Raw genomic sequence first — 144179 nt, 5'->3', positions numbered from 1 at the left:
AGTATTTGGTCACTTTAACAAACATTCATCCCATTGTGACTGACTGAGTGAGGGATCGAATGTGTGCGTTTGTGTACATCATAATTACACATGTATTTATCTAAGTCGACTCACAGGTTACAACTTAATCAACAGCCAAAAGTCTTCTGCCATAAAATCCAACTCTTCACAAACATAGTTTTTTCTACTTTAAGCTCGTAATATTTATTTTAAATTTTAATATCAGAGCTGCCCAATATTTGTATATCATACCCGAAAAAAAAATTATATTCCAATGCTTATTTTTCGTACATTTAAATTCCCAAGGTATTAGTAGCATATTATTGTAGAATGAAACTTATGTTCCTTAGGTCTTCTAATATAAAAGATTCCCATTTTCACATACATATTTATGTAGATCAATTCTGTAAGATACGAGAATAAATCAGTATTGAGTCGTATAGACAACATGTAATTCATGTATATATATATGGATATAAAACACAGAAATCGGTTAAAAATTGTCAAAGTTATTACAAATTCCTCAGATCTATTAGAGCCACAAAACACTTAAATGAGAAATGTTTAAAAAAAATTAACATACCTTGGGAAATATTCTACTAAAACCATGTAGGCAGATTCAAAACACCAATTTAAAAAAAATGAGAAAATCTCCATAATCTCATGGATAAAAGAGTAACAAATAGGTCAATATCTTTCAGACATTCAGACATTTGCGATTTGAAATTTGAGGATTTCGGAGAAAAAATTTCAGATAATAGAAAACAGAACTGCGATGATCAAAGTAAAATTATGCAATATTGGGAAAGTTTATTGAACCCTTAGTGAAATATTACTTAGTGTTCAACCGATATAAATGAAACGTGTATACATGTATGTACGTATATTTTAAAGGTCGGAAAAATCTATATTAAACCTAAAAAATTCTTAAATTGGTCTGAATTGAGTAAATATATCTAATCCTTAAGTACAAATGAGGCACCATAAAAACATGCATTTGGCTATTTTTTTTATTTCCCTGGTAATATCGTTATTAAGTTATTTTTCCGATAACTTGGGATTTAAGTATTATTTCTTATCACTTCTTGATTTCATACAATAATGGCAACCCCAAAAATTTTGTTGGAAGGGAATTTTTATTTGTTTAGTATTTTGCAGAACAGCATGTGAAAGATTAGTGATGAGATAAATATTAAATGAATAATAAGCAAAACACCTTTTGAGTAAAACTCACAAACAAATCTTCGTAGATACAAATATATTTAAATTTGTAAATATACATTCGTAAAATGTTTATAATGTCTAATAAAACTTTTCAATTACTTTTAACATGCTATGAAAAGAATGTGGATAAATCAAATTTTTGTAAACCATAGATTTAGTTATGGGCAATTTGAAATGGATTACCGATATTCTCAGAATGTGTTGTGTGAAAACATTTAAGAAATCTTAAAATGTTATGTGTGGTAGATTTAACAGGTCCTTTTACATACACAACTTGCCAAAATTCATAAAATTTTGTGAGACACTGTACATGTTTACTTATGAATAGGAATCACCACTGTATATTCATAAATATGGTATTTAATAAAAAAAACTTTAAATTTAAATGTCTCTGTTTTCGTTTGACCACAAAATTACCTTGGTATTGTTCCTAAAATGAGTCTTGGCCAAGCACTTTCTTGAAACATATACATACATATTTTGATAAGAAATATTGCAGTCTATCAATCATGTGGATTAAGTGGCTGGTTAACTGGTCGTCCGTCCGTGCTTGTGGAGATGAAAAAATTCAAACAAAAGTTGTGGTCATCAGAATAAGCCTCCTATCAAGTGTTTAAAAAAATGTATGTATGTGTGTGTGTATATTTTAAAATTTATTTAACTCATTATTTCTATCTGTTTGCTGCGCTTAAAAACGACATACATTCCGTCCGTCTGACTGGTCTACGAATGAATATTCTTTGATGGGCAAACATACATCAAAATTTAACAAACTCGTAACACGCGTTGCGGCGTTCACTTTATTTGTTTTACAACACTCTGTGGCTTTAAGGTGAATGGATGTACAATATCCCAGCAAACAATTATTTGTAAAAATTTTAAGAATTTTATAGAAATAGACATAAGTTACAATTAAATTATATGATTTGGTTAACAAAAGTTATGAAAAATTATTTCAGTTTAAAAACTATAAATGCAGGGATGAAATTCGATATAAACAAGTTTAATTCCAAAACTCACTTTAAAATTACGGCACATTAGATTTGGCATAAGCGAATATAACACTCCATTTGTATCTTTTTATACGATATCGATTACTGTGGAATCACATACATACATATGTGAAGGTATTTCTTACTACATCATTTGTAGGGCTATCTATATTTATTTTGAATTTGGTTTCGAAATACTATTGAAAATGTGTGTTGGTAAAAATAAAAACCTTATATAGTGTTCTAGGAAGGTATTATCGTCCAATGTGTCATATTCGGCTATGCCATACATTATTCAATACATAATTTGTTAAGGTATCTTTTGTTGATGTCAGATATCTAGGGACTTCTTCCGAGTCTAATGCGTTAATTTTTAAATTTGAATGCAGCATATAATGCTTTCAGACAATTATATGCATCGATGTATGAATACTGTCAATATTAGAGGACCTTTAATTATATAATAACTCAACACTGTAGAGGAATTGGGCATCATTTTGTAATAACGTAAAAAAAGGCCCATGAGCGTGGGAAATGTCTTTCTATACCCTACACAACTTACATAAGTGGGGAGAATATATTGAGTTTGTGTTGATGTATGTATTGAACTCACAGAAATGATGTTTGCTAATCAATTCATTTTCTGATTCGAATTAGCGATTTCCGTGCGTGCGTCCTTGTAACCGAACTACAAGTAATAATTTGTGTAAATCCAACACCAGGTATGGATAATTGAAAATTTTAAATAGTAACTAATACCTTATAACAAACAAGTAGGAAAGTATAGTCGGGCATGGCCGACCTTATGATAATAAACATATGATAATAAAGCATTTAAGTTGTTCACCTTAATTCGAAAATATTTTAACAATTTGTTGAAAAAGGTGATTTTTTAAAAGAGGGGTTATATGGAGGCAAGGGTAAATATGAGGCTGTCCTTACAAATTTTGGTACATTAGAGTTATGTATGCTGGATTTCATTGTGATACTAGTGTTTATAAGTGGATTATTGACCTTCAAGTCATTTTCTGAAGGGGACTTTGTATGCGGTCAAATAAAGTCCTATAATTACGAAAATCTGTAGTATTATTAAGACGTATATAGGACTAAGTTTTTCCGATTTAGAAAGTGATTCTGAGTCGATCGGTATACTTTAATATGGGTGTAGGACCAATATTTTTATACGTTACAAACATCAGCACAAACGTATAATATCCTCCCCACTATGGTGGTGTAGGGTATAAAATGTACTATATACTGACCCATCGTTTAGTATGTGGACTATTTTTTAAAAGTTTATATGTTGGAAAAAGTACAGTACTAAAGTACTGAATTTTCCATGCCTGCCCAAGACACTTGTAAGAATATTACTCTCTCATGAAACTTCAAAACATTTTTTGCGAAAATTGGAGGGTCATAGCACTTTAAAGTATTTTTAAAATACATTTAATAGCCCGAAAATAATCTTTTTTGTTGGAAATTTTCGTATGGTAAATGAAAAAATATGTATTTCAAATTAATAATTTATTTTTCAATATTGCAAATTAAAAAGTAAACAGACGTATTTATAAAATACTTATCGATAAAATATGTGCAAAATGTTTTTAAAAATCTTTCAAAGTATAAATTTAAATGTAATAAAATTTTCTCAATATTTTTAAAATCGGTTTTTGCAACTATGGGGGCTTAAAAATTCTATATTCTTTGGTCATGTGTGTAAATGGGTTGCAATTTAATATTATACCAATAACCATTAATTCAGATCGCACTTTTCAAAACCCAATATTTTAACTGATTTTGAAAATTTAACATTTTTATTTACATATGTATGTATGTATGTATGTACGGTATCTCTTTAAGTTGGTGTCGGTCATAACCGATTACGTCTTTATTTTCCTTTTTTATTTGGTATTTCTGTTCACTCACATAGTTTTCGAATACAGATAGACTTTATTATTTGTTTGTTATGCTTTTTATATAGTTTGTGGTCTTGTGTCTGTGGCTGTTTTGGAAGATTAATTGACTAACGACCGCATACGCACCCGTAAAAAAAGCAAAATGCTCGTATGTACATATGTATGTATATTTCGAAGGCGTATTTCTATGTTTAAATTTTATATTTCTATTTTCTTGGCAAGTATCCATTTCATATTGATGTACGGACAACTAAGTGTAGTAATCACACGTGTAAAAGTGTTAAGAAATATTTGCCTACTAACAGTTTTTAAAAGAACCCATCATCCGAAATCCATTTTTTGTTTATGCCTCTGGTCAATAACTGATGAATAATTAAAACCATAGGCTAGAGTTGCAGACATAGACGAAAGAAGCCGCGTTATCAACATTAAAATTTCAATAAAAAGCACCAAATCCAGACGAAAACGCGTTTTCTCGATAAAAAGCACTAAGAAAAATTTTTTTCAAATTTTCAAAGAAAATGTTTACATATGTATACATTAAGGTATAACTTTTATACAATTTTTTAAAATTTCAAATGCTTTAAATTTTCGGTATTTACTCTAAACAAAATATTTACTTTTTTAACATAAAACAAGGAAAGATACTGCGGTTGTCCCTCTTCCAAATTTAGTACTTTAACTTGTAGATTATAAAATATGTAAATTTGTTTTTAGAAAATCCATTTTTCACGGAAAGTTTTTGCTTCAAAATGACCTGTGAAAAAGGTTTTCAATAGGGAATCCGAAATACATTAAAGAGCGTTGTTAGAAGGGAAGTTTTTGAAACAAAGAGGCCCCAAAGCCCTTTAGAAATAGTAGAATAACAGATTGGGAAATGCAAGTGGATCTAATCTCACGTTTACTCCAGAGTGTACCGATCATTAAATACCGATCGAAAGCAACCGCGTTTTCGGTTGCTTTCAAACACAACGACTTCACCGTCTTGCAAACAGAACATGCATGAAGATAGATGCAGACCCCCATGGTGGTCTGCCGATATTGCGAAATCTCGAAAAGAAATAACGGGAAAATTACTTCTCATAAGACTTCGGTAAACGGCTTCAATAACTTGCAAAGCGTAAATCTTAGAGAACCTTCTGTAGCGGCGTGGAAGGTTTCTCCGAGACTAGTCGCTTTAGCAGAATCTTATCGTCCACTCCTCCTGTCCCAAGTTTCATTCAGAAACCATGTGGCAGTTGGAACCTTAGAAGTTTTAATGGCTAAATCTCAGAATGCATATCAAACCTGATCTTCTATCAGCATGCCAATATCAAAGGTAAATCTGTCGAGACTGCACTACACTCGCTAGTATATCACATTGAAAAGACCCTTGCGCAAAGGGAATATACAGGCAAATATCTAGATACTTCCATCGAAAACGAAACCTGTTCTCTTCACTAAAAAGTACAAGGTACCCATCTTCACTCTTCAATGGGATAGAGTTGAAGTTATCCGATAATGCTAAATATCTGGGAGTCATCCTGAATTCAAAACTATCATGGCATTTGAACACTCAATTTAGGGTGTCAAAAGCGGCTGTGGCCTTATACTCGTGTAGGAGAGCTATAAGTAAAAGTCATGTCCTTGTCATGTCAGTCCTTGACATGATAATTAAGCCCACACCAATATATGGTGCACTTGTCTGTACGAAAAGACTCACACCGTAAAAGCTTTGAAGGAATCCTTCTCACCACCCCGTCAAAGGCTCTCTTTGTCATGATGGGTTGGTCCTATTGATCTAATGGCCCAAGAGGTTGCCATCAACGCGGTAATTAGACTCAACACAACTGGTATGTGACATATGATTCAGTCAGGTCACATTCTCAATTGTCTGGGAGCAATCCCTGACATATTGACTATTTCATCGTCAAACCATATTTTTATAGAAGCTTTTCAGTGACTATCCAACACGATCCAATTGTGACGGAAACAATAAGGTTTTTACCGATGGCTTAAAATCAAATCATTGTGTAGACGGTGGCTTTTACATAGAACATTCTGGAACGGAAGTTTCCTTCAAGCTTCCAGACCAATGTAGCGTCCTTAAGGCTGAACTTTCAGCCATAAAACAGGCTGCAAACTGCCTCAGGTTTTACCGAATATACGGTGTTAATAGTGGATAGTGGGCTCCGCACTTCCAAGAGAGCACACTGACCCGCTATCAATCTGCAAACGCTATATACGTGAAAAACTATATTAGATTGCGCAATGCAGATGGTTGATTAAGGAGATCTGCAGACAGGCGAGGATCACTTGGCCATCTTTCAACCCACAAAGATCCCAAGCCCCTCTTCATATTCCGTGAGTTAATCTACTAAACTTAACGCCGGTGGCGACTGGCCAATGGCCTTTTGGGCTCCATGCAAGAAAACTAAACTTACTCAGTAATGACTTTTGCAGGAGATGCATTGCCCAGTTCTAGCAGATCATAGAATGATTCTGCCAGGTAGCTATTTCTTGCATAACGGATGATATCCGAAAGATATACTCCTATATAGAGTGAAATTGAAGACTTCCACATCAAGTTGAGTTTTTCGAATGATTGAGTGGTCTTCATTTGAAACCCCAGCTTAAATAAATGATTAAAACCTTAGTATTATTGTTGTTAATTTTTATCCCAAAAACGAGTGACTCATGGCGATGAACGGACAATGTCGAACTACATACATTATACATTTTGATTTTACCATTTGATAAAAAGAGAAGCCTGTCCAAAATGAGCAAGTGTGAGGTTAGTATTATGGTACGTACTTTGAGTGAATACACAGGATAACGGACACAATATCCTCCAATATCTCGCATAGCACACAAGATATTTTCGGTGACTTTTAATTACTTACTAATTATGCTAAGGGTAAGCTATGTACCAATTTTTACTTAGCTATCTGAAATTCTCCAGATTGCTCATTTTTTTGCCTAATTTTCCTGGGGTAGAAGCGTATATATAACTTTGTCATACCGTTTGTAATTTCCAGAACATCTTGTATTGTGTTATTATTAAATTAATCGTAGAGTCGGAAAAATAAAATAAATTTAAATTTTATAAATTAAACTCTTTTATAAGTAAAGGGTATGTAAGAATATAGAACTCTAACTTCTTTTTTTTTTATTTGCCGTAAATAGAAATGTTTGACAGATTGTATTATTTTACAAAAAAAAAAAAAAAATGCACGTTGTATTTAAATGCACGTTGTATTTATTGTATTTCAGAATTGCAATTTGTAAGCGATCACGTTTACATGATAATGTAGAAGTAGCGAATAAGTAAAATTACTTAGCCTGTATATCCCATCTGTATTAGTATCTGCTATGAGTAATTCATGTATATGTAACTGTATAATTTTATACATGCATACTATGTACTATATTTTAATTTTTAGAACCCTTCCGGTGGTTACACAATTAGTATTTTTTATACGAATACTACATTGACTTCTCATATTAGAGTTTGATATCAGTTACGGTAATTATGTTCCATGTCAAGTGTGACTTCTAATAATAATATTTTTTTCTATGGCACAATCAAACGTTCAGCCATCCATCCAATCATATACAGTGGCAAGGCAATTTAATTGAATTTTTGACACTTTCAAAAATAAAAAAAATAGGAACATACATATGTATGTACATTCATTTATTAATTGAACATGGAAAGAAATACATACTAATTACAGTAAAAATATTTACTTGCCCACATGTCATTTGATTCGTAGCATCTTAATTTCTTTCATTCAATGTCTTAATTAAAATTCCATTTGTCAACGATCATTGACTTATTTAATGGTTTACTTAGTGTAAGTCTAATGAAGACATTAAGGGTTGGTAGTTTAAACCGATGTAAAATACTCTAGTATTTCCTTACATTCACATGGTTCAATTAAACTTTAATTATCGGCCTGATGGGAATATGTCTTGATCGAATGTAAATTGTCCAATAAAAGTTAAAAAAAATTGAAATGACTCTTATTTGAAAGAGTTAGAATTAATATTTTTCTATAGTAATATACATTTTTTCCAGAAAGTCTATAGATTTTCTGTGGCTAAAAATAATAAATTTGGATTCAGTTCCTAGTAACTAAGTTATGTTCATACATAGTTAATATAGAATTGTATATATACCCAACAAAAACTAGGTAATGGGTTTCAATTGTAATTACTTACCAAATAACATAATATAAATACATACTTTCTAATTCATTAGTCATCTTGGCAATGAAGATATGGAAGATGTATACGTTTTTTCATGAGATTTACAATGACTACTTTTTCTAATTTTTTGTAATTGTTTGTGGTAAGTACTTAAACTGCTAAATTTTAGCATTTTAAACCCTTACATGGTAATGAAAGTTTTTACTGGATAATTTTTAAAAAATAGAATAGTTTGTCTTTCTATTACCGTTAAAAAATAAAATCGGATGAAAGAAATTTGCGATAAAAATGTCACGTAGAGAGTACATTCACTTTTTCTAATTATGTCACACCGTGTAATTAAATCGCGAAAAGAACTGAAACAACATGCCACAGTAAATCTCTATTAAAATAAACCATAAGAACAACATTTTTTCTTGTACATAACTTTAAAAAAAATTACAAAAATAACAAAATTCAAGATTTCATATTTATACACGCTTTAATTTAGTACGCTCACTTTCATTTGCAATTCGTGCGTCAGTACATGTGATGAAAATGTAAGAATTTTTGTACAAATGTGTCAACACTATTATATTAATTTGGAAAATTTTACAGTTTTCATTGTAATAACCATGATACGTGTAAACACCTGTACGAAATCTAAAACTTATCAAAGGAAGGAGCAAATAGTTATACACACAATTACAACATCCTTGTAAATTAGAAACATTTTGCAAATGTGTGTACATAAGTAAACGATCTGGAATATAGTTAAAGGGATAACTTGCTTTAATTTTATAATTAATAATTAACTTCTAATCCTAGTAAAATCTCTGATCTTAAAGATTTTGAGACATAGAAACATTTATTTTGCAATAGTTTAAGTACACAGTGTAACTAAAAATTCGATTTATATGTACGTGAAACTAGAGATTGCTTAGATAAAAACTGCTTTTCAAGTTGTTCCATATCGGGTCAGATTTTCTTCAAGTGGACTTTAAAGTTCAAAAGGATATGCAATTTAAAAAAAATAACTATCATAGGGGTATAAGGCCACTCGTCAGTAGTCGGTAACGAAAGGGCGTTTGTATTAGCTTTAAATATAAGGGAGCTCGAGGTATTTAACCCGACGGATGGAAAACAATTCGACGTAACGACGAATTAAAAATATGAGTGAGGCCTCTTGCAATAATATAACGGTAGAAGTCTCATCAAAATGGGCAACTCTGAGGTTAGTAAATAGTAGAGAGGACAGTGTCGTCGTAATTGGATCCAAATATCTTGGGAGTAATATTATTCCGGATATAACATACCTCATACGAACACTGACTGGAAAATTATTAGCAATTACCTACGTCCAGGAAACTGAGTAGCTGAATATCGGGCGATAAAACATTGAGTTCATAGAAAGTATGTATTTATGTACATATATAACGTTTTTACCAACAAACATTTTCTATGAAAAGCAAAGTAAAAAGATTAAATCATATCATCCTCTATCCATGTATTAGCTTTTAAATAATCACAATTAATCCGCAAAAATCCCAAATTTTTATATTTTGGTAACGGTACTTAGCGTAGAGTAAATATTTCTTTTTTAATGATACGAATCGGAAACTAACCTTGGAGAAAGTAATAAAATTACAATGTTTTAATTATCAATACTTAATTTTTATTTGTCGCACAGACACTATTTGGCTTAAAAATCAAATTCATAAGATTAAATTTTAGATTCCGTCCACATTTTGATGATGACAATGACATCATGTGGTATTTTATTTAAAAAACTAAAAAAATACACGTGTTGAGACGTAGTTTAAAAATTTGCGAATCCATTGTGCACTTGTTCAAATTTATTCTTGAAATGTCCTTATTTGTGTCCTTTTTTTCAAGTGCTTTATTATTATGTACAATAATAAATAACTCATTGTTTAAATAAAACATACATCCATAAATTCATTGAATAAAGTATTCATTTCTATTGTGTTTGCTGTTTCTTTTAAAATAAAATTAACTTATATAATCAAATTTATTATTGAGTTCTCTTTTATTTTTGTGTCAACAGAGAAGGTCCCTTTTTATTCTTTGTTTGATGGATTTGAAAATGATAAAACCACATTTGAACACGCATCTATGAATTTGTAACTGTTTTATAGAATTAGCATCAACAAAGCGTTCCCGAAAAAGATTGTTGCCATTCAGATTATTGTCATATCGAATGAATTTATTTGTACTATTTTATATATATATGTAATACATAGTATATACATACGTATGTATTGTATTTCGTATCTTATCACTTTATTATGCTACAATTACATGCATACATTGTGAAAAGATACTTGTAAAGAAACACAATAAAGTATACATACAAACACACTTGCCTACTATTTATATCTGCATATCTGAAGATACATAAATGTGTGTTTAGTGTAGAAATAAATATAAGTCAGTGTAAACAATAACAACAACAACAAAAAAAGTAAATACATTTTACCCTCTTATTAGTGATTTTAAGCACGTGCCACGATTAAGCGAACGTATGTCCTGTGAGGCGTAATGCAGTAGCTGCTTATTTTTTTTGCCCTCTTTTCTCATTGAATGAATGATTTTTTCGAGTATATTTTTTTAATGTATTGTTGCACATAATTGACATTTAAATGTAAAAAAGTAACACATCCTAACGGATAAGTTTAAATGAATTGGAGAAAAAATTAAATTAATACACATACATACAAATGTACGTATGTATCTAAAACAAAAAATACTATAAACTTTTAATCCGTACGGGTCAAATTGAATAGTAGAAATACTTCATAAGAAATTGTAATAAATATGGACGTCTCTAAAGTGGAAATTTGAATGGTGATAGTATCAATTGAGAGCCGGTCATAATCAAAATCGGCAGTGTTATTTATCTATATATATAAAAATGAATGTGTGTTTGTTTGTATGTTTGTATGTTTGAACGTTATAGACTACTAAACGGCTGAACCGATTTTCTTGAAATTTTCACAGCCTATTCCTGCATGTCTGGAATAGGTAATAGGCTACTTTTTATTTCGAAATTTCAAGTGGGCGATGAGCCACGCCCACATTAAGAAAATATAAAATCCGTATATTTGAGATGATATAACAGTTAAAGTCCTCAAATTTTGTCGGAGCCACTTTAGTGTCAATATGATTATTTAGGACAAAAAGTAGGCGGACTAGCATTAGGGGGCGTGGTACCTCCCATATAAATTAAATACAAAAATTCGTTTATCTGGGAAACTAATAGAACTAAATTCTTAAAATTTAGCACGAAGAACTTCAACATCCATGTAAACATTTTGGGTAATAAATTGGCGGATTACCCATGAGGGGAGCGGCACCTCCCATATTAATTAAATACAAAAATTCGTTTATCTGGGAAACTAATAGAACTAAATTCTTAAAATTTTGCACAAAGAACTTTAACATCCATGTAAGCATTTTGGGTAATAAATTGGCAGACTACCCATGAGGGGAGCGGTACCTCCCATATTAATTAAATACAAAAATTCGTTTATCTGGGAAACTAATAGAACTAAATTCTTAAAATTTTGCACGAAGAACTTTAATATTCATCTGAACATATTTAAGGAAAAAAGAGCGGACTTTCATCTGGAGCCACCAAAATAGAAAAATTCGAATATCTGAGAAACTATTAGAGCTAGAATCTTTAAATTTTACTTGAAGAACTTTGACATTCATCTGAACATTTAGAGTATAACGGGCGGACTTCCAATGGGGTACTTGGTACCTCCCATATGAATTAAATACAAAATTTCTTTTAACTGGGAAACTAATAGAACTAGATTCTTCAAATTTTGAACAAATTATTTTAATATTCATCTGAATATTTTGGAGAAAAATGGGCGGACTTTCATCCGGGGAGCTTGAAGCCCCCACATGAATTAAATTTGTATATCTGAGAAACTATTAGAGCTAGCATCTTCAAATTTTACATGAAGAACTTTGACATTCATGTGAACATTTAGAGAATAACGGGCGGACTTTCAATGGGGGGCTTGGCACCACATATATGAATTAAATACAAATTTTTCATAGATAGATAGAAATTGGCAAACTTGCAATAATTTGCTTGGCATCTCTCATATGTAACATATTGTTAATCTGGAAAACTACACAGAGAAAACAGATTCATTGTGGTAACCGAATTTGTTGCCTATCGAATTTGGTCGGTTACCACAACAAACCCATAATTCGATTAGATTAACTGAATTTTTACGGTAGCAGTAACTAGAATATCTGTAGTAATAATTGAAATATTATATTTATATTTTCTATTGTGAATTATAAAAATAATTGTCATTTTTATTTCCTTTTCAGTGTAAACAGAAAAATAAAAAAACACAGAAATTTTAAAATAAAGTAATAAAATGTACACCTCCATTCTCATCTCCTATATGTGGGATATTCTTAGTGGTTTTCGTGTTGCAAATTTCTTTGCTGAATCAAACATAATCAGATCGATAACCATTAGATTATTTTGGAAGAAGTTTATCCAATAGAAGTCCATCGAAAGAAAACCTACATGTTATAAGTTATTTTTTACATATTGTTATATGTACATATTCGCAATATAAAATTGTTACCTGTTGTAACTGCAACGATTATGAAATAATGATCGTTATTTGTAATATAATCTTTGATTCTGACTATTCTTGGCTTCCAAATGGTCATTTGAACTGCTGATAGCTATCGAATTAGGGAAAATATAATTAGACACATCATTAGCTTGACGTAAATTTACTTAAAAGATACTTACTGACCTTAACCTTATTTATCGGCCCTATATCCAATCTTTTTACATTTTCCAGGCTAATTTATTTTCTTTTTATTTTGAAATTTTTATGAAACTTTTTCAATATTTTTTTAGAAACTTCAAAAAATACATAACTACTTCATATTTATGGTCGGTTGCGAATACCGAATTTAATTTTAGTATATTAATATATCATAACTGAATTCCTACATTTGTATAATTATTAATTTGGTTGCAGTATCTGAAACATATTTTCTGATTAATATGTTTTAAATACAAATAATTTTTCGATTACATCTACCTCTTTTTGAAATTGTTACGAATAATGACGAAAAAATTCGGTGGTATTTACAAAAATATTTAAAATAAATTTTGTAACCGTACAAATCGGTAGACACAACTGACTAAATATTCCAGTATCCTCAATTTGATCGTAACTATAATTTATTAACATCAATCATAGAAAATTTGTTGTGGTTATAGTTTTTCAATGTTAAGAATACAATTTTAGTTTTCCTTATTAAATATCAGTCATAATTACCGATTTTCAACCATCCTTTTTTCTGTGTGTATTATAGTTAGAATTTTCAAAATCGTTAAGTGGGTTTTATATTTAATCAGTTTAATCGGCTAAACTGATTTTTTTGAAATTTTCACAATATCTTCCTGTATGTCTGGAAGGAGTTATAATTGCTTTTTATGTTGAAATTTCAAATGAGCGAGGTCCCACGTATAGAGTCCCCAAATTTTGTACAAGTAACTTTTGTTTAAATACAAATATTTTGGACAAAAATAGGGAGTTCAGCAAAAGCGGGCGTGCCACCTCCCATATGAAGTAAATAAATGGGCGAGGAGCCACGCCTATATTAAGAAAATATTAAATCCGTATATTTTAGATAATATAACAGTTAGAGTCCTCAAATTTTGTCGGAGCAACTTTAGTGTCAATATAATTATTTAGGACAAAAAGTAGGAGGACTATCATTAGGGGGCGTGGCACCTCCCATATAAATTAAATGCAAAAAAACGTTTATCTTGGAAACTATTACAGTTAGAATCTTCAAATTTTGCACGAAAAACTTTAAAATCCATCTAAACATTTTGGGTAATAAATTGGCGGAATACCCATGAGGGGAGCGGCACCTCCCATATAAATTAATGATAAAAATTCGTTTATCTGGAAAACTTATGGAACTAAATTCTTCAAATTTCGCACGAAGAACTTAAATATTCATCTGAACATTTTGGAGGAAAAAAAAGCGGACTTTCATCTGGGGGGTGTTGAAGCTCCCACATGAATCAAATAGAAAAATTCGTATATCTGAGAAACTATATAGAAATTGGCGATAGATAGAAAATGGCGAACTTGCAATAATTTGCTTGACATCTTTCATATGTAACATATAATAAATCTGGTATTTATTTATACATATTCCTTTTCGGGTAGCAAATCACACTGGGTATAGCTAGTGCTTATATAAAACATAGTTGTGGCGATTTCTGAAGAGATGCCAATATATTTATGGTGGTTGTGAGCTAAAAAGCATAAATCGGAAGGTCCGGTTATATGGGGGATTTGTGAAATAATGTACCGATCTTGAAAAGTAAGCCCTGAGCCAGCTGCGCAAACGACCGGACTTGCCCTCAGAGACTTACAAAGAGATTTTACGACTGTCGGTATACTTTAATTCCAATTTAAGAAGACTTATTAGAAAGCATAACTAGACTTCTTGTTCTTTTAAAAAGTCGATTTTTCTACTTTTATTTGCAAAATAAATTTTTCGTTTTTTTTCATACAAGAAGTCGATTTATCGGCTTTGTTAGGACAAAAAATTTGACTTCGACTTTTCGACTTTTTGAAGAATTTGGCGCATGTGTGTATTGTAATAAAATTTAAATTAAGAAGTGAAGTGTTTTGAGTTTACAAAAATAATAAAGGTTATGTACAAGGTTATTACCAAAGAATATCATAGAATTTTTGTTGCTCTTAGCTAAAATTCAATTTATATATGTATATACTTTTCAGTTTTGTATATACATATGTATTTAATCGATTTTTAACGAAATTTGCAAATTTTCTTTAAACTTTTTTAAGAATATGACGTTTGTAATTCCCCAATATCTGGTTATTAAATAAATTTGTATAAAGTTTGTAAAATTTAATTCTTTATTTAAGTGTATGAAAACTTTAACAATATATATCAAAAAAATCCAAATTTACCGAATTCTCTTAAAACGTTTAAATTTTCGTTTATCCATTCAATTCCTGTTGGATTTTTTGGAGCATACAAATTTCGAAAAATTATTATTCAGCAGCAAAAGTAAAAAAGAAGAAAAACGTAGAGCAAAATAACAACAAAAAACAAAAAAGTAAAGATTTCCATTGCAAATATCCTTGATATCATTTATTGAAGTGGAAAAAATTCAATCAGTATACGTTGCCAAATACACACAAAAGATTCACAAATTGTCGAACCATCCCGTACAACTCTGGCAACAATGGAGGAACATCGACGACAATACATCCAGAAAAAGAGAATGTCAGCAAATAAAACATGAAGACGAATACAACAAACAAAAAAAAACTAAAACAATAAAAGGCAGAACTCCGCACTCAACTCAACAGAACTGAACATCTTCTGTCGAAACCCAAAAAAAAAAGGTATAGAGATTCATCGTTGAAAAAAGCAAAAGAAAATAAATTCTATTAAATAATTTAATTTGCAAACACAGAGGGAAATTTCTACTCCATAAAGAACTTTGGAAAACTTTTAACATAAAGTTCTATCCATAATGTATATTTCGTACATATTTATGTATATGTAAGTACAACCAAGTATAGCGATGTTTATTTATACACGTTGAAAAATATTTGTTTTAAGTATTTTACTCATTTACTATAAGACTGGAATAACTTTTAAAACATGGTATGGCCTCTGTTGAGTCAGCAACAGCACGTAATCGGTAGAGCGAAACACGAATCCATCACAGAGAACACATTGTGATAAATTTGGTACGAACAGAGTAAACCCTGAACATAATTGGTCAAGTAAGGAAAATTCAATGGTATTACTTCATCACCATTCAACAAAGCACACTTCTATTCATCCGACACACCTATTGAGAGAACTTCCGACACAATCACTCTAGGTATACGGGTATGGTAAGGCCCGCACAGACCTACATCCATCCCGTATCATATACACTTGACACCAATTTATTTCGAACTCTCAGTTCTACAGTCACTCCTCTGTGGGATATCTGTTGTTTAAACAACAACACCGAGCTCATCCCGAATTATAGACTTTACCGTGCATCAGTCCTTTAACCAACATTCCTTTCCCGCGAATTAGGGTTTAAACCACAGCTACCACATGCACCCCGAATGGACTTCTTCAATAACCGGACAGAAAGTCCGATACTCAGCCCTCTGGTTCGACCTCATGTCAAATCATTAAAAAGAAAAGGCCGAAGAAGGATATCTGTTGTTTAAACAACAACACCGAACTCATCCCGAATTATAGACTTTACCGTGCATCAGTCCTTTAACCAACATTCCTTTCCCGCGAATTAGGGTTTAAACCACAGCTACCACATGCACCCCGAATGGACTTCTTCAATAACCGGACAGAAAGTCCGATACTCAGCCCTCTGGTTCGACCTCATGTCAAATCATTAAAAAGAAAAGGCCGAAGATACATACATTTGTTCATCAACAGTAGTCCCAGCTGAGTAGAGGTACTGGCAGCACCACTTTTCCCCGGGATTTCAATTACACCAAGATGGGGGAAGATTCATCAAAGTAACATGTCCCCGGGGGAAACTTGACACTGTAAAGTTACAAATGTCTCTGCCGTCGTTTAAAAAAAAATTTACACTCTCTTCACATTCGTAAAAGAGTAAAGACGAATTGGAGCCAACAAGTTGGTAAGTCGTTGTTGAAAATGACTGTATTTTCGGATGCATCGACTCCGTGTCGAACAGCTGAGTTGCAACAAAGAACCACACTCACGCCGAAAATGATAAAAAATATTAAAAATAGATGAAACTATATGAAAACCAGTTCAAGAACCCTAAAAACTACCAGTTCGACAATCCGAAAATGAAAGACATTTCCTCTAACGTCCTGGTTAGTTCTAATTCACCATTCGTCACCAATGTACTATTGGTAAACGGGAGTGAATACTATAAATACGAATTCACAAGTAAACGATTTCCAGTGAAACTTAAAGTTTTCCTTTTTGTGTTCAATAGGAGTTGTTATCTTTTCAAAAAGTAAACGAATCTAAGGAGCTAAAAGATAATGTTTATTTCTTGTCAACGCAAGATCTGAGAAATGGCCCTTCAAGCGATTATGTATGAAATCCTGGTGTATGGTGTTTGTTATGTACTTAAACTATAAAATAAGAACTTCAAATATTTCTCTAAGTGTATAAATTCAACTAAATACATTGATATTTACATAGGTTCATACATACTGAGGCACATTTAATCCAAACTTTATTTTGTTTCAAAATTGTGTAAACAAGTCTGTTAAACTAGTGGAAATTGTTGTGCAGTGGAAATTTTTATTAGTATTTGTTGAATTTTTAGCAGTCAATTATATAAACATACAATAAAATACATACATACAAACGTATGTATATATTTATCTACATTCATTCTTACATTTATTTAAACATAGTTTTTTATTTTTGTGATTTTCTGTGGATTTTATTTTCTTAAATACATAAGACAACTTTACACATGAAAAGTTTTTTGTTCGAGTTTGTTTTTTCTTTTGTTACTTTTCTTTAACTTTTTTACTCGTAGCAAGTTTAGTGAAGCTTGAAAACACGTCCATACTTTATTCTTTCCTTCCTTTGAAATTTCATCACCATCATCATCATCATCGGCATCATTGCAATAACACCAACAACTAAAAAGATACGTACACCCATAAATACTATACATAGATACAAATATTTAAAGAAAGTTCATTCTTCTTCAATACAGTCAAACCATTCATTCCTTCATCATATTTGCGCCACCATTGGGTCTTTTTATGTGAAAAATAACAACAACAAAATATTTTTGTTTATAAAAATGTCAAGTTTTAAATCCCATTTGAAGTGAGTCGTCGTTGTAGTCATTTTGTATCAAAGCAGCATAACAATGATTCGAAAGTCAACAACAACAGCAAGAACAACACAGATATATCCGAAAGGATATACTCTCATTCGCCATGAGGATTAAATGTAAAAAAGGAATATCAAAGACAAAAAAATAAAACATGTTCATTGCACAACCAACTTTTCTAAATCACCATACATTTCCGTGTATTCGTTTGGTGTTGACTTAAACCATATCCACTCTCTCCGTGCCTTTTTGCAGACTTGTATGAAAGTATGAAAGTTTGGGTGTACTTTTTCATACACACTCAGACAGGTACTCACGCAATTTGTATACAATAGGGTGTTTCATCATTCAGGCTTTATACATAAGGAGCAACTATGTGGAAAATCGGACCATAATCTTAGATACCAACCATATAATAGGTCTAAAAGGGGGTTTAAAATGTTGTATTATTTTACAAAAATAAAATCTTTACTAGCAGACTGGGTTTGAACTTAGACCCTTACAGCTGCCGGTTCTATGTCCTGACAATTACTCTTGTTTTTGTGTCTTAACTAGCGTTTTTTACATAAAAACACGATTTTCACTGCTAACACCCGATCAAAAAAGTGCATACATTGAGAAAACGCAACTGTTTAATTTTTCTGCAATTCAGCAAGATCAACATTAGATATTAAACGTCCAAATAAGGAGGTATGTATATATACATACTATATAACATTGTCACACCGTATGTAACACCTAGAAACATTCACCTCAGACCCAACAAAGTATATATGTTCTTGGACTTTATGAAATTCTGAGTCGATCTAGCTATGTCCGTCCATCCGTCTGTCTATCTGTCTGTATAAAACATTCTCACGTTAACACAAAGCAACAAAAATTAATGAAATTCACCCAAAATATTTTTTATTGTCCTAGGCAGTTTGGTATTGAAAATGTGCAAAATCGGTTCTCATCGGGAAAAGTTATGAATCAAAATTTAAAAAAACTCCGAAAAAATTAAGCTTTTTTAAATATTATAATGTAACTCCCTGAAAATTTGGTTCTATACAAGAGCTTTATTCCTGTTGAAAATTTGCGGCATCGGTCCGCAATTTCCTATACCTCCCATACAAATGTACATATTAGCGGAAAATGAGTTTATTGTTTATAACTACCGTTCGAATGTCGATATTTTCAAAAAATTTTACAAATTAAAGTTTTATGTAAAAGAATTCATTTAGAACAAAAAATTTCTGGATCGGTCCATAATTGGTCATAGCTCCTATACAAGGTCCCCTTCAGAAAATCATGTAAACGTACATAAGTCATTATCAAATAATGGTACCCATATTACCTTTATATACAAAAATTTTATTTTAAAATGTTTTCACGATATTTCGTCATAGCTCTAGGTCCCCTTCAGAAAACCATTCAAACGCACATAACAAAAACATAACACATAAACTTATATTACTCATTACTAAATAATGATATCCTTACAAAATTTGGTACAAATATTACTTTTGTATACAAAAATGCTACTTCAAGTTTTGGTTTACTATCGGTTCATTATTGGTCGTAGCTCCCATACAAGGTCCCTTCCCGAAAACCACTTTAACTGTATTTAACTAGTTGCATTATCTTTAGTAAAAATTGTTTAGTATAAACAATTTGTGTACAACAATATATACACATGCAAAGCATATTTTACGGCGCTATAAAATTTTGAAAGAAATGGTGTTCATAATTTTCAATATATCTTGCAATTGTAACAGATTTAAGCTATTTAAATCGTGGGGTTTTTCTATTAAAAATATTTGATCAATTAAAAGTAGCTGGTGGAGGAAGTTGCTGCTGAACGCGGTATATTTGTTGTTAATTTCTTAAATATATACATATATATTTTGCATATATATTTTAACTTTTTATAAATTTTTATACCCTCCACCACCAATTAGTGCTGATAGAGGGTATAAATAAGTTCGTCCTTCCGTGTGTAACACCAAGAAATTTTCATCTGAGACTCTTGTGAAATTCTAATTCGATTTAGCAGACAGACGGACGTCTGTGTAGAACACGTTCACGTTAAAACTAAGTAGAGGGGATCATCAAATTCTCCGAAAATATTCATTATTGTCCTAAGCATTTTTGTATTTAAAATGTAAGCTTTTGTTCGTTTTCATCCTTTAATCGAATACTATAATATACAAATACCCTGGTACATACCTTATTTTTCCCTTCTTAAATTTTTAAGTTTATTCAGGATTTAAAAGTCGAATTTCTCTAGATATTACAGTATTAAAGAAAATAAGCTACATGTTTGTATATGAATTGAATATTCTCACCCATATTCTTACAATAAATATACGTGATTAGAATATAAACATTAGATGTCATACATTCTGTAATTTCAATAGATAAATATTTATGTACTTACATATACAGGTTCATATCCAGGAAAAACTTACATTGAAAAGTTATGTAAACCAAAAAGCTAACTAACTTTTCATTACTTTCTCATTAGAATTTTAACTCATTATTTTAACATGTTGATGTCATTGGAGGCATGTACTTACCATGCTCCCTTACAAATAGAGGGATGAAGAAGTACTTACCATTCTCGTTTACAAAGAGGTAGTTGAGAATACTAACCAGGGTTTGTTAGTCAATTGTTCCACTTCCTGAACCACTGCTTACATATTTTATTGTGCGTCTAATAACACAGTGATACACTAAAAGAAATGCAGGTGTTCTCAAATACCTGCCAATTTCATTTCTTTGTAGTCCATAGAGTACGAATATACTTTTAATTTTTTCCGATTCCGATTTTCCGAGATGTGAAAAAGAGCTATTTTTGAAGTGTTGGTAATTTGAAATATTTGATCATAAAATTTGAATTTCCTTTTTTTGGATTAAAAGGCAACTTTTGTAAACAAAATATAAGATTTGAAAATCGGCTGAAAACTACCAAACTTATGATTTTTCAAATTTAAAACTCTTTTTCACATCTTTCGCTCTTAAAAAGTAAGTCATCGTAGTGATAGGGGAAACCCTTATAAGTAATGCAAACGTTATGCAGTTGTCATTAGTCGACTCAGAATCACTTTCTGAATAAGTAAATATTTTGAAACAATATTTTTTGAAAGGTTGGCAACAATTGCGAAAAGGTGCAAATGAGTGGTAACGGTATTTAAACTTATTTCTATAACCGTGTAATGGGAACGGTATTTTGGCCTGTTTCGGTAACGGTAGAGATATTGAACTAAAAGGTTATAGGCAATAAAGGCTTAACAGACGATATTTGACAGAATCCATATTTATTTCTTCGCTGATCCAACTGTCACAAACTGCAAAAAAATACGGTATTTAGAGTAGTGTAAAAAAATATTTTGTCGATCACGATAGCTTGGCGGTAACGGTAGTTATTAATAATAACAATTATCATAAAAATAAAGTAAATGTTATATTATTACAAATAAAGGAATAATTCTTTGATATACGAAACTCTTTTATTATACAACAACGTTGGGGATGTTTCCGAATTTAAATAATAATTTATGATAATTAAACTTTTCGCTAAACTAAATATTTATGTATGTATTTAGGTATCTTCACTTTATAAATTAGTGGTTGAATCGCTAAAAATGTTTTTCGCATTAAAATGAATTATTAACAAAATATTAAAAAGAGGAAAATATATGTATATGTATGTATACAGTTGTATTCATAAAAATCTTATTTTAGTTTTATTAAAGATTTTTAGGCAAACTCCAAAAAAATGGTATTCGTAAACGTCAAATGGCTTAAAATACTTTCAGTACACCAATAAAAGAAATAAAACAAAATATTGTACGCTCCCTACTTTATGCTAACAATTTTAAAAATTTTTTACTCTGATTAAGCTTTTTTCATTAATTTTAGGTTGGAAACGAAAACTAATCATGATTTGACATTATTGGATTGTAAAACTGCAATCAGATCATAACAATAAAAACGCCAGATCTTCGTTCCAACGCGAAAAAGCTTTTACGAGCAGCGTCGTCGTTCTAAGGTTCTTACTGCTCTCCGGGGTCTTGTTGTTCTTTTCCAACTCTTATAAGGAATGACTAAACATTCACTGACCCGATTGATAAAGCTAACCTTTTAGCTGAATTGTTTGCATATTAGTAACTGTGCCAATCATATTCTTTCGAACTTGTGCAGTTAAAAAGATATTAGCGGATCTTAAAATATATAAGTCTCCTGTACCAGATGGAATTCCAGCACTGTTCTTGAAGCAGTGCTCTTCGACCCTAGCTCGTCCATCAACCAATCTTTTCAGCACTTTTTACCATGCCGGTGAATTCCCTACATGCAGGAAGATCGCTAATGTTAAGCCAATCCAAAAAAGGGAGAGACCAATAACCCTGAAAATTATCATCCAATTGTAGATTGTTCTGCATTTTCTATAATAATGGAAAGTATGAAATATATTTAAAGTCCAACAATTTACTTAACGACCTAGTTTTAATCCTACCAAATTTTTTGTCAAAAATCTACCAACATCGTTTAAAACCTACCAAATTTCAAAATCATATAAAACTTCCTTTTTTATTAGATCTAACAATATCGGCATTCTATTGTCCGTCTCAATTTACAATTTTCTGAACATTTTCTGTCATCTTTGTGAGATCTGACAGCCATGTCAAAGTTTTATGATACATTTATTTCTTGAGATTCTTTTTTAATTTATGTCCTTGAAATTTATGTCCTAGCAAACAGGAGAGTTTTATATCTTGTACCTAATTTCATGGATTGAAATGATTCGATTAAATTTGCTATGGTTAAAGTCGATCCAAAACAAATCTAAAAAACTCCTATAAAATAATTTTAATGTTCAAAAATACGTTGGTTATATAGCAATTGTAAACAAATTTACCCTAACTCAGTTTGAAGTACCCAAAATCATATGCATTTTGATGCAATGGACCATTTACAATCAAAAAGATGATTTTCAATAATATGCCTCTTTGCATTTCAGGCGACTACTTAAGGGCCCTTCTGACGATCACACTTTACGATCTAATGAAAAAGTAAAATGAAATTCCATCCGTATTACAAAAAAGAGTATAAAAGTAGTATGATTTATATTTCTTGTGTTTACACGATTGGTATAAAACAATAACAAAGTAAGATGGAAACAGCTGTTTCACTATCTTGTATGTGTTTACATAAAAATACATCCCTGATCTAATGCGACTTGCTTGTTTTTTGAATCATTTCAAAAAATGAAGAGAGCCATACATACGACTGTCAAATTTTCCATCAGTATTTCCTCTCAATGTGTGATGGATTCATTACATATTGCGTTTAGACCATTCCATCTTCTCTTCTGCAAAAAATTTTGACAGATCATATTACTTGTGTGCTCGTGTGAAGGGGGCTTTAGATACAATTCGTCATAAACTATTTCTTTGTTTCAAATTTCAGACAAAATTTTGCCCTACCTCCCTTATTAGGTCGTTTTCAAAAAATTATGATGAAATTTGTAATAAAATTAACATAAATTGTTTTAAGAAATTAATGGCTCTAAAAAATCTGTAGTTTTCAATCCTTAAGTCCTGTTATTAGGCGTTATTCCGAACTCCATTTAATGAATCAAAAATATACTTAATACAATTCTGATATTCAAAAATTTTAATATTAAGTCCTGTTATTAGGCGTTATTCCGAACTCCATTTAATGAATCAAAATTATACTTAATACAATTCTGATATTCAAAAATTTTAATATTTTAATACAGTAAAAAAATGTATAATTAAATTGTTAAAATTCTTTAAAAATATGTTTTTTGTCAAACCTACCGAAAATCGATTTAAACTACCATCCTACCAAATGAAAAAAATCCTACCAAATTTGGTAGGAAAAGCCCAAAACGGCAACGCTGCATGTACCATGCAGCTGGTACACTCTTATCAAAACTAACTGCTTTTGGTGTCGGTTATTATTTCTCTCTCAAACGAATTTAAGTTAAATTCAGGGGTACCGCAAGGCACCGATCTTTCTCCTACTTTATTACTCATCTTTCTAAATGTCCTTCTACGTCAAACCTCCAACCCTATCTACTCTTTTGCAGTTAATACCAAGTTTTTGCCATTCTTATTCATTCAAATATAGACAAAGTCCTTTGGAAATTGGAGAAATGGGGCAAAACAGGAATGACTCACTTAATCGAGTAATCGACTCAAGGCACGTAAGATTCAATGTTGTGTTTTAACGCACGACCGCACGATAGATCATGTTATTTCTTCTATTGATGGGTGGTGTAAATATTACAGAGTCAGAAGCTCTTGATGTTCTGGGCATGAGAATACAGTGTGATGTTCGCTGGACTAAACACATATTTCATATAACGAAAGAAGCATTCAAGTGTCTTGGTTTTCTTAAAAGGTGTAAGACATACATACTTCATTCCCTCTGACCACCATACTATCTACACCACTTATATCCGACCTAATATGGGCTATTTTACCGCGTACAGGAGAGGGGGAAAGTACTTACCGGTGGAAGTGTGTTATTCTGAAATTAGGGAACTTGTTTCCTATGGTCGATGGCCAGGTGATCGCACAATGCACTAGAGAGAATTCGTTCTTTAGTCGTACTGTCCGTATGTGGAACAAACATCCCCCAGAAGTCTTTCCTGTCACTTGCAATGTGGGTAGGCTTAAATCGAATGTCCACAAACACCTCTCCCTATATCCTCCCTTCCATAACCTATTTCCGTAGTTCAAACACAAAGCACTGTCCTAAAAGAAAAAAATATTATTTTTTATTATAACTAGTGTTCTATCAGTGCAAAATATCTTCTAACCTTAATTGTACGTAACACTGAAAATGACAGGAAAATTGTACAGTGCGCCAAGTTAAACCAAAAACAGTACAAAAGTATAAAACACTAAGCAGAAATTAAAAGCGTGTTAAAAAATACAATGAAATTTTTAAAGTCTGAAAAGGAAATGAATGATCACAAATATACACATAGTTTTATTTTACTCTGCATAACCAGTCACATTTAGACTTTCATAATTGCCTGAGAAAGGATTCTGAGGCGATTAAGCCACGTCTATCTGTCCGATAATTAAATGAGTTTTAGTTTATGAGTTTGCTCTATTGTCAATATAATTAAGAATGATGGGAATCGGTCAATAATTGTCAACCGAAAATATATTTCAAAAGCCACAAACTAAATGATACAAAATTGTGTGATTATCGCACCATAATTGACAATAACCCCTCCGAATATCACTAAAACTTGGATAAATCTCATTATAAAGTTGTTAAAATACAAAAAACCTACTTCTGAAAGCATCCATAAAAGCATTACATAGTTCGGTATCGATATACAATTCTACACAAATACCATTATTATTTATATTAATAATATTTTACGTTTGTGTGATATTGGTGTAGGGTAGAGATGACCGATATTTTCACAACTGTGATTTAATCACGGTGATTGATAATTCACTGGTAGCTATTGTGACTGAAATAACAGTTACTTACAATGTCGTTCTTTTGAATTTTTACCTTCTAAAATTCAATTAATTTTTATTGAACCAAATACGTATTACAACATAGTATGCATACAATTCGAAATTTCTACACAAGATATATTAATTATAAGGTAGTGTTATCAGAACAGCTGATCGTTTTTTGCTATTATGTTCCTTTTTCGTCGTGGTGTATAATTAATGTCAAACTTTGTTTACATTTTGTAAATGTTAAACTTTTTTTCATTTTGGTAATGTCAAACTGGTTTCATTTTGTATATGTGAATTTTGTGATTAAAGTGAAATTGTGATTAGGGTATATTTTTGTGTTTTTAATCTTTAAAAGTATAAACATCAAAATTAATTATAAATAGTTTCAAATTTATAAAAATTTTTTGTTTAATATAAATTCGCTTTGATTTATTTGTTCTGCTGTTTTTGACAATTTTCCCTTGCAGCCAATTCGCTTTCAAGTGCAGGCACAATGTCAAGGCGAATTCAGATAAGGTGGTGTTATTCAATCAGCTGATAATTTTTTTCTTAATCGCCTGGTTTATGTAGCTGTCAAAGTTTGTTATTGTTTACAATTTATATTTAAAAATTTCCGTTAAACGGAGAAAAACTTCGTTAATATTTTGAATTATTTATGTAAAAAATCTAAAAAAAATACCAAGCATCTCGTGAACAAATATCATTTTATTTAAATAATGGCATAATTGGTATGTATACAAATATGTTATTTAGGAAAAATATTTTTTCTATTAAATCTTAACATATTAAACAATATTGTTTTATATTTTATATTAACATTGTGTAGATAACGTGATTAACTAAAAAAAATCTCTTCCGGAACACTTTATATAAAGAAACACATATGAAGAATTTAGCCGAACAGCGGCAGCTTACTTTCACATATGGCTTAATTTTGAAATCTATTAAATGTTAACAAATTAAACAATGTTGTTTTATATATACACTATGTAGATAAAGAGATTAACTAAAAAAAGTCTGTTTCGGAACGCTTTATATAACAAAACCCATATGAAGTATTTACCTGTCCGGCGGCTGCTACATTATGGCCAAATATTGAAAATTACTCCACCGGAGTAGAATTATCCATTCGCAACAAATATTCATTCATTCGTAATATAATATTTTCATGAATATGTACTTTTTTTATGTTTATTTTTCACAAAAAATTAAGTTTTACTTAACTTCAGGCACTCAATTAAAAATTTTGCAAATTAATCTGCCGGAATAGAATTTTTCGTTGGAAACAAACATTATTCAATTCAGAATATATTTTCCTCGCAAATTTTAATATCTTTATCTTTATTTTTTAATAAAATATAAACTATTTACAAAAATTTTTCATCAAATGAATTCGCCGTATCTATGGTTTTTGACATCTACGTAAACCAAATGCAAAAACAAAATACATGTAAAATGTTGTTGTTGCAGAACTGCCACCACCTTAAAAAATATAACCAATGCGCTTGGTATACTGAATTCGCCGATGACACAACCTTATAAAATTAATATACCTTGTTTCTACATATAGTGAACGCCTCTCGCTCTGATGACAGAACGGCGTTCTTTAGAAATCACTGGATCGTTCGTCTCTAGTGTAGGGTCACATCATTAAGTTATTCTTGACCGTCTTTACTTCCTTATTTGTTTTAATAAAGAAATATTCATAGTGAAATTTAGTAAGAGATTGATCAATTCATTTTTCACCTGAATTACAACAATCATCAAGAACATCGATTAAATCGGGATCGACCAAAATAGACAACATTTTCATTTATGCTTACATGTATTTTTGATTTAATGACCCTTTCAAAATTAGATTCCCATCCATCACTACAAAAAAATATTAACGCAAATGTGCACTTGAGTTTATTTTTCTGTTTATAACAATAAAAGGCGTGCAAATTTATACAAAGGAGTGCACTTTTGTGAAAGCACCCTTGAGTATTGCTTGATGGAGTGTAAATTGTTCGCCTGAGGGTGCATTTAATAGAAAATTCAAACATTTCCATCTGTAAAAACATTAACGTCTTTAACATCACCATCCCCGTCATTAACGTTTAACGTGTTGTGGACTTAATAAACATTAAAATGACCGAAGACATGGGACACTTTATTTTATTATTTCCAGATATTGAAACAATTACATATGTATGTATAAATTAATCAGTATCCAATAAATATTCTATTGATTAGACTTCGTTTCATAATGTTTTTGTATCAGTGATCACAATGCTGTAATAACTTATAAAAATTCCAACTCCTTCAGCATTTCTGTAGCTGAAACCATTTATTTGACTTACGTTTTTATCCAGAGTGGAAACTGCAAACTAGATTGGATAGGAAAAATCAAGAAGAATAAGCTTGCGTCAAAGCATTGCGTGCTTTTCGTGCGAGATATTTTCGGTCAAAGGTCATAGAAATCTTTTTTTTACGAATATCTCACTTATTATGCGTCTAAGGCGTTTTGATCCTATTATATTTTCTTAAGAGAATTTCCTACATTTTAGTTAAAGAAAATTTTTTGCATGCCATTAGTTTTTTTTTTGAACTTTAGTGCTTTATTATACCCTTCACCTTCGTGAGAAGGGTATGTCATTCCGTTTGTAATTTCCAAAATATATTTTTCCAACCCTATAAAGTATATATATTCTGAATCCTTATAGATAGCGGAGTTGATTAAGCCAAGGTCCGTCTGTCTGTTGAAATCAGTTTTCTGAAGACCCCAGATATCTTCTGGATCCAAATCTTTGTTTCCTATTTAAAATCAGCAAAATCCATCCATAAACTTACGGAGATATTTTTTAAATACGCTATGGTGAAGGGTATATAAGATTCGGTACAGCCGAAAATAGCACTCTTACTTGTTTTTTCATTGCAATGATATTTTCAAATCTTAATATTTTTAACGCCGATACAGATTATGTCACAATTATGCTTTTCATTATTACCTAATGATACATACATAGTTAATTTCTATTAGATCTTTCGTCACAGCATTACTCTCAGGCCCTTAGTGGAATGTTCTTCTTCTCACCAAATTTGATGACGATGTAAGCTCCACTTCAGAGAAATACTTTACCGTTCATAACTGACTTAAAAACAAGAAGTTATCAACGAAATTTGTCATAAGCGATTTTTATTTTAACCGAAATCTCTCTACTACTAAGTTTACGTCCATATAAGGTCCCCTTTGAAAATTAAATCATTATAAACAAATTTTGTAATACAAATTTTGTCTACCAAATTTCATGAGGATCGAAGCATAATTCACCCTAAACCCGTATGAGGTCGTCTTCAGTAAATAGCTTAACGCTGGTAGGGATCATAATTTTTCTTTATTTTTTCATATTTTCAAAAGATTTATTTTATTAAAGTGTCTCAGTTTGTTTTCAACCGATTGTAAATAAAATTTAACTAAATAAAGCAGATAAAGTACATTTTAGGGTTGATTGAAATTTTCAATTGAATAATTGCAAATTGTTTATTGGGATTAAAAATTAAATTTTACATTGTTTTATTTAAAAATTCTTATATGAGCAAAATCAAAAATATTTAAGAATTGGATAAAATGTTTTCTTCTGAGTTAATATCTTAATCGTTTAAAAATTAAATCAAAGTACAATCTTAATAATTATTTTAAAAACTTTTTTCGCGCGAATTTGAAAGGTAATTTTGTCTTTTACAATATCAATATCATTATTAGTGCTGATCACGTCATCTGTTAAAAATAAATGGAAAAAATTTCTAAAAAAAAATCAAATGTTCATAATTTTTAACACACATTCGACTCGAGGTGTGACACCCGACTACAATACCATGTATGAATGTTTTTAAATTCACTCCAATTCTTGGAAAGTTTGCAAACGCCCAGCAAAAAATCTTCAAATTTTGGTAATGAGTAATCTAGATAATGTAGTTATTTAATAAATTACCTGGTAATGAGTAGTCGTTATCAATAACATTACATATTTAATTATTTTTTTTTTAATTGGATTTCTAGATTATCTAGAGCATCAGTCCAATTATCTAAAGCACCTATCCAAAGTTTGTGGTTCGAATCATAGTTGATATCAGTATTTTAAAAAAACATGGATTTGTACTTCTGTGCAAAACTATTCCAAAAAGTACTATAAAATATACATTAAAAAACATATCACATATAAACGAATAACCCAATCAGCAGTGAATGATAAGATTGAACATAAAAAGCTCCTCCTAGGCTGTGTATATCGACCAAATAAAAACATTTGTTACGATGATTTTCTAGAACTTCTGGAATCATTAACAATACAATATGCCGACGTTATAATCGCCAGTGATTTTAATTTGAATACATTGGTGAATTCTGGTTTGAAAAACTCATTAATGAGCATAGGCTTATTCATAGTTAACAACTAAAATCCTACACATTTTACTGCTACTAACGCCAGTCTACTTGATATCTTCATCGTTACCAATATGGAAAATGTTCTTTTGTTTGATCAAATTAGTGCATCCTGCTTTTCGAAACATGACCTTATATTTTTGTGTTATGACTTTAGATTACAACAAAACAGTAGTCCCCATACTTATCGTGATTTTCGTAACACTGATCTTTACACATTACGTGATCTTGTTCTTACTACGAACTGGAATGATTTATACTACATGACCTCACCAGATTGATTTCCTAAACGAAAACTTACACAGAATATTTGAAAATACCGTTCCGCTTCGTACTAGTCGACCCATTAAAACAAACTTCAATTGGTTTAACAACACAGTTAAAGGCCTAATTAAAAAACGGAATGAAGTATATGCACGTTGGAAAAGATTCCGCACGATAGAACTTCATGATGAATATCGTCTTTGTCGTCAAATTGTAAATAAACACATAAGAAAATGTAAATCAATCTTTTACGTTAATCGATTTAAATCGGCAGTTGACTCCAAGAAAAGATGGCAAATAATACAGGAAATTGGTATTGGACCTAAAAAAACATCTGTCGCCAAAGATGTTGATATCGAAAATCTTAATCAGCAGTTTACTAATGAAACCAATTTAACACCACCTTCTTTTGATAACTCTGCAACCCGGCAACTCTACAACAACTCTACTATGTTACCTCAACGTCAATTCGCATTTGATTGCATAACAGCTCCCGATGTGGTATCGTGTTGTATGTCGGTTAAATCTAACGCTGTAGGATTAGATAACTTACACCCTATATTTCTTAAGCTCATCCTTCCATTTCTGCTAAGCCATATTACTCACATATTTAATACAATTATTACCACGAGCATTTATCCAAGTTGTTGGAAATACGCTAAAATAATACCAGTACCAAAGTCTACCAATGAATATCGTCCCATAGCTATATTACCATATCTATCAAAGGTTTTTGAACGCATTTTACACACACAAATTACTAAATATATATATGATAACTCACTGCTAAGTGTATACCAATCTGGGTTTAGATCTAATCATAGCTGTGTTACTGCCTTAATTAATGTTTCTGACGATATAAGATCAAATATTGATAATAATCTTATTACATTCCTCGTCCTGCTTGATCACTCTAAAGCTTTTGACTGCGTTAACCACGAAATTCTTAGCCGTAAACTGGGGTATCTTTTTCATTTCTCTAACTCTGCTACATCTTTAATGTCCTCCTATTTGTCTCAACGATATCAATCCGTAAGTGTAGATAAGAATTTATCAACTCCATTACCCGTAAGAAATGGTGTTCCACAGGGCTCAATACTTGGACCCTTATTGTTTTCCTTATATATCAATGATCTGCCGTTGCAACTGTTACACTGCTTTCACATGTATGCGGATGATGTTCAATTATATCTAAGCTGCCAAAAGAACCTTATAAGTGAATGCATTTCAAAACTTAATCAGGATTTAGAAATTATATCTAAATGGGCATCTGCTAATTCACTACAACTTAATCCAAAAAAATCTAAGTGTATCATTATGTCAAAAAAATCACAAAGCACACATATTGATGCGATCCTTAATGATAATTCGATCACCTTAGGAAGTGAACAAATTTGTATAGTTCAATCAGCTAAGAACTTGGGCATAACCTTTAACAAGGAACTAAAATGGAACTCACATATAAATGTAGTCACTGGTTGCGTGTTTACAATGCTGAGAACATTATATCCCACTCAACACTTAACCCCAACACATATTCGTGAACTTCTTGCTAAAAGCTATGTAATACCAAAACTCTTATACGGTTGTGAAATTTTTGCGTATAGCGATACTGTAAGCGCTAATAGGATAAATGTTGCGTATAATGCTGTTCTCCGTTATGTGTACTGCCTAAAAAGATATGAAGGTACGTCTACTTACTCTAAATCACTATACGGTGTTAATATAAGTGACCTGATGAATATCAGATCTCTGAGTCTATTGCATAAAGTCATTTACACTAAGGAACCAATCTATCTGTTCAATCGTCTTAGATTTGCAAGATCGAACCGAGGACTGAAACTGATCTTACCAAGGCATCGTTCTTTAATCTCAGATTGGCAGTTCTTAATAAGCTCTACTCGTCTTTGGAACTCTCTACCCTCTAATATCCAAGCCATTCGCAATGCAATGCTATTTAAACGTAAATTGATAGAGTTTTTTAGTTAAACTTTTCTCTTCATTCATACAAACTATTATTACACTTTATATTTATGCCTTATGTTATCTTGTACCTAACCTAATAATACTAATAATTTTATTTTATTTTTGTTGTCTTAAATAATTATTTACTTTATATATGTTTTGTATTATTAATATTATTATTGTAAACATTTACACCATATGGTCATTAACTTTGTAATATCACATACTGTAATTTATAAGATTCTATATCTTGTTGTATGTGACATCGAAAATAAATAAATAAATAAAAAAAAAAAAATAACTTGTTAATGGAGCACACAAAAAATAACTGTTTTTAACATCTTTTTTAACATTGAACAAAAATAAGTTATTCACCCCAAAAGTAAGTAATCCACATTGCTCCAATATTACTTGCCTGCTTACCGGGTAAGTAAAGTTTTTCCTGGGCGTCGTCAAACATTAACGAAATACCACAAATTTTAATTCTTTTTCAACGAATCTTAATAATTTTTGGTTTTCCTCATATAAGAATAGATAAAAATAGTTCTACCTTAGATCAAATAATGTAAAACTTAAATTTAAAATTTACGTATTCTACTTTAGTTTTAAAATTGTATCAATGATGCAGAAAACTAACTTTAAATTGTCTACGGCTCGTTTATACATGTGTTTAACTTTTGATTCTAAATTGTGGTTGAGTACATTTGAATGTTTTAAATAATTGTGGTATTTTGTTGTTCAGTACAGATAAACAAATAATCTAACAATTTCAATCATTTTAAAGATAAATACATTTACTACGTATACACAGTTCATACATAACTTAAACTAAAAAAAAATTGAGAGTGATAATATACCGAATATAATACCCTCACGAACACTGATTGGAAAAGTCTTTGAACTTACGCCCAGGAGTTTCTGAACATCGGAGGATAATACCTTCAAAGATTTCCCAACAAAACAAACAAAACTTTCCATGTAAATAAAGGAACGCTCGACAAGCCCGTTAGTGGCCTAGGAGAATTTCTTCGGATTTTGTGGAGCATACATCCTCCTATCAGCCAATTTATAAAAATAATTCATATAGATCAAATCCGAAAAAAAAAAAACCTAGGCCGCCATCGGGCCTATTATGCGCACCTTAACCAGTGCCTCAGTTGGGAATCGAACCCACCACCTACGATCTACCAGACTAGAACACTAACCACTAATCTACCGGAGGCCAAGTTAGAGAGTAAAATTGCTTTCGAAATATAGCAATTATGTGAAAGAAATATGTAACTTTTTATCCAGCCTTAATTAAAGAACCATCATTTTATTGTAATAATGATTCTACCACAATTTCTATGTAAGTTTGTGATCCGAGATTAATTTATATTTTACGCATGTTAATCTAAACAATAGACAAATTTACACCAGTGATTGGCTAAGAACATCATTAAAATAATAAAATATTTGTGTATAAGTACAACTTTATTTTAATTTACAAATAAATTAACTTCATACAATTTCAATATTTGTATGTTTATCTCAAATTATTACAAGATCGATAAAGCCCTCAAGTGTAAATTTTTTTAATAAACTATAAATTTGTATATAAGTATAAACTGAAACATTGAAAATCTTGTTTTGTACTAATTCCAGCAGTTCGTATAGGAGTCAATGCAAGAGTAAAGGATAATAATTTTCACAAATATCTAATCACTTACATCCCGGGAAAAACTTTAATTTCCCGGTAAGCAGGCAAGTAATATTGGAGCAAAGTGGAAGTACTTACTTTTGGGGTGAATAACTAATTATATTTGTTCGACGAGGTTAAAAAATAACTGGTTACAAATGTGCTTACTCGACTTTCCCCAGCTTAAACCTGGCTCTAGATTTTTTTGTGTTTATTAGTCTTTCCGCTTACTCAGTGCTTCATTAACTAGTTATTTTATACTTTTTGGAATAGTTTTTACATAAAAGTATAAATCGACTTTAAAAAAAAAAAAAAACTGATATCAACTATGATTCGAATCACAAACTTTGGATAGATGCTTTAGATAATTAGACTAATGCTCTAGATAATTGGCTACAAATGCCATTCAAAAAAATTAAATAATGTTATTGATAACGACTACTCATTACCAGGTAATGTATTAAATAACTACATCATCTAAAATTTTCATTACCAATATTTAAAGATTTTTTGCTGGGATGTAATGTCATTCGTCACGATGTACTTCTTATTTTGCAGAGAACAGCTTTAGAGTCTCCAAGAGAAAGTCTATCGCCAATTTATCTAGAGAGTAGACACTTACTTTTTGTATTGTACTTCAAAACGTAATAGATGTGATACGTAATAGTCAGTGTTGCCACTTTGGTTATTATTAACCAAAATTGGTTATTTTTGTTTTGCATGTGAATTATTTTTATACCCACCATCAAAAAAGATGGGGGGTATATTGTTTTTGTCATTCCGTTTGTAACACATCGAAATATTCATCTAAGACCCATAAAAGTATATATATTCTGGATCCTCATTAAATTCTAAGACGATCTAGCCATGTCCGTCCGTCTGTTGAAAACACGATAGAGTCCAAACGGAAGCAGCTAGCGAGCTGAAATTTTGCACAAATATTTTATATTATAGGAATCTTAATATCATTGTAAAATTTTATAAGGATCGGTCCATAATTGACCCTATCCCCCATATAAGGTCCCCCTCAGAAAATTACTTTAACGCTCATAACTGACTTAAAAATGCAGCCATAGCGATGAAATTCGACATATACATATTTTTTAGGAACCTTAATATCATTGTAAAATTTTATAAGGATCGGTCTATAATTGACCCTATCCCCCATATAAGGTCCTCCTCAGAAAATGACATTAACGCTCATAACTGATTTAAAAAAGCAGCTATAGCGATGAAATTCAACATAAACATATTTTTTGGAACCTTAATATCATTGTAAAATCTTATAAGAATCGGTCCATAATCATATCTGACTAAAAAAAGCAGCTATAGCGATGAAATTCGACTTACACATATTTTTTTGGAACCTTAATATCATTGTAAAATTTTATAAGAATCGGTCCATAATTGACCCTATCCCCCATATAAGGTCCCGCTCAGAAAATGACATTAACGCTCATAACTGACTAAAAAAAGCATCTATAGCGATGAAATTCGACATTAACTTATTCTATAGAAACCTAAATCGCTTTGTAAAATTTTATAACGATCGGTCCATAATTTATCCTACCCCATATACGGTCCCCTTCGGAAAATGGCTTTAACGCTCATTACTAGCCTAAACTAGAATCGTTATAGAAAATTTGACGAGGATCGGTCCATAATTGGCCAAACGTCCCCTCAGAAAATAACTTTAACGCTTTTTGCTACCTTAAAAATACAAGGACAGCGACAAAATTCGACAAAAATTTCCCTATACATAGATGTAATAAATGAGAAAATTGTTTTGATAATAGCAAAAGCATCGATTCTTAAATATCAAAGTTTATTTATAAGGAAGCATTCCTTTTTGGCAATGATTTGAATATAACACTCTTACTTGTTTCGTTTTGGTTATTTTTTGCAAACAATTGAACTAAATGGTGTTTGCTTTTATTCTAAAAATAAAATAAAAAAAAAACTTCTTTTATCTCTAGTTTTAAACCAACTATGTAAATATACATATCGTCCCTGTTTTGAATTTTGGTAATATGTGGAATTTTTTTTTACTATTCGAAATTATTTTATTACTGCAATTTGTACATATACTGGTTATACTTATGTGCACAAAGTTATTTTTCGATTCAAACTCGTCCGTCCTTCCGTTAATATTTCTATTGGTACTTTTTATGTGAAGAACTCGCGGTACTTATATGAAAAAACGAAGTAGGTTGTATTTCGCATTTCGATTTTTATGGAATTTGGTGGGAATAGTCTACGTACTAAGTAGATTATGTCGTCCTCCAAATTAAATTAAAAATTTAAAGTATAATTGCGACTTCTATACCTATTTGAAATTTTGCTAATTTGTCGAAATTCTAAGATAAATTATTTAATAAGAATTAATAAAGTATTTTCTGCTAATTGATGCAAGAATAGTATCACAATATGTTTAAAGTATTAATCAACTGATATATTTAAGTAACACAGCTAAGGAAAATGAAATTGTATTATCTACAAAACTTGTAATAACATCTAAACTCGTACGACGAACAATAATCGCGATATATGCAAAGATTTGATACTCATGACCTTTGACTTCTACTATCTCACCATGACTTTTAATTCTTTATTTACATTTTCTAGATGATGTTATATACTAGTTATTATTTTACCATCTTAAATTCTAAATTTTGATCAATTTGTTGGACAATTTGGATAGATTGCGTTTACAAATATTGCTGAAGTTATGAATGTAATGCTAACATCCGCCACATGGTATTATAAGTTGGTCAAATATACCCCTTAAACCCAAATTTCGAACGAAATCTTAAAATCTGTACATAAAATGGGAAGAATTTATTAATTTAAAATAGTTTTCCAAAAAGTCAAATGTGGAGTATTTTTTAATTGCGCTAAAACGCGTTAAAAACTCAGTTATTTTTTTCCGCGAAGAGATATATATTTATTGTTGAAAACACGATAGAGTCGAAAAGAAACAAGATAGAAAACTGAAATATTTTGCCAACATATTTCTAGTTGACCCAGTTTGCTTGGTATTGAAAATGCGAAATATCGGTCAACGATTTCACCTAGCCCCCATATTATGCCCTATTCAAAAAATTACTATATTGCTTAAAAAAGCATGTATAGCGATGAAATTCAATATAAAAAAGTTTTATTGGAAATGTATTTGTCAAAGTTTATGAGGATCGGTATATAGTTAACTCTATCCCTCATAAAAAGTCTACTCAGAAAATGACTTTAAAGCTCATAATGTACTGCAATATAGCAACAAAATTCAACAGAATCAAGTTTTAAAGGAACTAAAATATCTCTGTCAGATTTTATGAGAATTAGTCCATAATTGACCATGCGTCTCATATAAGATCCCCTACAGATAATTACTTTAACTCTCATAACTGTCTTCATAATACCAGTTTAGCGACGAAATTTAACATAGTTACAAGTTCTACTTCAGAAAATGAATTTATTATTTTAATGTCCAAATGTAAATAAATAAAAATATTTTTGTTTTCTTTTTTCTTAATTTGGTTATTTTTTATTCGAATTTTGGTTAGAAAAAAAATTTTGTTGTGGCAACACTGGTAATAGTTTAGGTTGATAGGAGGATGTAATTACATCAAATCTGAAGAAATACACCTAGGCTACTATCGGGTATGTAAAACCTAAGGTTTTTGTTTGTATTCACTGAAGATATTATCGTCCGATTTTTGGAAACTCAGGCTCTTGGACGTAATTCCTAAGAATTTTTCAATGGTTTTGCGTTTGTTTACCCTTCCCTTTAAAGCTTTTCCATTCGTTGCCGACTACTCCTGAGTGTCCTGGTACCCATATGATGCAATCCATACCTCTGGGAGAGTACTCGGTTATAGCTTTCTTACAAAAGCTGTGGACGCCATATTTATTCAAATCCAATTTACGCATTCCGTTATTGCTCGGACTTCTACCAGGAAACTAGTTGGGTAGTAACTGTCTTCTTTGCGCTAGTTGGAGGATAAGCCCGTGTTATAATAACTGGTAACATGGAAAATTCTGCATTAGATAAAATTTCTATTTACGGACTTTCATCCCGTACTGCAGGGATACTACTTGTGGCAAATAATCGCTGCATCTGCCGCATCAGCAGCAGCTACTTATCTTCAAATCGATACATTCATTTATTTTTACTCACGGTGGAATGCATTGCACTGTACAATTGTAAGCAGTGAATATTAATGCCTTCGAGGTGTGTACTGAAATGTCATTTGTTGAAATGCTTGTTAACAAGCATTCCATTTTTTTGTTAAATTAAATTGATTTAGTTCTACAAAATTTCCTTAAAAAGATATTCGGTTACTTACGAAACGTACAGTTTATACTTGTATGTTGTTATCAATAAGGGCACAATAGTTTCAAATTATAGATTGTTCTATCAGACATTATTTTAAAACCAACAAAATCTGTCCATAATTGTAGGAGATATCATCATATTTCCGTAAAAAACTAGTGACTTTTGATATATTTATAATGTTTATATCTTTGACGGTATGTCTCTATGAAATTCTAAAAGTTTACTTTTATTCAAGAATTCGATTCAATTATTCGCAGTATCTAAAAAATGCAATCAATGAAATGCAACACCTTTTAGCAATAACGCCAGATATTAATAATGTTGCTTCTGTTTTACCATTTTATTTCGCAATTTAAAATTGAAATATATATTTCTTATTTATGCTTACGTAACTACTTATAAACAGACATGCACTTCTGCTGTAAGTACAGTGTACACACGAAATAGTTACATTTAAAACAATTTATTTGCTCACAATAATACTCAAAACAAATGCTTAATTATTGGCTCAAGCTACATATACGACACATGAGAGGAGAGCACCACCATCCGAAGTGTGTGATCTCTTAACATTATCTTAGGCTGGTATGCCAATGCCTGGCATTCGATCTGGGGTGGCAGCGAAATTAATGAAAGATCTAAATCAATATTTAATTTCATTAATATTTACAATCTAAGTATATGTAACTCTGGTAACGCACCAACATTCATTTTTCCAAGTACTGGACATTACACTCTTTAATGATATACATATATAAAATATCAGTTTTGGTTCAAACATAAAGGGATATTCAGGCATAAACTTAAGAAAATACCAGATGTTGATGACTCAATCGCTGGTCTTGTAAATATTTTGAAAATTGCACACTGTGAAATCAGAGAGCTATTCTGAATTGTTTCTTTACCCACATTAAGGTTTGAGTTACAAACACTCATATTTTTGTCTCAACATAAGAAAAATCTTAAAAAATCATTTTCGTGCACTTACTTTTTCAACAAATGCTAGTGATAAATGAAAAAATATCTAAATAAAAGTTTTAATCGAAATTCATACTCTATCTAAAGTAAACTATGTACAGCAATAATAACAAAAGCCCAGATGAGTTTCTTTTAATAAATATTTTTCCATTAAATTACAATTTCTTTGCCTGAGAGTCGATGCGTTCTTCATGAATTGAGTGAAAAGGTCGCAAAGGGGAAACAATATTCGTAACGCTGGAACATCTTTACTACATAAAGACATTTCAATTTCACAGTGATCATGCAACCGATCAACAATAAATTTTAAATGTAAACTTTTCAATGTTTTCTGTGGTTGTGTGTGTGTGTGTTTGCGTATGATCGACAAAATAAAAAAGGAAGAAAAAAAGATGCCTGTTACTCCTGCAATTTATTGTTGTCATGTTTTTATGAACTTGTTCCTTGATAAACTTTCTATAGTTTTTTTTTTTTTTTTGTACTGACGATTGTTTATTTGTTTCAGTTTGTAAATTTATATGTCCGTGTTATAACCAGGGAAACCAAAAACTTTACCAAACAGTTATTCTGAAGTGGTTATCATCATAATTCTTCCACATAAGTTTTTCTTTATTTTCGATTAATTATATGATTCTTGATTTCGACCAACAGCTGGGAGTAAAAATACACAATTGTAGGTGAAATTTTACCCCAAATGAAAAATTGCTGTGAAAGGTCAAAGTCAAGTTATGCAACCGGGAAAAACTTACATTGAAAAATAATGAGTTTAATACTTATTCTAACTCATTATTTCTACACCGTGATCCCATTGGAAGCAACTACTTACCACGCTCGCTTACAAACAAAAATTTGGCAAAGAGCTTTTAGTTTCCTTTCAACATGTTTATGTCGAATTTCGTTGAATTATTTTTTCTAAAACTTGTTTGTGTCGTATTTTGTTGATTTGCTGGAATTTTGAAGCAAGTTATGAACATTAAAGTCTTTTTCTCAGAGGAACCTTTTATGGAGAATCATGGACCGCTCCACATAAAAGTTAGCAGAGAGATTTTAGTTTCTCTAAAACTTGTTTATGTTGATTTTTATTGCTATACTGACATTTTCAAGAAAATAATGAGCGTTATAGTAATTTTCTGAAGGGATCCTTATATGAGGAGTAGGGTTTATTATGGACCGATCCTCATTTGGTAGGGAGATTGTGGTTCACATTAAACTTGTTTGTGTGGAATTTCATTGCTATACTGGTGTTTTTAAACTAGTTATGACGGTTTAAACTGTAAGCAGTTATATGGGTGCTATACGAAAACATGGACCGATATGGTCCATTTTCAATACCAAGCAGAATATTTATGCAAAATTTCAGCTCCCTAGCTCTTTCGGTTCGGACTCTATCGTGCTTTCAACAGACAGATGGACGGACATGGCTAGATCGTCTTAGAATTTAATAAGGACCCAGAATATATATTTTTGTGGGTCTACAACCAATATTTCGATGTGTTACAAACGGAATGACAAAATCAATATACCCCTTTTTTGATGGTGGGTATAAAAAGAAGGAAAAATTTATTCAATTAAATATTTAATGAAATTTTTAAACTTAGGTTGAAATAAAAATTTAAGAAGGAAAGGAAGTTAATTGAAAATAAACTAAAAATAATTGTTTCTGTGTATACATGGTTTTTGGTGTGCAATATTGGGACACTCCCTTGAAATATTGTTTAGTTTTCAACGGAAGACGCATATTTACCCTGCATAATCCATTTAGGTAATCCAAAAACTACTCGCCTGTAGACATTATAGGAGTACATGATCCATTTAGTAGTACTATGTAATGCAGGTTTGGACAACATGGTCCATAGCCTGCACTACATAGGACCATGTTGCAGATCATGTACCCTCATAATTTCAGCAAGGGACTAGTTTTGGTATTACTCCGTTGTAATACATTTATGGATTACGTGGTCCTCACCTAGAACATCACAATGTTAAAAGGAGTATGTTTTTTCCATATATTTGGATTAGTTTTGGACCAGTCCTTTGAGGAGTACTCTTTACATGCGTTCGGGGAGTAGTCTCAATTCTTGTAGGGTATAATGACATCGAATAAGTCGATATTAACCCTTAAACGTAATTACATTTTTTTTAATTATATAAAATTTCCTTAATATATGTTAAATATTCAATACCGTATTCCTAGAACATTTTGGTTGATAAAGAAAAAACGATATCAAATTCGGTTTCAGCACCTAAAAACATTAATTTCGTTGGCCTGTGTAATTATTACATGTTAAATCAAAAATATATAAAAAATAAAATGATTATTTTTAGTTGCCCTGATAGCGCTTGTGCCTTGTAACTGTAAAATTTTAGTTCAATCAGAAAGTGGGAACCCGTGCCGAAAATCTATTGAAAGTTGAGAAATTGCGTAAAAATTTTTAGTTTTTTATATCATAAAAAAGCACACTAACATTATATTCCTTTCACATTTGAATCGAATAAATGATGTACAATGTACCTCAATCAAAAGTTGTTCTTCGATAATAATGTTTTATACAATATTTGAAAGATAATTTTATCTAGATAATTCGATTTACGATTTTACAATTCAAACTATGGAAAGGCTAAGGTGATAAGATAAAATTACATATTTAGCTGATAAGAACAGTCGTGCTCGACTAAACCTAACATACTTGTTGCCTTATTTTAATGGGTGTTTCATAGTGATGTGTATACAGTAGTAATTTGTGAAATTATTTTCATAGCTTCTCACTAAAAGCAACACTCTTTCATAAAAAAGATCACCGAATGAACACAAAAAGATTATTGCTTGTTGGCGTCAGACAAGAAACCTGCCCAAAAGTTATTGCTTTAACAATTCACTTTTGACTGATGCAATCATAATCTGCATGCAACTCCACTTATACGATTTTTGTTTAAATGAAAAAAAAAAAAACTAAATAAAAACTGTGTACAACAAATATCAAACTTACAAGAGAACACAATTTAACTCATACTTTGTTTTTATTTTTCCTTCTTGTTTCAATACTTAATCGAAACAATTTGGCTGCAACGAAGATTGAACATACAGAGGAATAAAAGAACCTAGTAGTAATACACAGCCTCAACTTTTAAATGTTAATAAAATACGCCCAACGATAACAAGAAGTCAATCGTAAACGAATATTTTGCCCCTGAGGTCTTCATCATACACCAACCAAAGCTAAAACGAAAAATACACAAACAGCAACACAAACGATTTGGCGGCATGTTGCATACACTGGCACTTACTACTGATTCATTGATTTCATTCACGAAAAGCGCAAGCAAGAAGCAACAAGTCTCTGGATGAGAAAAAACACCAACAACATCCAGGACAGGTTGTTAGTCAGTCATCCGGCAATAATGTTGTTGGAGCTGCTGGTGCTGTGTTTTATGTTGCTCTGGCAGTTGTTGTACATACTTTTGCAGCAAAAGTTGTTTAACTATGAATTGAGGTGGAATATTAGTGAATTCGGATCCATTCAAACTTTTTTATGATCAACAACTGGCAACAACTTTTTTTGCACCAAAGGTGAAACAATTCGATGCATCCTTCTGTACATCATTGATGTTGTTGTCTTTGGTATTCTATATTATTCTGGGTACAAGTAGTTTGCTGTCCCTATGAGAGACGACTAACTACTTACTACATCCAAACCAAGAAGCCATAAAAAACAATCAATTTGTTGCACAAACACAGTCAATGGCAACTCCCATTTGTGTTAGCTTTCAGCAACTGAACTGAATTTATTGCACATTTTTATAGTTACATCTAAATTGACTTTTAAATTGTAAAATTTATCATAACAAAACAACAATTGCAACAGGAACATAAAACTATCATAATTTATCAATATTGTTGTACGAAGAACATTCGAAATTTGTACAAATTGACAGATTTTTAATTAAATTCGATATCAATATATCAAGTTTTACGATCATTAGCAGAATCGAAATGAGTTTGTATTTGATACAATGATGATGGGATTCATTTTACAGTTACGCCTAAAAAAGCAGTCACAAATACAGCATCGAGATTTACTGGACTTATGATATTCTCTCGTTGCGACGAACAGTATTGCGTTCGTTAGGTTAGCTACCTCGAATTCCCTTTATAGCAAGTACATTCGTTCTTTCATTGTCGATTATTTCCGAGTAGTCTCGCACAGCCTTCTGGCTGTATGCAGATATGTTATCAATTTACGCATTCTGTTCTGACTTCAACTGATATTTTATCTGAGATCAGTGTTTTATTGTTTCCGATATAAATATGATATGTCTGGCCTTCTAATGTGTTTAGTATATATTGATGTCGTGTCCTTTAACCACATTTGCTCAGTTCGCCTAAAGTTTAGGACCGTTCGGTTGTAAGTGTCGCCTTTCAAAGAAGTCCACCAGATTATTAAAGCATAAGTTAGAATTGGGATAATAACAATTTTATGGAGCCAGTATGTCATAGTAGGACTGACCCCCAGTACCGATGTGCCTTTTTGATCTTATCCTCTTTGTGGCATCTTCATTTTAATTTCCGGTAATGGATTACACCTAAGTACTTAACTCTGTCGAGGAATTTTAGTCTCTCTTATGAAAAGACAATCGGTCTCTCGGTTGAGGCCAACTTAATGTCGTGTTCAGGGGTCTTAAGCCATTCAACATAAGTAATTTACTTGCATTTCCCTTAGAAGTATTATCACGTTCATAGCAGACAGGTCAAAGTCCATTTTCGGTTAGGATCGGTCGTGGTTTCACAGAGTAAAGGGAACAAAATATAACCTTGTGGTTTAGCACGAAATAGCCTTTTCTGAAAATTATTCTGTATATACCGCAGCTTATTCGTCTATTCCTTAGCAAATAGTTCATCCAGTTAATGGCTACTAGGTCAACATGAAAGTGGTATAAGGATTGGATAAGATTATCAATGAGCACGTTATTGAAAGCTCCTTCGATGTCAATATTTTCCCATAAGGAGATGATTATAAATTTATTTTGTAATAAAAGAACATCCCTCCTATAAAAAGCCAGTGTGATCATTGCTTCTATAGGTTTTTTAAACATCCTGTTGGAAATTAAATCAAAGTAAAAAATTCCCAGATATTAACGCACAATTTCCTATGGTTTCAATCTAGAAAACATTCGTAAATTTCCGCGAAAAACTATAGGTAATAACACTAGTTTACAACGATTTTGGTCATTATGCAACTTGGATATCTTTTTTAGGCAGTCAAATATTTTAATTAATCATTGAGAAAAAAAATTAAAAAAGGTTAAATTAGAAAGAAAAAATTAATATTTAATGTTTTAGTTATTTTTATATAAAAAAATTTGTTGATCTCTCTCGCAACACATTATAGGTAGATAGGTAGGTAGGTAGGTAGGTTGATAGGAGGATGTATACTACATCAAATCCGAAGAAATACACCTAGGTCACTATCGGACCTATTGTGCACTCCTTATCATGAAAAAAAACTGAATGAATTATTTTTCAGTGTTCATAAACTCAGTTTCCTGAACGTAATTCCTAAGAATCTTCCAATCAGTGTTAGTCAGGAATGTTATTACCGGAATAACATCACTTCCGAGATACTTGGATCTAACTTCGACGAATGCCTGGCAATGGCAAAGAAAGTGCTCCAGAGTTTCACTGTCCTCTCCACATGCTCTACATTCGTCTGAATCCGCACGTCCAATTTTGCATAGATGTGCACTCAGAATACGTACCATCATACTAACTTCAGACTTGCTCATTTTGAGGAGATTTTTCGTTTTACTCACATCAGGGTCACCCCATAGGATCTCCGTGGTTCTACCCACTGTTTCATTATTCCAAGAGGCCTTATGGGATTCTCTCATCCATGTTTTTAGTTCAGCTTTTGTTCCGTTTGGTTTCGCGTTTGTCAGGTTTACTTGCTCGAGCTCCCTACCTTTTAAAGCTATTCGTTACCGACAACTCCCAAGTGGGCTGGTACCCATATGATGTGAACCTCTGGGAGAGTATTCAGTTAAAGCTTTCTTACAATCCAATACGGTCTTAGATTTAGTTCTATCACCTGATATCGCCCTAATTGCGTTCTGGCTATCGGTAAATATATTAAGCGCTGTGGGCGCCATATTTATTCTAATCCAATTTACGCATTCCGTTATTGCTCGTACTTCTACCTAGAAGCTTGTGTTATAATTTGTTAAACGGTGGTATATTTCTGTTTCTGGGTCTTCAATATAGAACCCCAGCTCCACTTTGTCCCCCAGTTTAGAGCCATCCGTGTAACAATGGATTCCTACTGATATTTGCTCTAATGTTCCGCTTGACCAAGACATTCTATCTGGGATTAGCGTTTCAAAGTTTCCGACATATTCTGTGTCTGGTATACAATCAGGCACGTCCGATGATTGTGTATAACCTTCCAATGTGTCCAGTATACATTGATGACGTGTCCTATAACCGTTTTGGCCAGTTCGCCCAAAGTAAAGAGTCGTTCGGCTGTAAGCGTCGCCTCATATCTTAAATATGTTTCAATTGGTGGTATATCTAGCAACGTTTCCAGAGCCTTGGTTGAAGTAGTACACATGGCACCACTTATACCCAAGCAGCATGTACGCTGAACTCCCTGTAGCAGTATGATATTGCACTTTTTGTCTAAAGCAGTCCACCAGATTATTGAAGCATAAGCTAGAATTAATCTAATTACACTTTTATAAAGCCAATTTGTCATAGTAGAACTAAGACCCCATTTCATGCCTATAGTTCTCCTACATATCGCCCAGCACCGATGTGCCTTGTTGATCCTATCCTCTATGTGGTGTCTCCATATTAATTTGCGGTCTAGGATTACACCTAAGTACTTAACTTTGCCTGTCAGTGTTAACATTGAGGCCTCTCGGTTGAGCCCAGCTCAAGGCCGTATTCAGAGCCTCTTCAGCTCTTCTTCACAAGTAATTTGTAACAAAGTTTTTTGTCACAAAAATATTGAAAATTACCTTGAAATAATCATAAATCGTGGTGAATAGATGTCAGATTTATCACTCATACTTCCAAGACTGAAGGAGGATGTAAATTTTAAACATTTTTATCTCAAAATTTTGGCATGACTAGATATATATATATATATATATATATATATATATATATATATATATATATATATATATATATATGTATGTACATATATTTCACTCTATGAGCAAATAAACAAATAAACCGTTTCTTAATCTTTATACCCTTCACCATAGTGAATTAAACAAAACTGTCAATATGAGATTTATTACAAAAAATCACAAAATACCAGTTCCAAAACGAAAAAGTAGCAGAAAACTCAAAAAGTACTTTTTGAAGTACGAAAATGTACTTAAAAGGTTCTCACTTACTCAGGGTACTACATGCTTAATTTCATATTTCTATTTTCAATATTATAACAAATTCAAAAAGAACATTTTGAAGAACGAAAAGGTACCAAAAAACCCCTTTTATAGGTCCTCACTTACTCTGGACCCTACATACTTAATATTATGTTTCTAGGTTCCATATTATTACATTTTATAAGTTCCTACTTACTTCGGGCCCAACATACTTAATTTAATATTTCTAGGTTCAATGCTATAGAACAGCGGTTCCCACCGATTTTTACTTCGCGGACCCCTTGAAGAACTTATTTAATTTCGCGGACCCCCATACATATTTTGATATCTTATTGTTCTAAATAATTGTCCATCCGAAAATTGACCTAGTTCATTAATTAATAGGTCTAATAAATGTAGAGATGTCATATCTATAAAATATTCCCGTACTTTGCGAATATATAATATTTCAGATAGGTTTTCAATTGCATGTTTTGAAGATAGAATGACTTCTTTGTTGATATGTTAACATGATGTTTAATTTTATGATCGTGAGATCTTTCATGTTCATTTTTCTTCAAGGTAGCGAAAAGGTTTCTTTATCAAATATTGTCACATGTGCTTAAGGAGTCACGTTTCAAAAATTTGTTGCGATTGCAAAGGGTGAACTGAGTAAGTGAGCTAAGTTTTCGGGAAAATAATATAAGAAAGTTGGACTTCTTCTATGTTGTTGCGGAATGCGTTATCCGCATAATATATGATTTGAACTCTTTGTTAAAGTACTATGAATTTGGAACTTAAATTTGAATTTTAAAATACCAACGAATTATTTTACTTCATGGTTTTTGGCTACATATTTACGCGAAACGCTATGGATTTTCTGATGTTAATTTAATAATATGTATTGGTCAACAAAATCAAGTTAAAATCTGTGTATCACGTCGGATTGGAATATTTATAAAGATATACATAAAGAGTCACCTCTGTTTTGGAAATATATAATTTTAGTCCTTTCAAACAAGAACACTTTTGCTTACAATTTGATAAACTTAAATCTGTAATAAGCTTGTCTTTGAATTAAACTTCATACTCCGGTACCAGTATCCCTAATTTAATTGTAAGGCAGAGTATTATTTGTCTGAAATAAAAACCATTATTTCAGTACATATACAGGAAATAAAAATTACAAATCACGCAATACTTTATTTTATAAAAGTTATACAATAAATTTGTAGGGCCTAGCTTCTTCCTGATAAACAACCGAAAAAATAAAATTCAAAAAGTCACCAAAAAATTTGGGATTATTGCACAAAAATTGGAGATATGTACATACATACATATAAAAGCAGAATATTGTTTATTCATGGTTTTTTTCGTTCGTCTTCGCGGACCCCCTAGGATTTTACTACGGACCACTAGGGGTCCGCGGACCCCCATTTGGGAACCGTTGCTATAGAATACACAAAAAGTACCTTTTAAAGAACGAAATTGTACCAAAAAGTCCCCATTTATAGGTTCTCACTTAATCCGGACTCTACATATTTACTTAATTTCATGTTCCTAGGCAATAACAATACACAGCTTCATTCTTTGCTTTGTTTTTATAAACAAACAAGTACAAGAACACAATTTATCGTATGATTATGTATGTTGTTGTTTGTTTACAATATCTGTCTCAACATGTACCAAAAATCTCAATTGAAGTGAAGTATATAAATACATTAATTTGTAAACTAGTGTAATTTGATAGAAAAATTTCATTGTTGGTGGCAATACTGGTCGTTTTTGACAATTGTTCTTCGTTTTAAAAAGGATATGAAACAGTAAAGCTTTTGAATTGCACAATGCGCATGTATGAACATCCATGTAAAAACTTCGCAATCCTACAAGTATTAACTTTTTTACACAATGAAAAAAATTACGGTTTATAACTGCTGTAACTAACTATAATAACTATGTACGTATTAACTTTTTATTCTTACAACAATTAGTACATTAAATATTTAGTTTACTTAAGGTACGTTCACACCTATCAAATATTTGACGAAAAATACGTAACCACTATTTTTTGTATATGTTTTTTTCATCATACATGATTTTTATTATGTTTCATCAAATATTTGATAGGTGTGAACGTTGTTTTATTACTTTTAAACGTAAATTTCAAAATAAAATCTATTGATTATACTTCGCGTTAAACAGTTTATAACAGCTTGTATAAAAGCTTTTATTTAATTTGCTAATGTAGTTAGTTTTGAAACGGAATAGACTATTAATTTGAATTCATAGAAATTGAAAACTTTAAAATTATTTTAAAATGAACTTATTTAAAAATTTGAAATAAATATTTTATATATATATTTAAGTATGTAGTAAAATAATAGTAAATATTTTAAAATATAAAAAAATTAAAAACTTTTACATGTTAACAACATTTCTGTTAGCAGCATTAACGCGTAACATTAACATACTTATGTACATATGTATGCACGTTGTACATAATACTTAAATAAATATTAAGTATACGCCACGATGAAAGCTCATTGTAATAAATTCAAATAAAAGAGAAACCAAGGCAAAGACGTAAAATAAAGCTTCAGCTGTCACATTAAGGTTGAAAAAAGAAATAAACCACAAAATACTAAGTAGGAAAATGTTTGAAAAATTTTCACGTGGATTTAAAGAAAAATAAAGGAAAACAGAAAAAACACTTTCTCATTCATTGTTTATTCGTCGCAACAACAACAACACTGTAAAAACAGTGCCAAAAGAGAGAAAAAACCTTTAAGGAAAAATGTAAAAACTAATTTCACAGTTATTGATTAAACAAACTTTATTCACTTACGTCAAAATAAGGCGAATAAAAGCAACTGCAACTATCAAAGATATTTTATCTGAAAAGTGTATTGAGTAACAATAAATCCTAAAATAGAAATACAAATTAAATTAGTGTAACTGAGTTTGAAAGCATAGCAACTGGAAAAAAATAACTTTTTATCAATGTTGTTGCCGGAGCAAATACGTCCAGGATGCTTGGAACGTTTTCTGGACATTCTGAAGTCACCGATAAGGCCAAAACATATACGTTTATCAGCTGTTCTCATTTGTATTAATCAGTTTGTAAGTTGAAGATTCCGTTTAAAAAAAAAAACATCGTTTCTGATTTCATATCAATTTGTTCTTTAATAGTTAATTGCAAATATTCTGCTCTTCATTGTCATACTGGCTTACATTCATATCGAGGAAGCCAATTCAAGGGCGATTGCCGACATGGAAGATCAACGTGACAATGCGTATTACAGTCTTCCGGACTTGATATTGAACCGCATACGTTTTCACTTTGCCAACGACGTTACAATGACATCACGGGTCTTTGCCTTCTCAATGGTCTGTTGCTCGGCCGTCTATTTGCTGAGTGCTATTGGTCTGCTGATTGGCATCTATAAGAGTCGTGAGGAATTCGTTTTGATTTGGTTGATACTGCAGGTCGTATTCTTTATTGGCGGAATAGTTTTTAGTGTTTGGATATCGGATGGTGAATTTGTTAAGCATACAGTTGGCAAGTTATTTTTCTGTGAGTAGATTCTGTCACCTGTTTTTATAGGTGTTTTATTGATTTAATTGTAGATTATGAAATAACAATATTCATCTTTTATTTAGTTTTTATGTCTGCAACTGTACTCGTGTGTGATGCAACAATGTGGTACATTATTTATTGCTTCTATCACAGCATACGTTTAATGAACAAATTACGTGAAATAGCTACTGTTGCCATTCCATGTCCTGCGCCCGGAACGGTAAGATTTCGCATTAAACATTTAATTGATAATCAAGTAAGAAATATAGTCACGTCCGACTTCAAGTACTCCACCACCACCAGTAATGATAGAGGGCATATATGTATACATACATACATATGTGTGTCAGTCCGTGTGTAGTACCTAGAAATATTCCTCTGATATCCAACAAAATATAAATATGTACATATGTATGTATATTCCGGGTCCTTATGAAATTCTCGATTTAGCTTTGTCCGTCTGTCTACCTGTCTGTCTAAAACATTAAAACTTAGCGAAGGAAATTCAACAAAAATATTAATTATTATTTGTTTGATATTGAAAATCAGCAAAATCGGTTGGCAACGAAAAAAAAATTATGAGTAAAATTTCAGACTACCTTGAAAAAATTTCATAATTGGTCATAATCCCATATACAAGCCTCTTCCGTTTACCACGTAAACGCACTTATTTCATTATTGAACGAATAATGTGTTTAAAATACATATAAACCATGTTGCAGGTTGCTCCCTAGCTCCCGAAAATCACTTAAATGCACATAAATAATTAATAAATACAGATATTGGATTAATATTCGACATAAATATGTTTTGTGGGTATATATATGTATGAATATGACTCTATCAATTTTTTTCATGATCGGTCCAAAATTGCTCATATCCATCATATAAGATCCACTTTCGAAAATCGCATATTTCATTGATAAATAAAGATATCGGAACAAAATTCCGCATAAATAAGTTTTTTGTATATACAAATCACTCCGAAATTTTTTTTTGGATAGGCCCATAATTGTTCTTTTCTCGCATATAAGGTCCACTTCCGAAAATTATTTAAACGCACATATTCTATTTACAAAAAGAGATATATTTATATTTTGTGTATATACAAATTATACTGAATTTTAGTCTATAATTAGTCATAGCTCTCATATAAGGTCCACTTCCTTAAGACACTTTATCTCATTTATGTATGCAAGACATTAATATATCTATAAGTTCGGATTAGTCAATAATTGGTCATATCTCCCAAAAAAGGTCCATAAATTTGTTATAGACTTGATCAAAATTAGCTCCATAGATGCATTAAGCAATTACTACGTGTTTTCAACATCATAGCACCCTCATCACGGAACCAAAATTTAAATATTCACAATTTATTAAATAAGTACATAAAAATATATTTATATGGTACAGCACCCTAACTTGTTATTTTCTATGTATGTAATTTATTTAACTTTTAGTAATTAAGTTTAATTATTTCCTTTTCCAGGTTCCATTCCATTTCCGAAGAGAAAATATGTATTTAGGCAGCAATGGCTATAAACACATTTTAACCGAGGCGCCCGATGGCAATTATTGATTTTAAATAGAAAATAAATGAATATTTTTACTTGTTTTTCACCAAAATTTATTTAATTACAGTTTCCTCCAATTTGCTTTATCATTTTTTTCGGTACAGATCTATTATATTTTTTAATAAATTACATACAGTAGTAATTTTACTAAGCATATAATTCGCAATTCCGAATTGGGTTTTGGCACAATACAATTTTTTCAAATAATTAAAATGAGTTTTCATTCCTTGCGAATTATACATAGGTTCTAAAATACGAATTATAATACATAGGTGAATAAATAATTTGATAATTTAATGTGAAAAACGAGTTAAAATAATATCTCAGTTTAAAAAAAAAATTGTGATAAAGAATACTTGTCAAGGCAAAACAAAAAGAGAAAAACAAGTTCGGTAGTATCTTAGATCTTATAAGATTTAAATATACTCTGATCTAGAATATATAGAATTTCTCTAAAGTTTAATTTATAACACATATATTAATGATAATTTGCATCAGTATTTTTTAACATTGTAGCAATAGCAACTCATCAGCAAAAATCCTAAAGGAAGATTGAAATATTTACCTTTGTATATCGATTACACTGTAAGTATGTGAAAATTACACAGAAGAATTTGAATACACGTAATCTTAATTTTAGGTCGTAGAATCAAGTATCAAACTTTGTTTTGGAAAATAGGGTCAAACAGTATATATTACACTTTGAAGTTTGTATTATCTCTGAAGCGCTTTTTGTTTACAATTCAAGATAAAGATTCAAAAACTCTTTTAAAATTAACAAATTTATTGGGTTATTGAAATTTAACTCCAGCCACAATGATCATCAAATTTACACTGAAAACCCAAAAACAGAACAGAGGGTCAGAGACGAAACCTGGACGTCAATTTTAAAATCAAGTTTTGAAAATTAACAACCAACCAAGTAATTTCAAAAGAATTTTCAAGACTTTTCCTTTAGATATCAAATTTGCTTCAAAGGCAATGCAAACTTAAAATTGCAACATATCCAATTTTTTTTAAAACTAGGTATGTCATTAAATACTACGACGCAAAATCAAATTTACGTATCTGTCCGCTTTACTGTGTCATTTCAAAAGTTTAAATTTTACTCGCAGTGTTATCAGACCTATCAGATATAAAATAAATTTTTACTACCTAGACAATGATATGTCAATGACTACGGTCTGGTTTTTTCTTTCGATATTTTAATCAGTGTTATTAAAATGTAAAAACATGAAGAACGATATACATACATACATACATACATACATACATACATACATACATACATACATACATACATACATACATACATACATACATACATACATACATACATACATACATACATACATACATACATACATACATACATACATACATACATACATACATACATACATATAACATGGATTGATATACTACTGTTTACATACTTGAGTAATAATCTAACCTGTCCTTCCAAATAATATACAAATACATATGTAGATATTTATTAAATAATGAAATAATAATAATATTAATAAAATACTAAAATATATGCACTTAAAAGTCAATGTAACTGATTTAGGAAATAATAAAAGTAATAAACGATACAATAAAATTCTATATACTTATAAATATACATAATATGAATATATTATATTCAGACATACTTTTTATAACATATCGGGAGTATATATTCAAAAAATGCCTACAGCTGTTTTACACTCAGGAAATTTAGATAGCTAAATGAAAATTGGCACATATTTTCTCCTTATCATTATTAATAAAGTATTAAAAGTCACCATAAATATCGTATGAGCTAAACGAGGTCAAAAGAAATCATTGTTTTACGAATATCTCACTTATTATGCGTCCTACATTTTAGGTGAAGACTATTATTGTGGAGACTGGGGTCAAATAAGGTCCTATCAATACAAAAATCGGTATAAATGAATTTTCTGTCATCCTTAGTGATACACACGAAATTTTTTAAGTCTATTCGGTGAATTGGCACTGAATTGTCCACTTTTCCTTGCTTTGCTGTTGAATTTTTATCTGCAGTGTTATATTCCTATGACTACGATGAAAATGCTGTGGAGGGCAGAATTATAGTAGAAATGTATCCAGGAGTATATTTTCGTTGACTCGATTGCAAATTAGTTTCTTTCTTTTTATAACATTCTCGACGCTTTATTTATTGATGTCCTAAACTGTAGGTTAAAACTACCAGATCCAATTTGACTGGATCTGGTAAAATAACTTCCCAATTGTTTTTGACCAGTGGACTTCTAATTAGCCTTGATGAATAGTTTCAAGAGATAACATGGACTGGGTTGACGGCAGTTATTCAGAGACGGAGATTTCGGTTAACCAAACAACGTGGTTACACATATCGTGTATACCAAGGAGATAACAATAATTATTGTTGAGTAGTATATCTAGGAAGAATTACTCCACCAATACGCCAAACCAAAGCACGTGTCCTTGTTTTCCAGTTTTTTTTTAATACATGGTATTTCCAAAATGTAGATTTAATTGATAAAACTTACAGGATTAATAAAGTTTTTCCAGATTTAATTTTATTATTACTAAATGATGTCTGGTCAAAATATTAATTAAAAAGTCAATTCGGTTAAAAACTTCCCGCACCGAACGCAATTTCTAAAATGCTTTCGCTTTTGGTGCGGAAACTTTTTTTACGACCGCGAAAAAATAATATTATATTCCATAACATCTGTTCACGCTCTACAAGGTACTTTTGATATTTGCAAAAATTTCAAAAAGACATAACTCTAGCCCACATGTGATTAATTGTGACTTTTAACCGATTAATTAAGATTCCGAGGCGAAGCCCTGTACTAACTTTAATTTAGCTATCTAAAATTCCCCAGTTTGCAGTAAAAGGAAGTAATAAATGCATTTTTTCGATGGTTTGATGAATACATTGTTCGTAGATTTATCAAAACTAAGCTATCATATACATAGATGTTAAAAGTTGAAACCACATATATAACATATTTTTTTGAAGATGAAATATAAGTGTAAAGTACTTTTTGTATAGTGAGTACTGAATCATTACTATTCTTTCGTATAACAAACAAACCCAGTACAATTTTTATTAATTTCACACCATTACATTTCACATTGGTTCTGAGGAAGCGTAATGGTGCCGATTCTCGTTTTTCGGAGCTGTTCGGGAACCAGTTCTTTAATAAATAATTTTTGTTCTAATTTGTCAACCTCTGAACTAGTTCTAGAGAAGCTTTAGAGAACTTATACATCTTATCATATTTAAAAATAATCCCGTTTTTTTCAGAATTTAGAAAACTTACTTACATATATATTTTTTAAAAGTTTGAAATCATTCTGCCGCCTCTATTATTTGTTAAAATATTTTTATGTCGGGATACACGAATCTACTCTAGCATCTAATTTCCATTTTCATGGTAAAATCAAATTTGCGAGCACTTTAATTCCATGGAGTTCTGTTGTTTACATAAATATATGATATATGTTGTTTAAATAAAATATGCTTATTAATTGTTTTCAGGTGGTTCCAAGAAGCCGTTTCGGAACTAGTACACGTTCTATTAAACTAGTGTAGTACCAATATACATACGTATAACTAGTGTCAAACAATTAGTTCCTTAAAAAATCTGGAGAAGTATTTTAGAACCACAACAGTGTTCGTAGGAACAGGTTCCAGAAGTAATGGCGACATTACTAGGTCTATGGTTGTTGTTAAAGTATCTGAAGAGATCCTGTTTGCACTCGTTCTACAATTACTTTTTTAGAGCAACTTCTAAAATTGTTCTTGGGAAATTAGCAGGTCTGTTACACATTTCGATCGGAATGGTTTCAATTCCGTATTATTCTGATAGATTTTGTTTTACTTAGCTTCTCCAAATTCCATTAGTTCACAAAAAAATATAATATTTATTGATTTATTTAAAATTAATTGTATTTTGCTTATCAAAACCAAAATCGTATTTTAGTAAAGGTTCTTGTTATTGAAACATTAAGAAAAAACATTAATTACATACAAATTTCACAAGGTTTTACAAAAAGGATGTTAACTATATCTTAACCCAAATACATTATTGACATCAATACTTTCCCTTGTTAGGTTAGGTTGATAGGAGGATGTACATATAGTACATCAAATCCGAAGAAATACACCTAGGCTACTATCGGGCTTGTTGTGCGTTCCTTTTCATGAACAAAATATTCACTGAATGAATTATTTTTCAGTGTTCAGAAACTCGGTTTCCTGGACGTAATTCCTAAGAATCTTCCAATCAGTGTTAGTCAGGAATGTTATTTCCGGAATAACATCACTTCCAAAATACTTGGATCTAACTTCGATGAATGCCTGACAGTGGTAAAGAAAGTGCTTCAGAGTTTCACTGTCCTCTCCACATGCTCTGCATATGTTTGAATCCGCACGTCCAATTTTGCATAGATGTGCTCGTAATACTGTGTGTCCACTAGGGTGATCGACTCGGTTTTTCAACCGGTTTTTTCTGCTTTGCCAGTGTCGGCTTTTTCTGAATGTTGATTTTTCGAATATCGAAAAATTTAGACTTTGGTTAAACTTTTTTGATTTTCCTAATTTATTAACAAATTTTATTTGTAAAATAGATTCAAATAACTGTTTAATACAATATTATCAATTTTAAGATTATATTCCAATTACAATAATTAATTTGCATCTGAACTATTATGGAAGTGTTGAAATGCCTATGAAAATTGCCTAAGCAAGGATTTTAGATTTTAGGATTACATAGTTCCTTATGTTTAACAGAAGTGTCCCACTTTTTTCCTTATTTGTTTACATTAACGAAATAATGTAAATTAGACGACTAGATCTAATCATTAGATTCTAATGTTATATGTTATATGTTTTTTTAATCAAATTTAAACATAAACGTTAATTTTTTTAATTTAAAATAGATTTTTTCTACCCACCGTTTGATTATTCCAATAGGCCTTATGGGATTCTCTCACCCATATTTTTAGTTCAGCTTTTGTTGCGTCGAATGGTTTTGCTTTTTTCAGGTTAACTGCCTCGAGCTCCCTTCCCTTTAAAGCTATTACTGTAAGCACTTTGCTTAAATAATTTTGAAAATAATCAAAAAGACATTTTATGTATGTATATTCAAATAAAAAAATAAAATATGGAGGGATTCGAAAATTAATTGTAAAAGAAAACTATTGAATTTTATTTAAAATTCTAACAATTACATTCCCGCTTTCGTTGCCGACTTAGTATTTACTAAATGTATTATCGTCCGATGTTCAGAAACTCAGTTTCATGGACGTAATTCCTAAGAATTTTTCAATCAGTGTTCGTGAGGAATAATATCACGGAATATACGGAATAATATCACTTCCAAGATATTTGGATCTAATTTCGGCTGTCGATATAAATCTGCTATTTGGTTGTTTATTCTGAGCTGATAGCACTGAAAATAAATACCTTGTGGCGTTAGGTACATACCAAACGTCTGTTAAACACAGCCTCTCTGTTTTGTTCTTGACTTTCGATTCAATTTCTATTGTACCTTTACAAATGACTTTTAGTACTTCTTTACCTGTTGCTCTTATGAAATTTGGACTTGAAAACGACTCAAAATCTTTAAAATTGTCTTTACTCTTAGTTATATGGCGCATTGCTCCATTGTAAGTCCACCAACATGTGGTACCGGCATCTTGCACCAAATTTTCTCACAAAAAAAAACAGGAAAACACTTTTGACTCACAACTGTGGCTTCATTTGCTTCTAGGCTTACCATCTTTTTCCAAAGTTCCTTTGATACATAGTTATTTGCATAAATGTTTCTTCAAATGTTTTCTCTTCATTTCTGTTTAACATCATCCAACTTGATTTGAACGTGTCGAATTTTGATGGTAGTGTGTGTAAAACCTTATCCACTAGCAATAAATCTGGTAAATCATTTAAATTCATTTCTTTTAGTCCATTATTGAATTCTAACCATAATCCTTTTAATTTGGAAGTATGCATTGTGACATCTTGATTGTCATCTCAAACGAACGAAAAAAAGTCTGTACATACCTTGAACCATAGAAAAATAAATAGAACTGAGACTGAGAATAAGAAATATTACTCTCTCACATGTACAGGTTCTGTGTGAATTTAATACAATTGTATGAGCATTTTTATTTTTGTTTACATAAAATAACAAAAATATGAAAGTACAAAATGTATCCGAATACATCATACCCTACCACATTCCGAGTAAGTAGCAATAAGTTATTTAGTATTTTTTAATGTAGAAGTTATATTCAAGAGATTGATGTTTGCTTAATTAATGAATGTACTACTCATTATAACAATATATAGTCAAAATTTCGTATATATAAAATTTGTTGAGTCGAATTTTATAAATACCCTATTCTTGTATATCATGTACCGCTTACAAAAAAGTTCAATAGTCTAATTTATGGGCGGATTACATCATTACATCGACGCATGTGTTACAAACTTTAAGACATAAACAAAATACCGTTCCCATTGGTGTGGTGTAGGGTGTATTTTGACTGCGTTTGGGCTGCTTTGAAATTAACAATAATCGTTCATATCAAGTGTTAATTTTAGCATTAGCTTAATTCCTTTGGCAAAATAGCCCCTGCTGCTGAATAAACACTGCTAAAAGTTATGTTTTCCCATAAAATTATTGAAAACATTTTCAGAAAAAAAAACACATTTTTTAATCGTTTTTATTTTTTTAATATTATTTTCAAGAGCATTCCACACATCTTCAACGCCTTTTATTATAAAAGTTTATTTTCGAATGAATATAAATACGAAACATTTCTCAAATACAAAACAAGGTTTACAAATACAAAAGGGTTTTAACTAAATCTTAACACAAATACATTATTAACATCAATAGGATCTAGCACAAAAATAGTCCAAAAACCAAACTAATAGTCGGAATAATATAAAACTACTTTTGGGAACTTCTACGGATCAATATATAAGATAGATTACTTTTCAAATTAAGAAATCATGTAGAGAAAATAAATATTAATTCATTTTATTTTATTTTTTCTAAGGTTATAATATAAATTTCGAAAAAAACAACTACTTCTAAATATTACATCAATATATTTTCACAACTGGTATGAATAATTCATCCCTTTCGACCTCGAACAGGTGGCACAGTAGCTCTTGTTGTTGTCGTTGTGGCTAGAGTTGTCATCATTGTTGTCATAACATCAACTTCCATTTCCTCACTATTCATACTAGAATCAGACATTGAAATGTCTTCGGTTATTGTTACATTCCGATTAACAGTTCGTATATCAGTTGGAATACTAATTTGAAATTGCAACAACACTACCAAGTATGTAACCATTGTTGTCAATAGCTGTAAATAAAGAATATTTCACGTTTTTTTTACAATCATAGATCTAGTTCAATTGACAAATAAACAAACAATACGCACCCCTTTGAATAGATTGCGATTGACATCGAAGAATCCACCACAATTGATGTTCGAGGGATTAATTTCGGTGGCACGTAAAAACATATTGATTTCAGTCTGAGCATCAGAGTTCATCCAATTCAATTCAACCATGAGTAATTTCTTTTGAAAATTAGTACGAACATTGAAAGATGCATAGTGAGCTTGATCGCAGATAAAGAACAAAAGACAGACATTCCATAATGCCGTAATGGCTAGACCAATATCCTTGATGCCGAATCCTTCGGAAAGTTGTGACATTAGGCCATAAATGGAAAGAGTTATTATGAAAAATAGATATAGATTTAGAAAAGTGAATGTGTAGCAAGTTGCAGTGCCAGTATCACGTGTTAATTTGCTCAATCTCAACCAGAGCGCTCGATAATCGGCAACCATAGCTGCCGGACCAATATGACGCAAGGCCTATTAGTAAAAATTGAAATTTGATCAGATTAGTAATTAGCATTTCTCATATACAAATACCTTTTGAAAACGTTCTGCTAAAATATTAGCTGTAGTACTTAGAGCTTCACAAATGAGATACCACCAGGCTCCCAACATAGCTGTTAAGTTATCCAAAATACAGTAGGGTACAACCTGTATCAAATCAAAATCCGCCATTGTTACATGTGTAATTACCACCGAAAGTATTGAAAGTATAGGCAAAGCAATAGCTATGATCCGTGTTCTGCGCCTTAAATTCAAGGGAACGCTATGGCCCGATATTTGATAATAAAGTATCTGTAAATGAATTAAACTAGCATCATCAACATACATATCTGTTTGACTTTAGCGTGTTCTTACTTCAAAATCGTCCCAATCATTAATAAGACGACATATTTTACGAGTTTCCCACCACATTATTGGTATTAAAAATATTGGTAATATGTTAACCAGAAACAAATATGCAATGACGGCCTCTTCAAATGGTCCACTTAGTGATGTAACAATAATGATACGATTGTTTGCAACATAGGCAACGTAAATCTATTACAATATATAAATGAATATTAATGTTTACACGTCAGAGAGCATTACAATATGGAAATTAAATAATCACAGTTAAAACGATTTATCATGACAGATTTTTAATAAAATGATAATTTATGTTCTTTTATATGATTCAAAATTCACTACATCTGAAGCCATGCTCAAGAAGTAATTTTTATGTTATTTTTTGGAAGTAATGTGGGTGCAGTAGTTATTAAACATCACTTCTACAGAAGGAAATGGAAATCATGTTTTAATAAATATTCTATGCAATATTTTTGTATGAAATTTACTTAGGTACTGAGTTCGACTTCGTAAACTCTGGTCGTATAGGGTCAAATCGTATCACCCGGATAAAGTATTTGTACATTAATTTTTTATTGAAATTTATTTATTAATCTATATTATATTACCATTAGAAGCGTAAAGAATACAATAGAATAAGCGAAAACAATCGATCCAATGACGAATTTAGCTTTTCCTGGTCCAGACCGTTTCATCGGCAGGGCTCCAATTATGCTTAAAAACCATTTTATGGGAGCAATATTTCGATAAAAGACATTCTGAAATAAATAAATGCAAATTATTGGATAGTCTCGTATTTTTTAAATATTGTCATTATTTGTGTTGAAATTGGAAAATATTTTGTCATACAGCCCTATCCAAACTTGGTCAATTTTGAAAAAAAGGTTAGAGTAAAAATTCCAAAAAGCCAAATTAATAATCCTATATAATTTTTTTACTTTATTCCTATTATGTTCCCATAATCTCGGGGGAGTTTTCCGGATTTTTCCTACCGAGCGCGTCCCCGGGTGGCGGATAGGGGGTGGTGATGGACCATCTGTCCTCTCCCAGCTTTAATTTCACTTAAGCTGAGGGAGGGCAGATTGTCCACCACCTGGGAATATTATATTCCCCGCGGACCAAAAAACTGGAAAAAAAAAAAAAACAAATATGGAAAATAAAAATAAAAAGATAAAAGTTACGGTGCAGGGCCTAAATAACCCAGTACCGGCGGCAAGTGTTGATCTACTCGCGAGTCACGTGTCGTCGTCATCCTGCAATCGTGAGCAGAATACTACTACGGAGGTGGGTACCTTGGCCTCCGTGGCGGACAATGCGTCAAGTGTACAGCATGCCGCTGGCAAAAATATAGGGGTGAAAGAGAAGGATGTACTCGGAGGGAGCTCTAAGCTACCTCAGCCTTTAAATATAGGTGAGGGTTCCGACTCTGAATCCTCAGATGATAATAAAAATAATACCATTATAGCAAATCCCAAAAAGGATGAAGTAGAGCAAATGGTGAAAGAGGTGAGTGATAGCATAGCTAAACTACCTATTACTAAGAAAAGACTTTCTGGAGCACAGAGGAGGAAGTTGAAAAAGATGCTTCAGGAAATCATAGTTAGTCAATCCCACGACACTCCAAAGGAAAAATCGGACTCTCTCACAAGATCTGAGGCAAAAAGGATCAGGTCTCCCGAGGAGTTGACAACTGAGAATAAACCTAAGAAGAAAAAGAGCTCCCCGTCTTCTAATACACAGTCGAAGCCAAGCCATACTTCACTCAAAGGAATCTCAAGTGAGAATCCTGCGAGTAAGGGTGACAACGCCAAGCCAGATATTCCGAAGACGAACACGTCGGCGAAATCAACCTCGAAGGTAAGGGAATCTCAAAAGAAGCCCCGAAAAACGAGGAAGGAGAAGCTAGACGGAGGTAAAGGAAAAGAGCCGCCATCTTACGCCAAAGTTGCCAGAAGTAGGCACCGGGACGATCTCTGCTATGCAGTTTACGATGCCGGTAATCCGACAGGCAAAATTCCAATAGACCAACAGAGTAAAATAGAAGACCTGGTCAACAATAAGATAGTGGACCATGCAATCGCTTCAAAGGGCAAACAACCAATAGAGAGCGAGAGCTGCGAGTTCAGCATGGGCGTGATGTTGATGAGGTTGGCATCTCACCAATGTGTTAGCACCCTAAAGAACTTGGTGGAAAGTATCCCTCCTCCCTGGGACGGCGCTAGGCTGGGACTGGCAAAGAAGAGCGAGCTTCCGGTGCTCCTAAAGTCCACTGTCTACATAAAAGGATGGGGCAGTAAACTGGCTAATGAACGTATACTGGCAATTCTTGGAGGTCAAAATGCTGAGCTGGCCGTGGAAAAATGGGATGTCTTTTACAGGAAAGAAGAACCTGAGGGAACTTTATTTGTAATAGGTATCGACCAGAAATCCATGGCTAGTCTTGCCAAGAATAAAGGTAGGGCTTACTTCGCCTCTAAATCTGTCATATTCAAAATTGGGAAGGTGCCGATTGGAAGGGCTGTTACAACAAGCCTCGAAAAGGACACTAAAAAACCTAAGACCACAGCATCAGTATCCACTACTGATAACGTTGAGGAGTCAAATCCTAAAATCGAGGAATTTACCATTAACTCGCCAGAAGAAAGTGTAGTTGCCCTTTCCAAAATTGGGAAGGCGCCGATTGAAAGGGCTGTCAAAACCGGCCCCGACAAGGACACTAAAACACCTAAGACAGTACCCAAAGCATCATTAGCAAGTACTAGCAACGTTGAGGAGTCAAATCCTAAAAGCGAGGAGGAAATCACTCACCCGCCAGAAGACAGAACAGCAATGCTCTCCAGAATTGGGAATGTGTCTATTAAAAATATTGCTATTCCTATGCCTGATAAGGATACCGCAGTGCCATCAACAGTACTCACTGCATTAATAGCCACTTCAGGCTATCCGGAGGAGTCAAATCCAAAGAGCGAGGAGGTGACCACCAACTCGCTGGAAGACAGTTTAATGGATGACCATGATTGAGGTTATCCAAATAAACCTCCATCGGAGCGAGACAGCTACCAACGCTCTGATGGCTAAAATCAACACAGGTAAAATACATATAGCTTTAATCCAGGAACCTTGGACGATTCGCAACAAGGTTTCTGGATTAAATCACGTAAATTTCCAACTTTTCTACGCTGATACAGGATCTCGCCCGAGAACATGTATCTTATGTCACAAGAACTTATGTTTTCTCCTCTCAACAGGATTATCAACATCGGATGCAACGGTGCTGAAGCAAGGTCGTGGCAACATATTCCTTGCATCTATTTACCTGCCTTTCGATTCTCCGACACTACCACCAACGTCGGATCTGATGAAACTGGTTGAAGAGGCACAAAGGAAAAATAAGAAAATTGTAATAGGTTGTGATGCCAACTCGCATCATGTAGCTTGGGGTAGTACAAACACCAATCGCAGGGGACAAGCCCTCATGGATTTCTTTAATACTAAAGACTTGATAACATTGAACTTAGGTAATAAAGCTACCTTCGTCAATAGAATCAGAGAAGAAGTATTAGATATAACTATATGTTCAGAAGAGCTTATAAACGAAATTCAGGATTGGAGAGTTTCGGACGAGCACTCCTTTTCTGATCATCGGTACATAAGATTCAAAATACTAAGGCCACCACCAAAGCCGATAAAGTTTCGGAATAAGTCTAAAACTAATTGGACAATGTTCGGGACCTTACTAAAGAACCGTTTAGGTCAGGACACTTTTCAATGTCGAAATAAAGAGGATATAGATGCCAAAGTGGAAACGTTCACAAGTGCCCTGGTTGAATCGTTCGAGGACAGCTGCCCTCTGCGAGAGCGGAGATCTGCCCAGGAAAAACCCTGGGTAACTGGGGAGATCCGGAACCTTGGGAAGACTCTTCGCAAACTATTTAACCGGGCACGGCGTAAAAAGACCGCAGTATACTGGGATGAGTATCGTAATAAACTTGGTGAATATAAGAAAATCGTTCGAAAAGCCAAACGAGACTCCTGGAAACTTTTCTGTGAACAGGTAGATAGCGTAAATGACGTATCGAAGATAAAAAAATTCCTATCCAAAACTCATGTCCAACCGGAATCTATGATCGATGACACGGGCAGGAGGCTTGAGGATATGGAGGAGACAATGAAACTCCTAATGGATTCTCATTTCCCACCCGGTATATCGAATAACATAGATGAATCGATATTGGAGGAAGGGGAGGGTAACACGGAAATAGTTATTACAACTGACATGGTGAAAGGGGCAATCAAGAGCTTTGCTCCCTATAAAGCTGCAGGGCCGGATGGAATTTTCCCGGCACTTTTGCAGATGGAGGCGGGACTGGTTTCCGTACATCTGTCACAGATATTCACTGCATGCTTAAAATTGGCATATACCCCAGTTAAATGGCAGGATGCAAGGGTAATATTTATACCCAAACCAGGGAAACCTAGCTATGCGACACCTAAGTCTTATCGACCGATAAGTCTTACGTCCTTCCTACTTAAAACCTTGGAACGGATAGTCGATAGCATGGTTAAAAGCAGCATACCATACAATGACCTTAAATATAAGCAGCATGCTTATGTAAAGGGACGATCGGTGGAAACCGCTTTAAATGAAGTTGTCCACTACATAGGTGAATCTTTCGATAGCAAACTGTATACACTGGCAGTATGCATTGACATCGAAGGCGCTTTCAATAACGTGCACACTGATACCCTTATCCAATCCCTAGACCAGTTTTATGTTGACCGGGTGCTCCGTAACTGGATCAACTACATGCTAAGGAACAGATGGATAAGCTGCGAGATGTACGATATAACTATCAGGAAAAAGGTATTTCGCGGTATACCACAGGGTGGCATTTTGTCACCTTTACTCTGGGTCACCACGATTAATAGCCTCCTAAGGACCCTAACCGAGAAAGGACTTAGACCTGTCTGCTATGCAGACGATGTCGTAATACTTTTAAAGGGAAAGGATCCAAATTACTTGTGTAGAAGAGCTGAGGAGGCTCTGAATACGGCCTTGAGCTGGGCTCAACCGAGAGGCCTCAATGTTAACCCGGCGAAGACGGAAATCTGTCTTTTCACAAGAAAGACAAAAATTTCTACATATACTGAACCTTGCTTCTTGGGCAAGAAGATACCGGTGACAGACAAAGTTAAGTACTTAGGTGTAATACTTGACCGGAAATTAAAATGGAGACACCACATAGAGGATAGGATCAACAAGGCACATCGGTGCTGGGCGATATGTAGGAGAACCATAGGCATGAAATGGGGTCTTAGTCCTACTATGACAAATTGGCTTTATAAAAGTGTAATTAGACCAATTCTAGCTTATGCTTCAATAATCTGGTGGACTGCTTTGGACAAAAAGTGTAATATCAAACTACTACAGGGAGTTCAGCGTACATGCTGCTTGGGTATAAGTGGTGCCATGTGTACTACTTCAACCAAGGCTCTGGAAACGTTGCTAGATATTCCACCCATTGAAACATATATAAGATATGAGGCGGCGCTTACAGCCGAACGGCTCTTTACTTTAGGCGAACTGGCCAAAAACGGTTATAGGACACGTCATCAATGTATACTGGACACATTGGAAGGTTATACACATTCATCGGACGAGCCTGATCGCATACCAGACACTGAATATGTCGGAAACTTTGAAACGCTAATCCCAGATAGAATGTCTTGGTCAAGCGGAACATTAGAGCAAATACCAGTAGGAATCCGTTGCTACACGGATGGCTCTAAATTAGGGGACAAAGTGGGTCTGGGGTTCTATATTGAAGACCCAGAAACAGAAATATACCACCGTTTACCTAATCATAACACAAGCTTCCAGGCAGAAGTACGAGCAATAACGGAATGTGTAAATTGGATTAGAATAAATATGGCGCCCACAGGGCTTAATATATTTACCGACAGCCAGAAGGCAATTTGTGCGATATCAGGTGATAGAATTAAATCTAAGACCGTATTGGATTGTAAGAAAGCTTTAACTGAATACTCTCCCAGAGGTAAGGTTCACATCATATGGGTACCAGGCCACTCGGGAGTAATCGGCAACGAAAGGGCGAATGTAATAGCTTTAAAGGGAAGGGAGCTCGATGTAGTTAACCTGACAAACGCAAAACCATTCGACGCAACAAAAGCTGAATTAAAAATATGGATGAGAGAATCCCATAAGGCCTCTTGGAATAATGAAACGGTGGGTAGAACCACAAAGATTCTATGGGGTGACCCTGATGAGAGCAAGACGAGAAATCTTCTCAAAATGAGCAAGTCTGAGGTTAGTATGATGGTACGTATTCTCAGTGGACACACAGGATTACGAGCACATCTATACAAAATTGGACGTGCGAATTCAGACGAATGTAGAGCATGTGGAGAGGACAGTGAAACTCTGGAGCACTTTCTTTGCCATTGTCAGGCATTCGTCGAAGTTAGATCCAAGTATCTTGGAAGTGATGTTATTCCGGAAATAACATTCTTAACCAACACCGATTGGAAGATTCTTAGGAATTACGTCCAGGAAACTGAGTTTCTGAACATTCAATAAACAACTTTTTTTTTTTTTTTTTTTTTTTTTTTTTTTTTTTTTCTTGAATTGGAGCGCACAACAGGCCCGATAGTGGCCTAGGTGTATTTCTTCGGATTTGATGTAGTATACATCCTCCTATCAACCTAACCTAACCTAACCTAACCTATTATGTTCCCAGAAACTATCTGAGATAAATTGTATATGGGCAATTTCATGTCATGTGACCCAACTCAAAAAATCGATTTTGACGAAATTTGTATTAAGGTTAGTACTATTGGATAGTAGGTCAGACACAGATTTTTTAGCTCTGTCGATCAAGAACTGCCGGACTTATAGGGGGTCAAAGTTGGACATTTTGGTCACACAGGGTTTTATTCAAATGAGTGTAACTTTTCACCCATTGGTATTCGAAAAAAAATTTTAGAAAGGAGTTCAGATAGCTTTTTCTTCATTCTTCATTTTCTTCATGAAATTCACCATATGTATTTTTTTTAAGACAAGTAACACTCAGGCATTAATGCTTATAAATACATAGACCGTGTTACTTTGTTTGGAAAGGGATAGAGGAGAAAGGTGGTGAAAGTGAAGGGTAGAAGAAAGCTTTTTTTATGTACAACTCTGTAATTGCACGTTATGTTTATTTTTAGAACAGTGTTGCAGCGCCTCTAGTGTTGAGTAAGCGCATTAGTTTAAGCTTTTTATAGCCAGTTTGTATTTATTTTACTTCGGCGACGATTTAATGCTATAGAGTATACCGCCGAAAGAGGGCGCTGTGATAAATATTAGTTCGATATTTTCTCCTCGGACCTTCAAAATTTATAGTGGGGTCACGCAAACTACTCAACAGGCCGTACCAATATCCGCAGCTGGTCTCCAAGGTGAAGAGTCTCTAGTCGATAGAATAATGTAGGTAAGGGAAGTCGGCAAATTAGATCCGTAACATCGGGATAAGGATTGGCTCTGAAGATTGAGATAGTCGGGCTTGATTGGGAAGCAATAACATGGTTTATGTACTCGTTCTGGGTAAATAGAGATTTTCGGATCTTGTTCCCCGGATATTAGTTACGTAGCCAATTGTGGAACTTTCTTGCTAAAATTTTTAGGGAATTATCGCAAGATATATTCCTTTTAAATTATAACGACTATCAATTAACAATCAATTCAGAACTGGCACGGACTTTGGGAATCCGGCTGTCTAATTAAAACAAAGCATTGTGATGGCCCTAGTGGGTGTTGACACAATGTGACTTCTGCCTAGTGCTTGAAAAAGTGAAGAAATTCAAGTAAGCGCGGATAAACAGCGGGAGTAACTATGACTCTCTTAAGGTTGGTAAGGTGTGTCTCTTTTTAAGAACTCATACCTCCTCGTGATACCAACCGGTAACGTTAAGAAGTGGAGTATATAATCATCACAGAACATACAGAGAAGGTGTTGAATATATACATTGTTAACAATGAGATTCACTGAGAATCACATTAAGAGGATTTGTATCACCCACCCTGATGCGACTACCCAGAGTATCTCATTAGGAAACTAAAACGCATCTTCCCCCTTCGACTCTTTTAAATCGGCGCGAATCATGAAAGTAATAGAAATAATAATATAAATATAAATCGTCGTGTATCAGCACGGCGTACCGATTTTGACGGAAGGTTGGATAGTACTCCCGGTACATCCATGAATCTAAGAGAGCGAGCTATTAGAGAAACATTGGGAACTATGAATCAATCCTCTGTACCTGAATAAAGTAGGGTGACAGGTACAAGAGTCAACACTTTCAATTCCACTACATCTAACCCAATGTCTCGATTAGGGGACAGAAATTCTAACCAGATGTTGCTTGCCGCCCCAGGCTCATCAATGACAAATTCTTCTAACCAGATGGTACCTTCCGCCCAAGGTACTCACCATCTCAATCAAAAAACACCTGAGCAGGCAGGTGAAGACAGTGGAGAACCAGTCGGGGCTAGCGGTATGACTGTTACTCCACATCTCTGTGTCGTATGTGGTCGCTCATTCTCGACTAAATCGGGTCTAGGCGTCCATATCAGACGTGCACATCCGGATTTGTCCGATCAGATGAATACTAGGATAAAAGTGCACGATGGAATGATGAAGAAATATAGTTACTGGCATGTACCGAAGCTGAACTGATCCACAATGGTGGCGTTCGCTTCATGAACCATGCTCTTCGTGAGCGGTTCGTGCATCGCACAGTGGAAGCTATTAAAAATATGAGACAGCGAGATTATTATAAGGTTAAAGTCCAAACCTATCTCGACCGTTTAGCTTCCTCTTGAGGACAAACTGATATTGCGAGTGCATGGGTACCCAACCAGGACGCGATTATGGAATCATCCAAAGTCGTCGATGAGGTAGCTCCTATAGTGGAACACCCATTGAATGGACCTCTTCCTATAGTGGAAAATCTTATTAAAACTTTTCTGCTCAGTCTAGATGATCTAGATACTGACAGTCACTGTGCACCTTATGAGGTATTTCCTCCACGCCTCAGAACCCGGCGGCAGGTCTTACCCCGACCACCTCCTACGTTCACAAAAAGGCGTAGACATGAATATGCCAAGGTCCAGCGAAATTTTCGCAGACACAGTGGCCGATGTATAAAGAGAATTCTAGACGGCACTGAGAGTTGCTAATTTGAACATATGGAAGAAGTGGGGCCACAATGTGAAAATCTTTACTGGTACCTTATTGGGAATTCTTGGTACCCCAAAGAGCATAATGAGATTAAGGGGTCCGAGCCTTCTCTTGCCACCTCGCCCGGATGGGATCACATCGATGCAAATCTGGTCTATTCCAACAAACGTGTTGGTTCGAATATTTAACCTGATGATGTGGAGTGGTAAGATACCTAGAAGATTCCGTGTGTCCAGGACAATCTTCATACCGAAGAATCAAGAGCCCTCGCTTCCTGAAGATTACCGACCCATAACCCTATCTTCAATTCTCCTTCGGTGGCTTCATTTTATTCTGGCGAGAATATTTAAGTGCATTAATTTTGAACGCAGGCAGAAATGTTTCATGCCCACGGATGGATGTGTCGATAACACGACCATGATCGACCTACTTCTCAGGGTCCATCATCAGAATTTCGAGTCCTGTCATATAGCAGTATTGGACGTCAGTAAAGCGTTTGATTCAGTGTCCCATAAGGCAATCTTAGGAACACTACAATTGTACGGCTTGCCACAGGAGCTTGTCGACTTTCTTTCGCGGGTGATACTTGGGAGTCGGATCAATTAGTTTTAAACGGCAGAGGGGTAAAACAAGGAGATACCCTATCTCCAGTACTGTTCAATATAGTTTTGGACATACTGATCCGTAAACTCCCAGTAGAACTCGGATGCGGGATAGGTAATCAAATGATAAATATTGGCGCTTTTGCTGACGACCTTGTAATCTGGGCCTCAACTCCGTTAGTTCTTCAAAAATTGCTGGATATTACAAGCGAATTCCTTCTATCATATGGACTCCGGTTGAATAGCGCCAAATGTCTTTCTGTATCCATTAAAAGACAGTCAAACAGAAGAAATCTGACGTAGTTCAATAGGAGTTCAAGATAGCGTGTAACATTTACTGCAGATGGGAAATCGAAGATGTATCTGAAGAGGGACCTTATTGTGAAGTTAGATCGGCTCACTAGAGCACCCTTAAAGCCACAACAAAGATTGTTTGCTCTACGGACTATATTGATTCCTCAACTTTATCATGTACTGACCCTTGGGAACGTTATGCTCGGTTGTTTAAATGTAATCGATCGGACCATTAGGCATTACGAACGATGTCCCGGTGGCTTTCTTCTATGCGTTGGTTGAAGACGGCGGCTTGAGACTAGTCGCACTCAGGTGACAGGCACCTCTATTACGACTTGAGCGTCTGAGGAACCTACAATTACCACTAGCATACACTTTCGCAGCTACGGAGGTCGCCAAAGTAGAAAGAAGACTTTTGGCAGGAGATATGAGGATCCTGAGTAAGGGGGATATGAGAGCCTATTGAGCCAAGCGGCTGTATGACTCCTTCGATGGGCGTCGTCTATTACAAAGTAAAGACCACAAACAATCCAACCGTTGGGTGAGAGATCCTACCAGGCTTCTTAGGGTAGGGACTTTATAAATTGTATATAGTTACGCATACCATCCCGTGGTAGGACATCCAATCGAAGGTGCCGTGCGGGCTGCGAAGCTCAAGTGACTCATAATTATATTGTTCAGTATGTTATAAAACTAGGGCTGATCGAATGAAGAGACATGACAGTGTAGTTAAATATGTTGACAGAAGTTTAAGGGGTAAGGGTTTCACGACAGTAGTAGAAGGACGTTTGCAAACAATCAATGGTATCCGGATTCCGGATATAGTGGCTTACAAAGGGGAAAAGACCTACGTAGATGTTCGTGTTATGTCTGAAATGCACAGAGAAAATACGAACAAGTACAATAACTAGGGCGTGATTAGGGCCTTGCTAGATCTTTACGGATGTGACCAATTGCATTTCGGTGCAATTACTTTGTATTGGAGAGGTATTTGGTGTAGGGAATCAGTTGATATGCTATTAGAATGGGGGATGATTAGGAAAAGTGACACCGCTATAATCAGTACTAGGCTTATGATAGGAGGTATTATTTCGCATCGTAGATTCGTGGATCCGCGCAGTTTGAGATCGGCTATCGGTTAGAGTGGCATCCGGTAAATTAGACCCTGCAGGCCTCTCAATTGAGGAGTTTGCAGAAATAATTTTGTGTATCTTCGACATTAAAGTAGTTTACGTGCAGCCTGCGGTTATCAGGCTTAAGTTTTGTAGGACGTTTCTGCTTAGCTCGGTCTTAGTTAGTACGGACGTGGGGCCTGGTCACTCCTTGATCGGGGAGGAGTGGGTGTGATTGGTGGGATCGTTCGTAAAAAAAAATAACCAAATGCCTCGTCATCAAATTAGTGACGCGCATGAATGGATTAACGAGATTCCTACTGTCTCGGCATCAAAGCCGGTGCCGAAGGGTGACGCGTCGGACACGACGGCTTTCAATTTTGAGCCGCCGGTGGCAACAATAAGGCTAAGGCATACCGACAGTGAGCTGTCTAGCACGGAGACGGAGGAGGTTGCCAACAATTTTGGTAAGGGGTCGGGCAAGAGGTTTAAGCTCGGGTCCAAGATGGCCAGGCGTGCTGCTTCTGGTGTTACTGCTCCCGTTGCTGAAAATCTGCCGAATCTGAGTGGTGTAACGACTCGTCTAGCCCTGCTAGCAGCAGCCGTTGCTGCGGCTGGACGAGTCTCTTCGGCTTCGCCAAGCGTCAGGATCTTAAATCAGACGGTGGTAGGCGCTAACGAGATCACGCAGGCGATGATGGAAGCTGTTCTAGTTGATGGTGTTGATCTCATACTAGGTAGGAAGATTCTTTGAAATGCGGCAGAAATTGAAGAGTAAGCTGGAGGTATTGGAGGCGGGTCAGTCCAACTTCAAGTTCCTGCGACTCCTGTAGTGGCGTCCAGATCAACGTCGGCTCTCAAGCAGAGATACAAGCCGATGCGAAATGATCGGCGGCGGCGGCTTATTACAGAAAATATCGGCGGCGGCTAAATTGTCGGCTCAATTTAACTTTTTCTTTAGAAATTGACCTTTTAAGGTTTATTATATTGAAAAATCTTTGTATAATAGTCTATTACATAGAAACCTGTCTCTATATAAGTTTTTTTCTGCAGAAAATGGACATTTATAGTAGTGTTCACTATTTTAATATTAGCACTCTCTCTTCTCTCTTTTCAATTTGCCATAAGAATTTAAAATAGTGGCAACTCCGTTGAAATTGGTGAAATTATGTTCTGAAATACATGTGCGATTCTAATCTTTATCAGCGGCTACGTTTAAGTCGGCATAGATCTTGATCCAAAAGAAGTCGGCGGCGGCGCGGCTTGCAAAATATTACCGGCGGCCAGCCGCGCCGATTTGAGCCGTCTCGGCTTGTATCTCTGCTCTCAAGAGAGCTCCTGCTGTTCCTGCTGCTACTGCTGCTGTAGCGCCTGCTGCCAATTTGCCGAAGCCTGTAGAAACCTGGTCGGTGGCTGTCAAAGGAAAGAGGGGTGTTTCGTCGAATGAGGTGGTGGAGAAGGTGGTGAAGGAGGTTGGCCCTACTTTGGGCGTGCGTGTGCATGAGCTGAGGCCTCTACGTCGTAGTGATGGTGCGGTCATACGCACACCATCAGTGGCTGAAAGGGAGAAGGTGGCAACCAACGAGAAGTTTGGGGAAGTCGGTTTAGAAGTGTCGGTGAATGATAAGTTGGGTCCAAAGGTGGTGGTTCAGCGAGTCCATCCGGAAATTTCTCCGGTTGAGTTTATGGGGGAGCTCTATGACCTGAATTACAGGCGTAGGATGACTCCTGAGGAGTTTAAGAGGTCGGTACGGTTGGTTTCTGCTACCTGGAAGTCTACAGGCGGGCCGGTCAGTGTTGTTCTGGAGGACAGTAATGAGGCCATGTAGCAATTGCTAGATAATGGTGTTACGTGAAATGATTTTCATTTATGGTGCGCCCATACGATGCCACACAGTGGTATAGGAAAAAAAGAGGGAAATAATTCGGTAACTTCTAAACGGTTAATCCGATTTTAATGAAATTTGGTATGCACAAAGAGGAGGTGTTGTCGAGTTTAGGTTTTGAATTTGGACCTTATAGGCCAACCAGGGGCCCGGCGGGGGGTCCTCAAATTAGGACACCTCGGCTATGTTAAATTTTTAAAACGATTTCGTATATAGAATCTCCTCATCAAGCACTATAAAAAATGTCGTCGTAGCAGTAAATTATATCTTATAGTTTAGGAGATATTCGCATTTGAAAATTAAAATTTTAAAATTTTTACCGTCCTTACTTTAGTTTTTTTGATAATAGCGGGTCCAAATATTCCCGATTTTCGCCATTTTTTTTATTCGCTTAACAACAAGTTTATATATCAAGCCGTGAAAGAATTATGTAAAAATCATGACTGAGTCCAAAGTTATAGGCATTTTAATTTAAAAAATAAAAAAAAAGCGATTTTTTGTCATTTTTTTGGGAAAAAAGTATCTTTTTCTTTTTAAGTTATCTAAAAAGTTTCTAAGAAGATGTATATAGAATTTATACTTTTTGGAAAGCTGACTTTACATAAAGTGCGATAAATGAAACAAAACCTAAAAATTTTTGATACCGAGGGGACCAGGTCCATCCAAAAAAACCCTATTTTTTATGGAAAATTCAATTTTGAGCAAAAATTCTCAAATCGCATAGTCGATATCAAATTATTGTGACCTGTTTTATATGACCCAATATGTTCTTAATCATTTTGTAAAGGGTTTCGATAACCCCACCCCTGGTATGGATATAATAGGCAAAAAACCAAAAAATCCCATTTTCGGGATTTTTTAAAACTTTTTTGAGAATTCCGGGATTTCTAATAAGAAAATTCGAAATTTTTATTTAATTTTGGATTTTGAGTAAAAAAATCTACCTAACTGTAAAATTTCATCAAAAAATATACATAAATAAAATTTTTATTGCAATTTGAAAAAATTGTATCTTCGCAAAAACTGAATAAAAAACATTTTTTAATTTTTTTTAAAAAAAGTATTCCGCGAATTTTTTAATTTTCAAAAATTATATACAGTTTTGAAAAATAGACAAAATTACTATTATTAGAAATCCCGGAATTCCCAAAAAAGTTTTTAAAAATCCCAAAAATGGGATTTTTTTGGTTTTTTGCCTATTATATCCATACCAGGGGCGGGGTTATCGAAATCCGTTACAAAGTGATTAAGAACATATTGGGTCATATAAAACAGGTCACAATAATTTGATATCGACTATGCGATTTGAGAATTTTTGCTCAAAATTGAATTTTCCACAAAAAATAGGGTTTTTTGGATGGACCTGGTCCCCTCGGTATCAAAAATTTTTAGATTTTGTTTCATTTATCGTACTTTATGTAAAGTCAGCTTTCCAAAAAGTATAAATTCTATATACATCTTCTTAGAAACTTTTTAGATAACTTAAAAAGAAAAAAATACTTTTTTCCCAAAAAAATGACAAAAAATCGCCTTTTTTTATTTTTTAAATTAAAATGCCTATAACTTTGGACTCAGTCATGATTTTTACATAATTCTTTCACTGCTTGATATATAAACTTGTTGTTAAGCGAATAAAAAAATGGCGAAAATCGGGAATATTTGGACCCGCTATTATCAAAAAAACTAAAGTAAGGACGGTAAAAATTTTAAAATTTTAATTTTCAAATGCGAATATCTCCTAAACTATAAGACATAATTTACTGCATTTTTTATAGTGCTCGATGAGGACATTCTATATACGAATTTTTTTTAAATCGGAACTCAAATGAAGAAATAGGATCGTTTTAAAAATTTAACATAGCCGAGGTGTCCTAATTTGAGGACCCCCCGCCGGGCCCCTGGTTGGCCTATAAGGTCCAAATTCAAAACCTAAACTCGACAATACCTCCTCTTAGTGCATACCAAATTTCATTAAAATCGGATTAACCGTTTAGAAGTTACCGAATTATTTCCCTCTTTTTTTTTTTCCTATACCACTGTGTGCCATGCATAGCTGTTTCCGATGCCTGGGCTTCGATCACACGGTGAGAGAATGCAGGATGACGGAGGGTGTGTGCCGCCTCTGCGGACATGTTGGCCATATGGCATCACGATGTGTTAACGAGATTCATTGTAGGAACTGTGCCTTCAAGGGGCCTCCAGCTGATCATCTTATGATGTCGGCCGCCTGTCCGGTATATAGCGCTATGGTTGCTAGAGCGAACGCCAGACATTAGATGTCATAGATCCCAACTCCATTAATCTTTTGCAGCTCAACTGCCGGCGGTCATATGCAGTAATGTGCGAATTGGTGCAAGCTATGCGTGTCCGAGGTGCGACTTTTGCACTTGTACAGGAGCCGTATACATCGGGTGGCCGCATAAGAGGATTGCCGGGGGGTGTACGGTCGTTTACTGACGAGGGGGGAATGCGGCCGTTATAGTGTGTGACAGCGACTTGGACTGTACAGTTTTGAGTAGCAGCCAGTTAGGTATTAGTATCTCCGTCGAAGGTAGTTTCGGTAGGGTGATCCAGGTTAGCGTATACTGTAGGTTTGGTTATCCATTGGAACCGTACTTAAGTTACTTGGATTCGGTACTACTCCTCGGGAGTAGTTATCCTGTAATCCTAAGCTTAGACGCAAATGCATGCTCTCGTATTTGGTTCAGTAAGATGGACAGGTTAGCCCCTGGTCACCAGAACTATATACGAGGAGTTATGATTAGCGAATGTCTGGTTGCCAAGTGCGTCATGGTGGTGATTGAGCCGAGTGACCTGTATACTTTTGACGGTCCTATGGGTACCAGTGACATTGAGCATACAGCTGCCCATGGTGCAGCTATGACAGCATTTGACTTTAGGTGGAGGGTGTGTAATGACTGGAGTGTAAGTGACCATAGGCTCATTGAGTTTTCGGCCGGTGGCCTCAGTGGTGCCGATTGATGACTTTAGGATACTGACGATATATGACCAGGTCGGTAAGATAGATCAGTTGATGTGTCACACTAATGACACTATATTGGGTCGACGTCGTAAGACAAGGTTCAGCAAAGTGAAGTGGTAGAATCGTGAGCTGGATCTAATGCGAAGGTCTGTCAGGCGTCTCCGGAAGCGATTCCAGAGAGCCAGATTCACTAACGCAGAGGATTTAGTTCAACGCAAAACTGACTATCTTTCGGCTTTACGTACGTATAAGGACATGATTGTTAGAGTGAAAGAGGACGAGTGGAGAGACTTCGAACGGGACATTATAAATCAACGGTTCCCAAATGGGGGTCCGCGGACCCCTAGTGGTCCGTAGTAAAATCCTAGGGGGTCCGCGAAGACGAACGAAAAAAACCATGAATAAACAATATTCTGCTTTTATATGTATGTATGTACATATCTCCAATTTTTGTGCAATAATCCCAAATTTTTTGGTGACTTTTTGAATTTTATTTTTTCGGTTGTTTATCAGGAAGAAGCTAGGCCCTACAAATTTATTGTATAACTTTTATAAAATAAAGTATTGCGTGATTTGTAATTTTTATTTCCTGTATATGTACTGAAATAATGGTTTTTATTTCAGACAAATAATACTCTGCCTTACAATTAAATTAGGGATACTGGTACCGGAGTATGAAGTTTAATTCAAAGACAAGCTTATTACAGATTTAAGTTTATCAAATTGTAAGCAAAAGTGTTCTTGTTTGAAAGGACTAAAATTATATATTTCCAAAACAGAGGTGACTCTTTATGTATATCTTTATAAATATTCCAATCCGACGTGATACACAGATTTTAACTTGATTTTGTTGACCAATACATATTATTAAATTAACATCAGAAAATCCATAGCGTTTCGCGTAAATATGTAGCCAAAAACCATGAAGTAAAATAATTCGTTGGTATTTTAAAATTCAAATTTAAGTTCCAAATTCACAGTACTTTAACAAAGAGTTCAAATCATATATTATGCGGATAACGCATTCCGCAACAACATAGAAGAAGTCCAACTTTCTTATATTATTTTCCCGAAAACTTAGCTCACTTACTCAGTTCACCCTTTGCAATCGCAACAAATTTTTGAAACGTGACTCCTTAAGCACATGTGACAATATTTGATAAAGAAACCTTTTCGCTACCTTGAAGAAAAATGAACATGAAAGATCTCACGATCATAAAATTAAACATCATGTTAACATATCAACAAAGAAGTCATTCTATCTTCAAAACATGCAATTGAAAACCTATCTGAAATATTATATATTCGCAAAGTACGGGAATATTTTATAGATATGACATCTCTACATTTATTAGACCTAGGAATTAATGAACTAGGTCAATTTTCGGATGGACAATTATTTAGAACAATAAGATATCAAAAAAAATATGTATGGGGGTCCGCGAAATTAAATAAGTTCTTCAAGGGGTCCGCGAAGTAAAAATCGGTGGGAACCGCTGATATAAATGACTATTGGGGTGCGGTTTACCACATCTGCAGGGGTAGAAGTAGACTTGAGGGGTAGAAGTAGACTTGAGGACTTGGGATCCCTTCATGTTGGCGATACTGTATTGTCAACATGGGGGGATTGCATGAGCCTTCTGTTGGATGTTTTCTTTCCTTGTGAGGAGTATGCTGTTCTACTTTCCCCTGGGAGAGTGGATGGCCCTCCGATCTTGGAAAGATTTAAAATATCTGACACTGTTTGCCGCGTCAAAAGCAGAAAATCGCCAGGTATTGATTACTCGAGAGATGTGGAAAAGCATCCGGAAGGCCGTGGCAGAATATCTGGAGGGCTGCTTTCCTGAAGCTTGGAAGATTGCTCGGGACGTCGTTCTCCTGAAGTCTCCCTATAGGGTGAGGAGTAATCCTCGCTCTTATCGGGGCATCAGTCTCCTCCCTGTACTTGGAAAAGTGCTCGAAAGGATGATGGTGTTTCGACTAAATGAGATCGCCAGGCCGTCATCTTCTGAGTTTCAGTTAGGCTTTAAAGAGGGCATGAGTGTTGAGGACGCTTGGCAACATGTTCGCAGTACTGTGAGTAATTTTACGGCCAAATATGTCTTGGGCACATTTGTGGATTTTAAGGGTCCGTTTGTTTATCTCTCCTGGAGTGCAATTTTGCGTAGGCTTCGAGAACTGAACTGCCAAGAGATAGCTCTTTGGCAGAGTTACTTCAACGGTCGGAAAGCTTGTATTGTTGGTGCCAGCGGCACGGTTTGGAAAGATGTTGTGCGCGGTTGCCCACAGGGATCCATTTGTGGTTCATTTATATGGAACCTCATGATGGACCCTTTGCTGGGTGACCTTGTACGTACTTGTAAGCTGTGTGCGTATGCGGATGACCTCCTCATCAAGGTGGAAGGACAGTCTCGTGCTGTTATAGAAACCATTGGGGGGGAGGTTATGCGTCGCGTTAATGCGTGGTTTAGTAGCGTTGGTGTGGAGGGGGCTATGGACAAGACGGTGATGATGCTGCTAAAGGGCAGCTTATCATCGGCTCGTCCCCCGTGCATACGTTCTGGCAATGTGGCCCTCAAGTATGTGACTAAGGTCAAGTACTTAGGGATTACTATGAGCGAGAGGATGAACTTTTTGGTTCATCTTGTTCGGGTCAGGGACAAGCTTTCCGTCGTTGTGGGACAGATTATGGGGCCTCAGCAGGCGTGCCGTTTGTGTTATATACAAGGGGTTATTTGTTGCTTGTGCAACGTATGACTCTTCGGTATGGTACGAGACGGTTGTCAGTTGTAGGCAGAAACAAGGTCTTATCGTGTCAGAGAATTGCTTTGCTTGGCTTCTTGCCTGTTTGACGAACGGTCTCAACTGATGCTCTTCAGGTCTTGCTGGGTGAGTCACCCCTTGACTTGGAAGTAATACATCGTGGTATTGCTTTTAAGATCAAGAAGGAACTACCGCTTCTAGACCGGGATTGCCTTTCTGCTTCTGACGTGGTTGGAGGACCTAGAGATATCAAGGCACTGCTTTGGGAGTGTCTGATCTCTAGGTAGCGGACAAGATGGACCAATAGTGACAAGGGGCGGGTAACGTTCGTACAGGAACACCCATCCTTAAGCTTTGGCTTAAGTTTGGGTTTCATACTGACATGGCTAACATGGCTCTCTTAACGCATTTTTCCATAAGAGAAGTCTGTCCGAAACCGCGGACTCTAGGTGTGGGACAGTCATAGAAGACGTGGGGCACGTTCTTACAGCGTGTCCCCTGTACAGTGACATTAGGGACTACTTAGCGAGTATGAATATTACTCGGACCGGAGAAAATTGGGAGTACAGTAAGGCTTTAGAGGACGATAGGACAGTTGCTAGGTTGGGCGAATATGATAGGCAAGTATTCAACAGGAGAAGGACTGACGTTAGTGGAGGCAACCCCTAATGTGGTTAGCCGTTGGTGTCGTGCATTCTCGACACGCTGGCTTGGCCTAAGTTTGCACATAGGTTGGATAGTTACCGTTGGATAGTTACTTTCGTCTGATGTTGTGAGCTGATTTCCTTCCCCAACTTTGTTGTTTATATGCTGCGTTTTTAGTTGCTCTCCCTGCCCGACTTTTTGTTGTTATTGTTTTGTTTGTTTTTTAGGACTTCAACCACGTTGTTTCGCTGTCTCATCGTTGTCGTCGTTGTTGTTTCTTTGTTTTTTCGTCGTTGCCTTCGTTGTTCTTTCGGCTATCCTGGGTATCCGTGAGGGTGCTCTCTTAGTGTCTTGTGTGTACCGTCCTGCTGGTGTTAAGAATATGACGCAAAGTGTCGCTCGTGAGGGCGTCTTGTGTACCCTTTGTTGTATGTTTTGTGTTGCTGCTAGCCACCAGTCAGGTCCTATTTGGAGGCCAACTGGTAGTAGTTTATTTTAAACTACGAAGTCCGACCGGAGACTTAAAATCTGGTACCACGGGATCTGAAACTGGTTTTCTTCAGCCTGGATGATGGTGCGGCCATTTATGGAGTATCGTGGTGGCTGTGGTTTAGACCCAAATTGCGGGAAGAGCGTAAGCTCGGTGTGGAGGTGCATTGCAACCGGGTGCCGTGACCCATAGATCGATAGGAGTTTAGATAGTCAAACCAAGGGGGAGGTCATGTCCAAATGCATGACTTCAATTCTGGTACTCCTGCACCTCCCGTCATTATTGTATGGGTTGTGTAGGGGGGCGTTGGTCGACGCACTGTATTCACCCGGTGTTAAGAGCACAGTGGGAAATTTATGTCGTTTTCTGATCATAATTCTCTAACTTTTTATATGTTAGAGATAAATGCCTAAAATTTTACACCAACAATGCAACAGTTTGAACAAAAGTTTTGTGGTAATATTTCTTTTCGAATGTAATGAATTAATGAACAATTGATATTATTAACCCCTTAAATAGAAATAAGTTTTATCTAAATATAATTTATACATATAAATGAATTGTGAATAAATAAAAACCTACCATTACGCAGCAAAAACTTATATTGAAAAGTAATGAGTTAAAAGCTTTTCACTACTTATTCAACAGCATTTTAACTCATTATTTTAACACGGTCATGACATTGGAGGCAAGTACTTACCACGCTCTCTTACAAATTACTACTTATATAAGTACTTATAAATAAGGAGTTAAAAAGTTGTTTTGTTTTAAACAAAAAAATTGCTCACACAGAATAAGGGCCGGGCTTCTTGTTGTTTAATTCGCTATCTTACTCATAACAGCACTGCTTACTTATTTTATTGCGTGTCCAATAATGGTTTTCACGGAAAAGATTTAAAGTACTTACTTAACTGACCATATGTAAGTAATTATAAGTATACTTAAAAGTAATTCAGACGGTAAGTAGTAGTCACTAATAAGTAAGTGGTTATGTAAGTACAAACATTACCGAGTTTTTGCTGGGTATGTACACTTTTTTAAATTTATTTCTCATTGAGATAATTAATATGTTCAGGTTCTTTGAAAAGCTTCTGTATGTATATCTTTTTTGATTTAAAAAAAATTTTTCCTGAGAAGGTAAAGTCAATTATCGACCGATCCTTATAAAATGTTGTACTCGTATTTTTAAGCCAATAATGAGCTTTTATTGGTGGTAGGGCCAGTTATGTGGTTATCTTCGTAGAATTTTGTAGAACGATTTCGGTTCATACAAATCTTGTTTATGCCGAGTTTCATCGCTATACTCGTAATTTTAAGCCTGTAATTTAACGCTAATTACACATGGTCAGGAATAATGCAATGGTCGTTAAGGTGTACTATAAGGCTTTCAAGCAATAACTTTTCAAAAAGTTTTGAGAATGTAGACAACAGGCTAATGGGATGGTATGATGTTACTTGAGTGACATCTTTTCCCGGTTTTGGTATCATAACAATTTCGGATACTTTCCATGAGGTAGGGAAATATCCAATACGTAGCATCGAGTTAAAGATGAACAAAATAATTCTCAGTGCTGAATTGGGTAGGTTAATTATCATCGTGGTAGTAATTTTATCTATACCAGGTGATTTTCCTACCTTTGGACCTTTGATTGTCATCTTCACGGTAGAGAACCGGAATTTTATTGGGCTTGGAACCAAATTATTTATAATGTTAGCACTAATAGAGTTTTCCAGATTTTTCCTACCGAGCGCGTCCCCGGGTGGCGGATAGGGGGTGGTGATGGACCATCTGTCCTCTCCCAGCTTTAATTTCACTTAAGCTGAGGGAGGGCAGATTGTCCACCACCTGGGAATATTATATTCCCCGCGGACCAAAAAACTGGAAAAAAAAAAAAAACAAATATGGAAAATAAAAATAAAAAGATAAAAGTTACGGTGCAGGGCCTAAATAACCCAGTACCGGCGGCAAGTGTTGATCTACTCGCGAGTCACGTGTCGTCGTCATCCTGCAATCGTGAGCAGAATACTACTACGGAGGTGGGTACCTTGGCCTCCGTGGCGGACAATGCGTCAAGTGTACAGCATGCCGCTGGCAAAAATATAGGGGTGAAAGAGAAGGATGTACTCGGAGAGAGCTCTAAGCTACCTCAGCCTTTAAATATAGGTGAGGGTTCCGACTCTGAATCCTCAGATGATAATAATAATAATACCATTATAGCAAATCCCAAAAAGGATGAAGTAGAGCAAATGGTGAAAGAGGTGAGTGATAGCATAGCTAAACTACCTATTACTAAGAAAAGACTTTCTGGAGCACAGAGGAGGAAGTTGAAAAAGATGCTTCAGGAAATCATAGTTAGTCAATCCCACGACACTCCAAAGGAATCGGACTCTCTCACAAGATCTGAGGCAAAAAGGATCAGGTCACCCGAGGAGTTGACAACTGAGAATAAGCCTAAGAAGAAAAAGAGCTCCCCGTCTTCTAATATACAGTCGAAGCCAAGCCATACTTCACTCAAAGGAATCTCAAGTGAGAATCCTGCGAGTAAGGGTGACAACGCCAAGCCAGATATTCCGAAGACGAACACGTCGGCGAAATCAACCTCGAAGGTAAGGGAATCTCAAAAGAAGCCCCGAAAAACGAAGAAGGAGAAGCTAGACGGAGGAAAAGGTAAAGAGCCGCCATCTTACGCCAAAGTTGCCAGAAGTAGGCACCGGGACGATCTCTGCTATGCAGTTTACGATGCCGGTAATCCGACAGGCAAAATTCCAATAGACCAACAGAGTAAAATAGAAGACCTGGTCAACAATAAGATAGTGGACCATGCAATAGCTTCAAAGGGCAAACAACCAATAGAGAGCGAGAGCTGCGAGTTCAGCATGGGCGTGATGTTGATGAGGTTGGCATCTCACCAATGTGTTAGCACCCTAAAGAACTTGGTGGAAAGTATCCCTCCTCCCTGGGACGGCGCTAGGCTGGGACTGGCAAAGAAGAGCGAGCTTCCGGTGCTCCTAAAGTCCACTGTCTACATAAAAGGATGGGGCAGTAAACTGGCTAATGAACGTATACTGGAAATTCTTGGAGGTCAAAATGCTGAGCTGGCCGTGGAAAAATGGGATGTCTTTTACAGGAAAGAAGAACCTGAGGGAACTTTATTTGTAATAGGTATCGACCAGAAATCCATGGCTAGTCTTGCCAAGAATAAAGGTAGGGCTTACTTCGCCTCTAAATCTGTCATATTCAAAATTGGGAAGGTGCCGATTGGAAGGGCTGTTACAACAAGCCTCGAAAAGGACACTAAAAAACCTAAGACCACAGTATCCACTACTGATAACGTTGAGGAGTCAAATCCTAAAATCGAGGAATTTACCATTAACTCGCCAGAAGAAAGTGTAGTTGCCCTTTCCAAAATTGGGAAGGCGCCGATTGAAAGGGCTGTCAAAACCGGCCCCGACAAGGACACTAAAACACCTAAGACAGTACCCAAAGCATCATTAGCAAGTACTAGCAATGTTGAGGAGTCAAATCCTAAAAGCGAGGAGGAAATCACTCACCCGCCAGAAGACAGAACAGCAATGCTCTCCAGAATTGGGAATGTGTCTATTAAAAATACTGCTATTCCTATGCCTGATAAGGACACCGCAGTGCCATCAACAGTACTCACTGCATTAATAGCCACTTCAGGCTATCCGGAGGAGTCAAATCCAAAGAGCGAGGAGGTGACCACCAACTCGCTGGAAGACAGTTTAATGGATGACCATGATTGAGGTTATCCAAATAAACCTCCATCGGAGCGAGACAGCTACCAACGCTCTGATGGCTAAAATCAACACAGGTAAAATACATATAGCTTTAATCCAGGAACCTTGGACGATTCGCAACAAGGTTTCTGGATTAAATCACGTAAATTTCCAACTTTTCTACGCTGATACAGGATCTCGCCCGAGAACATGTATCTTATGTCACAAGAACTTATGTTTTCTCCTCTCAACAGGATTATCAACATCGGATGCAACGGTGCTGAAGCAAGGTCGAGGCAACATATACCTTGCATCTATTTACCTGCCTTTCGATTCTCCGACCCTACCACCAACGTCGGATCTGATGAAACTGGTTGAAGAGGCACAAAGGAAAAATAAGAAAATTGTAATAGGTTGTGATGCCAACTCGCATCATGTAGCTTGGGGTAGTACAAACACCAATCGCAGGGGACAAGCCCTCATGGATTTCTTTAATACTAAAGACTTGATAACATTGAACTTAGGTAATAAAGCTACCTTCGTCAATAGAATCAGAGAAGAAGTATTAGATATAACTATATGTTCAGAAGAGCTTATAAACGAAATTCAGGATTGGAGAGTTTCGGACGAGCACTCCTTTTCTGATCATCGGTACATAAGATTCAAAATACTAAGGCCACCACCAAAGCCGATAAAGTTTCGGAATAAGTCTAAAACTAATTGGACAATGTTCGGGGCCTTACTAAAGAACCGTTTAGGTCAGGACACTTTTCAATGTCGAAATAAAGAGGATATAGATGCCAAAGTGGAAACGTTCACAAGTGCCCTGGTTGAATCGTTCGAGGACAGCTGCCCTCTGCGAGAGCGGAGATCTGCCCAGGAAAAACCCTGGGTAACTGGGGAGATCCGGAACCTTGGGAAGACTCTTCGCAAACTATTTAACCGGGCACGGCGTAAAAAGACCGCAGTATACTGGGATGAGTATCGTAATAAACTTGGTGAATATAAGAAAATCGTTCGAAGAGCCAAACGAGACTCCTGGAAACTTTTCTGTGAACAGGTAGATAGCGTAAATGACGTATCGAAGATAAAAAAATTCCTATCCAAAACTCATGTCCAACCGGAATCTATGATCGATGACACGGGCAGGAGGCTTGAGGATATGGAGGAGACAATGAAACTCCTAATGGATTCTCATTTCCCACCCGGTATATCGAATAACATAGATGAACCGATATTGGAGGAAGGGGAGGGTAACACGGAAATAGTTATTACAACTGACATGGTTAAAGGGGCAATCAAGAGCTTTGCTCCCTATAAAGCTGCAGGGCCGGATGGAATTTTCCCGGCACTTTTGCAGATGGAGGCGGGACTGGTTTCCGTACATCTGTCACAGATATTCACTGCATGCTTAAAATTGGCATATACCCCAGTTAAATGGCAGGATGCAAGGGTAATATTTATACCCAAACCAGGGAAACCTAGCTATGCGACACCTAAGTCCTATCGACCGATAAGTCTTACGTCCTTCCTACTTAAAACCTTGGAACGGATAGTCGATAGCATGGTTAAAAGCAGCATACCATACAATGACCTTAAATATAAGCAGCATGCTTATGTAAAGGGACGATCGGTGGAAACCGCTTTAAATGAAGTTGTCCACTACATAAGTGAATATTTCGATAGCAAACTGTATACACTGGCAGTATGCATTGACATCGAAGGCGCTTTCAATAACGTGCACACTGATACCCTTATCCAATCCCTAGACCAGTTTTATGTTGACCGGGTGCTCCGTAACTGGATCAACTACATGCTAAGGAACAGATGGATAAGCTGCGAGATGTACGATATAACTATCAGGAAAAAGGTATTTCGCGGTATACCACAGGGTGGCATTTTGTCACCTTTACTCTGGGTCACCACGATTAATAGCCTCCTAAGGACCCTAACCGAGAAAGGACTTAGACCTGTCTGCTATGCAGACGATGTCGTAATACTTTTAAAGGGAAAGGATCCAAATTACTTGTGTGGAAGAGCTGAGGAGGCTCTGAATACGGCCTTGAGCTGGGCTCAACCGAGAGGCCTCAATGTTATCCCGGCGAAGACGGAAATCTGTCTTTTCACAAGAAAGACAAAAATTTCTACATATACTGAACCTTGCTTCTTGGGCAAGAAGATACCGGTGACAGACAAAGTTAAGTACTTAGGTGTAATACTTGACCGGAAATTAAAATGGAGACACCACATAGAGGATAGGATCAACAAGGCACATCGGTGCTGGGCGATATGTAGGAGAACCATAGGCATGAAATGGGGTCTTAGTCCTACTATGACAAATTGGCTTTATAAAAGTGTAATTAGACCAATTCTAGCTTATGCTTCAATAATCTGGTGGACTGCTTTGGACAAAAAGTGTAATATCAAACTACTACAGGGAGTTCAGCGTACATGCTGCTTGGGTATAAGTGGTGCCATGTGTACTACTTCAACCAAGGCTCTGGAAACGTTGCTAGATATTCCACCCATTGAAACATATATAAGATATGAGGCGGCGCTTACAGCCGAACGGCTCTTTACTTTAGGCGAACTGGCCAAAAACGGTTATAGGACACGTCATCAATGTATACTGGACACATTGGAAGGTTATACACATTCATCGGACGTGCCTGATCGCATACCAGACACTGAATATGTCGGAAACTTTGAAACGCTAATCCCAGATAGAATGTCTTGGTCAAGCGGAACATTAGAGCAAATACCAGTAGGAATCCGTTGCTACACGGATGGCTCTAAATTAGGGGACAAAGTGGGTCTGGGGTTCTATATTGAAGACCCAGAAACAGAAATATACCACCGTTTACCTAATCATAACACAAGCTTCCAGGCAGAAGTACGAGCAATAACGGAATGTGTAAATTGGATTAAAATAAATATGGCGCCCACAGGGCTTAATATATTTACCGACAGCCAGAAGGCAATTTGTGCGATATCAGGTGATAGAATTAAATCTAAGACCGTATTGGATTGTAAGAAAGCTTTAACTGAATACTCTCCCAGAGGTAAGGTTCACATCATATGGGTACCAGGCCACTCGGGAGTAGTCGGCAACGAAAGGGCGAATGTAATAGCTTTAAAGGGAAGGGAGCTCGATGTAGTTAACCTGACAAACGCAAAACCATTCGACGCAACAAAAGCTGAATTAAAAATATGGATGAGAGAATCCCATAAGGCCTCTTGGAATAATGAAACGGTGGGTAGAACCACAAAGATTCTATGGGGTGACCCTGATGAGAGCAAGACGAGAAATCTTCTCAAAATGAGCAAGTCTGAGGTTAGTATGATGGTACGTATTCTCAGTGGACACACAGGATTACGAGCACATCTATACAAAATTGGACGTGCGAATTCAGACGAATGTAGAGCATGTGGAGAGGACAGTGAAACTCTGGAGCACTTTCTTTGCCATTGTCAGGCATTCGTCGAAGTTAGATCCAAGTATCTTGGAAGTGATGTTATTCCAGAAATAACATTGTTAACCAACACCGATTGGAAGATTCTTAGGAATTACGTCCAGGAAACTGAGTTTCTGAACATGGAAAAATAATACATTCAGTGAACATTTTTTTTTTTTTTTTTTTTTTTTCTTGAATTGGAGCGCACAACAGGCCCGATAGTGGCCTAGGTGTATTTCTTCGGATTTGATGTAGTATACATCCTCCTATCAACCTACCTACCTACCTACCTAGCACTAATAGAAGAATCTGTATCATTTTCAGTAAACACATTCTCCAAGTGATTGGCGAATGCGAATTGGGTGATTCATATGCAATAGGGCATTGCATATGTTTAACAGTTTTCCAGAGACTATATTCTGTTTTCTTAGTAGGGTCTAAGTTTTTGAGATAATTTCTCAGATTAGATTCCTTATTATTTTTTAAGGCAATGTGAAGTCTTCTTTGACACCGATTAAGTTTGACCTTCAAATTTATTAAATTTAATACACAATACATTAAGCTTTCATTTTATGTTAATTTTAACGCGGAGGCAAGGGGAGCTTCATAAATAGAACATTAAATACAAAATATGCAAATATTAAGAGCAGTTTATATTCTTATTTAAAGATTATGACTTAATAAATATCTAAACAAAATACTCTATCTAATATTAATAAAAATATTTGCCGCCAAATGCTATATCATCGAAAATAATGACCTTAAAAGTGGCTATTTTAAAGCACAAAAATATTGCGCCATAATCATAGTCATCAAAAAAGTATACTTTAAGTATCATTTATTAAAATGTATACTTTTAGCTACTATAGACGAGAAAAAGCTTACTTTTTCGGCTAAAGTCAGTTTTATATTTAAAACAAGCTGAAGTTGTTTTTAACAAAGTCAACATCACTTTAACTCTATCGTCATTTATCAAAAGTTACAAAATCAAACAAACCAAAAACAAAGTGTATGAATTATGTTATCCTAATATATATTATAAATCTCTTTGTAAGTCTGTTCGTTTGTTTGTTCGTCAATCACGCCTAATCGGCTGAACCGATTTTCTTCAAATTTGGAACATAGTTAGATCTATACTTGAAGAGTGTTATATATATTTTTTCAGAACTTGGACTAGGAGGGGGTAAAATGGGTGAAATACGGGCAAAATGAGTACTTTTGATAGTAAATACTGATTTTGTCTATCCTTCAAAATCATTTTCGATTAAACTACTTAATTTCAGACAATTCAAACTACTTCAATGAATAAATAAAACAAATAAATAAACAAGTAAAAATTTATAGTTGATCATGGCTGACGATATGATGCCCTACACCAGTGATTATGTTACAAATGTTGATTATTTTTTTTAATAATAAAGCATTTAAATTAATTTTTACTTTAATTCAGAAATATTTTTCCAATTTATTGACAAAAAAGGATTTTCTGAAAGAGGGTTATATGGGGGTAGGTGGTTAATATGGGCCTATCCTTATAAATTTTGGTAAAGGGATTAAAACATTAAACTTATTCAAACTAAACTGGCAAAAACGGCTAATTATGTGTTCCTTTGCTACATTTTTTGTACTTTTATGAAATTTGAGAAATATATATGTTTTTATTAATATTTTTCCGTAATCGGTCAAGAAATGTGTTTTTCAAAAATGTTTTTGCAAAACATTATTGAAGAGGGAAAGGTTCCTCTCTGACATGATTTTCTTAATAAATGTTCTACAACATCGATTTCTGAAATGATTCAAAATATATTAAACAAAAAACATAAATTTGAATAATTCAATGGAGAAAGAGGGTATGGGTAGTAGTTTTGGTACTGTGAAATTTCAATGAAATTTCTTTTATAGCTATATACGATCACAAAGAAATTGTAAGGACTTTCTTCATAAGGAGACCTTCACCATGTTTTGAAACACGAAGAAGTTAGGGAAAAATTTGCAAATGTATAAATTAAAATTTATAAATTGGCAAAAAAAAAATTGTGATGTAATTTCTTAGTGAGGGGTAAAATGAGTAAAATTTTTTCATTTCGTAAATGCTATGTTATGTCATTTAAGTCAACGAAATTTTTATATTTCTGAATGTTGAAAATCTATGGACATAAAGCAGATTTTTTAGTTTACTCTGACGGGAGAATACTTAAGTATAAGGTTATGAAACCACTTAAAACCCCGAGCAACGCTGGGCAAAAAAATCTATTTTTTTTATAAATTATGGAAAAAGTGTTGAAAAATAATTGAAGAGATGTGTACAATTGAGTACAATGTAAATTATTTTGGTTTTATCGAATATTTGTGTGAAGAAAGAAAGCCTAAGTTGCATGTATAAGGAACGGTTTGCCCATTTGAGCTGGACGCTGATGAGTTTTTTTGCGATATAGGCTTCTTAAAATAGCAACGCACTTTTTAATAAGTTTATTTTTCTTTAAAATGTTAAAATAACAATTTATATTTTGTTTATATCTTAGTTCTTTTATTGCATCAGCTGTGCAGAGATGCCACATATGCAGTATTTATACCAGTTTGTATGCAAAATTTCAAACATTTTACTAAGCACCCACTTAAAGCTGGCTCAACTTAAAACTATTATTAATTTCCACTGTAGTTAAGAAACAGTTAGTAACAGGTTTATATTATAGTTGTTTTTAAAAAGAACCGACTTTAGTGTTTGACTATGATTATGGGCCATTGTATTTAAAATCCTTCACATTTTGATGATCAGCTTCTATTCTACCATTTCCTACTGTGCACCGTGAGCTTAGACCGTCAAGGTAGGCGCTCACGTTAAACACGGACAAATCTTTCCCTATCTATTATCTAGTGAAAACACAGCCAAGGGAACGGGCTTGGAATAATTAGCGGGGAAAGAAGATTCTGTTGAGCTTGACTCTAATCTGTCAGTGTAAGGAGACATAAGACGTGTAGAATAAGTGGGAGATAATTATCTTTCGGGGCATTTATCAACAATGAAATACCACTACTCTTATTGTTTCCTTACTTAATTGATTAAGTGGAACGCGTATCAATTCTTAGCCATTTTACGGATATATTTATATATCTTATGGTACTAAGAATTTGTTATATAATTGTAAACAATATGTATTTTAATCGAAAATCTTTAAAATTTTTAGAATTTACAGTCGACGTTGTATAGTTGTAAGTCGTAATATTTTTATTTATTGATTTGTTTTTGTTTGCTACGACGATGATTGTGAATTTTCTTACCGGTAAAAATTGCTGGTTCATGGAATCAATAGTTGATATTGATTGGCGACTGGTTCTTTTTTCTTTGTTATAATTTCCAAATCCACTATCTAAACGATCCATCAAACCATTCGAATATTTCCGTACACTAATATTATTTGCAACCGGTTTAACATTGAGAAATATTGCATCCTGTTTCTTTTTTCTATTATAATTATTCCACATTTTTATTCGATTTTAAATTTTATATATTTCAACACTTGTGACCGTAATGAAGCAAATCTTCTTATTTTTCCAAAATATCGACACCGATACGCAATTGTTACCGCAAGTAACTATTTGTTAATGATTAAATAAATTTAACTTTGAGCTGGACACAGAAAATTTTGTATCATTAAAATTCATAAATTATAAATCATGTTGTTTAATGGTCGGAATTCATAATTTTCTTTTTATTTGTTTTTTTATTATAAATTTATGAGACGAGTTAAGAGGGATGGTTATTTTGTTTTTAAGGGCGATAAATAGAATTTCTAATTTTTTTATTGAAAAAAAAATGTAACAAAACTGCATCGATTTCACGAAAACAATGACAATTCTTTGGTGTTATTGTTTAATCGCTTATACGTAATTTCCTAAATTCTTGTACAAAGTCTATTAAAATTTGTAATTTGATTGGTCACTTCAGTAGTCTTTTTTATTGTATTTCTTATAAGTAGGTATTGCATTGCACATTGTATTTACATTTGTCTACAACTTATATTCGGCGTCATTTATTACAAAAGTTCAAAAGAATGACAACTAATATATTTATTTACTTTTACATGGACTTGGCCTTGTAGAAGTTTCATTTAAATTTAGGTTATCTAAATAAATGAATAAATACCTATTACACTTTTGGTTTTATTTTTTTATTTATAGATTTATTACAAAAATTGTAAAAATTACAAACAAATTTATATCAAACTAATTTTATCGAATTATCAAATTTAAAATTGTAGAAATTTAACTTAAATATTTTCTTATTATTCTATACTAGTTAAGTATTCCTAAAAGTATGCTGTGATATATAATTTATTTAACAGTCAGTATACTAACATTTAACAGACTGAGGAATGTAATGTTTAGCGTAATTTGTATATGTGTGAAAAATACATAGTTAGAAACCCTGTAGGAAATGTCAATATTAAAAATGTGCTGACAGTGCTAGAGTGGAATTGTGTCAACAGTGCTAGAGTGGAATTGCACCCCATACAAGGCTTAAGGTAGAATTACCCGAACGTTGCTGTCCACGTACTGTAACGTACCGTACCGTTACCTCGTTTGTGCACTTATAGTACATTTAAAAACGTAACGCTTGTCTTGGAAATAAACACAAAATAATTTAAGCTTTTAGGCGTTTTTTTAATATAAAGGTAAATTAATTAGCAATAACTTGCCTTTTTGTTATTTCTTTAAGACTATTTTATGTAGGTATTTAAAAAAATTCAAAAATTATAAAAAGCAAAAATAAATTACATAAATATTCAATCAGCTGTTCGAAACAGTGATGGTTATTGAGAGGCACTTTCTTTAAAATGGTTAAGTAGAAAAAGTACCAAAATTAAAAAATGTATATGTATAAGTAATAGCATTTAACTCATCAAGCGTTTTTTCCTGTTGTTTTTAAAATTATTTTCAACTTTTTTTAGAAAGTATTGAAAAATTTAAAGCTACCTTTACTTGCACTTGCAAAATTGAAAGTATCGAGCTATATAAATTGCATTAAATACAAATCAATGATTTTAAAAATATACATTTTTAAACTAACGTCTGTATTTAATGAGATGGAGCTCTCAAATTTACATCATTAGAAAGCCCAAATTGTTGTCTGCAAAATTTTATGTAATATCGATATATTTTTAGATAACTGAGATAACGCCTGGTTCTATAATTATAATTAGAAAGTATTTTAAACAGTTTAACTTTGATTTGTTGGAGTTTGATACGTCATTAACGTGTTTTCTATAAAATTGTATGTATACACATTGCTAACATCACATATTAAACAATTTATTAAATTTAAAATAAATAAAAAAAATAAAAAAAGTATGAAAAAAGGGAATTTGTACCACAGTTCTATTCTACATACAAAAGTGCCATCACTGTTCTACAAATGTCACGTAAAAACGTTATAAAATTCTATTTTATACAGGTTGAAACGTTACGGCTACATTTCGGTAAGCATTTTCATTGTTTTTCCTTAATCAAAAACGATCAGCTGACACGTTTTCTTACAGTTACAGTACGTTGCGCTTGGGTAATTCTACCTTTAGTGCTATAGACATTTAACATGTCTATGTCATTAAAATCATCTAGTAACATTATGAGTATTGATATTTTCAAAATCGTATGGCAAAAATGAAAATAGGTGACCACAAGTTTTAGCGCGTGAAGCTAAATGAAGCAAATGTACGTTGAATTCGACTCAAATACAACAGAGAAGTTTTCAACAAATAATTTTAAACGTTTATGAGCTTGTTCAATATTACGTTCTACGTGACGTGGACTACAAAGTAGCCTATAAGCTCAATGCAAAAGTAAAAATTCATTAAAAATATCTTCGTGCACGTAGCTATTGAGTACAACTATGCCTGAATTAGCTAAGAACTGGAGGACGTAGCTCAGTCGCTTTCCAATGATGTAAATCTTCCAACGATCTTGGTTTTCTCGGGAATTCCTTTGGAAAATATGTCACAGGCAGACAAGATGCATGTTATCAAATGAAGTTTGTGATATCATATTATAACCCAATTCTTCGAGTTGTGCTTTTTCCTATTTTAAATACATATATTGGAATGATGTTTTGGATATATCCTTAGAGCAAAATCGACATCGGAAATAAAAGTGCCAGTGAAGCTACTGTACGTGAATACATATCAACTTTTTACCTACTTGCGTGCACTTTGTACATCCATCAGCCTTTGCTGGCGCATCACATATTATACAACAAACCCTTAATATTGATATTTTTCCATTTAAAACAAACTCGTCTCTAAGAAAATGCACTTCATTAACAAAATCGTTTAATAGTCCTTGACGCATTCTGGTTTTTCATTGCCTATATAGCCCAACAGCAAAAGGCACAATTTTTTCCTTTTTCTTAGAATTAACTAAATTTACTTTATCGTCAGGAACATTAACAACTTGGGTACATATGTCTTTCATATATAAAAATACATTTATTCAGGATTTCGTAAATTAAATAGAGATTAACATAGAAGCGAAAAAAATCATAAAACTACTGCAGGATTTATATGTATAAAGATCAAAATGCCAGAGCCACTGAAAAGCACAAGCTTGAAAATATTAATACAAAATCACGTCAATTCAATTAAGAAATTAACTAATGCAAATAAGAGAAAAAACAATCATTAGACAAATTTTGCTCGCTAAGCCCCTTTTCACGATTTTTAGTGCGTGATTGAAATATTCATTATTCAGCTGAATTGGTGCTCTTAGCTACAGGAACAGGATGATGAATCTACAAATTTGGGATGATGAGTAATGAGTCAATTTAGATAAAATTTTTAGATTTAGAAACACTAAGGCCCATTATTATAACTTGCCAATAACTAAAGTTAGGAAGTTATCGTATAGATAGTGTGTTTTTCGTTATTACAAGTCAACTTTAGCTAAAAGTGTCCGATAGGCTAACGGGAAGATCACCTTACCTTTAACTTTTAATGTAAGCTTTAGGAATTTTTTTTAAATTTGAATGAAAAATAAATTCAATGTCATTTTTCATATGAAAAATATTATTAACGGCTAAAAGTATGCTACGGTTTTTGTATAATAAAAAATTATGTTGTAATAATGAAAATGTTTAAAGTTCACTTTATTCCTCACTTTAATTAAAGTTACCTTTTATTATTACGAACATTAAAGGCAAGTTGTAATAATGGCCCTAAATATGCTAATAGTTATACTTTTTCGTTCTCCAACTGGTACTTTTTGAGTTTTCTATGATATTAAAATCGAAACATAAATATAAACTTTTAGTTAGGTACATTTTCCTTCTTCACTGGTACATTTTTGAGTTTTATTTAAAATTAAATCTAGAAACATGAAACTAAGCATGTAGGGCCCGGAGTAAATAAGAACTTATAAAATGGGATTTTTGGTACTTTTTCGTTCTTCAAAAGGTACTTTTTGGATTCTCTTTGATATTGAACCTAGAAACATGAAATTAAGCATGTAGAGCCCGGATTAAATAAGAACATATAAACGGGAACTTTTTGATACTTTTTCATTCTTTAACTGGTAATTTTTGAGTTTGCTATAATATTAAACCCAGAAATTTGAAATTAATCTTGTATTTAGCTACACTCTTCGTAATTGAATAAAATAAATATTAAAATATACTTGTTTCTAGGTTCAATATATAAAATCTATGTAAGTCCCCTTTTAATAAGGACTCTATAAGTTTGATTTTATGATTCTAGTGTCAATATTACAGAAAATTAAAAAAGCAGTTGAAGTATAAAAGGTACCATACAATGACTTTTTATAGATTTTTATTTAATCAGGATAATGCATGTTTAATTTTCAACCAAAAATTCCTCTCATAACCAAAGGACCAGAAAGTCTCCTTCTTAAATTTTCGTTCAATCAGGACACTGAGTGTTTAAATTTATGTTTATATATGCAATATTTTAGAAAACTCAAAAAGTACCAGTTGGAGTACGAAAACAGACCTATTTTATTTACTTTCATATTAATAAGTTCAATATTATAGAAAATTCAAAAAGTACCAGTAAAAGAATGAAAAAGTACCAGAAAATACTCCATTTTAAATTTTTATTCAATCAAGTCCTTGGCTGCTTAGTTTTATGTATCTAGGATCATTAAAATAGAAAACTCAAAAAGTACCAGTTAAATAACGAAAAAGTACCAAATGGTTCCATTTGATATGTTCTCATTTACTCCGGGGTCTACATACTTAATTTCATGTTCCTAAGTTCAATAAAATAATAAAATAAACTCAAAAAATACCAGTTATAAAACAAAAATGTTTCAAAAAGTCCCCTTTTATAGGTTAATTTATGTTTCTAGGTACCTCTTAGTGAACGGAAAAGTACTAAAAATTCCCCTTTTCTAGATTCTTATTACATTTGGGCTTCACATGCTTAATTTCATGTTTCTGGGATCAATATTATATAAAACACAAAAAGAACCTTTTCAAGAACGAAAAAGTACCAAAAAGTCCCCTTTTATTTGTTCTCACTCAATCCGGGCTCTACTTGCTTAATTTCATGTTTCTAGATTTAATATTATAGAAAATTCAAAAAGTTCCTTTTAAAGAACGAAAAAGTACCAAAAAGTCTCCTTTTATAGGTTCTCACTTACTCCGGACTCCACAAGATTGATTTCATGTTTCTAGGATCAATATTATAAAAAACACATAAAGTACCTTTTGAAGAACGAAAAAGTACCAAAAAGTCCCCTTTTATATGTTCTCACCTACTCCAGGCTCCACATGCTTGAGTTTATGTTTCTAGGATCAATATTATAAAAAACACAAAAATACCTTTTGAAGAACGAAAAAGTACCAAAAAGTTCCCTTTTATATGTTCTTACTTCCTCCGGGCTCTACATGCTTAATTTCATGTTTCTGGGTTCAATATTATAGAAAATTAAAAAAAAAAGAAAAACTTTGAAGAACCAAAACCTCCCCTTTTATAGATTCTCACTTGATCCGGGCTCTACATGCTTAATTTCATGTTTCTAGGTTTAATATTATAGAAAATTCAAAAAGTTCCCTTTGAAGAACAAAAGTATAGATTTTCATTTACTTCGTGCCCTACTTGCTTAATTTCATGTTTCTAGGTTAAATTTCAAAAAGTACCAGTCGAAGTACGATAAAGTACCAATAAGTCCCCTTTTATAGATTCTCATTTACTCCGGACTCTACATGCTTAATTTAATGTTTCTAGCAAAGAATAAACAAGAAGTGAAACGCTGTCATTTTTTTACAACAATAACATTACGCTCTTCTCACAGACGAGTGCTGTGTAAATCCAACACATATGTAAAAATGTTATTCTCTCTCCAAACTTCAAAACTTTTTCGCGAAAATTTGAGGATAATAGCACTTTGAAATATTTTTTTATCACTTAACATTATATTTTATAATTTTTTTGCACAATTTAAACACATTTAACAGCCCGAAAATTATATATTTTTTACAAACGAGAAAAAAATATTTTTTATTTTTTGACATTGAATTTTTGTTGTTTGAAATTAAAACTAAAAAAAAACAATGTTGTAAATTTTCGTATGGTAAACGAAAAAGATATTTCAAATAAATAATTTATTTTTTCAATATTATAGATTAAAAAACAAATAGACGTGTTTATAAAATGTTTATAGATAAAATATGTGCAAAATATCTTAAGAAAAAACCTTTCAAAGTATAAATTGAAATGTAATAATTTTTTTTCAATATTTTTCAATACTATTTTTTGCAACTATGTTGACTTGAGAATTCTACTAATACATTCTTAGAGTTAGGTACCGGATGACAGTAGACTTAGGTACTTTTGACAACAGTTTCATTTCTTATTTATTCTTTGGTTTCTAGGTTTAATTTTAAAGAAAATTCAAAAAAGTACCTGTGTAGAACGAAAAAGTACCGAAAAATGCCTTTATTATTAATTTCATGTTTCATAGCAAAGAATAATAAGAAGTTGGACTATGACATTGTTTTACAACAATAACATTTCCTTCTCTTCACAGACGAGTTCTGTGTAAATTCAACACACTTGTGAGAACTTAATTCTCTCACAATACTTCAAAACTTTTTCTCGAAAATACCGGAATAATAGGACTTGAACGACGTTTTTTCACAAACACATAACTGTTTTTTAATTTTTTACACAATTTTATCGCATTTAACAATCCGAAATATTTTTATTTTTCACAAACTAAGAAAAAATTTTTTTAATTTTTTTGACAATTAATTTTTGTATGTTGATATTAAAATTGACAAAACAAAGTTGTATACATATTTTGGTATTGAAAAGGAAAAAATTATTTAAAATAAACTTATTTTTTTTGCAAAAAAAGAGATTTTAAGTCCGAAAAATATATTTATTAAATTTTTACTGATTAGATGTGGGCAAAATAAATTAAAAAATCTGCGAATGTAGAAATTTAAATGTTATTTATTTTTCATAAAATTTTTATGTACGATTTTATGCAAGTATGTATGTTTGGAAAGTGTGGTGAAAGTGGTTGGAGCTCCAATACTAATACAAAAATTCTACCAATACATACTTAGAGTTAGGTACCGAATGACAACTCCTTTACGTACCAACTGACAAGCCCCAATTTCTTTATATTCTTTGTTTCATAGAAAACTCAAAAAGTACCAGTTGGAGAATGAAAAAGTACCAAAAAATATCACTTGGTACCGGTGTTCCGTATAACACCCCATTAGCATATTTAGTGTTTCTAAATATAAAAATTGTATATAAATTATATCAGTGAGTTTGAGCAAAATCAAATTTCCCGCTTTTACCCCTTTTGGTACTTTTTTCCTTCCCATTAACGAAATAAAAATTCTATTCCAAAAAGTTGCAACATCATATTGGGAGCCCGTTATTATGTATTCATATGTATAAGTTAATAAACCAAAAACAATGTTCTATGAAAAAAGTACCAAAAATAGGTTCAATTTTCTCCCCTTAAACGTTCGAATATCCAATAAGTACTAAATTCATTTCATTCATATTTTTATTATTTCGTCAAGTTATAAAGGAGTCAAAAATATTTTTTGAATGTTCCCTGGCTTAAAAGATACATGGGGTGCAAAAAAGTACCAAAATACAGTTTTTAACCGTTTATTCCCTAAAGGGGCCGAATTTGAAAAAAGTACCAGACACCTATCCGCTTATTTTTTAAATGAACGACGATAAGAGGATTTACAGAAAGTTAAATTTTTAATTTCTTTTTTTAATTTTTTTCCATCCCTGCATAATTTTCACACAACTTTTGTGCTTGCTCTATTTTATTGTTGTAAATTATATACAAAATAGGGTTCTATAGTTGAAACAAAAAGTCGACTTTTCGACTTTTCGACTTTTTGCATTTAGTTAAAAGTCGACTTTTCGACCTTTCGACTTTTTCCATTTTATGAAAAGTCGATTTTTCGACTTTTCGACCTTTTTCATTTATTTAAAAGTCGACTTTTAGACTTTTCGACTTTTAGTACTTTATAAATGGTCGACTTTTCGACTTTTTCCGACTTTTCGACTTTTTCCGACTTTTCGACTTTTTTCGACTTTTCGACTTTTTCCGACTTTTTTCGACTTTTCGACTTTTCGACTTTTTTCGACTTTTCGACTTTTTTCGACTTTTTCCGACTTTTTTCAACTTTTCGACTTTTTCCGACTTTTCGACTTTTCGATTTTTTACGACTTTTTGACTATTTTCGACTTATTTCGACTTTTATTCGACTTATTTCGACTATTTTATACTTTTTTCGAGTTTTTCCGACTATTTTAGAGTTTTTGACCTCTTTTCCACTTTTTTAAAATTTTCGACTATTTTCGACTTTTCGACTTTTCGACTTTTTTCGACTTTTTTTCGACTTTCTTCGACTTTTTTCGACTTATCGACTTTTTTCGACTTATCGACTTTTTTCGACTTTTCGACTTTTTTCGACTTTCCGACTTTTCGACTTTTTTCGACTTTTATTTACAAAGTCGACTTTTCGACTTTTTTCATAGACGATAGTCGAGTTATCGACTTTTTTGGAACAAAATAGTCGACTTCGACTTTTCGACTTTTTTCGACAAAAAGTCGATTGTTCGATTATTCGAAAGTCGATTTATAGAACCCTAATACAAAATCCCACTTTTTTATCTCTCGGATTCCGTTTTTATATAAAAAATTTGGAAATTTGTAAATTAAGTGTATTTGATACTTAGACGGCTTACAGTCGATTTGAAGCCGCCGCCGATAATTTTAATGTCAGCCGCCGCTGCCGTTAATATTTGTCGGCGCAGGGCTCTGATTCTGATGAAAAGCGAAGGAAGATTCTGGCAAAAAGTATAATTCTGGTAAAATTTGCAAATCGTTAAGCGTACAAAACTGAAAAAGTAACATATTTAAAACAATAGCAACAAATTAATAAAGCAAAATACTCTTTATATATTTATAAATTGCAGAAAAATGGTAGACTACAGCAAATGGAAAAACATTGAGGTAAGAAAATATACAAAATGAATCTGCAATAAAGGACAGATTAAAAAGGCAATGGAAAAATTATTTTCTAGATATCTGACGATGAAGATGATACTCATCCAAACATTGACACACCTTCACTTTTCCGGTGGCGTCACCAGGCACGTGTCGAACGTATGGCCGAACTGGAACGAGAGAAAGAGGATCTAAAAAAGCAAAAGCAATCTTGGCAGGCTAGATTAATTGATTGCAAAAAGCGCATACAAAGTAAAGGTGATGATGAGGAACTGAAGAAAGAATTAGAAAAACTGGAGAAAGAGGGCAAAGATTTCGACCGTAAAGAAGAGGAGCTGATTAAGAAAGAAAAGAAAATGCCGTGGAATGTCGATACTATTAGCAAGCCTGGATTCGCAAAGACTGTGCTAAATAAACAACCGGCTCGGAAACCAGACGAGAACCTTACCGAAGAGGAAAAGGAAGCCCGCATGAAAAAGTTTGTAAATGAAAATGAAAAGTTATGCAAGCAATACGGCATGTTGCGAAAATACGATGATTCAAAGCGGTTTCTCCAGGAGCACCTTGATTTGGTTTGCGAGGAGACTGCCAACTACTTGGTGATATGGTCCATTAATTTGGAGATGGAAGAAAAACATGAGCTCATGGCTCATGTGGCCCATCAGTGTATTTGCATGCAGTATATTTTAGAGTTGGCCAAACAGTTAGACATTGATCCACGGGCCTGTGTAGGGTCCTTCTTTTCAAAAATTCAAAACTGTGTACCCGAATATCGCCAGCAGTTTGAAAGTGAAATTGATGGGTTCAAAGAACGCATTAAGAAGAGGGCTCAAGAGAAGATTAAAGAAGCTATCGCAGAAGCGGAAGAAGAAGAGCGTAGGGAACGTCTCGGTCCCGGTGGTCTAGATCCTGCCGAAGTTTTCGAATCACTACCCGATGTAAGTAAGAATAATTCAATATGTTTGCACTTGGTTATCATTTTCTATATTTTAATTCTTAGGAATTAAAAAAATGTTTCGAAAGTCGAGATACTGAACTATTGCAAACTACTATTGCCGCGATGCCAGTAGAAGAGGCAAAATACCACATGAAACGATGTGTAGATTCAGGTTTATGGGTTCCAAATGCTGCCGATTTAAAAGAAGAAGAAACAGAAGAAGCGACACCGAAATCCAAGGAAACAGAACCGATATATACTGGAGTTAGTTCAGACGATTTAGATTGATTGTTATGATCACACATAGAGAGGCCTTATTTGAGCGGGAAAAATCGAAAATCGGTACATTTGCAGCAGTAATAAAGCAGTCCATAAAATAATTATCATTCTGGCAGAAATATATTCAAACCCAACACCACTCCACACTTCTATCGAAAAATGTTTATTATATATTTCTCTTCCCAGACTTAATAGTAATTTGTTTTCATTTCGAATTTAATTATGGACATTTAGTCATTTTAAGTATTCCTTTTTTGAATATATTATAGTATGTGTAATTCAAATATTAAATCGTTGTGTATGTAAATAAATTGTAAGGAAAAAATTTAACAAAAAACCAATTAGAGTGTTGAATATAAAAAGCTAAATTAATAATCAGAATCTGAAAATATATTTAATATAATTTTAACCCTCTTTGCTGTTTTTGAGTACTATTCTAAACTTTGCCGTATTGCTATACAAAACAACTGAAAATGTCACTGTAATATTAAAGAAGAGTGTAATATGAAAATAAAGTAAAAAATAGAGGTAAAGGAGATTTTATTCTAATCAGGCATTTTAATGTTCAAAATATATTTATGTTTACAAATAACTTGTTACACCGACATTGTCCAAGTTTTATCTACCTCCATTGGGCGCTGGAGCTTGTAGGGTAATGATTACATGGTACAATTATTTGTAATTGAAATTTAGTCAATTACAATTACTTGTAATTTAGTTAATACTATTATATGTAATTGTAATGTAAGAAAATTACAAGTAATTATAAATTTTTCAATTACAAATAATTATAATTGGCAAAACATCAATTATAAATAAAGCTTCAGTTACAATTATTTCGATTGTACTTGTCGCGTACTCAAAAACAACTTCCGAAGATTAATTTTAATTTAATTGCTAATAGTTCACCTGAAAATTGGCTCTTAGAAAAGATTTTTCAATAAAAATATAATTTAAAAAGGCATTTTAATTTTTTAAGAGTCTTATACATCTCTTTCCTCACTTTTTACTGGGTTTTCATTTGTAAGGAAATAATAATTGGAAAATATGTAATCGAAGTTTTAGATGTGATTAAGATGTCGTTTTTAAAGTATGACATCAAGTATTTTTAGCTGGGAAGTATTAGAAAAACATTTACATACATTAATCTTGAACCAAAGAACGGAGATTGTATTGCCATATCGCAGATAAAAAGTATGGGAAAATTGGTAATCAATTTTACATTATAATAATATATAATTTCATTAAAGGGATTCACAATGGGGCAGAAATGATTTTTTTAAATAGATCTGGCATTTTTAACTGGCTGGTTTGATCGATTTAAATTTTAAAAATATGCCCCACAAATTGTTCAGTTACTGGGGCTCAAAATGTGACATTTTCGACAAGTAAATTTTTTGCGGTACCGTTATCCGACGCCACACACTAAACCAATGCGGTAGTGAAACGTAAAACACTCAAGGCAAGGCAAAAAGACGGCATGATTACCCTTAAGCGATAATGGAAACGACGCACGACGATTTTTCTCCACCCATGGCTGAATTACGAATGTATCAAATGTTATTTTTAGATGTTTTCATATAAGTCAATTCATAATACTTACCTACGTAGTAATTTAGTGGTATTTAAGTCGTTTTCGATAATTGCAATATTAACAAAATGGGCATATTTTCGAAAACATTATTTGAAACCGTTTAAAAATATTTTGGATATTTCTACAAAATTCCTAAAAAAATATAGCTTTTTAAATCAATTAAGACCGATTTTATACCAAAATTAATTAAGTGAATAAACTAAATGAATAAACGTTTAAAACCAACTAAATTTTAAATGTTCATCCAATCAGAAAGCACAACATTTTGCTGACAAGACATATCCTCCGTGGATGTCACCGTAGAAATCATCCTAAATTTAACATTACACAGTTGGATGCTCCTCAGAGGCATATCAGGAAGGACCCTAGTGTATACACACATAAATATGTGAAGGATCCGTTCGTATACAACAGCTTTGAACGACATTCGTAGAGACCAGAAGAAAATTTTAATGTCCAAACCAAAAGAATGTCCAACTTGTAGACAGATACCCACCAAATACTCAAATGTGTAATCAACTTTACTTCAGTTTGTCGGATAGATTTATGGAAGAACGCTGTGGAAGTTGCACAATTTTTAAGCCTGGATTAGATAGTTGTATAGTCGTATAGCATTTTAAAATGATTTTAAACGAGTTGTTAACTGTTATCTTACTAATAACTTTTGTGTGTGTAAATTCTCATAAGGGAAAGATAACAGCTCCGGAGATTGGGCTGGGAATTTCAAACGTATCAAAGCAGTTTTACCCGTCCATGAAGATGTGGAGTCAAATCCCAAAAAGTCTACAAACATTCCACTTAGAGTAAATAGTTAAGAGGTCTGTCGTAGATAACTGTTAAAAACATTGTTTTATTTAAATTTTTTATATGTATTTGTTTTACTAAATTTATAATTTGTTAAAGGTTTACATATACAATAATTAGCAGAGAACATATTAATATTATTAATAATTATAGTAATTATTATATTTATAAAAAAAAACATAATGCATAATTGCATTTGCAGTTCTAGCCTACAGGACACAAAACATTGTAAATTTAAGCTAAAAATTAAATTCATATTACGAATATTTTGATCATCAATTGATGTTTGTGACTTTCAAACAACATACATACAACAAAACATTATTTATCATTTACTCCATAGTTCTTCGATTTTTTGGTACTTTTTTTCTATTCTTGTTGTTTGCTATAAATTAGCGCAAATAATAAAAAAGAAAAATATTAGATGAATTAATATTTGTTTTTGTTTTGTGTCTCACTGATATCGAATGTATTTGATTTGACTATTCTAAAATAATAAATAATAAAGAGGCAAAAAAAGTTTTATTTCATGCACAAACTGGCGGCAAAAAGTCAAATATCTTGTTCTTTTTTTGGCAGAGGAATCTTTACAAATGAAAATAATTTTTAGGAAGGAGGTGTATTATGTAATTAAATGCAAAAAAATAAATAATCAATAATTCTAAGTTATACTAAATAATAAAAAATATAATAGTGCATTTTTACCTTTAACAATAATTTACTGATTTTAAATCTTTTCGTTTTTTATGATTTATTTAAATACTTTATAATGCTGATCTTTAATCCGGATATAAAATTGTTAATCAATTTTATTTAAATAAATTATTGGGATAATTTTGAATTCTTCTAATATGCATATAAATTACATAGTAGACCTCCTAATATTTATGCTAACCGCAGGCATTTAGAATAAAATTAAATCTATTTTAATTCGAATATTATGGATTTGGGACATTTGAAAAAACAAATATTCACTAGCGTTAAACAAAAATTTAATAACTCAAATCTAATTTTAGTTCTTCACACATCCTGTTTGGAATGGTTTCAATTTTGTCGCTATTACTTTGATCGATCATTCGTTTCTTCAGATTCTGTTTATTTCAAAAGTCAAAGCTGTGTATCATTTACAAAATTTCTCTAAAAGTTTTACGACAGGGGAATACAATTTTGAAGTCTGAGAGCTGTTTTGAATTCATCCTACCTTCTTTTGGATTCACAAAAATAAAATAAGCATCTTTGTTATAAATTTGATTGTAGTAAGGCAAAAGCAAAGCCCAATGAAATAATGTTAAGCCAATTTATTTAATTCAACACATACAAATCTAACATAATAATAGTCAGGAAACTTGTTTTGAAAACTAAATTTCAATCGCGTTTAGGTATTCGCTTCTTTAAATATCGTTTTGTTTATTTTTATTCACCAATTGTCATCACAAGTCTTGAAGTTTTTTTAACGGTAAACTAGTCAAAATTGTGTGTTTGTGTTTTTTTTCTTTCGAAAGGATTTCTATTTTATTTTAATGATAAATATTAGTTATTGTTTTTGTTATATTATAAATATTATTATTAAATTTAGTTTGTTATTATTTACCATTAAAAATATGTATGTATTTATATAACTTAAGATTAAACAAAACAAAAAATAAGAAAATAAAAGTGTAATAATAATAAAAAAATATTAAAATAATAAAAAATTATTGGTAATTAATTACAAATGTTTGAGTTTCTATTAGTTTCAAGTTATCTTATTATAATTGTTTAAATTTAATTGTTGTTGTAACCACATGGATACGTTTCGAGTAGATCGGCGTCGAATTTTAAAGCAAAAATGGGAGGAAAAGGGAACAAGTTTTTTAAACATAAATGACGTTAAAACTTAAAGTAAAATTATATCGTTTATATGTAGTTGTGATGGTAAAAAGAGGATTAAATAAAAAAGTTAATTAAATAAAATAAGGACAATTAGGAAATCAACGAAAATGCATTTAATCATCAATAGTCGTAAATAATCTTCTGGTGGTGACTGAACATGGGTCAGTGATATTTGTAAACTTGCTTATGCATCTGTATGTATATTATGTATCAGTTGTGAATTTAACGTTTATAAGGCTGAAGCAAATATCATTGACTTTTGTTCGTTGAAGGTGGAGATGGTTTAAAACCAAAAAACTTTCATTTATTTTTTAATACGTTAAGGCTAACAAGAGCGCGCTCGCACTAATGAGGTAAAACTAATTGGGAGTGTAAACACAAGGTGATTCAGTTTAAAGAATATCGGAATACTTGAATGGCATGATAGGTATTTTGTTTTGTTTTGTCAAGTTTATCTAAACCGTGATTTGCAAGCGTAACAATAGACAGACATACGACAATACGCACACATTTCGTTCATTCAACCAAATGCTAGACTTAAAGAATATTCTCAATCGCAATCTACCACCCAGAGAAACGGACTACAACTTAATATTTAACATCGCTAAATTCCATCTGCTGATGTTTCTTAACGGCCAGCGGCAATCATGAAGATGATGCTGAAGAATTTTTTGTTGAACTTCCTCCTCCGCTAGACACTCCACGTTGCTTCTCAATGTATACATTCAGAAGGCGAACTTTGCTGGGATTTAGCATAGTCAGCTTTGGCTTGACCTTCTCCTCGCCCATAACAATGTACAGTTTGACAATACAAAAGACTGCTGCTTTTCGCACCATAGACTGATAGTCGTCTGTGAGTCGTGCCAAATGGGGAAAGACTATATCGAGCTGTGACTCGGTCAACTCCGATCCGTGGCGGTCGGCCAATTCAGTTAGCAATTTCAAGGCACACAGGTTCACTGGATACGAGCCCGTTGCAATCACAGGATTCACTATGTTAATAGTCAAGTTTAGAGGCAGAGCTGGTACAATTCGAGGTATTAGCATGTCTAGTTCGCGCATTGTTTCCTTGCTCTTCGGATAGCAGTTAATGATCTTTAGCAGTATCAGTTCGACGAAATTTATCCAATTGGGTTTCATTTGCGCCCGCCGGAGAATTTTGGAGAGCACATGGAGAGCCTCCACGACTACCTCATTTGAGCTGGCATCTAGCATGTTTAGTAGCATTTTCATGATGGCGCGGAAGTGCTTATTGGGTAGTTCACAGTTGCCGCTTTTTATACATATGCCCAGATTGACGAGAGCGCCCTGAACCTGAGGCACGGCCATGTCAGGTGTAAGATTTAGTGCCACTTTTATGATCTCACTTTCATGGGTGCCATTTTCGAGAATTATTTCACCATTGTCGGAAAATTTGAGATTTACTCCGGACGATGAAGATGAGTTGGTTTGCCCCATACCGGAACCAAGTGTACTGGCTGTCATTTTGTGATGTTGCTCCAATAAATTACCATCTAAGCGCATTGTTGTGCTCTCTGGTGTATTGGATTCAGTTGTTGTGGCCGACTGAGTCTTCGAGTTTGAAGAGGCACATGAATCGAGGGCTTCGCTTAAATGCCCGTTGTAGCCACCACCATTTGAATTGTTGGCCAAAGAGTTATACTGGTTTTCTATGCCACCAAAGCAATTGCGTATCTCCTCAGTCGTTTTTTGAATGTTCTGTTGAACATCGACCTCCGAGTAGCCGAGCATCAAATCGTTATCAGTGACTGAAGATTGGCGTGAACGAGGACTAGTGAATTGGGGTTGAAGTGATGAAAATGGACCACCTACATTGGGACTTTGCAAAGGTTTTGGACTGGAGCTTGACAGTGGAGATGATGAGGGTGAATTTGTGCCCGATGTGCTGCTGCGACGCAAGTGTGACTGTATGCAAACCTTAGCAGAGTCCTGATATCCTTTAGGAAGGGTCGACAACACTTTAGTCATCTGGGGTGTATTTAGATTGTATAGTGCTATGAGGCAGTGACGTGCCTGATTCCGCAGTTCTAGGCTTTTCTGGTCGCCTGCCATTTGAACGATTTTTAAAAGTGTCTTTTCGACAATCGGCAGAACAATGCCTTCTTCAGCACCAGGAAAATCTGTATTTTTGCAATACGTGTTAGCCAAGCTTGTAAGAAATTTGAGTATTGCTATACGTGTCTTTGTACAAGGTGTCTGAGCAGAATCAGACAAGATGCGGAAGACGTCTTTCATTTGGAGATCGGTTGGAAAGTATTCATGAACTACTTGTAAAGTCTTCCAGATTTTTCCATGCATTGAGTTCAGCAACTCTGTGCCTAGTTTATTGAAGAGACGTGTCAACAATATAAACAACCAGTCATGAAGATCGTTGGCGTATGCCAATATAAGTTCGGTGACCGTCTCTAGGAAAAGCGAGTAGACTTTGGTGTGTGTGTCCATAAACATTTTACGGAACGTGTCAAGAACCAACTGCAATTGTTGCGGTGTCAACTCTTTGCCGTCAGCGAGGTAATGTGTGAGACTAATGAGGCCATCTTTACGCTCGGACCAATGTGTGGAGGCACAGTACTGGATAATCGTATCAATATCTTCGAATGGTGGCCTCACCCAACTCCAGTCCAAACGATTTCTGGATCCCGATAGGGAATAATTTGAGTTGTTGCCTCGGGTATAAGAGGAGTCAAACGAACGTTCAGAACACACAGATGATGCTTCGGAATCATCAGATTCCTCGCGGGACATTAGTTTTCGTCCCATACGCGCACCGGCCGAATAACCACCACGGTCACGACCGTAATCACCCATCGAGGCGTAATCTCCTCCACTGCCGTCAGGAGATAAGGCATCAGCAAGAGCATTTTCAGCATCTCTACTTTGTTGAAGCAATCTAGCAGCAGCCAGTTGCCGGGTAGGTTGATTTCTCTCCGGAGTGCGACGAGAGTTACCGGTAGTATACATGCTTCTCTTCATGATCACACCTCCACCACCTCCACCTCTTGTAGGACTCGTCTCTCGAGAACTGGCCAAAGATCTTGGAATGCCCGAAGCTTTTTTTGGAATTGTTCCAGTTGGCCTATAATAAGATCCAATGACATGCTGTTCACGCAACTTCGAACTTGGAGACGTGGACCTAGATCCAGGTTGTGATTGAGATACTCCTGCCCTGCCACGAGCTCGAGGCGAAATTCCGCTATTCACAGTTGATTGAGTCGTTGCTTGTTGTTGTTGTTGGCCAGCGCCTGTTCGCGGGCGAGGCAGGGATCCTGTTGCAGCACTATTTGTGGTAGACGTACCGGTGTTTGCGGCTTTTTTACGTGCTATGAATGCGTATTGAGCACGCGCTTTGGCACGTTGTGCTGCGGCTGTATCTACAGCTGATACACTCCGCATACCGGGAGCAGGTTTCTGAAGTGCACCTGGAGAGCGCTGAATACGTGAAGCCGTAGCAACGGTGGCCCTCCTTTCTTCTGTTCCACCACCTCCTCCACCACCCCCACCATCTCTTTCTCTTTCAAGTGCTCTTTGGGCAGCAATATCTAAAGTTCCGTAGATTTGATCAGCCAAATCAGGAAAGTGTCGACGGAACACCCAATACGCTCGCCGCGAATGACGTCGTGCTTCACTGTCGGCATCGCTCATGGACTTCTTAATTATGTCACGTAAAAGAGGAGCACTTCGTTCCATCGCTTTGGTCGGCCACTCATCACACAGTAAACACAAAATTTCGCATAGAGATGAGCGAATATCCTTCGATTTAGAATTCTGCAGTGTTTCCGTAATAATTTTGATGAGCTTAGGAGCATGTGTGTATTTTATGATGTATTTCAGTGCAAGTAATGAAGACGATGCAATGACTTTAGCAGAATTCTGAATCAGAAGTATTAATTGCTCTAAAATATACTCGCAGAATTTGTCCAATTTTTGATGAAGAGTTTTTGACAGAAAGGCAATTGTAATGCAAGCCTCTCGAATTACTTGTGAGCGCAGCTCTTCCTTCAAAATATCTAAAAATGATATCGAAAGTTCTTTTAACTGAACCGTAAAGAATTGAGGCTGTGATTGTATATTCAATATTAGAAGCGATCGAATTTTCTTCAAAGCATCGATACGCTTTTCCCAGTCAAAGTTCTTGTCGCTGATTATTGACAATATATTTCTATAAATGTCGTCCATGTCTTTGGGATGAAAGATATTTAACTGTGGCACTGCCTCGAATGAAGCCTCAAAGATTTCCATGGTAACTGCTCCAGCATCGGATGCACTCTCTGCAGCAATATTATTCTTCGAGCGCATAGTGGCAGAAACTGTACGCTTAACAATTTTCGTAGGACGTTCACGAACTGCAACGTTGTCGGCCTCATCATGTCCATTGTTGTTATTATTTTGTGTCTGAGTTACAAGCATTGCCGACTTAAGCAGCAACCCCTCACCTTTGATTTGATCAAATTTCTGCTCCAATATGGCCAACTTTGATGCTGGCATATCATCCATTCGGCGCAAATCCGGCCGCAAGCGATCACCAACGTGTTTATATATTTCGACTAATGACTGTATAGCAGTGTCACGAACTGACACAGTAGGATCTCCAAGTAACACACATATGGACTGAATGTAGTTACGCACACTCAACTGCGATGTTCCGTACTCATTCAGCGTATTTACAATTGTTTGTAGAAACTCCTCGCGAACCTTTGCATTCTTGTGTTTAAAACAACTGGCCGCCAATTTGTCAAGCAAAACCTGAGGTGTGAGAACTTTGTGTTCCATTAATGTTTGCAATAATAGTTGAGCCTTCTCGCGTACTGTGTCTTTGCTATCGCCGAGTCGATCGATCACATGCGGCAAAACTGTTGCGGTGTAAGCATTGAAGTCAGGACCCAGCCTTTTAATAAGTTCCGTAAATGCTTCCAACGATTTTTGTGCAATTTTAAAATGACTTCCTGTCAGCCAGGGCATTAGACCATCGACTAACATGCCCATGTCCATGCACACTACCGAATTGGTATCATCGCTAAGGAATGTAACTAGATCTTCTGCCAACAGAGCCTTAACTCGCATATCTGCCTTTGGCATCAACTGTATGAAACCATCCAAATCGTTCGGTTTTCTGTACGCCATTTTTATATATCCAAACTGTCCTGAACACTATAATGATTATTGATCTTAGTTTTTTTGCTTATTATTTTAGGTGATTTCCTGGAAATAGTTTAGAAAAAGAAAAAATATGTTAAAATATATATTTTTATGTGGGGGATTTTGATACTATTACAAAAATATGATTTTTGTTTGATATCATTTCGAAATGTGTTATGCGAATTTAATATGTATTTTCCTTTAATCAAACCTTAGGAAAACCTTGTTAGCGTAAATATTCATAAATATTGAAGAATAAATTTGTATTAAATTGTATTTGCTTTCTAAAGGTATAAAATACATTTTCCAAATTAATTTATTAAATTAAAAAAGTATGCATACATATATTTTCGTTTTATTAAGAGTCTTGATAACATGATTTTGTGCACTGATTTTATTCATATATGAAGAAAAAGAAATTATTATAACTAAAACCCAATTGAGCAGGACAGACAAAACAAATTTGACCCACTCATACAGTACATTTATTAATTTTCTACTTGTTTGACAATTGTTGGGGTGTCAGAGTACATGAGTAAACATTAAAATAAAATAAAAGAAAAAAGTTTTATGAAAGCTCCACGGTAATGCGGGGTGGGCGTGTGCGCAAGGTTAGGAGTGACAAGCCAGAGCAATGACAACATAAAGAGTGTGATAAAAACAGAGAAAAAGTTAATAAAGAAAGTGTTTAATAAAAAAGAATAAGAAAATTCTGCTAAATAATATCTAACAAATAGTTTTTCTTATCTCAGACCACTGTTGCTGTTCAGCTGCTTGTAATGATGTTGGATGGAAGTTATAAACTTATACATATTTGGTTGGTTGATTGGTGTATGGTGAGGTGTATGTGAATCATCTTTTTGACAAATATGAATTTTGCACAGAAACCAAACGAACAAAAGAGAGTTGTTATATACTCGATAATAAATATTTAGAAGCACTCTTTATACAAACACAGTGGATATCGACTTATAATTCAATAGTGGTGGCTGAATAATTCAAAATCACGTTATGAATGGTTAAGCCATTAACGTCTATTTCATCTAGCCCTACACAAACATACATATGTTCAAATTCATCATGAATGTTATATTTAAAAACATAGAATTTTGAAATTTTCATCTAAGGTTCTCTGGTTGAATCATTAAACACTGGGATTTTAATGATTATTTTATTTGCGAATTTAGACGTTTAGAGATCTAAAGCAATCCCTCGATAATATTTCACAAAGAAATGGTTACAAAAATCCCTGAAACAATATGTATGATGACAATTTTTTGTTTCACAGAAATTTACTTCTCTGAGGTGTATCTACCGCCTTCACTAAAAATGTATTTTCTAGTTTATGGATCTATGTTCCTAATAGGAACTTTAGGTAAATGTAAAATTTGTGTCGGTAGTAATATGTATTACAAAGTTGTATAAATACGAATATTTATTGAATTCTCCACTAAATGAACATCAACGAGTGTATTACAATATGTACACAAAAAAGCAGCTACAACAACACCAATTATGTTCAATACATACATACATGTACATATGTACAGAATACGACGGATACGACTACGAGTTCGAGAGTGCCGACCACTAATTCAACATGTACGCAATTTTCTATTTATAATCACACAATGACAATGACGTTGACGTTTGTACGTACGTTCATGTTGTCTGTCGTTGCCTTGGTCATGCGACAAAGGTGTTTTAGCATTTTTCTTTTCTAACTGTTTTTATCGTGTTTATTTACTGTCATTCCTATTTGCACATAATAATGCAAAATTTAATAAATTTGTAATAAAAACAGATAAAGAACGAGAAATATCAATCAAAAAGAAAATATTCTGTGAAAAAAAACAACAGTTGAGGCAGAAAGATGGACGCAAAAACAAGACCAAAGATGACGTTGTTATCACGCTAAGCATTGGCTTCCTTCGCTGACAGAGGCGATGCCTGTCGCCAGCAGAGAGATTTGATGGAATGTATGTATGCATGTGTGTGTGTGTGTTTGCCTTTGAATGCATCGGTATTGGTGAAAAGTATTTGACATTTGCCAAAGAATAGTCAATGAAAACAAAAACAAATAAAAAATATATAAATGAAATAAATTAAATTTCTTTTCATTCTGTTTATCTCAATAAGACTGCAAAATTATACATTCATAGATACATACATACATAAATAAAAAAATAAAAAACAAAAAAACAATAGAAAATTCAACGAACAATTGGCACATTGACCATTTCATGTGATAAAGACCGGAGACCGGTAAAAGTTTTTATATGCATACAATTTGTCTTATTTATCTTTGAGGAAATGATGTACTTTCCTAGTTGATAATAAAAAATGAAAGCTATTGGTATTTTCCAATAAATATGTACACATGTTGTATGTATGAAGGTACATAGTGGGTTATGCAAAGCAAATACAAATTAGATTTGTGTCTTTATTTTATCATTTGGCTTACCTTTTAAAGAATTCGATTTGATCCTTATATTTGCGTCTTCAAATATTGATAACAAACAGATGCAAATACTCGTTAGAAAAAGCAAAGAAGCAACAGCAGAAAAAGCAAAAATAGTTGTGGGAAAGGTGTCACGATAATAAATTTAGCAATTTATTTTAACGTGTTGTTGGGTGGCAACGATAGCGATACTTTTCTTTTTGAGCCAACTGCGACCAAATGTTAAGGCAGTGGTGAGTGCTACCGTCTGACTAAGTTGCCACTACAAATTGATTTTGCCGACACAGGCGAACTGCTGTCAGGATGATGAATAATTATCTGGCTGAGTGATCAGTTAATTTATTTAACTTATGTTGAAATTTCACTTGGACTTTTTCCTGCAAAATAATAAACACTTTTGTTTTCATAACTCTATAAACAAATTTTCACATTTTATAAAACTAGCTTCAATCACAGCAAGAGTTGAAATAGAAAAATCTTTTATGTATAATTTTTTTCACTTCTACTCACAATATTCATGTAAAAACTAATTTTATTTTGTAAAATTCTTCACAAGAGGTGGTACACTACTCTTTTTGCTGCTTCTTATTTATTTTGCCTTTTCCTTTACGCTTTTCTCTGATATCTCACTATTTTTGCTTTTGTCGTTTTTATTTTCTTCTTAAAACGTTTTTAATTTTTGCACTCTGTTCTTTCTTTCGTACTAATTTGTTCGTTTGTCGTTTCTCTTTTAACTTGTTGTTCGTTTTTATGTTTTTTTTTTTTTCTTTTTTTTATTGGTGACACCACCACCTTTTTCCGACGCCTGCAGAAAACTTCTTAATACATTGTTTTTTCCTTTAATTTGATCATCTTTAAGAAGCAATTATATAAAATTTGAAAAATTTTATTTTTTCTTTTCTTTTGCCATATTTGTAATTGAATTCACTTTAATTTTACCAACTATTTTTCAATTTTTCTTCGCGTATGTTATGTTGAAAAATTTACTGCTCGTCGTTTTTAGTGGATACTAATGGAATTATGTCATTTTGTTTGTCAAAATGAAATGTGCAAATCAGTGTTGTCAACGCTCCTTTTTCTGGCTACATTAAACACGCTTATATTTTCCGAAACTCCGAAAACATTTTTTATCCAGAGCCCAAAAAATAGTCTTTTCGGGCTAGATTTTGTTTGTTTTTAATATTACTTTGAAATATGTCAAAATATGTTTTTCTGTCTTTAATTTTGCTCTCATTTAGTAAAAATGAGTTGGTCACATTGCAGGAATACCACATCAGTGATGACAAGTTCAGAATTTTTTCGTCAATTTTAAACAAAGTGGAGGAAGTTTAATTTTGCATTTCTAAAGTGTTGAGTAATAGTAAATATTAGTTTTTTTACTTATATTCCTTAATATCTATTTATCGACGAAAATAAACAAATATATGAAAAGTCGAGTATTTTGTCGAAAAAGTTGGAGAATAGAAAATCCAAGTAGAAAAGTTTATTATTACTGAAGGATATAACTATAACATCTGCATGTATTACCTAAAAATCAATCTAAATCATTTTTAACGTTTTTCTTTTTCTCCTCCCCTCTATCCAAAAAAATAAAAATTTAAAAAAGTTATACCTGTTAATAAAACAACCTTTTGATAAAACAGCAAACCCTAACATACCCGTTAATAAAACAACCTTTGATAAAACAGCAAACCCTAACATACCCGTTAATAAAACAACCTTTGATAAAACAGCAAACCCTAACATACCCGTTAATAAAACAACCTTTTGATAAAACAGCAAACCCTAATAGCTGTTTTTGATTGTTGTGTGGTGAGTTTCTGTAAAAACGTAAACAAATGAAACAAAAACAAATTACTAGACAAATTTATTTTGTGCTATGAAAAATGTATGTATTTTAATGTTTTATAGCCAGTGCCAGTGTTCTTGGTGTGCACCATCTACAGCAATAATAAATCCGGTTGCTATAGAATCAAGCCTTGTAAAAAACGCCATATATAATGTGCAATTCATTCTATATTCCAAGACTGATTGATGGAGTTACGGAATCCATCGGAGATCAACCTGAGAAAAATAAAGGGGTGGCTTTAACTTCTTGTTCCGTTCATGTGGGTGCAGATTCGAGCCTCATCGTGTCAGTTCGCCAGATACCTCATTTGTGTACATTGCAGGGTCCTGGTACCCAACACAGCCTTTTATAAACGGTCTCATAATAACACTTAGATCTTTCTTCTTCTTACGACTATGCAAGAATACAGCTATGACATATTAATGCTTTAAGTGCAGTATGACTATCAACCTAAAATTTTACCAAAGACCGGCGAACAATGTGATTCCCTATTAGTTCCGTCGCTTTCAAGATCGCAAAATCACCGCTTGGAAGACACAACTCAACAGGGAGTCAAGGAACATTTTACACAGTTTGCAACACATCAAAATATTGGTCTAATATCCATAAAAGTATATGCTGGGGTCTTATTACAGTCTAAGACGATCTAGCCAATATTTGCCAAAATAATTTTAGTTGATGGAGTTTGTTATTGAAAATTGACAATATCGGTATACGATAAACTCATCAGTGAGTCAAGGAACTTTTTACTTCGTTTGTAACACGTTGAAATATTGGTCTAAAATCCTGGGATCTTACTAAGACAATCTAGTCAATACCTATTTGCCAAAATATTTTTAGTTAATGGAGTTTGTTATTGAGAATGGACTATATTGGTATATGATTTTACTACCTTAATATAACGGCCCTTTCACAAAATAACAAAAATAGTAACAAAATTCTACATAATTATAGGAGCCAAAATCGTTTTGGTCCCATATATTCAGAAAATAACCAGCGTCCATTACTTGATTTAAAATATTGCAATGAAATTTGACATAAACAAGTTTTATATAAATTAAAATTGTTCTTTTCACTGCCCTCATATAAGGTACCTTTCAGGAAATTATTTTACAAGATTTGTAAATTATGATCCAAAACCTTTGGTCCAAATTTGACCCTACGCCCATATAAGTTCCCCTTCAGAAAAAGATATTAACTCTAATAATTGGAATAAAAATACCAATATAGCAAAGAAATTCCACATAAACAAGGAGTCAAATCCGTTTTTTTTTATTAATTCTTCATTTACATTTTTGTTTTTTTTTTTTTTCAAATTTTATGAGGATCGGTCCATAATTTAACCTATCCCCGATATAAGGTCCACCTCGGGAAATTACTATCGCTCATAACTGGCTTAAAAAATGTATAACTAAAAAATTCGACATTAACAAGTTTCATATGAAAAAAACAAAAAGATTGTTGTTGTAGTACACACCATAGAACGATGAAATCTACAAAAAATTTATGCCATCCGATATCTACACTTCCAACTTAAAGTTCTATATAGGTTTTTTATCATGCACAAGATCGCCCGATATCAGTTATACATCATTTTCTATATACGGCCATAGTAACGATGAGATCTACAAAAAAAATTTATGTCATCCGATTTTCATATTTTCAACTTAAAGTTCTATATAGGTTTTTATCGTGCACAATATCGTCCGATAGCAGTTATGTATCATTTTCTATATACTGTTGCAGTGTTGCCAACATTGGTCAAGCAAAACGCGCGCAAAAAATATTAAAAAGGGGTAAAAAAGCGTAATTTTCTAACTGAAAATGGGTAAAAAAGCACTAACGTTTTTTTTAGTCAAATATTGTTTATTTTAATAAAAATTGCACATTATTTCGCTCATTTCCTACAAGACTCCAAAATTTGTTTTTTAGAACATTGGGCAAAACAAAACAAAACATGTGTCATACTAAAGTCTTTCATCTGTGTGAGTTAGATTTTTAGTAACGTAAGAACTAAAACTAATGTTTGACGAATATTAGATAAATAAGATTAGAATTTTAAAAGTTATTTTAAAAATAGTAAAATGTCATTAAACATTCAAACTGACAGGCACACTACCAACTGGCCAACCGATGTACCCACACCCAAATTGTAAAATTGTACAAAACTTATGAAATATATTTTTTTTGCAAAATCTATATATATTATTTTTAAGTTTTTTGAGTTCTGGAAAAATTGTTAATTTCACTGATAGTGAATAACATAACTTATTGTAAAGTATTTTGAATATTTTGTTTTTTGTTTTTGAAGAATATTTGCTTTTAAAACTTAACACAAATAAAAAAAAACTTTGGAGCACCCGTGTAAAAAAATTTAAAACAGTTTTTAAGAAAAATTTAGTCCTTAGTGTAAACTGATCGTATTCTAATAAACAACAAAAAGTGGTACAAATAGAAAGATCAAAGAATGATCCCTCAGTTTTCTTAACATTATAGAGAAAATGTTTAATATTAATTAAATAAATTACCTCCTGAAATTCACAAATATTTTAAAATATTTTAACAAGAGTGTTATATTCGACTGTGCCGAATCTTATATACCCACCATCAAATCTTATGCCGTAAAAGGAATGCTCCTCTGTAAACATCAGGGAGATAAGGCTTAATTCAATTATGTACGTGATCTTCAAATTAACAAAATATTAATTTTTAAAAACAAAATATTTTTGTCCAATTTTTTAACCATGAACATATATCAGAGGTAGTGTCAATTATGAACTGTTTGTCGTAAAATTTGGTAGAAAGATTTCGTATAACACTTATTCGTTTCGAATTTCATTGCTGTTCTCGAATTTTTAATTCAGTCATAAGCATAAAAGTTATTATCTAAAGGGGAACTTATATGGGGTTGGGACAATTATATATCGATACCCATAAAATTTTGTACATAGATTTTGTTTTGTTGGTCAGTTATAGACCAATCGTCATAAAATTCGGCATAAAGAATTATAATAAAAATCTTTTTATTGCGAGTACAACGATGAAGTAATCATGGAGGCTTTATATATGAGGGATAGGTTCAATTGTGTAAAGAAATTATATAAAACTTATTTTTTGTCAATTTTCATCGCTGTACTCATATTTTTAAGGGGACCTTAATAGGGGGTAGGGTACGCTACCGACAAATCCGAATTAAATTCGAATTTCTCCGCTATACTCGTATTTTTAAGTCAGTAATGAGCGTTAAAATCAATTTTTGAAGGTGACCATATGTGGGGGTAGGGTCAATTATGGACCGATTGCCGTAAAATTTGCTAGAGATTTTGGCTTATATAAAACATATTTATGTCGAATATTTTTAAGTCGATAATGAGTATTAATGTCATTTGGTAGAGAAATTTTGATGCATATAAAAGTTACTTATGTTGAATTTCAACGCTGCACTCATAGGGGGACCTTATTTGGGGGTAGGGTCAGTTATGGCCGATTCCCATAAAATTTGGTAGAGACATTTTGACTTATATAAAACTTATTTATGCCGAATTTCATCGCTATAAATTATTTTTAAGTCAGTAATGACCGTTTAAATCATTTTCTGAAGGAGACCTTATATGGGGGGTAGGGTCAATTATAGACCAATTTCTATAAAATTTAGTAGAGATTTTGGCATATATAAAACTTACTTATGTTGAATTTCATCGCTATACTCGTATGGGGGGTAGGGTCAATTTTGGACCGAATCCCATAAAATTTGGTACAGAGATTTTGGCGCATATAAAACTTATTTATGCCAAATTTTATCGCTATACTCGTATGTTTAAAACAGTTGTGACTGTTAAAGCTGTTTTTCGGGGGGGCCACTTGTATGGGGGATATGCGAAATTGTGGACCCATATTGTCCATTTGCAATACCAAACAAACCTTACCTATAAGAAATATTTGTGGAAAAATTTAACTCCCTTGCTCTTTCCGTTCTAACCCTATCGTGCTTTCAACAGACGGACGGACAGATGAACAGACGGATGGACATGGTTAGATCGCCTTAGAATTTAATACTTTTGTGGGTCTACGACCAATGTGTTACAAACGGAGTGACAAAATCAATATACCCCACTCATCTTTTTTGATGGTGGGTATAAAAAGCACTAAATGCACTGTCATAAAATTAGAAAGCACCACTGTAGTGCCTTTTTGAAAAAAGGCACCATGAGCAAAATTTTCCGCGTTTGGCACACCAAAAAGCACCGCAAATAGTGCTAAAAGCACTAAGTTGGCAACACTGTACTGTTGTACACCCCCTACAACGATGATATCCACTAAAAAATGTATGCCATCCGCTTTTTATATTTCCAACTTAAAGTTCTATAGCAGTTACATATCATTTTCTATATACGGCCATTGTAACATTTTTTGTAAAAAAAAGTTTGTTGTAGTACACACCCTAGAAATTCACAAAAAAAGTATACCATCCGATTTCTACACTTCCAACTTAAAGTTTTATATAGGTTTTAATCGTGCACAGGATCATCCGATAGCAGTTATATATCATTTTATACATACAGTGTCTCACATAAGTATTCGAATTTGGTTGTACTTTGAAAAGAAACATAATTTATCGGCATACAATTCCAAAAAATGTCTTTACAAAACATCATCCTATACAGTAGATTTCAGTTTTTACTATTCGTAACTTTCACGCTTATGTTGCCCATTACAATAACACTGTAAGTCCAAAATTTTGGGTTTATTTTGATCATAGAAATCAATATTTAAAGAGATATTGATATTTTTGAGTTAGACCATAATGATATAGTGGCATGCAGCCTGTAGGTCATTGGTATATAAAAATAATGATACTACCATATTGAATGGTGTTTCTTCGAGGCATGTTTTGGAGTTCTACACTTCCACAATACATTGAAAACTTAAAATATATAAAAGCTGATATCTAAAAGAATATATACAAGAAAACTTCCCCGAAAATTTTTGACCCTAGTATTATGAAAATGGACTTAAGTTCCAATATATTGAATTAGCGACAGAATAATGATATCAATAATATATCTTGGATCGTTTAAATACAGATTCTTGTAACAAAAAATACTATTTTTAGATACTATTAAATTCCAATATCAAATTTTGGTTTTATCTCTGGAAAAAAAGAGAAAATACTACAAATATTGACAAAAATCGCCATTTTAATGATATTACATAAAAAGGGGGTACAAATCCCCAAAAATTGTGGACCAAATGGGCCAAAAATATATAATTTCGGTTGATAGTAACCCCTTAAAACAATTTAAAGCATAAAAACCATTCGATTCTAAAATTTGTGTTTCGTATAATATGCTCAAATATGAAATACAGGAAAAATTCGTATACTTTTGTGAGACAATTTTATGGACTTTTTAAAAAAAGCTAATTTAATTTAAGTAAATGTAAATTTTTCAAGTTTTAAAAAGCGTGATATCAAACCTAAGGACTGTCTAGACAATATAACAAATTAATTTATTTTATTGCACACAAAATATATTATTAAATTTGGTTTCTTTTCATAGTTTACCTAAATTCGAATACTTATGAGAGACACTGTATATTCGGCCATAGTAACATTTTTTGTAAAATAAGATTTTTGTTGTAGTACACGCCCTAGAACGATGAAATCCGGAAAAAATGTATGCCATCTAATTTGTATATTTCCAACATAAATTCTATATAGGTTTTTATCGTGCACAAGATCGTCCGATAGCAGTTATATATCATTTTCTATATATGACCATAGTAACATTTTTTGAATGTTTTTTATTAAAAGGCATTCTGTAACGATATAATCCCAAATATATTTTATCAGATTTGTTCCTTTCCGCATTTATATACACATTTTAATTGATCAAAAATATTTTTTTTTTAATATAAAACATGAAAATCAACTTTTTTGAATCTTTTCCACGTTCATAAACACATACATATTGAAAATGTAAATAATGTTTGTTTTAATTAAGTTGCCCCCTTAACAGAATGATACCACTAAGGAGGGATTATTTGACCTCGATTATTTGACCTAAAAGAGCCTCGTCCAAGAACTGCCAATCCGACCTATACCTTCGTATAGGAAGCTTAAACTCCCGAACTCCATGTATCAAAGAAATTTTTTAGGTTATCAAAAATAATGCGACGCCACACATTAAAGTTTAATGTGTGGCATATCCCTCTCCAGTGGAGAGGGATATGCCAATATATTAATTTTTAAGATTTACACTTTGTAGTCAGCTGCCGCCGGACGGGTAAATACCTCATATGGATTTTGATATAAAAAGCGTCCGGAACATAATTTTGTTAGTTAATCTCAAAATTTGACCCTAACGTAGAAGACAGCTGCCGCCGGTCGGGTAAATACTTCATGTGGGGTTTTTATACAAAGTGTTCCGGAACAGCATTTTTTTAGTTGATTGCTTTATATACAAAGTGTAAATATAAAACAATATTGTTTAATTTGTTAACATTTATTAGAAAAAATATTATTTTTATATTAATACAATACATATTAATGATACAAGAAAAATTTTAAATGCACCTGTATCTACTCTTAAAATGAGCAGATGGATGTCTGGCACTTTTTTGAAATTCGTACTTTTAGGGATGAAAATCTGTAATGAAGGTGATGTTGGTACCTTTTTTGATGTATTTTGGGGAAAACTATGGGGATTTCAATTTAAAAATGGGAATTTTTTGGGGACTTCCAGCCTAAGATTTTCTGGCCACACTGCCCTATTTCTTGAAACACTGCATTCAGAGGCATCTATGTGTCAAAATATCAATAAAAATAGCAAATAAAAACTGAAGCGTTGCCAGTTGCCAATTAAAACTACAGCATTGCCAGCATGAAAACACTTACAATGCTCTATTTTAAAAGACTAATTTTATTTTAAATTATAACCGTATACACGATGTAGGGGTTGAATTTTAGTTAATTATTGAAAAATGTACATATGTATGTTCATTTTTAGACACACATTTTTATATTTTTGTCCACCTAGATTTGGAATTTAATTCACAGCATTAAGGGTTGACTTTCCTAATACATATTTTTGAAACATGCTTTTGTTTTAACTTTAACAAGTAAGAGGGCTATATTCGGCTGTGCCGAATCTTATATACCCTTCACCATATTTAAAAATATCTATTTTATAAAATTTTAATTTACATATTTCATTTTCCCGACTATATCATTATTATAGCAATAGCAAAACGTAATGAACAACAACAACGCTAAACGAAATAAAGTTTATTTAATAAACACACAAAAAACAAAATACACAAGGCAGGCAAACCAATAGACATCCTAACAACGAAACGTAATACACAAAAAAACAAAAACAAAATACACAACGTCATGAAACACACAGCCATCCAAACATACGAAACTGAATACACTAAGAAACAAAAACAACATACACAAGGCAATGAAACACACAGCCATCCAAACATACGAAACTGAATACACTAAGAAACAAAAACAACATACACAAGGCAATGAAATACACAGCCATCCAAACATATGAAACGAAATACTTAAAAAAACAAAAACAAAATACACGACGCAATGAATAAGCAGTGTTGTTGTTGCTTATTTTTTATGAAAATTTCAAAGGTTGTCTCGGATTTTTGCTTATATCTCCGTTGTTTATGGGCGGATTTTGCTGATTTTAAGTAGGAAACTTCTCGAAAGTATGTCTGATAGAATTATTGAAGATTTGGATCCCGAAGATATCTGGGTCTTCAGAAAACTGATTTCAACAGACAGACAGACGGACGGACAGACAGACAGACGGACAGACAGACGGACAGACAGACAGACGGACATGGCTTAATCGACTCCGCTATCTATAAGGATTCAGAATATATATACTTTATAGGGTCGGAAAATTATATTTTGGAAATTACAAACGGAATGACAAACTTATATATACTCTTCTCACGAAGGTGAAAGGTATAAAAAGGTACTACATATGGGAAGTTTCATGTCAAGTGACATAACTCAAAAAATCGATTTTGATGAAATTTGCACCAAGGTGCTATGGGATATTTCAGCTCTATTGGTCAAGAACTGCCGGAGTTAGAGGGGATCAAAGTTGGACATTTTGGTCATATAGGGTTTTATTCAAATGAATGTAACTTTTCACCTATTGGTCCTAAGGAGTTCAGATAGCTATTTCTTCATTATTTCCAAACATTTAAAAAAATTTTTTTTTTATTTTTTTTTTTTAATTTTTTTTAAACTCCTTTTTTTGCTCAAAAGAAAGCTTAGACAATTTCCTCTAAGGGCTTTATAATCCCATAATGTGGGATGCGAGTGCTATCAAAAATAATTTAACTTAAGAAAAAGTTTTTTTAATATTTGGCACTTAATTTTCGCCTATTGCAAGGGTTTTTAGTCCAAATATATATGTATTTTGTTGAACTGTATTAATTACTACATTTTATATTATATAACATTGATTAAACATTTCATAAATGTATTTCACTATATTCACTATATAAAAAAATAGTCGCGCTACTGGCTGACTGATTCATCATCGCATAGTTCAAAAGTAGGATCATGGAATTTTAAAAATAGAAGTGTTTTTGGTTATGTAGATCCATTAATCCATTTGATCCATTTGTAGATTTAGGGGTAAAAAAGGTTTTCATAATTATCTTACACAATATTAGTGATACAAACAAATTTTAAATGCACTCTTTACTCTTAAAATGAGCATGTGGGTGTCTGCTACTTTTTTGAAATTCGTACTTTTAACGGGTGAAAATGTGTAAAAAATTTGATTTTGGTACCTTTTTGGATCTTTATAACTTTTTAACTAATAATAAAAAAGTACCAAAAAGGGGAAAACGGGAAATTTAATTTTATTCAAACTCATTGAGCCAATTTTTATAAAATTTTAAAAATATATTTAATTTACTCACACAAAATAAACTATTGGTATATTATTTTGGAATTCTAAACTAAGGACTATATAGAATCAAATTCGGGTAAATTGTTTTGTACTTTTTGAAAATACAAAGGGAAATTTTTGGTGCTTCATCAAATGGTACTTTTTGTATTTTTTTTAATTGAACCTAAAAAAATAAAATTTAACATGACTAAATGAAAAACTTTTTTTGCGTGAGAGAGAAAGAAATATCATTCATCTCTCTCGCGGTACGGAGTTTCTCGTACTCGGAAACAAATCAATGCAATTAACACGTAATTTCTGAAACAAAAATTTTTATGTGTAGACATTAAGAAACTTTAAAAGAGAATTAAGAAAAATTTTCTCAACTAAAGTTTCCGTGTGTAGATCAGAACAATACAAGATTATTGAACAAACACTGAATGAGCTTCTTTAATAGAGTACTGTTTGGTACTTTTTCTTTCTTCAAGTGGTACTCGAAACATTGAACATGCAGGGTCCTGACTGAATAAGAATCTGCAACAGCGTACTTTGGTACTTTCTCATTCTTTAAATAAAGAAGTACCAAACATTTTAAAGTTTCTATAGGGGGGATCCGAAACAAATGACACACGGTTCTTATAAAATGAGAATTTATAAAAGGGAGATTTTTGGTACTTTAATGTAATAAAAATTTTGTATTTATTTTATACAAAATTTTGATTACATTTATATATTGGATTTGTGCTGACATTTGTAACGCATAGAATTAATGGCCCTATACCTATACCTTACTATATCCCATACCAATTGGCTAAGAATCATTTTCTGAGTCGATTAAGCCATGTCAGTCCGTCTGTCTGACTGTCCATGTAAACCTTGTAATAAAACTACAGGTTGCAATTTTTAAGATAATTGCAAAGTCCCCCTCTGAAAATGCTTGAACGTCGTTAATCCACTTTTAAACACGTACATTTCAATGAAATTCAGTATAATTAACTTTAATGTCAAAAAGTTAGATACTATATATGGGAAATTTCGTGTCGATTTGGATGAAATTTGTACTATCGAATAACACAGTGTGACAAAATAAACGAAAATTGAAATACCTGGGAAGTGATACTACTTTTCTAAATGGTGGATTCGAGTAGAACTTTTTTGAAATTTGCCAAACACATTTTAGTTTTGCACTGTTAAAAAATATATTTTTGTTTCAATTAAAGGAAAAGAACTTGGGATAATTTATAGAAATTAGGGGTTATGTTAGGTTGATAGGAGGATGTATACTACATCAAATCTGAAGAAATACACCTAGGCCACTATCGGGCCTGTTGTGCGCTCCAATTCATGAAAAAAAATTGTTCACTGAATGTATTATTTTTCCATGTTCAGAAACTCAGTTTCCCGGACGTATTTCCTAAGAATCTTCCAATCAGTGTTGGTTAAAAATGTTATTTCCGGAATAACATCACTTCCAAGATACTTGGATCTAACTTCGACGAATGCCTGACAGTGGCAAAGAAAGTGCTCCAGAGTTTCACTGTCCTCTCCACATGCTCTACATTCGTCTGAATCCGCACGTCCAATTTTGCATAGATGTGCACGTAATCCTGTGTGTCCACTCAGAATACGTACCATCATACTAATCTCAGACTTGCTCATTTTGAGGAGATTTCTCGTCTTGCTCTCATCAGAGTCACCCCATAGAATCTTTGTGGTTCTACCCACCGTTTCATTATTCCAAGAGGCCTTATGGGATTCTCTCATCCATATTTTTAATTCAGCTTTTGTTGCGTCGAATGGTTTTGCGTTTGTCAGGATAACTACATCGAGCTCCCTTCCCTTTAAAGCTATTACATTCGCCCTTTCATTGCCGACTACTCCCGAGTGGCCTGGTACCCAAATGATGTAAACCTTACCTCTGGGAGAGTATTCAGTTAAAGCTTTCTTACAATCCAATACGGTCTTAGATTTAATTCTATCAGCTGATATCGCCCTAATTGCCTTCTGGCTGTCGGTAAATATATTAAGCCCTGTGGGCGCCATATTTGTTCTAATCCAATTTACACATTCCGTTATTGCTCGTACTTCTGCCTGGAAGCTTGTGTTATGATTAGGTAAACGGTGGTATATTTCTGTTTCTGGGTCTTCAATATAGAACCCCATGCCCACTTTGTCCCCTAATTTAGAGCCATCCGTGTAGCAACGGATTCCTACTGGTATTTGCACCAATGTTCCGCTTGACCAAGACATTCTATCTGGGATTAGCGTTTCAAAGTTTCCGACATATTCTGTGTAAGCGCCGCCTCATATCTTAAATATGTTTCAATGGGTGGAATATCTAGCAACGTTTCCAGAGCCTTGGTTGAAGTAGTACACATGGCAGCACTTATACCCAAGTAGCATGTACGCTGAACTCCCTGTAGTAGTTTGATATTACACTTTTTGTCCAAAGCAGTCCACCAGATTATTGTAGCATAAGCTAGAATTGGTCTAATTACACTTTTATAAAGCCAATTTGTCATAGTAGGACTAAGACCCCATTTCATGCCTATGGTTCTCCTACATATCGCCCAGCACCGATGTGCCTTGTTGATCCTATCCTCTATGTGGTGTCTCCATTTTAATTTCCGGTCAAGTATTACACCTAAGTACTTAACTTTGTCTGTCACCGGTATCTTCTTGCCCAGGAAGCAAGGTTCAGTATACATAGAAATTTTTGTCTTTCTTGTGAAAAGACAGATTTCCGTCTTCGCCGGGTTAACATTGAGGCCTCTCGGTTGAGCCCAGTTCAAGGCTGTATTCAGAGCCTCCTCAACTCTTCTACACAAGTAATTTGAATCCTTTCCCTTTAAAAGTATTACTACATCGTCTGCATAGCAGACAGGTCTAAGTCCTTTCTCGGTTAGGGTCCTTAGGAGGCTATTAAACGTGGTAACCCAGAGTAATGGTGACAAAATGCGACCCTGTGGTATACCGCGAAATACGTTTTTCCTGATAGTTATATCGTACATCTCGCAGCTTATCCATCTGTTCCTTAGCATGTAGTTGATCCAGTTACGGAGCACCCGGTCAACATAAAACTGGTCTAGGGATTGGATAAGGGTATCAGTGTGCACGTTATTGAAAGCGCCTTCGATGTCAATGCATACCGCCAGTGTATACAGTTTGCTATCGAAAGATTCACCTATGTAGTGGACGACTTCGTTCAAAGCGGTTTCCACCGATCGTCCCTTTACATAAGCATGCTGCTTATATTTAAGGTCTTGTATGGTATACTGCTTTTAACCATGCTATCGACTATCCGTTCCAAGGTTTTAAGTAGGAAGGACGTAAGACTTATCGGTCGATAGGACTTAGGTGTCGCATAGCTAGGTTTCCCTGGTTTGGGTATAAATATTACCCTTGCATCCTGCCATTTAACTGGCGTATATGTCAATTTCAAGCATGCAGTGAATATCTGTGACAGATGTACTGAAACCAGTCCCGCCTCCAACTGCAAAAGTGCCGGGAAAATGCCATCCGGCCCTGCAGCTTTATAGGGAGCGAAGCTCTTGATTGCCCTTTTAACCATGTCAGATGTAATAACTATTTCCGTGTTACCCTCCCCTTCCATCATTATCGGTTCATCTATGTTATTCGATATACCGGGTGGGAAATGAGAGTCCATTAGGAGTTTCATTGTCTCCTCTATATCCTCCAGCCTCCTGCCCGTGTCATCGATCATAGATTCCGGTTGGACATGAGTTTTGGATAGGAATTTTTTTATCTTCGATACGTCATTTACGCTATCTACCTTATTTTTAGACTTATTCCGAAACTTTATCGGCTTTGGTGGTGGCCTTAGTATTTTGAATCTTATGTACCGATGGTCAGAAAAGGAGTGCTCGTCCGAAACTCTCCAATCCTGAATTTCGTTTATAAGCTCTTCTGAACATATAGTTATATCTAATACTTCTTCTCTGATTCTATTGACGAAGGAGCTTTATTACCTAAGTTCAATGTTATCAAGTCTTTAGTATTAAGAAAATCCATGAGGGCTTGTCCCCTGCGATTGGTGTTTGTACTACCCCAAGCTACATGGTGGGAGTTGGCATCACAACCTATTACAATTTTCTTATTTTTCCTTTGTGCCTCTTCAACCAGTTTCATCAGATCCGACGTTGGTGGTAGTGTCGGAGAATCGAAGGGCAGGTAAACATATGCAAGGAATATGTTGCCACGACCTTGCTTCAGCACCGTTGCATCCGATGTTGATAATCCTGTTAAGAGGAGAAAACATAAGTTCTTGTGACATAAGATACATGTTCTCGGGCGAGACCCTGTATCAGCGTAGAAAAGTTGGAAATTTACGTGATTTAATCCAGAAACCTTGTTGCGAATCGTCCAAGGTTCCTGGATTAAAGCTATATGTATTTTACCTGTGTTAATTTTAGCCATCAGAGCGTTGGTAGCTGTCTCGCTCCGATGGAAGTTTATTTGGATGACATTGGAAATTAACATTCAAAAATATTACTTGAGAAAAAGTGTTACACTAATACCCGCGTCGGTCTCATAGACTGAAATGTACAAGGTACGAATGCTTCCTAGTTTCGCGACGCGAAATTGTCTCGTAATATTTATATACATACTAGGTTGTCAATTATTCGTGTTTAAAATTATTCGAATAAAAATTAACAATATTTTGTTCATTCAAAGATTATTCATTAGATTATTCAAACGAATGACTAATAAATGTTTTTATTCGAATAATTTAATAAAATATAAATAAAACTGAATAACACTGTGTGAAAAGTGATTCCGAGTAACAAGAATACGTTTTTGAAATTTGCCAAATACCTCCAAAATCTTAAGATATGAGTAAAAAGTCGTATTTTCGTGCATTAAGTGCATGAATAAGTCAATAACTTAGTTGAATCTAAAAGGATTTAGAAAGTGGAAGCTGATAGCTTTATAAATATATTTACGATATCTTACCCTTCAACTTCGCGAGAAGAGTATATACATATAGGTTTATCATTCCGTTTGAAATTTCTATAATATAATTTTCCGATCCTATAAAGTATAAGTGTATGTATACTCTGGATCCATGTCCGTCTTTTGAAATTAGTTTTTAGAAGACCCCAGATATCTGCGAGATCCGAATCTTCAATACTTCTATTAGACTTACGTTTGGAAAGAACGCAATTTAAAATCAGCAAAATCGTCCATAAATAACGGAGATATGAGCAAAACTCTGCGACAACCTCTGAAAATTTCATCAAAAATTTAGATTTTTGATGCATGCAAAGATAAAAACAATAAACAAACAACAACAACATACATAATCATACGGTAAATTTTGTTCTTGCACTTGCTTATTTATAAAAACAAAGCAGAGCAACACGTTACGGATGAAACTGTGTGTTGTTATTGGCTTGAAACACAAATGTAAATGTAAACACAGCATGTAAGTTCCGGAGTAAGTGGGAACCTATAAAAGGGGATTTTTTTAGTACTTTTTCGTTCTTCAAAAGCTACTTTTTGAATTTTCTTTAATATTGAACCGAGAAATATTCAATTTAGAAGGTAGGACCCGGAGTAAGTGAGAAAGTTACTTTTTTTCTATAATATTGATTCTAGAATCATGAAATTTAGCATATAAGGCACGGAGTAAGTGATAACCTATAAAAGGGGATTTTTTTGGTACTTTTTCGTTCTTCAAATGGTACTTTTTGAGTTTTCTATAATATTGAACCTAGAAACATGAAATAAAGCATGTGGCGCCTGGAGTAAGTTTTAACCTATAAAAGGAGACTTTTTGGTACTTTTTCATTCTTTAAAAGGTACTTTTTGAATTTTCTATAGTATATAACCTAGAAAGATGAAATTAAAAATGTAGAAGCCGGAGTATGTGAAAACATATTCTGGTTCTTTTTCAATTAACACTGGTATTTTTTGATAAAATTCGTATTGATTTTTGTTTAACACATCATGGTGAAGGGTATATAAGATTCGGCACAGCCGAATATAGAACTCTTAATTGTTTTATTATAAAGTAATTAATATTATTATGTTTAATTTCGCTTAAATTTACGATAAATATATTATAAATTTATACGTTCGTAAAAAAAGAGACAAGGTTGATTAAATAATATTTCGTATTATTTACGAAATTTTCGTTAATATTACGAAAAAAGTAGTTACGATTTTTTTTGGAAAAGTTAAGCATGGATTATTTTCAGTGCAGGGACTTTGTAACTATATTAAATGAAGCTTATATCAAATCATGAAGCTATGTATTAGTGTCGATATCATACCGTTTCCCTTTTATAATAAAAAACCTTTTTTTTTAATCGGTCTGACAGAACAAAAGAAAAATTACAAAAAATAATTTGAAAACCTCAACAAAATTAAGTGGAATCCTAAAAATGCAAAATACTTCATGACTTCACTGTATGTTTATTGTGGAGATATCTATTAAACTTTTAATATCATGTGGTTAAAAGGTTCCTTCTCAAAACACATACATATGTATATATCACAAATAGTTACAAAATGAAAGCCGGTTCACGAGATCTTGCTTGACTCCCTGATTTTTAATTTTAATATTTTGGTCCGTTTTAATATGTAGATTAGGTGATATACATTTAAGTGGTTTTTTGCATGCTAAAGTTCATTTTAATTTTGTTTTGGTAGCGATAAGAATCCAGTCAGCGTCTGGTAGAAAACTTTTTATTTACATTTCTTTTATATTTCGATCTGGTTACGTATTTAAATAATTTGCTTAAATAGTCTATATTATACGAAAAAAAAAACAAACGACCAAAGGTTTTATTTATTAATTTTTTTATTTCTTTAATTCTATTTATTCAGTTTTTGCTACATTTATTAATAAACGAAAAGATTTTTATTGTTGAATAAAATAAATTATAACAACAAAATACAAAAAAATAAAACTGCACACAAATAATGACAGAAATGTAAATTATGCATTTTAAATATTTAAATAGTATTCATATATACATATTATGTATATATATGTAACACTATACTATTACGTTTATAGGGTTGACAGTTAAAAAATAAATCATTTAAATATAATTATTCATATTTTATTAAAATATCCGCACAAAAAAGTTTATTCGTCATTTGTTCGAATAATCAAAAAAAATTTAAAATTTAATCGACTACTCGAATGAAAAATATTGTAAATTTTTATTCGAATAATTGACAACCCTAATGCGTATGTATGTTTGTATTTATATACCATATTTAATATACAAAAGGTATTAAATTTAAATTATAAAATTTACTGTCGCTCAAAGTAGGTTTGTTTGTACGTAAATATGTACATTGTACATACTTACGTACATATGTAAATATAAATTTTCAGATTTGTACAAGTAAGGAAATGTTTACATTAAAATTTTCATACAAGTATGAATAAATATTATTATTCTACCAAATATAGGTAGATCAAATTATCAAATAATTCAGTCTTTCATGGACACGTGTCATCAGTTTACTGATGAACTTGATGCACTGCTTGAGCTCTTCCGGATGGATCTTCTGGACAGCCCCAGTCGAGACGAGGCACCCAGCGTTTGACAGTGTTGGCAGCATCGTTTCCGGGGAACATTTCAGTAAATATACATCTGTAGTAGTAGGCTTCTTTGGTGGTGGGTGTATTAATTGGGAATCTTTCGGAGGCATTGGCAAACTCGGCATCGGTAATATGATCTGTGGCTACCCGGCGAATGCTATCGATCCAGTCGTAGCCTACGCCATCGGAGAATTGTTCTTTCTGACGCCATAGAACTTCATCTGGTAAATATTGGTTGGCGAAAGCTGCTCGCAAAATGTGTTTTTCAATTCGATGTTTTTGTTCATCGCCAAAACAGTTGAGAGAGCCAGGAATTTTATCTTCTGGTCTTATAGACATCACATAATTCACAAATGCTGTATCCAAAAATGGCACACGAAGTTCAATGCCCTTGGCCATTGTTACTTTGTTGGCACGCAGGCAATCAGAGTCACAAAGTTGTGCAACCCGTTTCACTAATTCTTGATGGAACTCAGTGTAATTGGGGGCCTTAAAGAAATACAAATATCCACCGAAAATCTCATCAGCGCCTTCACCAGATAAGATCATTTTGATGCCAGTGCTTTTAATGTATCGGGCCAACAGTAACATGGGTAAACTACAACGGACTGTGGTTACATCATACGTCTCCAAATGGTAGATAATGTCTCGAATGCCATCCAAAGCATCTGCAATTTCGAAGACCACTTCGGTGTGGTCACTGTTTATGTAGTCGGCTACCAGGCGAGCGGCTTTAAAGTCAGGAGCATTGCGTAAGCCCACCGAAAATGTGGTAAGTCTGAAGTTGGGATCACGTTCACGACGAATTTTTGTAGCAATCGATGCCACTAAACTGCTGTCTACGCCGCCAGACAATAAAGCGCCAAATGGCACATCACATTGCAAATGAGATCGTACAGCACTTTCCAAACTGGTCCTCAGTAATGTCAAGTCTGTGCTCATGCTTGGTATTTCACTCTGCCATTGCTGTTGGAAGTAGGTCCTTCGTACTAGATTATCTGCTTTTCCAAAGCGAAATTCACCTGGGGTAAATGCTTCGACTTTCGGACAAACCTCTACTAAACATTTCATTTCAGATGCTACCCACACATTGCCATCTTTATCCTCTCCGATGTACATTGGAATAATGCCAAATGGATCGCGGGCCATGAGGATGGTTTTGGAACGTTTGTCATACAAGACGAAAGCAAACATGCCTGTAATATGTTCAAACAGCTTTTCACCATATTCCTCGTACAATTCGATGATAACATTGCAATCGCTTTTGGGTTTGTAGTGACCACGAATTTTGGCAATTTCGGATGAGAGCTCCAAATAATTGTAAATCTCACCGTTGGCAACTAAGATGATATTTTCGTTCTCAGAAAATAAGGGCTGGTGTCCTGTATGAACGCCCACAATAGCTAAACGTTCGTGCATCATGACAACTCCCTGTTCTGGAATATGATAAACTCCTGTGTCGTCAGGACCCCGATGTCTTTGCTTGCCGCTCTGTCTGTAAGCAATTTCCCGCAAACTGTGCAGACTTCCGTGATACACTTTAGGTTTGATGGGTTCACCATCCTTCGAAAAAATAGCAAATATCCCGCACATTATCACAACTGCTACTGTTTTTTATTTATTTAAATGTTCACTTTACTTTTTGTTGAATACGTAAACGAATTTATTAAACTCAGCACCGTTGACTTTCAATGTCGAGTTTTCAATAAATACTAAGAGAAATTCTCAGACTGTTGCGGCTTTTAAAGTGTCCAATCGATGTAGAACCAACAAACACACGCACACACAAACATAAATCCATTAGATACTGCTACTACATACATTTGAGCGAATAGTATACAATAGGGTGGTCCCGTTTGTATGGCGAAGAAATAAGGTACTGATATTCCCACCGAAAAATAATGTTTTGTTTATTCTAAGATACTATTGCTTAAAATGTTTGTCCCGTGATAAATATTTTTTGAGCTGTGTCAAAGGATATATATGTATGACCTTTCTTAAGGTTTTCCAAAAATTCAAAACTACATACATATGTATATCTTTTATAATTGCACATACATACAAATTTCATATGATACCAATATCATACATACATATGTATGTATACAGTTTTATCCATTGGTCTATCTCACTATATTATGGGGCCACCCTATTGTACACAGTATATGAGAATGTTTTTATTTTCTCCACACACTTCGATTCGTTAATAGCGATAATGTATGTAAATTGAGATTATATTTATTGACTCTTAAATTGATTGATATTAACGGCAAACTAAATTAAACGTTTATTAACTATTTATTTAATAATTAGTATCTACTCGATGCGAGAAGTTAACAATGCTTGCAAAAATATTAATAAGTTCTACCAAGTTTATATTAAGAATATAAATAAATGTATGCAAATAAGAGAACCTAAAATTGAACTATACTTTCTTCAAATTAATTTTTGGTTATTATAACGTGAATGTCTTAATATTCTATCATGTTTAAATTAGTTTGTATCTCAACAATTTGAAGATTTTATTCAACATTTCACAGATACCTTAATGTATCATCAATCTCTTCTGTACGGTTTAGTCAAATGTGTATGATAGGTTTCATAGCATTATTGCGTCATGTATTTAAGAAATAAATTTTTATTCGCTCTCAGTTTATATTTTGCATCATATGTATGTGTATATCTGGTTTGTTTGAGAATATTCACGTGTTCAGAAACCCAGACGTTTTTCTCTGTTTTGATTTCTCTTTGCGTATTTGCAGTGTTGTCAGGTTTTTACATGGAAACTTTGAAGGCGGGCGATTAATGGAAATTTGAAGAGGAATAGAACTTCATGAAATAAAATTGAGATATAGTCGTTCTAAAAATGTATGTAAAAACTTATTATAAAGGCGAAACCACTATTTATACCCTATACTACTATAATGTGTTTGTGGCGATGTATGTAACAGTGGCGCAGAATGAAAATTTTTTGGAAATAAATCTTGCATTTCTAAGCTGCTAGTCTAATCGGAATAAAATTTTAGACCGACGAAGCTAAGGAGTATTCGAGTTTAAGTTATGAAAATGGATCCCACAAATGCTCCAGGGGCGGCGTAATGGGGGCTCATTATATTTACAAAATTAATTAAATTATTATACAAATTTTAGTTTTAGGAACTCAAGAATCATGTTGTATATATTATTTATTAACAAAGCTTAATGAAATTTTCAAATACCAAAAATGGTATTTTTTTAAATTTTACCCATAGGATCCACATTTCTCTCTAGGCTCAAAAAAAACTTTAGGGATAAAAATGAAACACATCAGGGCATTCAAGACTGCTTTCAGTTTTCTGATCCCAGCTTTGGGATTTTAGAACATGTGGCCCAAAGTTGAAATTTTTATTAAAAAAAGGTCAAATTCGGAAGGGCGTGGGAGCGAGATATTCATAAAAATGCCTTTCAGAAAAATATAAAATTGTTATATGATTTAAAGAAAATTAATTTTTAATAAAAAAGAGTGTATGCACTTTTCGCTCCAAAAAATGGCAAAAATCTACCATTTTTTTAATTTTAAATGTGCTCATAACTGGTGTAGGGTATCCGTCTATACTTTCTTAGTTGTTTTATTTTGTTTCCATTTCGTTTTATCTATCATTTAATGTCAATTATAATTTATTATTAATCCCGCTACTTTATATAAAATTCTGATAATAATTGATTATAAAATACTCACGTTTCTATATCGATACGCATATTCGAATCATTTACACCCTCCAAAGTTAATTTGTTGCTTAAAATAGATTAAACTTATTTTTCATTTTTAATTTTAAAATTTGCAAATACATATTACTAAATGCTTTATGTGATTTTGGATATAAAAATAATTATGTAATAGTTTTAGTTTCTCTAAAAATTCTTAAAAAATATTCCTGAATCATTTGAATATGCATGCGATATCATCACCTAGTAAATGTACATATTTAAGATGTCGTATAAATTAATTGTAATTTTAAATCTACTTAATATGCGAAAATTTTCCACTTGAAATTGAAAACGACATTAAATCATTTTGATAATTTGATAAGGTTTTAAAAAATAAACTAATTAATAATGATTAAATTATTCTACCGAATGGGCATTAGTTGCAGACACGCCACCATTTATTTTATCGATGGTTAAGGTGGTCGGTCGCTCTTTATAATGAGTACATCGATTGAGTAGGTACTTGCAAAAACAAAGGGAGCAATCACCTGTCTTTGGCCTATGTCTGGAAATTACTGATTAATTTTATGGCCGTTGCTATGATAATTTTGGTTTATGTAGCCCAAACTGCTGATTAGTTACACTTATCATAAAAATAAAACATTTTATAATATGACGAGATTTCTGAAATTTCTAAAATACTAAAGAGTTTTAACGTTGAGATTTTTAGACAGATTTTCAACGCGGAAGAAAACAAATTCACATTGCAGATATTTGACGTTTGGCAGAGATTGTAATTCTATTCGATCAATCATTTATTGATAAAAAAAGTTTAACATTTTGACGACATCAGCTACTTTACATTACAATGATAAGATTTTTTCAAACGTAATTAGTTTATTGACCTTCTAATAAATATTTCATGTTTTATTTCTTAGTGGGAATGATACTAACAGTTATACAAAATAACACAGGATAACACAGGGTCTCATTTTATAAAACGAAACGACAAACCAAAGAATAAACAAGAAGTGAAACGCTGTCATTTTTTTACAACAATAACATTACGCTCTTCTCACAGACGAGTGCTGTGTAAATCCAACACATATGTAAAAATTTTATTCTCTCTCCAAACTTCAAAACTTGTTCGCGAAAATTTGAGGATAATAGCACTTTGAAATATTTTTTATCACTTAACATTATATTTTATAATTTTTTTGCACAATTTAAACACATTTAATAGCCCGAAAATAATATATTTTTTACAAACGAAAAAAAAATATTTTTTGTTTTTTGACATTGAATTTTTGTTGTTTGAAATTAAAACTAAAAAAAAACAATGTTGTAAATTTTCGTATGGTAAACGAAAAAGATATTTCAAATAAATAATTTATTTTTTCAATATTATAGATTAAAAAACAAATAGACGTGTTATTAAAATGTTTATAGATAAAATATGTGCAAAATATCTTAAGAAACCTTTCAAAGTATAAATTGAAATGTAATAATTTTTTTCAATATTTTTCAATACTATTTTTTGCAACTATGTTGACTTGAGAATTCTACTAATACATTCTTAGAGTTAGGTACAGGATGACAGTAGACTTAGGTACTTTTGACAACAGTTTCATTTCTTATTTATTCTTTGCGACAAACGTTCAAAAATATTCAAAAAAAAAAAAAAAAATAAATAAAATTTTCAAACATTTCTTAACCCCCCCCCCCCCCATTTTATAAAACGAAACTTTCGTTAACGTAAAAAAATTGTATGAAGAATACTGGGAAATTTTTGAAAATTTGAATTTTTTTCCATACAAATTTTTTTGAACGTTTGTCGTTTCGTTTTATAAAATGAGACCCTAAATTTTTTGCATACAATTTTTTTTGAACGTTTGTCATTTCGTTTTATAAAATGAGACACTTAATTTTCTCCATACAAACGTTTTTCGTTTTGTTTTATAAAATGAGGCCATAATAAAATGAAACTTTCGTTGAATTAAAAAATACTGGGAAAATTTTAATTTTTTCCATTCGTTTCATTTTATAAAATGAGTGCAAATAAATACCTCATTCAAACGAAGCAACTATTCCTCATTCACGCTCTCATTCCTTATTCAACCCCGAATTACGATCTAAATTACATGATTTTACAAACAAAATTTCAACTGTGCTGTACGTAACGCATTTTAGGTGAAAACCTGGCTAAAATTATTAGAAGTGTTTTTTGAGTTAATTGCTGTTTTTTTGTGATAGTGTGAATTAGGCCCAAGGATGAACTCAACTGATTTAGGTTTAAATCGGTCCGTTATTTCAACTAGCCCCCATACAAATACCCCTCTAAAAATTTATCAACGATCAGTTTTGTGTATTCAGAAACGAAGTTGTAAAGATTGGTGAAAATTGGATCACATTTGACTCTAGTTCCAAATCTCGGTATATTTCATCCATTAGTCATTGAAAATTTTGTGCTGCGTTTCGCAACCTAAATGGCATTTTTAGAAATTCATACAGACCAAATGGTGTTATAATGTCTAGCCATCAACAAGGACACGATTTTTTAAATCTGGTAAGAGATGAAAAAGTGTTAAAAATCAGTTCCAATTATGGGTTTTGTTTATCCTCTATTTTTTCAAATTTAAATTTATATCCTTTTTTTAATTTAAATTTATATCATGCTCTAAGCCAAATTGTCGCAAAATATCTACTGCATTTAAAATTTCTTTAATCTTATTCAACAGAAACTTCTTCATTTCGATCGTTACTAGTTAATTTACGATTCATTTTATTATTGTAGTAGTGGCTTGTGACTTTGAAAACTAATTTTGAAAAAAAAAAAATTCCTGTATAACAATATCGTGAAGTTTTTTCATATAACATGACTTTCAATAGCCACGGGTAGATGATATATGAAATTGATCGACAGAGACATTTAAATCTAATAAAATCGACAATATAACTAATATGACTATAACAGTGATGACGAAAACTACAGTATGTATTTAAAATTTGTTATAAATACTGATATCGAAAGGGAATGTTCATAATAAATTTCCCCTTCCCTGTCTCGTCAAAATTAAGCATAGTTCTCAACCCATTTGTAATGGGACATTTTTAACAGAAATAGCTAAGACATGAATCTAATGTAAATATAACAGTTATTGCATTAGCAATATGCCCTAAAGTATGCAATGCTTTTTTGGCTAAAAACAATTCATTTTTAAAAATATGTGATTAATGAAGCAAAACAACAAACCATAAAAGTTGAATTAAATGGGATAAAAGGATTTGTAATAATCCCCATATTCCATTTCTTCAAACCTGTGAGTTAAATATGTATATGATGTTTACAAGTGACATTAAGGGTGTCATTTTATAAAATGAAACGACAAACGTTAAAAAAATTTGTATGGAAAAAATTTAAAATTTCAAAAATTTCCTAGTATTTCTCATACACATTTTTTACGTTAACGAAAGTTTCGTTTTATAAAATGAGGGGGTAAATATGGCTTATGAGGAGCCGTAGCTGGCCCGAAAATTCATTTCATTCTGGTTGTGTCTAAAAATAACTTTTTCTTTATTCTATAAATACCATTTACAATTTGAAAAAATTTCCTGCCTTAGAGAAGTAATTAGGGATGCCAATCCGGACTGAATTTTACAAATCCAGGGATTCGGGATTTTGAAAATTACAATCCAGAGATCGCGGGATGTTTCGGGATACCGGGTTTTTGCGGAATTTCGGGATTACATAAGTAGGAAAGTATAGTCTGGCATGGCCGACTATATGATACCCTATACCACTGAGTTTGTTAAAAATGTGGATTATTTTTAATAATAAAGCATTTAAGTAGTTTACCTTAATTCCGAAATATTTTAACAATTTGTTGGAAAAAGTAATTTTCTTAAAGAGGGGTTATATGGGGCAAGGGTAAATAAAAGCCTATCCTTATACATTTTGGTACATGGCTTTACGTTTACATTAGAGTTATGTATGCTGAATTTCATCGTGATACTAGTGTTTATTAGGGAATTATTGACCTGAAGGGGACTTTGTATGGGGGCTAGGGTCAAATAAATTTCGATAATTACGAAAATCGGTAGTATTATTAAGACGTATATAGAACTAAGTTTTGCCGAATTTTGTAGAGATACTACAATATTTAACATAATTATGAACTCAAAAGCCCTTTTTGGGGGGTAGTGTTGTATGGGAACTAGGTGAAATAGTGGATCGATTTAAACCATTTTCAATAGGCTTCGTTGTTGGGCCGAAAAACAAGTATGGTCCAAATGTCATCAAAATATCTTGAAAATATCGACCTGTACCTTGCGCACAAGGTATACATGGACAGTCAGCCGGACAGACGGACGGAAGGACTCAGAATCGACTCAGAAGTGAATCCCGAAAAAAATGCCCGGATTGGAATCCCTGGTAGAAATACAATCTTGTTTGTGAGTAAAAAGTGTTTCTGTAAGGACTCAGAATCGACTCAGAAGTGAATCCCGAAAAAAATGCCCGGATTGGAATCCCTGGTAGAAATACAATCTTGTTTGTGAGTAAAAAGTGTTTCTGTAACTTAAAGTGAGAAGAGGCAACACGACTTAAGGTCCAAACACATGCAATACTTTACGACGAACTGCGACTGACAGCTCATGTTAACTGTATGTATTTAAATGAGAACGGTCACGTCAAACTTCTTCACGAAGTACAAAAGTTGAAAATTATTCAACTTTGGCGTACGAAAAAGAAGAGAAAGAGAAAATGAGAAGAAAAACAAAAGTGTCAAAATTATTGTTTGCCTTTTTTATTGTGTTTAAATTAAATATTTTTTATATTAAATATTTGTATTTATAGGTTTGCGTTTTCTGTTTCCAAGAGCAAATATAAATTAAATGTAGTGCGGCTGCAGTTGCGGCTTTGCAGCCATTTTAATGTTTTTTGTTTTTGTATTTCATAGTTTGTTTATTCAACACATTGTTTTTGTTCATGAAAAGTATGAATGGCATGGCAATTCTAAATATAAAAGAGAGTAAATTCGTAAACAAATTAATGTAAATTTTAATTTGGTCCTGCTTTCTTCAATGATTTAAGTTGCCAAAACTCAATATAAAAAATATCCGTCTCCGTAATCGCAATATTGTATTTCTACCCTTATACTACGTTCACACATTCGTTTTTTTTTTTTTTTTTTTTTTGAAACGCATCATGTTTTTAAAAAACACTTCAAATTCGACTGGTTTTCCATACATTTTTCATGTTCAAAAACATCTCATTCGACGTGCTTTTATTATAAAACACATAATGTTTTTAGAACAGAAATGATTTTTTCCATACTAATGTTTAATGGACACAGATAGAACAAAGAGTAATGTCAAAACCAAAAAAATAAATTTATAAAAAATATTAGTTTTACAGTTTAAATGATAATAAAATGTTTTAATTTTATACATAAATAATTGTTTTAAAATCTTCAATTCAGTGTAATTTAAGTGAATTTATTTATTTTTAAAAGTATTTTTTAAAAACATTTCAAAGCTAAAAATACGATAATTTAATAATGTGCACAATTGTGTTTAAACTCATTGTGTTTTTCCAAAAACGCGTTTAAAACATGATTATGTGAACATAGTATTAGACTAAGCGTTGGAAATGAGTTGGTGTGAAGTGTATTTGCCGTGTTTTTCTCAATGAATGTATCGGATAAATGAGAAATGCACTGTACAAGTGTTACCATTGAATTTTCCTTCCTTGTCCGGATATGTTAAGTGTTTACTGAATTCTTATTTCGTGCGTCTCAGAAGTTACGCAGCTCGTAGCAATGGTCAAGAAATTAGATAGCTCGAGTACTTGAGCAAAGTGCTTGTACATGGACCGACGCAACGGAAACATGTACAAAAATTGCCACCTTCGTGTTAGAAGCACAGGGAAATAAAGCCAACAGGTGTTCACTTAAAGTTCTTTGACTTATACTCTTTCAAATTTTAAGTGGCCCATCGATCACATCATTTGATGAATGTAATTAATAAAATAAATATGTGTATATTTGCATCATAACTATAAACTATTTACTTTATTTTGAGAATATGAACTACTTTAAACAATTAAACAAATTGATAATATAAAAACTTCTTATATGTATGCATATTTTGAAATTAATTATTTAAGATATTCCTTTAAACGATTTGCATGAGCTTCTTGAGCTCTTCCAGATGGGTCTTCTGGACAACCCCAATCTAGTCGAGGAGCCCACTTTTCAACTGTTAAAGCTGCCGATTTACCAGGAAACTGCTCTTCAAATATACATCTGTAGTAGAAAGCTTCTTTCGTCTTTGGAGTATTAATTGGAAAACGTACGGAAGCTTTGGTAAATTCCATATCACTGACATGTTTGGCGGCAAAACGAGGCAATGCTTCAATTAAATCGTAGCCAACGCCGTCTGAAAATTGTTCTTTTTGACGCCAGAGTACTTCGGGTGGAAGATAGTTGTTTTCAAAAGCTTTGCGCAAAATATATTTTTCCATTCGGTCAGCAATAGTGCCATTGAAACAGTTAAGCGGTCCTGGTATTTTGTCTTCCGGTCGTATGGACATCACGTAATCCACAAAACCTGTATCGAGAAAAGGAACTCTAAGTTCCAAGCCTTTCGACATCGTAACTTTATTGGCTCGCAGAATGTCTGAGACATGCAGTTGATCGACCCGTGTTACCATCTCCTTGTGAAACTCTTCATAATTAGGGGCCTTGAAAAAGTACAAATATCCACCAAATATTTCATCGGCACCTTCGCCTGACAAAATCATTTTGATACCAGTGCTCTTGACATAACGGGCCAAATAAAACATGGGTAAACTGCATCGTACAGTGGCTATGTCATATGATTCCAAATGATATATCAAATCACGCACTCCATCTAGACAGTCCTCAACCGTAAAAGAAACTTCGGTATGATCGCTGTTAATATAATCAGCCACCATTCGAGCATACTTAAAGTCGGGCGAACCCTTCATGCCCACCGAAAAAGTACGTAATCGATAATTTGGATCCCTTTCTCGCATTATCTTCGTAGCAAGTGATGCAATTAGGCTAGAGTCAACACCACCCGAAAGCAAGGCTCCAAAAGGTACATCACACTGCAGGTGTGTACGCACTGCTGATTCTAAACGTTCTTGTATCAAATTAACATCGGCTGGTTGACAGGGAATTTCCTGTTGCCATGGACGGTTGTAAAATCGCTGAGGATTTAAATTTCCTCCCAATTCCCCCATAACATAGTGTCCTGGTGGGAAGTTCTTTATATTTGGGCAAAATTCGACCAAGCACTTCATTTCCGATGATATCCACATATTGCCCTCGGCGTCCTCTCCAATGTATAATGGCATAATACCAAACGGATCACGAGCAATAAGTACAGTTTTAGAACTTTTGTCATACAGAACAAATGCAAACATTCCAGTTATAAGTTCAAACAGGCCTTCTCCGTAATCTTCGTACAATTCAACGATTACATTGCAATCACTTCGTGGATTGTAATTGGGACGTTTTTTTTCTATCGATTCAGCTAATTCGAGATAATTGTATATTTCAGCATTGGCAATCAATGTAACATTTCCGTCATCGGAGTATAAAGGCTGACGTCCTGTCTTTACGCCAATAACAGCGAGTCGTTCATGGACTAAAGCCACACCATGTTCTGGCATTATAGCCACACCTGTTTCGTCAGGACCCCGATGTCTTTGTTTTCCACTTTGTCTATACGCAAATTCACGAAGTGTGTGTACACAACCATGACATATTTTCGGTAGTATTGGTTGTCCTTTTTTCGAGAGGATTGCGAATATTCCACACATTTTTGTTTTTAATAATACGCGTCACTGTTTATAAAATGTAAATATTTATTAAGAAAAGTTTTAATTCAATCAACGGTAGTTAAATCTTGACTAAGTTTTCGTGGCTTTTGCTTCTCCTTTTTATATGTAAGGTGAATTAGATTTGTTGTTTTTTTAATAATTAATTCATTATTAGTTCACCAAACTTGAATTTTGTACTGTTATTATTAAATGTTATTATTGTTGTTTGATTTTTGGTTTGTTTTTATAATTTTTGTTAATTTTTATTTGTTTTATTGTTTTGGCTGCTCACGTGTATTTCTAAATCTGAGATGGGGCATTAACTTCTTTATATGTATTTCTTTTAGCAATTAATCAGTATCATACCGAAATCGTAGGAGGATGTAACTACATCAAATCCGAAAATCCTAGGCCACTATCGGGACTATTGTGCGCTCCATTTCATGAAAAAAAAAATTGTTCACTGAATGTATTTTTCAATGTTCAGAAACTCATTTTCTGGAAGTAATTCCTATGAATTTCCCAATCAGTGTTAGGTAGTTAAGTAGATTTCTCGTTTTGCTCTCATCAGGGTCACCCCATAGGATTTCATTATTCCAAGAGGCCTTATGGAATTCTTTCACCCATATTTTTAATTCAACTTTTGTTGCGTCGAATGATTTTGCGGTAGTCAGGATAACTACCTCGAACTCCATTCCCTTTATAGCTATTACATTCGCTCTTTCGTTGCCGACTACTCCCGGTACCCATGTGATGTAAACCTTACCTCTGGGCTAGTATTCAGTTAAACCTTCTGTCTGTCAGTAAATATATTAAGTCCAATTTACACATTCTGTTATTGCTCGGACTTCTGCCTGGAAGCTTGTGTTATGATTAAGTAAACAGTGGTATATTTCTGTTTCTGTGTCTTCAATATAGAACCCCAGGCCCACTTTGTCTCCCAATTTAGAGCCATCCGTGTAGCAACGCATTTTTACTGGTATTTACTCTAATGTTCCGCTTGACCAAGACATTCTATCTGGGATCAGCGTTTCAAAGTTTGCGACATATTCTATGTTAGGTATGCGATCAGGCACGTCCGATGATTGTGTGTAACTTTCCAATGTGTCCAGTATACATTGTATACATTATATAACCGCTTTTGGCCAGTTCGCCTAAAGTGAAGAGCCTTCGGCTTAAAGCGCCGCCTCATATCTTAAATATGTTTCAATGTGTTGAATATCTAGCAACTTTTCCGGAGCCTTATTTGAAGTAGTACACATGGCACCACTTATACCCAAGCAGCATGTACGCTGA

General features: G+C 33.5%; 6 protein-coding genes across 7 annotated transcripts; 2 read left to right on the top strand and 4 right to left on the bottom strand.

Moving 5' to 3' along the window:
- The first annotated feature begins 49336 nt into the window (after positions 1 to 49336).
- Positions 49337 to 51953, top strand: LOC119609500. Its single transcript, XM_037964351.1, has 4 exons — positions 49337 to 49867; positions 49937 to 50321; positions 50408 to 50544; positions 51817 to 51953. The coding sequence occupies exons 1-4, from the start codon at positions 49748 to 49750 to the stop codon at positions 51904 to 51906; spliced, it is 732 nt and encodes a 243-aa protein (XP_037820279.1). The 5' UTR covers positions 49337 to 49747; the 3' UTR covers positions 51907 to 51953.
- A 6997-nt stretch (positions 51954 to 58950) lies between these two features.
- LOC119605399 (gustatory and odorant receptor 63a) lies at positions 58951 to 90937 on the bottom strand. The gene is made up of 6 exons (XM_037958521.1): positions 90658 to 90937; positions 60780 to 60929; positions 60181 to 60363; positions 59860 to 60117; positions 59359 to 59799; positions 58951 to 59280 (listed from the first exon to the last, which is right to left on the bottom strand). Exons 1-6 carry the CDS (start codon positions 90859 to 90861, stop codon positions 59044 to 59046), a joined length of 1473 nt encoding a protein of 490 aa, XP_037814449.1. The 5' UTR covers positions 90862 to 90937; the 3' UTR covers positions 58951 to 59043.
- An 8705-nt stretch (positions 90938 to 99642) lies between these two features.
- LOC119605913 (hsp90 co-chaperone Cdc37) lies at positions 99643 to 101436 on the top strand. 2 transcript variants are annotated; one of them, XM_037959364.1, is made up of 4 exons: positions 99643 to 99779; positions 99849 to 99885; positions 99957 to 100817; positions 100880 to 101436. In XM_037959364.1, exons 2-4 carry the CDS (start codon positions 99853 to 99855, stop codon positions 101102 to 101104), a joined length of 1119 nt encoding a protein of 372 aa, XP_037815292.1. In that variant the 5' UTR covers positions 99643 to 99779; positions 99849 to 99852; the 3' UTR covers positions 101105 to 101436. The 2 variants fall into 2 exon arrangements, with proteins under 2 accessions (XP_037815292.1, XP_037815221.1); XM_037959293.1 differs by having other exon boundaries at positions 99654 to 99885.
- A 2791-nt stretch (positions 101437 to 104227) lies between these two features.
- On the bottom strand, positions 104228 to 114012 carry LOC119605829 (CLIP-associating protein). Its single transcript, XM_037959183.1, has 3 exons — positions 113494 to 114012; positions 112987 to 113360; positions 104228 to 110585 (listed from the first exon to the last, which is right to left on the bottom strand). Exon 3 carries the CDS (start codon positions 110505 to 110507, stop codon positions 106011 to 106013), a length of 4497 nt encoding a protein of 1498 aa, XP_037815111.1. The 5' UTR covers positions 110508 to 110585; positions 112987 to 113360; positions 113494 to 114012; the 3' UTR covers positions 104228 to 106010.
- Positions 114013 to 131038: 17026 nt separating this feature from the next.
- On the bottom strand, positions 131039 to 133058 carry LOC119606696 (probable asparagine synthetase [glutamine-hydrolyzing]). The gene has a single exon (XM_037960294.1). It carries the CDS (start codon positions 132938 to 132940, stop codon positions 131267 to 131269), a length of 1674 nt encoding a protein of 557 aa, XP_037816222.1. The 5' UTR covers positions 132941 to 133058; the 3' UTR covers positions 131039 to 131266.
- An 8019-nt stretch (positions 133059 to 141077) lies between these two features.
- Positions 141078 to 142966, bottom strand: LOC119609290 (probable asparagine synthetase [glutamine-hydrolyzing]). The gene has a single exon (XM_037964054.1). The coding sequence runs from the start codon at positions 142881 to 142883 to the stop codon at positions 141192 to 141194; it is 1692 nt and encodes a 563-aa protein (XP_037819982.1). The 5' UTR covers positions 142884 to 142966; the 3' UTR covers positions 141078 to 141191.
- Positions 142967 to 144179: the final 1213 nt, after the last annotated feature.

The sequence above is a fragment of the Lucilia sericata genome, unplaced genomic scaffold (assembly GCF_015586225.1).
Source record: "Lucilia sericata isolate MDLA Ls3-8-SP2 unplaced genomic scaffold, ASM1558622v1 Contig000000F_arrow, whole genome shotgun sequence".
NCBI lineage: Eukaryota > Metazoa > Arthropoda > Insecta > Diptera > Calliphoridae > Lucilia > Lucilia sericata.
Note: the sequence above shows the minus strand (reverse complement) of the source record. Positions and strands in the feature narration are given on the sequence as shown.

Coding starts and splice junctions, on each gene's coding strand:
- LOC119605399 (XM_037958521.1), bottom strand. CDS start 90,861: ATGTGGAATAATTATAATAGAAAAAAGAAACAGGATGCAATATTTCTC. Junction 60,118..60,180: donor ATGATTGGGACGATTTTGAA/GTAAGAACACGC, acceptor ATTCATTTACAG/ATACTTTATTATCAAATATC. Junction 59,800..59,859: donor TAGCAGAACGTTTTCAAAAG/GTATTTGTATAT, acceptor TTTTACTAATAG/GCCTTGCGTCATATTGGTCC.
- LOC119609500 (XM_037964351.1), top strand. CDS start 49,748: ATGTTGTTGCCGGAGCAAATACGTCCAGGATGCTTGGAACGTTTTCTG. Junction 49,868..49,936: donor TCATTTGTATTAATCAGTTT/GTAAGTTGAAGA, acceptor GTTCTTTAATAG/TTAATTGCAAATATTCTGCT. Junction 50,545..51,816: donor CATGTCCTGCGCCCGGAACG/GTAAGATTTCGC, acceptor TTCCTTTTCCAG/GTTCCATTCCATTTCCGAAG.
- LOC119605913 (XM_037959364.1), top strand. CDS start 99,853: ATGGTAGACTACAGCAAATGGAAAAACATTGAG. Junction 99,886..99,956: donor GCAAATGGAAAAACATTGAG/GTAAGAAAATAT, acceptor ATTATTTTCTAG/ATATCTGACGATGAAGATGA. Junction 100,818..100,879: donor TTTTCGAATCACTACCCGAT/GTAAGTAAGAAT, acceptor TTTAATTCTTAG/GAATTAAAAAAATGTTTCGA.
- LOC119609290 (XM_037964054.1), bottom strand. CDS start 142,883: ATGTGTGGAATATTCGCAATCCTCTCGAAAAAAGGACAACCAATACTA.
- LOC119606696 (XM_037960294.1), bottom strand. CDS start 132,940: ATGTGCGGGATATTTGCTATTTTTTCGAAGGATGGTGAACCCATCAAA.
- LOC119605829 (XM_037959183.1), bottom strand. CDS start 110,507: ATGGCGTACAGAAAACCGAACGATTTGGATGGTTTCATACAGTTGATG.